General features: G+C 39.9%; 1 protein-coding gene across 2 annotated transcripts; it reads left to right on the top strand.

Annotated features, from left to right (window-relative positions):
- Positions 12,375-90,610, top strand: PRRX1 (paired related homeobox 1). 2 transcript variants are annotated; one of them, XM_018060295.1, is made up of 5 exons: positions 12,385-13,768; positions 72,731-72,906; positions 77,624-77,805; positions 81,557-81,628; positions 87,291-90,610. In XM_018060295.1, exons 1-4 carry the CDS (start codon positions 13,528-13,530, stop codon positions 81,609-81,611), a joined length of 654 nt encoding a protein of 217 aa, XP_017915784.1. In that variant the 5' UTR covers positions 12,385-13,527; the 3' UTR covers positions 81,612-81,628; positions 87,291-90,610. The 2 variants fall into 2 exon arrangements, with proteins under 2 accessions (XP_017915783.1, XP_017915784.1); XM_018060294.1 differs by lacking the exon at positions 81,557-81,628 and having other exon boundaries at positions 12,375-13,768.

The following is a 144,179-nucleotide window of genomic DNA, read 5'->3' on the forward strand; positions in this document are numbered from 1 at the left end:
CAATTTATTGTCTGATTTCCTTTCATTTTACCTTTCCTTTGCACATTTAACAGGGAAGTTCCAATGGTAATGACATCTCTCAATTTTTATTTATCTAGAAATGTTTTAATTTTTCCCTTACTCTGAAGGACAGTTTTGCTGTACATAGGATCCTCAGTCGACAGTTCATTTTTCCCTTTGAGCACTTTGAATATATTGGCTCCTGGCTCCCAAAGTTTCTTATGAGAAAAATCTGATGATCTTATTGAGTATCCCTTGTACATGATGAATTGCTTCTTGCTGCTTTCAAGATCCTCTGTTAATCTTTGATTTTCAAAAATTTTATTATAATGTGTCTTGGTGTGGCTCTCTTTGAGTTCATCTTACTTGGAGTTTGTTGAACTTCTTAGATATTTATATTCATGTCTTTCATCAAATTTGGAAAGTTTTCTGACATTATTTCTTCAAATATCCTCTCTGCCCACTTTCTTTCTCTTCTCTTTCTGGGACTGTCACACTGATTAAGTGGTCTGTTTGATAGTGTCACTTAGGCTATCCTCAATTTTTCTTTCATCTTTTTTCTTTCTATTCCTCACTTTTAGTAATTTCCATTGTTCTATATTCAAGTTTGATGATGTTTCTGCCTGCTCAAGTATGCCTTTGAATCCTCTAGTGAATTTTTCATTTCAGTTATTGTACTTTTCAGCTCTGGGATTTCTTTTTGGTTTCTTTTTATATTTTCTATCTCTTTACTGATATTTTCAATTTGTTTACATATCATTTTCTTGAACATCTTTAAAACAGTAGTTTTTAATTTCTTCACCCTGTATTTCTTCCAACAGGTATTTTAAAGGAATATTTATTTATCCTTAATAGACAATACTTTTTTGCTGCTTTGTTTGTCTTACAACAATTTTTGTTGAAAACTTGATGTTTGAATCTAATAATGTGAAAACTTTGAAAATCAGATTCTCTCATTTCCCCGGGGTTTGCTGTTTTTCTTTGTTTCTTTCTTGTTTTATGTTTATGTTTTCTTTCTCTCTGTTCCAAGGATCAGCCTGAGGTGGAAACTTAAAATCTTCTCAGTTTTTTCCTAAGCCTTTACCTTTCCCATGCATGGTCATTTTCTCATTTTCCTCTGTATGTGCAGTTGCTTTTGAATGCCTTCAGCTTTAGTGTCTGTCTCCCAAAAGGGGGAAAAAAAAAGAGAAAAACAAAGTAAGGAGAGAGGGCTCTGGCCATTTAGGTCCCTTAGAAATCACTTCAGCCTGAGAGGAACAGCTTGAAATTGGGGGAAATACAACAATTGCCAACCTCCTTTTTGCACCTCTATGATCACAATCAGTGATCAACAATTACAGCACTATTTCCTGATATTTGGAGAGTAGGGTTTTTTGCCTACCCTTGCTTCCACAAGCTGTGTCTAGCTGCTGCAACAATGTGTGTACAGTTGCCTGCTGTGAGGCTGAGGCTAACGGATGGGTAGTTACTACTGGTTAACCTCAATTTACTGTCCATGCCTTCCCCTGAAAGTTTTGCAACTTTAATTTCCTTCAATATACTCCAGAGTTTTAAATTAATTACACAGGACAGATTCTGCCAGCAAAATTGTTGTCACAGTAGAAAGACAGTTTTCTGGTGCTTTCTACTCCTCCAACTCCCCAGAATTCTCTCTACTTCTCATTATTTCTTTCCTCCACACTTCAGACTGGTTATTTTCTTCTGATCTATTTTTCAGGTAATTCTCTTAAACCATGTTAAATATCCAATTAACCTCATCTAGTGATTGTTTAAATTCACTTGTTGTATTTTTTAGTTCTATAAATTCCATTTGATTCTCACAGTTTCAGGGGCAGAATTCCTAGCCTATTAAAGTATAATTACTTTGATTATATTAATTATTGCTATTTTAAATCTGTGTCTCCAATATTTAAGGACAACTTGTTTCTGCTGTGTATTTTTTCTCATGATCTTATTTCCTAATATAGCTTCTTTTTTTTTTTTACTCAAATGCTGGCCATTTTATATGAAAACAATAGTGACTCTGGATGTTATATTCTTCCAGAGAGTATTCAACCTATTTTAGAAGGCAAGAAAGAGGAAAAGCAGCTCAATTTAATCCAGGACTGAACTCAATCTTGGTAAGCTTCAGTCTTCACCTAAGTTTCTTGCATTCTTAGGTTGTAGGTTTCTCTATTTCCTAACAGAGAGCCTGAAGAGTTTCCTGAGGATTCTCCTCCTTCATATGTCATGAACTTCAATTTTGGTCTTCCTAACCCTTTTGGGTTGACAAAATCGCTAATCTGCTTTTTATTCTCAGTATGTTATATTGAGCATTTTGTCTTATGCAGCTAGTTAGCAACATCCTGATGGGGAAATGGTATTAATGTTGGTCTTATTTGTCTCAGCCTTACTTCTCTATGAAATCTCAACAACTCCAAACTCTAATTTGTCTCTCTTCATGCTCATACAATTGCATAAAACCCTGCTGGATTACCTGCTTCTTAGCAGGTCCTTTTTCTTTTCTTAAAAAATCTGTTGTTCTATTCCAAAATGTGGCAGAAAGTGGCAGTCAACCCAACAGTTAAGGAAGCTTGGAGAAAGTTTGGTTTACTTCGAAAAGTATTCTTCTCTGGAACATGATTTTCAAGTGTTGGTTGCCTTGGAAGCTCTTAGATATTCGGAGTAAGGAAGATATAAGTATTTCAGATTTTCTAGTTGCTCTTGAAAAGAACATTATTGGTCTGCTATTAGCTACTACATAATAGAAAAGGGGGTAAATTTTGAACTTTTGTTGAGTATTTACTATTGCCAGGCACATAGTAAGGATCTGCCAGGAGTAGACACTTACCACGCTACATTTTTTTCAGCAGTATCTTGAGATGCTGAGACTCAGATATTAGACTCAAAGGAGTTAAATAACTTGCTCAAAGTTTTTAAGAGGCAGAATCAAGAAATACAGTTCCAATGTTTTTAAATCTTTTTTCATGATACCAAACTCAACATGGAACATAATAGACTATCTGGTAATGATTACAGGTTAATAGTAAAGTCCTACCTTATGCCATTTGGTTATATATAATTGGATATCTGAAGTCCCATATAATAATTTTAATAAGGAAACTGAGATAGCGAACAGTAATGAAAATTAAAGAGATCACTAAATCTTACTCTTCAGATTCAGGCAAATAATTCAGACTTCTGGCTTGAAGAAGAATATGCTCAAAAGAAAAATTGCAGCAAGAGGAAAAAAATAAAAAGATGAGTAGAAAAGGGGAGCTATTTAAAATCATGCATGTTGGAGAGAAGTGGTTCCTGTGTATTAAATGCAGAAATGGACATCATGTTTAAGAAAAGCAGAGGTATGATTTGCATAGAAGAGGTGACTAGTAACTTAAAGTGTTGAAGTAATAGGTTCACGATCAGTGAAGTGTTGAAATAATACATTGTTTTAGACTTAAAAAAAAAACAAAACATGTTTCTAAATTCCATTATGTAAATTCTTCCTTCTTATCTGTAGTGATGAAAAGCATGAAAAGAATGGCAGGAAAATGTGACTGGCGGTAATAATCACTGCAACTGGTATACATACACATTAACTCACAGCATCCTTTTGAGGCAGACAAGAACAAAAATGTGAAATTTGTTACCAGTATTTACTGTTGAGCAAAATCTAAAGTAAGGCAGATATAGATGTAGTCAACATAATAGATACAAACTTTTAAAGGAGGTAAAATGTATACATACCTAACCAAACAAATAAAGGACAGAAACAGTATGGACTTAACAGAAGCAGAAGATATTAAGAAGAGGTGGCAAGAATATACAGAAGAATATAAAAAAAGATCTTAATGACCCAGGTAACCACGATGGTGTGATCATTCACCTAGAGCCAGACATCCTGGAGTGCAAAGTCAAGTGGGCCTTAGGAAGCATCACCACAAACAAAGTTAGTGGAGGTGATAGAATTCCAGCTGAGCTATTCCAAATCCTAAAAGATGATGCTGTGAAGGTGCTGCATTCAATATGCCAGCAAATTTGGAAAACTCAGCAGTGGCCACAGGTCTGGAAAAGGTCAGTTTTCATTCCAATCCCAAAGAAAAGCAATGCCAAAGAATGTTCAGACTACTGCACAATTGCACTCATCTCACACACTAGCAAAGTAATGCTCAAAATTCTCCAAGCCAGGCTTCAAAAGTACGTGAACTGAGAACTTCTAAATTTTCAAGCTGGATTTAGAAAAGGCTGAGATCAAGTTGCCAACATCCATTGGATCATAGAAAAAGCAAGAGAATTCCAGAAAAACATCTATTTCTGCTTCATTGACTACACTAAAGCCTTTGACTGTGTGGATCACAACAAACTGTAGAAAATTCTTCAAGAGATGGGAATACCAGACCACCTGACTTGCCTCCTGAGAAATCTTCATGCAGGTCAAGAAGCAACAGTTAGAACTGGACATGGAACAACAGACTGGTTCCAAATTGGGAAAGGAATATATCAAGGCTGTATATTGTCACCCTGCTCATTTAACTTATACACAGAGTACATCATGAGAAACACTGGGCTAGATAAAGCGCAAGCTAGAATCAAAATTGCCGGGACAAATATTAATAACTTCAGATATGCAGATGACACCACCCTTATGGCAGAAAGTGAAGAGGAACTAAAGATCCTTTTGATGAAAGTGAAAGAGGAGAGTGAAAAAGCTGGCTTAAAACTCAACTTTCAAAAAACTAAGATCATGGCATCTGGTCCCATCACTTCATGGCAAATAGATGGGGAAACAGTGGTAACAGTGACAGACTTTATTTTGGGGAGCTCCAAAATCACTGTAGATGGTGACTGCAGCCATGAAATTCAAAGACGCTTGCTCCTTGGAAGAAAAGTTATGACAAATCTAGACAGCATATTGAAATGCAGAGACATTACCAATAAACGTCTAGTCAAAACTGGTTTTTCCAGTAGTCATGTATGGATGTGAGAGTTGAATCATAAAGAAAGCTGAGCACCAAATAATTGATGCTTGTGTACTGTGGTGTTGGAGAAGACTCTTGAGAGTCCTTTTTACTGCAAGGAGATCAAACCAGTCAATCCTAAAGGAAATCAATCCTAAATATTCATTGGAGGGACTTATGCTGAAGCTGAGGCTCCAATATTTTGGCTACCTGATGAGAAGAACTGACTCACTGGAAAAGACCCTGATGCTGGGGAAGACTGAAGGCAGGAGGAGAAGGGATGGCAGAGGATGAGATAATTGAATGGCATCACCAACTTGACGGCCATGAGTTTGAGCAAGCTCCTGGAGTTGGTGATGGGAAGCCTGGCGTGTTGCAGTCCATGGGGTTGCAAAGAGTCAGACATGACTGAGCGACTGAACTGATCTGCTGCTGCTGCTGCTGCTAATTTGCTTCAGTTGTGTCTGACTCTTCATGATCCCATAGATTGCAGCCTACCAGGCTCCTCTGTCCATGGGATTTTCCAGGCAAGAGTACTGGAGTGGGTTGCCATTGCCTTCTCCACTTAACTGAACTGGAATGAACCAAATGAATGGAACAGACAACAGAAGGTGTAATCAGGTTGGTTGTTGATCAATGAGCTAATACTATGGGAATAGTGGAGAAACTGAGGCTGAGAAGTGAAGACCTGTTTAGAAAATTAGAGAGTTATAGGATTCAGGAGAGGAAAACAGGTGGAAAATGGGTTGTGCTTGGTTCCAGATTTATGAGAACAGCAAGCCCAAGAAGGTTATCCAAAGTGGCACACCCACTGGATATGCTATAAATAAGCACTAAAGTCAGCTGAAGAGCCTTATGTTTTAAACTGGCCAATTTTACCCAGGCTTGAGGCATTTTGTACCCGTCCTATAAGATTCTACTCCACTTTTCCTTGGCTTAGAAACAGAGCTCTAACGGACCAATGTTTGGGAGTCTGCAGAGGCAGCAAGCCAGCCTGGGCCCTCAGCACAGCTCAGATGTGTTATTTAGGGCCAAGAGTCCAGTGAGCATGCAGGTTCTCTATCAGATTGTGATTATATATTGAAAAAATCCACCAGGCCTGAGCCCTTCTAGACAGGATTGAAGGGTCAGCAGTGGTTTCCCTGGCAGTGCAGTGTGCTGCTGCTTGCCTAGAACCATTCCTAGTTTTAAGCTTCCTAGTCATAGGCATTTCCCCAGGGTTTTTCTAAAATAAGAAGATAGCAAGAATTTAGTGTCCTATTTTTCCTTAGAGTCCAAAGGAACCTTAACCTGGCCATCTGAGAAAGGAAATTAACAAAGCAGAGGAAGGGAATTAACATTATTTACACGATGACTGTGGATAAGGCTATTCTGCTTTTTTTTTCTTCTTGTCTAATCCTCCCTATGGCCATTTGTGGCTCATCTGAATCTGCATGCAGAGTAAGACTTGGCTTCCTTAGGACAGAGAAGGTATCGTACATTCATGTTTCCTCTGAGGGCGTTTGGCACATCTTCCTGACTACTGGTTGTTATTATGCTTATAAATATAATGTGAATACACTAAATATTATAGCTACATACTCACATGTAATGTTGCCTATTCATTTGCTCCAGTGTTACTTAAACTTCATTTGCAATTTGACAAGCACTTCTTTGACTACTTAGCGGCTCAGATGGTAAAGCATCTGCAAGCAATGCGGGAGACCCGGCTTCCATCACTGGGTCAGGAAGATCCCCTGGAGAAGGAAAGATCCCCTGGAGAAGGAAATGGCAATCCCATGGACGGAGGAGCCTGATAGGCTACAGTCCATGGGGTCACAAAGAGTCTGACATGACTGAGTGACTTCACTCACTCACTTATTTGACTACTTAGTGACAGGATTGACACTAGTTAGATAAAATAGGCAGAACTGAGTGGTTACCTGGATAAGCTGGAGGCGGTGTCAAAGCGAAAGGAGTTTGAGGTAACTGCTAGGTTTCCTACTGGGGAAAGAGGAGGAGCATGGGAAGATAAGGCTGAGTTCAGCTTTGGACATGCTGAGTTTCAGTCAATTCAGTTCAGTCGCTCAGTCGTGTGCGACTCTTTGCGACCCCATGAATCGCAGCGCGCCGGGCCTCCGTCCATCACCAACTGCCGGAGTTCACTCAGACCCGCGTCCATGGAGTCGGCGATGCCCTCCAGCCATCAGTGCGTGGGCTTCCCTGGTAAAGAATCCACCTGTCACTTCAGGAGATGCAGGTTCCATCCCCTGATTGGGAAGATCCTCTGGAGAAGGAAATGGCAACCCACTCCAGTATTCTTGCCTGGAGAATCCCATGGACAGAGGAGTCTGGTGGGTTATAGTTCATGGCGGTAGCAAAGAGTCAGACAGGACTTAGTGACTAAACAACAACAAAATGCAGTGCAAGTTCATCAAGAAAATAGCTATTCTTTTTTTCAGGGTTTGCTATACAGTAAGCACCATGTCAAATAACTCCATGCATTCTCATGAACATTTGTGGTTTGTCTTATTTGGAAAGATGAGTAAACTGAGGTGTAGAGAGACAAGTAGCTTGCCCAGTTTGCCCAAGGTGACAGTGAATACGTGGCAAAGCCTAAGATTTAGATGTTAGGCCCCCTGACAAACCAGTGGTAACTGACCCATGAAAGTATGAGATCTTCTACCCTTTTTTTGGAAATGACAGAGAGGATGAGGCACAGAACTCTGGATAATATGAATATTTAAGGGGTAAGCCGAGGAGGAAAAAGAACCCTCCACGAAAGCCAAGAAGAAGTGGTCAGAGAAACAGAGAACCAGGAGAAATCTCGAAAAGAGAGTGCTCAATACTGTCAGTTACCGCAAAGGCATTTAGCAAGTGAAAGTGTGAGAGTGCATTTGCCAACGTGCAGGTCCCCAGTGTCTTTAGTGGCACATGCAAAGTCAGTGTCCAGTGATCTGAAGAATATACAGCTCCAGTGAAACTGCATTAGGTCGCGCGTGGATATGTTGGGCCTCCCAAACTGTAACAAAATGAACCTATTACCAGCTCACTACTTGGAAATGTGTTTTTAGTCCTACTTTCTTTGATTATTGCAAAATTCCCAAATAATCCAATAGGGCTATTGGATGGGGGTGGGATGGGTAAAAAGCGTTCACCCATGCATAGGAAAAATATTTCTAAAATGCCACTTATGATAAGAACCAGAAGTGGGAGGGCAAAGGAGAGTTTTTTCCAAGTCTGGCATAAAAAGTCAACTCAGAAACACTAAAGTATGGGAATGCTGCAGAATCTATCTTGCATTTTACTCTTTCTCCCTGTTTTTTTTTTTTTGTTGTTGTTGTTAATGAATACATATACTAGAATGTCAACCACGAGGAGGAAAGCATTTCCACCCCTACAGCATGTTATTTGCATGAGGGTGGTATTGTCTTGTTTACATGTCATGGAACCTGTGACCTGTCACACGTGATTATCATGTCAGCTTATGAATATGTCAGAGACTGCAACTCCTGGCTTCCACCTCAGAGGGGAAACTGCCTAGGGTAGGGGGTGGGGGAGCATTCTGCTAGCCAGATGAGGCAGAGTTCTGTCAGCCCCCAGTGCCAGGGAACCCCTGGGCAATAATCAATACCAAACCTAATAATGAATAGGACCACCCAAGGGCACATGGCTGGGAACCAAACCTCCTTCCTACCTTAGTCTGATCTCTTGGCAAGTTTCCTTACTAGTCCCAGATTTCCTCCCACTTACTTGGGGAGGAATCTAGAAACAGGAGTTATTTTTAAAAGGTTAGGGCAGGAGGAAGGGTTGGAAAGCCACTCTCAGATACTGGAGCAGTCATGAGGAAGAGGGTTCCGGTTAATTACACAATCCAGAGCTTCACATTTTAATAATCACTGATGGATGGATGGAAGTCAAGACAAAAGCCAAGGAGAGATCTACACATGTTTGGAGACTTTGAATTAGAAATGCTCTCTTCTAACTCTTCCCCAAAGGAAGTCACATGGGGAAAACAAAGTAGTGATTAGGGAACTACACAGGCCACAGCCTTCTCTGAGGCCTTCTAAGTTCCCAGGCAAAGCCTGCCGCCTACTTGGGAGATGAGCATGTGCTCAGAGCCACAGCTTCTCCTCTTCTGACATCTTTCTGCCAGATGGTTGTTCTCGCATTCTAGAGGTGCTTGGCCCTCCTGGTTCCTGCAACCTGAGCCCAGAGAACTTTGATCCACCAGTTTTCCCCTCCCTCTACCCCTCTGATGAGCAGGACCTGGCGCCTAGAGGAAAGGAGAGGCCAGGTACAGAGACCCTTGGTGCTCAAAAGGAGCTCCCTTGCCTGCCTCTTTGTGCTCGAGGTACCATGTCCCCACTAACTCCAAGGCTGACTCTGAGGGTTCCGGGTCAGCCATCTCCCACCTGGTCAGCTGGCAGCAGGAATGGACACCTTTCACCATTTACCTGGTGAATGAGCTCCTTGCTCACGAATTTCCCTGTAGAGTTATCCCGATCGCTTTTCATTACAATCCAGAATCTCAATACATTACAAATGTTTTGTGTAAACATAATAAGGGTGTGGATCCAACCCACTAGTAATTGTTAATAGAAAAAAAAAGCAAAAAAACCCACAAGGACCTAAACAAACAAACAAAGATCAGTTCTGCAGGATCTGTGCCAGGAGGATTTGCTTTCTTGGGGACCTTCCTGGAGGGTCCTCCCAACTCACCCTTGCTGCCCTAGATCCCTGCGGTGAGAACTCTTGGACTTGGTCTCTGCTGTTGAGGCCTGTGGATACCCTGGAAGGAGTTGCCTTCTGGAGCAGTGAGGAGTCCTGGGGACCTTTCCCACAGGATTTCAAAAAAGCATGCCTGACTGCAAGAGGTGGCGGTGGGAGAGGAGTGCCGCCTGCCTTCAAACCTGGTCCCAACCTGGCATCTCCCTTCCCTTGGACATCCAGGGAGTCTGCCTCTTAGTTCCAACTTCTTCTGGGCTTCAAGGACACTCTGTCTACCTTCTGCCCCTCAAGTAGCCCTCAAATGCCAACCCAGTTCCTGGAGCGGGCCTCCCAGGCTTCGGGACTTAAGCGCAGAACAGACAGCCCCGCTGCGGCAGCCGGACAATCCCGGCACAGTCTGCTGGTATTTGGGCTCTCGGTCCAGAAGACATTTTGGGGAAATATTGCGCATAGAAATGTACATATACATACGCATAAATTACATATTTGGTGGACAAATGTTAAGCAAATGTGTCTGGTGTTTCGCTGAAATTGTTAGCATCTTGGTATTGGCAAGATCGGTTGATAGTATCCCAAGTGGATGATATTAGAGAGCACCTGGTTTCCCTGAAAACACGGCGGAACAGTACTGGAGACGTTCAGTTACGTTTCCAACTGTTCATCTCTTCCCAGTCGCTCGCTACCTCTCGGTTAACAAGCAGGCAGACGGCACACTCTGGACAAGGCAACTTTCTCCGAAGCTCAATCTCCTCTCAAATGACGGAGATCAGTGGGTCTTTGGGGGAAGTGGCAAGTCCTGTGGAGTGTCAGAAGCCTCTGGTTCCTTATCCAGACCTTTGTCACAAAGCGAAGTTCGGTCGGTATCAAGGACGAGAAGAAATAGTAAAACAGAACCATGTAATGAGGGTGGGGGAGGAGGGAAAGGCTAGGGCCTGCTCCATTTCTGGGAAGATTCAGGCTGACTCGGCTGCGGGGACAAACCCAGCGGCTCCTCGCAGTGCGTGGAAAGGAGAAACAGCCCCTCGGCCCTTTCACCCAAGCGCGTGCAGCCGGACGCCGGGTGAAAAGCTCTCTATGAGATAAAGTCGCGTCCGTTCCAGCCGGTGGCACCGACACACGCGGCGCTCGGCTTCAGCGCGCGCAAGCAGTGGTTTTGGAAATCTTCGCGCAAGGCACCCGCCTCCAACGCTCCCACTCCTGCGGGCCCACCCGGGAGCTCGTCCGTCTCCCACCAGCCTCCCGCTAGCCCTGCCGCGCAGCTCGCCCCGGCCCAGACGCGGACAGATGTTTAGACTTGGAGCGGCGACCACTGGGGAGACGGAGCGACGGGCTCGGCGCAATGCGCGACGCTGGCGGGGCTCTGGGGCTCCCGGTCGGGGGTGCGAGCTGGCGGGTGCGGAGGAGGGGGCGGAGGGGGTAACAGGGCGAAGGGATGGAAAGAGGAGGGGGGAGTGGGTGGACTAATGATGAAAAAGTCTTCTCCATCCCGGCTCCTTAATTAAATGCATGGAAAGAACCGAGGCGAGCACATCTGGTTTCAATCTGCAGCCCTTTGATGGCATCAAATGTTCTTTTCCTAGATCAGGGCTGGAAGTTCTGGGCTAACTATGGCCGTTTGGAGCCCAGAAACCATTTACACACACCCGGACCCTTCTTTCTCTCCAGCCCAGCCTCTGGGTTACAGCAGGAAAAGTTTAGTTATCAAGCGAGTGGGGGAATATGTGTGTGTGTGTGTTTAAAGAACATAAAACGCCACAAATAAGCACTTAATATTTTACTTACTCGTCATATAGTAACTCATTTCTAATGAGACTATTAAAGCTGTTACTAAATTCCAACAGGTCATGAAAAAATCCCTCAGCACCTCTCTGTCCTCTGTCAAGTTAGGGCTCAGCAGTCGGACGACAAAGCCTTATCCGTAGATTTAGACGCGGGTTGGTCCACCCCTCTCAGTCCTTCCTCCCCTCCCCCACCCCGCGCCAGCCGGACTGGACCCTGAGCCTCCGTCCGCAGCTGCTCTAGGAGTGCCCTGCTTCCTCCGCATCTGGGCAGCGCGACCCTCTCGGCTTAGCGTCGTAGCCTGGGGAAGCAACCTTGGCCGCACCAAAGAGGTTACGAAATTGGCCAGGGTTGGGGGAAGGGGAGCAATTATGACAAACTCCTAGAGTCCTTTCTTGCAGCTAAATAAATATGTAAATTTCCTACTGCCTGGCCCTGGGATTCCTAGCCGCGCGGAGAGACTCGAATCGATTCAGAGCCTTCTAGATCCCCAACCTGCCTTTAGTCCACGCAAGAAGCGTGGAAGAGCCTTCCATTATGATCGCTCTGGTCATTTTATCACATTATTTAATAGACTCTCTGCAGAACCGAATGTAGCCTTAATCTCCTTGCTCTCTCCCTTGCTCTTAGGAGCTCCTTCCACCCCCACCACCCCTAAATTGTTAGAACAGCAGGAAATGTTATTTTTTTTAAAAAAAAGCAGAGAGAGAAGAAAATTTGATTGAGACAGTTGTGGATTTTTTCCAACAAATTTCCCCGCAGCTGTTATCAAAACATGCAAATGAGATTTTCCAACAGGATCTTAGATCTGGAGGAGTTAATGCCGAAGCAAAATAATCAGCCCGTTTGAAGTGAATGTGGGTTTCAGTTTGTCTTTTCTCCCCGTGATACTATTGCATGGGCATGATAATTAGACCTTTACTTAAAAAATCCAAAGGGGCTCTCTTCCTTTCTTTTCCCCCCCTCTTCTCCCCCCACCTCCCTCTCTCCCTCTCTTGCTCCCTCCCTCTCTCTTTCTCTCTTGCTCAGAAGTTGGCAAAGGGGGTTTTCTTAATCAGACTGTTTTCTGGTCCGAGGGAAAGGAGGAAGAAGGAGATTGTGATGGAGAAAGGGGGTCTGTAAACCGTCAGGCACCGCACAAAGGCTTTGCCACGTAATTACAGGCTCCTATTAAGCCGAGATCTGCCCTCCCAGGGGTCTCCAATTTTCTTGTATTCCCTGCAAAGCCTCCTCTGCATGCCAGTTTGTGCCTTTTGAAGTGCCAGAGAGCTTCTTGATCCAACTGAGAAGGAAAAGGGAGCGCAGTGAGAAGAGGGGGAGAGAGCGAAGGGAACGGGGGAAACCCACTACCACCCTCCTTCGGACTCTTGGAGCCCCCCGCTTTTTTCCCCCCTCCTTACGAAAAGTAAAGTGAGACTCCTGCTCTCCAATACATCTGCAAGACATCACCCTCTCCTCCTGAAACTTTAGTCACTCCTGAGAATCCACAGGAGTGCAGAGAGGGGGAACACGTTTTCTTGAAGATGTTTTAAAGCTGGAACAAGCCTTCTTCTGTTGGTGCTTGAACTCTTGCCTGGGAATAACTTTTTTAACCTTAAAAAAAAAAAAACCCACTTTGATTCTTCTCTCCCACCCCTTCTTCTCTCTTCTTCTGTTTGCCTAACTCCCCCGCCCTGCTGGCCTCTCCTTTCCTCTCTCCCCCTTATTATTATTTTTAGTGCGTGCGTGTGGACGCTTTTGGAGAGCTGGAAGGGATTTTTTTTTTTTCTCTCTCTCCTGACTTGAACATAGGGTGACTTTTCATTTTATTTTTTTGGTGTGGATTATCTCTTTGGATCGCGCCGGACTTGGCCTCAGGAAAGCAACCGAGGCTGTCGAAAGCTGCTGGTGCAGAATTCTCTGCTCTTACAGAAGGGGGTCCCCCGCCCTCTTTCCACTTTTTTTTGTTCTTCCCCTCCTTCTCTCTCTCTCTCTCTCTCTCTCTCTCTCTCCACTCCCCCCCTCTCTCTGCCCCACTCGGCTCCTCTCCCCCCTCGCGCCCACAGCGTTTGGTGTTGATTCGAGCGGGAAAGGGGGGTGGGTGGGATCGGAGGGGAAGACCATGACCTCCAGCTACGGGCACGTTCTGGAGCGGCAACCGGCGCTGGGCGGCCGCTTGGACAGCCCGAGCAACCTCGACACCCTGCAAGCGAAAAAGAACTTCTCCGTCAGTCACCTGCTAGACCTGGAGGAAGCGGGGGACATGGTGGCGGCGCAGGCGGATGAGAGTGTGGGCGAGGCGGGCCGGAGCCTACTGGAGTCGCCGGGACTCACCAGCGGCAGCGACACCCCGCAACAGGACAGTGAGTGAGGGGGCGCATGCCCGCGGATGTGTGTGTGTGTGTGTGTGTACCCCGGATCGGGGGCGGGGGCGTCCGGACTGGGCGGCTGGAGCTCGCCGGGGGCCGGAGGGAGAAAGTTAGGAAAGAGGAGAGGTTGGTGGCAGTGGCCAGAGGAAGAGCCGATCACAGACGGAGGGAAGAGGAGGGCTCCGCCGAAGAACGAGCCCGGGCGGACGCCTGAGGGAGGCTCTGAGGCCCCGGCTGGGGTCAGGGACACTGCCCGCCGCGGACTCTCGCAGAAGCCGGCTGCGCTGCCTCTCTGTCCCGGACGAGCGCGGCTGGCGGATCTTCTCGCCAGCCGGCAGAAAGGGCTGGGCAGGAAAAGGGTCCTAGATCGGTGCAAACTCGGGGAACCCGCCCTGTTTGAGAAGGCATAGGGTTAAGGATGCTGAGTCGGGTCCAGAGGGCTTCTCCTGGGTGGCGTAAGCGGGTTGGAGGGCGGAAGGGACCGAAAAGGCGGAGGGCACCGCGTAAAGCGAGGTAGACCCGCGCTGCTTTCGCGGCGCAGCGCGCGCGGGCTCCGAAGGCCAGAGGTGCCAGAGGGGCGGCCCTGGAGCGCCCGGCTCGAACGCCGTATCCGCTCTCTGTCTAGGAATGTAGCCGACACCTGCCTAAGGGTTTAAGACTCTCGGTAGAATGAAAGGCCTGAATGACACGGGGAAACTCAGACGAAGCAAAGGGAGGGTCCTTTAGGGGTGAAACCCGAGCCGCTGCCCCGCATGGTCCCACACAAGAGAGATGCGCTACGGAGGCCCGGGCTCCAATGCCAAGCCCAGTGTTACATTAGGAGAACTCTCCCTAATAGCTCCAAGATTTCCAGAAAAGTCCATGTAGAGTCTCCTTTTGGCACTCTCCTTGATTGCTATCGCGTCCTCAAGGAACTCTCGCCTTGTTACTAGCTGTGCCTTATAAAACGTGACCTCAGGTATATCCATACGTCCTGGAGGAGTCTATAACAGGCCTGTCACCTGCTTATCCCAGGTGAAATGGGGTTGGATATTTCCTCCTCAAGGTTGCAAGCGTCAGAACTTGGCTGGAAGTTTTTAAATGAGGCTGATCCCTTTCCATGCTATTATTTGCTGACTGCTCTTTCGTCTTGGAACTCAGAGGCTGTGGAACCAGGGAACCCACTGGCAATCTATGATTTTCAAATAACAGTGCCAAGGTCAGACTCTTGGAAAACACGTAGCAAACCAAACAGGATTTAGAAACAGCTGGAAGCAAGTCCTGTGCAAAGTGGTGGGAGAGCAGCGCTGAAACAGGCCACAGGGAGAGCCCATCCCTACCGCAGGCCGCCTGCCCGACGCCCTGCATCCCTGGTCCAGGCCTGGGCTTCCCTCAAAGTATTTTAGCCAGAAGCAAACTAGGGCCCATCCACCCTTCTATGGGCATGGGCAGAGGGTGATGGGGGATCTGACCTAGCCAGGCGCTAGGGAAAAACTGAGGAATGAAGACCCGGTGTCCCCAAGTCCTGGCTAGGTGCAGAGGTGTCCTTGTTGAGGTTACTGGCACCTTCTGGGGAGCTGCTCGCTGGTGGCACAGGCAGGGAGCAAGTTAATAGATGGTGTAGGCACTTGTAGCTCAAGAAAATGCACTGTGAAATAATATTTAAACACTTTACTAGGGAATATTTTACCAACTGAGCTATCAGGGAAGCAAAGAGTAGGGAGAATAGTATTCTGAATTTTCACATGCCTATCACTCAGCTTCATGGCTAATTATTAATCACAGCATTTACCATTATTCAAAGAAGGCTGGAGCCACAACAGAAATCAAGGTCGTGAAGAAACTGCAACACAGAAGGTCAGGGTGCATTGAGGGAGACCAGCCAGGGTTGCTTTGCCCCAGGAGCAAGCAGAGGGCTGTGTAAAGCAGGCCCAGGGTAGGTGGCCAGAGCAAGCGCAGGGTCCACACAGGCCAGAGCTGGAGGGATGATGATGGTTCCTGTCTTTTGACTTTATGTGGATGCAAAGAGAGGAGAGTTTGGGTTCACGGTGGCCTCCTAGTGGGTACCCAGCAAGGCTGGGTTGAAGGAACCAGCTAGGAAGCACCCCTAATCTGAGGTGAGGCTGCAGGCTGGTGTGGGGAGACGACTCAGGGATGGCTTCTTCTAGACCCAGGCCTGAGGCTGCGCTGAGCACGTGGCAACTGTGGGGCGCTAGTTTGCTAGGGGACAGGCAAAGGGCAGCAGGAGTTGGGGACGGTCTGTCCTGAGGAAAAGGGATGAAACCTGTGGGAACCTGCCCAGTTGATACTTGAGTACATCACAGAGTTTCTAGGAGTAAGGAACGACCCTGTAAAAGGAAACTGAGATTCTGGGGGAAAGCATGCTTGAAGAAGAATAGTAGATGAACAGTTCCAGCAGGAGGCCACAGAATGCAGTGTGAGGTGATGGGGATGAACTTTTGGACACCTGGGGCTGAGGAAGTAGCCAAAATCACACACACACCCAAACACCGCCATAGGCCTTGCTTTCTGGGGATGACCAGGGCCCATCTTTCTAACAAATGGGTAGTTGCTTTTAGAAGCCGCGTTTCCTCAATCTCCTTCCCCATCTCTGGGGTGAGAATGAGAGGGTCTGGTAAGTTGAGTGGTAGCAAGTGTTCAGGAGGACCTTTGTCCTTAGTCTTGGGCCCCAACCAGGAGATGCCAAGGAAGCTGTCACAGTTACCCAGAAGTCAGGACTGGTGGAGCGCTGCTGGACTTTCAGTTTGCCGTGGACAGTGAGGCTCAGACTGAGAATCAGAGAAGAGAAGAGTCTCCACGCAGAGGGCAAGAGCTAGGCTTGCCAGCTGCAAGGGACAGAGGATGGCACCAAGAGTCAGGCGCTTTTTGCAGCGTGCTGGGTGTCTACTCCGGAGAAGACAATGGCACCCCACTCCAGTACTCTTGCTTGGAAAATCCCGCGGATGGAGGAGCCTGGTAGGCTGCATTCCATGGGGTCGCCAAGAGTCAGACACGACTGAGCGGCTTCACTTTCACGTTTCACTTTTATGCATTGGAGAAGGAAATGGCAACCCACTCCAGTGTTCTTGCCTAGAGAATCCCAAGGATGGGGGAGCATGGTGGGCTGCCGTCTATGAGTTCACACAGAGTCGGACACGACTGAAGTGACTTAGCAGCAGGGTGTCTACTCAAGTGAGAAACCATAATCTCCTTTGGAGAGATGGAGAACATTTCAATGACCCCTTTTCTTCTCAGAGCTATATAGAAACACGTCCTCCCTAAAGTTTCTATTCAACTCAAATAAGTAAAACAGACTATATTTACACTTGCAATGTTAGATTATTAATTTTGCAGATTTTCCAATTACAAACTGGACCCATCTTAGCAAAGAGGAGCCAAGCACTGTCCAAAGTGAAGGCTTGCCACTAATCTCCTGCAGGCCACACCAAAAGTCTCTTTCCCCCCTTTTTATTCACTACACTTTCCTCTCTGTTGAAGGATTTCTTTCTCCTTTTACTGATATTCCCAACCTAGTAAATTTCTCAAACTTCTGGGTTCAAACACTTTCCGTGATTAAAGAAACGGTTCTTTAACACCGTTAGAAATCCAGTGGCTAATGGGGGAGTGTGGCGTGTGAAGGGTGGGTTGGCGGTATAACAGAGGTAGTCAGGGAGAGGAAAGAGGAACAGGGCATAAAAATAGGCAGACCTACCCCTAGGAGGACGGTGCATCCCGCTGTCATTTCTTAATCTGAACTTCTGCAAACTCTTAAAAAAGCGCCTGCCTTCCACGTTCCCAACCTCTAAATTAGTGAAACCAGATTGTCCTAATAAGACCTTTTGTTGGAAACACATGTAGTCATAAAAAGGTAGACGGAAAGTCAATTAGACACGCGCGCGCACACGCACGCATTCACAAGGCGGTGCTAAGTGTGCACAGGGAGCAGCTGGGCCCCGGGCCGCTGTGCGAGGCAAATACAGAACAGCGGCGCGGGGAAATCGATTTGTCACAAAGGGAGAGGTGTAAACGCGGCGCGAAGGAATCACCCGCCCATCCCGCCTAACGCACTCCCGGGGGCCTACTTCGGCACGCTCTTCAAGGCCAGGGAAACGCTCTGGAGAGCACCGGGAGCTCCCCTGTTGGAATTCACAGCGGAACATCGGTCCCCTCCGGACTCTGTATTTGCAACACCTATGGCGCCAGAAATCTTCTGCGGCAACACCCCGGGAACCTGGAGCCGGTGCCGCCCCTCGGAATTTGGGCCTCAGTGATCTCGATTCAAGGGGAAGTCAACGAAATACACCGTTTTAAGCGTAGCCTGGAAATATTTTTTTCTCTTTAGAGGAGGCAGTGAAATCCAGGATCAAGAGAGGTCACTGAGTCCCCAGCGTCGAATGTCAAGTCCAGAAAAGATGTTGTGAGTCTTGTTTATCTCACATGCAGGAGCGAGGGGCTGAATGGCCTCAATATTTCGAAGAAACTGACAGGCTAGTAACTTCCTCCCGCTTTGGAGCAAGGGCGCTTGGAGTTTGAAGCGTCGGGGAGGTGAGCCTCTAAAATCCGAGGCCCCGGCTGCCAATACTCCCCGAGGGTCCAGATCCCCCAATTTCAGAAGTCTGAGAGTCACTGGCTCTATCGTACATTTTACCGAGGAGGTCCTGGCGAGACTCCGGAGAGCCTTTCTCTCACCTTGGGCGTCACGCAACCCTGCGTTTTTGCTAGGCAACCTTAACTTTCCCCTGGCGAGCTCAGTTCAGAACGGGGGGCGTCGGGTGGGCAGCAACAGGTCACACGGGTCCCTGCAGTTCCTTCGTCTTCCCAGGGGCGTCATTTTAGATTTTACGACACGGGTAAATAAATCATCTCCAAATCAACAAGTCACCCCCCTCCCGCCCCTTGCGAAAAAAAATCCTCAGCAATTTCAGAGCCAAAATTATGTTCCTACTTCACCGGCTCAGATCCCCTCAGATACGAATTTTGAACGTTGCTCTGGCCAGTAGCCACCTCCAGGAACATTACATTTGTTCACTTTTAAATAACATCTATAGATTATCAACGATGAGGATCTCTAGACCACTTTGATTTCTCCTTTAAAAAATGTGTTTCTTTTACGGTTCCTCTCCCCTATCTTGTTTGCCTGCTCCCTCTCTTTAGCAGGGCAAACCGTCTAAGCAGACCTGTAGCTCCGGGAGAACCCCAGTCCTTTGCCCGAGCAAGCGTCAGGGCCTCGGGTACAAGGAAGTTGCAAATATGTGCGCGCCTGTGCGTGCGAACTTCGCGTGCCTCCGGTTTCTGGCGGTGCGCACTTTCAATGACTCTCAGAATATGTATTTATTTTTTACCCTTTAGTAGAGATGGGTCAGTAAAAGCCATAAGAAGTACAAGTTTTAGGAATGGGGGAGTGGATTTGTAGAAAAGGAGATAAGGCTTGCATTGTGCTCATATTTTTCTTTGCAGAGGGTGGAAGAGCTTTGGAGGGAGGGCTGACAATCCTTCCGGGGAACAAAAACGGAGGTTCAGCATCCTCCATACAAGTGATTTGTAAGTTCAACCAACAGGATCCTCAGAGAATTCCTCCGAGCTAGGAATCCCGACATTTACTGGAAAAATTTCGGTAAAGGTCCAATTCCCAGTTGCCACTTGGTGTGGCAACATTTACAGAACTACCTGTGATTGCGCTCGATTGTAATCTGATTGGACGGTTTTTTCTTTCTTTCTTTCTTTCTAATTGAGGTTTTAATTTAAGGTGGGGCAAGCGCCAGTCCCATAGGTTTGGTGCCCCCCAACTTTTAAAAAATTCAAAGAAGATGCACATGTCAACAGCATTATTATTTATACACAAGATTTTGGATTCTTATAAAATCAAATAGTTTGATGAGCAGGTTAAAAACACTCAATTAAAAACCAACCATCTCAAACAGTAAATAATAGTATCAACAAACCACCACGACTTCCTTTTCTTTGAATGCTGTTTGTTATAAAATCAATAAATGCGGAGATACAAGGTCGAGATGTTTGAGGGACAGTCATCGGTGTTTAGCGGTCAGAGGGTTTGATTTTCACGTATGAAAATTTTTGAGCAAGGAGTCTCCACCGTGGTCTGAATATTAGCAGATTCTTGGCATCCTCATTTGTCTAATTTAGTGAGGCAGCCTGAAGGAAGCAGTCATACAGAGAATTATGGGCTATCAATTTTAGGTTTAAGACTAAAAGAAAGAAAAAAAACCCCACTACATTTCACTTGTCCTGGAACCACTTTTCTTGATGAAAAAATATTTGGGAAGCCGATTATAGGGGCAATAGCCACTTTAGGGGAGGGGAAGGGGAACAAAGGCACACGTGGTGGTGGGTTAGGGAAATTTTATGAAAGAAAATAAAGAAAACATGTCAGAACAAATCAATCACAAACACAAGTGACTTCTCAGAGGAGTCTGAGGACAAGCAGAGTCAAGGATTCCGCTGTTCCCCCTGAAGCTCTCAAATGCAGGAATTTATGTAGGTCTGAGTTAGGACCAGAATGCTGTCTTTGGGTCCTTGGGGCACCGGATGGCCCAGTTGCTTTGCTGCACTACCATAATGAGGGAACTCTAACTCTTAAGAACTTTGGGCCTCCTTTTTGCCATAATTGGTTTCCCCCAGACTCAGCTCCAAAGGAGAAATATGTTTGAAAAAATGTGAATCCCCAGGACCCGAGTTATGAGAAAAGACAGGGACAGCTTCTCTGGTTCCTATTTTGTCTACTTTCATGGGGTTATTTGCAAGCGATTAGAAAGGTTCTTAACAAGCGGATGAGAGACTGTAATGAAACTTTCATGCAGAAATGGCGATCGATCGCACTGGCCAGAACTGCAGACTCTGACTCTTTTTCGCCGAGTGGGTTGCAGGAGATGTGGCGGAAGAAGTAGAGTGAAGGAAAATTAATTCAGTAAATCAGCAAAGATAAATAGAGCCATAGTATTTTAGATTTTAAAGTTCTCCATCTCTGCTGGCCTGGACAAAGATGCAATCCCCCGCCCCACCCCACCTCAGCCCTGGTCCTTCCAATTCCAAGGGTGCTGGGGCGCAGCTCTCAGCTAGATCGAACTCTTGAGCTTTCCTAGAAGCTCTTTTCCTTGCTTTCTCTCGCCGAAAGGGGGTGCATTCCTCCCAGGTCAGGGCTGGAACTTAACCCCCGCCTTCAAAACCTCTTGGGTGCCAGCAGGAGGGAGAGACATTACTGGAAGACCCCTCTACACAAGTAGCAAGAGATGGGAGATATCACTAGACTGCTAAACTGTATGCTCCACATGCGTTTTAATGGAAACAACTTCTTTGCAATGAAAATGGTGAGGATTCCAGGCTTAGCAGAAAGAGGCAGGAGGAGAGTGGGACTAGATGACCCTGGATAAGTGGGTGATTGGGTGGGTTCCATGGGGAAGGAGAAGGTTTGTCCCTGTGGAGGTGGGTGAGACTTTACTGTAGATGAACTCCAAGTATTTAAAGAAAGAGGGGCAGATTTGAGAGATAGGGAGCTAGCCGTATCAATGAGACACTGCAAAATGGCCACAGAAACCCTCATAGTACCTGGAGTCCTTAGATGGGGCAGAGCTTTGGCCACCTTAGAGTTCCTTTTCCCCTCAAGGGAGAACAGTAGCTGCCCCCACTGTCTTGCGTGTGCATGCAACTTGGGCATTTCCAACCCCTGTATCTGACTCCTGGTCTCCACTGATCCTTCCTTTTGGGGCAAGAGTTTCAAGAGACTTAAGGGAAAGATGAGGATAGAACTTTAGCAAGTCTTGGGATTTTTCTGCTTCTCTCTTGGATTATTTCTCACTCTTTGACCTTGCAGGGTCAATAGGACAAGTCAATGCTGGGAAAAACAAAGTGGCAGAATGAATATTTTGTCTTCTTAGCATCCATGGTGGTTAATACATACTTTCCAAGATAATCTTGAGCTTGGTTATTCACTAGAAACAGAAGCATGAGGCCAGAACTGGAAGGGAAATTGCTTTCCCACAAACCTTTGTCTGAGAGTAAGAATGTTTACCTCATTCACTTAATTTCTCACCATCAGCCATGTCATTATGTTTTAAAGGACCTCACAGGGCTGGAAGGTGGTGTAGTTACAAATAAGCATAAAAACAGATGGGTGCTCTTCCAGTGCTCTGAATACATACGGGAAGGCCAAATCTTTTCAAAGACAATTGAGATATACAACTTAAAGGCCAAGGGGCCCAACTCAATAAAAATTTGAGCCAGAATATGCTAAGTTCAATCAGCTTGACTATGCGCAAAGTGAAGGGCCTAGCTAGCACTTTGTATATATACAGAGAACCACGTTTTCTCAAGATTCCATTGTATTTATTCACACAAAGTCATGCTAGTCTGCAAAGGGTTTAGTAGAATTGGCTTGGGCCTGGTGAGTGGTAGGGAGACGGTGTCCTGCCCTTCTGAGCTTATCCATCATCCTTTCCTTTGAATTCATTCCCTGTACCCCACCTGGCTATCCACAACCTGCGTGCTGCAGAAAACACTGGTGCCTAGAGGCCACACGCTAAGTCACTTCAGTTGTGTCCGACTTTTTGTGACTCCATGGACTGTAGCCCACCAGGCCTCTCTGTCGATGGAATTCTCCAGGCAAGAATACTGGAGAGTTTTGCCATGCCCTTCTCCAGGGGATCTTTCCAACCCAGGGGTCCAGAAGCCTCTTAAATCTAGAATCCTTAGAAAAGATGAGGACTTTTGATCAATAATGTACCAGGCATTTTCTCGTATTTGTCCTCTCTAACAATTCATTTTGTAGTGGCCTAGTTAGAGACTTCATGGGGATTGAGGTTTGGGGAACTGGTTACTAGTCTGTTTCTTTTACAAGTAACTCATAAATATGTGAAGTTGAGTATTCCAATGGAAACAGGCATTGAATCTAAATCTTCATAACTGGGCACTGACACATATCACCATTAATCCAGACTGGAAGGTGACACTAAATAATTACGTACATTGTGCCTTTTCTTTCAATTTTCTATCTGTGCTGCTTCCATAAATACTGGATTATAGCAGTCATATAGCGCTGGGACAGGTGGCAAACTCTCGTCTGTGCTCAGTAAATGTTTATTAAGTGATAGAATGAGCTCCCCAAGTTTAGTGGATCCCCTTGCCAACCTAATGTAAGAACTAGGTCCCCTCCCCTCCTCTTCCCACTCTAAACCCTTTAAAGGCTTTAGAGATCTCCTCTGTGTTGTGTGCTTAGTTGCTCAGTTGTGTCTGACTCTCTGCAACCCCACGGACTGTAGCTTGCCAGGCTCCTCTGTTCATGGCTTTTTCCAGACAAGAATATTGGAGTGGGTTGCCATTTCCTTTTCCAGAGATCTCCTCTAGGCTCACCATTTTAGTAACCATCTATATACAAATGATTCCCAGTATATATCTTTAAGCACCCCCCCTCCTTGGAGCTGCAAATCTGTGTATGCAGCTACCTATACATTTCCATTTGAACAGCACAAAATGCTTCAACCTCAAAACAACCAAAACATGGCATCAATGAGCTCCTTTTCCCAATCTTATCCTCTCATAGCTTTTCCTATTTTCCTGTATCAAAACATGTGGTTGCAATACTCAGAAACTTTGGACTCATCCTTGACTCCTTCCTTCAAGCCTCTGTTCAATCCTACTCTAAATGCCAACAAATTTCTCGAGTCACTTGAATTCATCTCCTTTTAAAATCTTTAAAATATCTCACTTGCTCGCTAAGCCATCTTCCTAACTTATTGGGTCTCCCTGCATCCATTCTTGTCCTCCTCTATGTAGATGATGACAGAGTGTGGATATAATAGATCTTCAAAGAATATTGGCTGAATGAATGAGTGAATGTTAGTGCATTTTTTACAACATGTATATATTTGAAAAAATCATGGCTCTCCCCCTTCTTTAGAATTCACAATTGCTTTTCATTCTTTCCTAACTTAAGACCAAATTTTTGTCCTGTTCTTTTAAAAAAAAATCGCTCTTTACAATCTATATTTTTATCTCTGCCCCAGCAATCTCCTCATTCACACATACGCATGCAGATTTGAACCATTCCTCTACTTTTCCCTGGTGTGCTAGTTAGGCTAGTCCATGTACTCTAGTCTCTTTTCTGATTCTTTGACTTCTGGTCTGAAATGTCCCTGCTCTGTGGCTCTTTTGTCCAAACCCACCCATGCTAGCTTTCAAGGTTCTGCTCCCATGATGTACTTGCAACACCTTTGACTGCCTCTTTCAGACCAAGCAAATCCCTTTTTCGGTGCTTACTGTAGAAATAATCAGTTCCTGTGCAAATAAACCTTAATTCTTTTCTAAATATTTTGTGATTGTTAATTTACTTTGAGAAGTTTCTTAAGATTACAGACTTTTTTTTTAGGAGGGGAAAAGATTTATTCCACAGTTTCAGTACACAAATAAATCAAATACATAATTGCGGGGAGAAATAGATAGTTGCTTCCACTCAATTGGAAGCATTGAGTGGTTCTTCTGTTTATGAAATCTTTAGTGCAAGTAATTTTTAAAATATGAATAATACCTAACTGCGATTCAGGCTTATTTTAGAAAATGTATTATTTTATATTAAAAAGTTTTAGCGAGAAAGTCAAGTCACTTATATTTCACCACCCTGAGGTAGACGCAGGTAACAGTTTAATATTAAAGTATTTCTTTTTATCTTTTGCACAAAGCTTGTATTAACATTCTTGATGGCCAATTGAAAAAAATATTCCAAAGATTGTGTTTCGCCCAAATTAAGAAAACACACACACTGAACCCACTTGCTCTCACCGAAAAGTTAAACAAACACACAAACAACAAACAAAAGCTCTCCAAAGATGATGAGAGCTGTGACATCACAGTTATTTCCCAGCGTTCTCAAGTTCCATTGGGTACATTTCCAGCAGTAAAGACCTTCTGAGTAAACAGTTTCTTTTTCTTTTCTGCTTGTTCTAGCTGGGAACCTTCCCTAGACATGAGCACATGTCTCCTTTAGAAATTGGAAAAGCCTGCATAATACCTAAAGGACATTCCGAGACCACAGTTGGAGAGCTACTGCTCAAAAAAATTCGTTTTTACATGATTTAGTGAGGAAAAGTACCACAAAGCAATTGCAGAGAAAATATCTTAAGGGACTGAAAATTTTCTATTATTGTAGATCCCTGGATCTTAACTTTCTTTTATTAAATGTTTTGAGACTCATACATGTTTTTGTAGAAAAAGGAGGAGGAAAACGATATTTTTCTGTACCCTGCAGAATGATGATCAAGTTGGATAATGACCTATTCCAGCACACAGTAGTGTGTTTTGACAGAGAAAGAAGCACTTAGCAAAATCAAAGATAATGCATTTATCCAGATATGAAAGTCGGCAGTCCCCCAGCCCTTACTTAAAGTGATAATTGCAGAGAAAATATAAATTGTTATTATGAAGTCTGTGTAAAAATCATTCCCAGGCAAGTTTATGTTGAAACATTTGCCTGATGAGTGCAAATATTTTCTTTAGGGTAAGAATTAGCAAGTGATATAACGGCATATGGAGCAAAATTTTAAAATTATTAGATAGAGCTAAATAATTCACCTTCTTCCTTCTCATGAGAAAGGGGGAACAGGGAGAGTAATCATCATTTTTGAGGACTAAAAACCACACTTGCCCAATAAAAGTTTCTGCAGTTTCCCACATTGCCTAGTTCTAAAGGAGGGGAAAAAGAGAACCACCCAGAGCGCTTTGCCTACAACCAGATGTGCTGTTCAGCTGCTCTAATCCTCAAGTTCGAGGGAAGACCACAGGATGAATCCTCCACACATTTAAGAAATAAAATGTAATTTGGTTCATTAATCATGAAACTGAAATCTGCAGTCTTGCTACACATATTTCAAAGGCTGAATCTCCTCTGACAAGAGAAAGAGAAAATAATATCACTGCATGTTTGACTGTTAGGAGTCTGTTCTCAGCTTCCCTCAGGGAAGAAGAGATTTTTCTGTATATGATCATTTTTTACTCAAAATACATGAAGTGTTATTTACATTTATAACTTTTTCCCCTTTACCCTAACATTCTCCTTTCTCAGGGTGGTGTTGTCTGCACTGTTTTGGATTTTTTTTTTTTTGGTTAGAAGATTCAAGGCTACCTTGAACAGCCAGGAAATTCCAGCTGTGTTCGGGTAGGCCTTAAAAGTACAATAATTTAAACTGCAGTAATATACGCAGACTGCTGGTTTATTTAATTCTTTCCCTTTATTCCTTGTATAAATTGATGACCTACTTTGTCTTAAAGGATTAATAACATTAATAAGAAGAAGGATAAAGTGAGATAAAATATGAAACTACTTCACAGACTCTAGCAACATATGCCAGCGCTATTATGTTTTATAAAGGCAATTCTAAGAAGTGAGTTGGGATCACATAATTCTTTTTATTTTACAGATAAAGAAACTGTGGCTTGGAGAATTTTAGTGAACTACTGTTGAATGCCTTGAATCTCTCTCTCCTGATTCCATTTTATCTTTTTTTTTTCATTGTGTCCCACCACCTTTGACGTCAACCAGATTCTTTTAGATACATTACTGTCTAGGGAAACAACACTGAGTTAGGAGGGTGACGCCAGCATGCCTCTTCATGGTACACAGCTGTGCTGCACAAATCTCTTTTAATTCTTCTGACTCTTATTCTTTGTTATAAACTGGGCATATAACTTCCACCATAAACTGTGCCTATCTTCCTCATGGGAATGTAGCAGGCCAAAAAGATATTGCGTTTGTAAAAATATTTGAGAAATAAAGGGCTAAATTTATGTACGAGTTTGACACGACTGAAGCAACTTAGTAGTAGTAGTAGTAGTAGTAGTATATGATAAGGAATACTAAAGGAGGCTTTTCTAAGTTAACAAATAAAGATCAAAAATAAGAATGCATTTCAATACATTTAAACTCTGTTCTCAGAAACAAGAATATTTAATTTAGATTTAGGGACACTAGGAGATTCAGAGCATCTTACTTTGTTTCTAGATAAATCCATGTTAAATGATGGTTCCATTATTTAATTACTGGTTGACTTTAGACAACTCTCTGGGTCTTGGTTTTCTTATCAAAAGAACTGGCACATTAATATCTATCACTCGGGTTTATTGTTTGGAATGATGAGATAATGTAAACAAAGACCCCAGTGCTTTACTTCCCTTCTCCCTAAATGCTTGCCCTTTCCCTGTTCTGCACTTCAACAGCATCTCTGAGAAGTTCAAGCTCAGTTATGTGTTCAGTGTGGTTTCCCAATCCGTGCTGGAGGCCATTTTATGTCATTGAAATTAGGACTATTCCCATCCTCCAAAAGTCACAGTCTTACGTCATACCCCTTACCGAATGACTAGGGAACATCCGTTTTTGATCTACAGTTAGGAGCTTATGCCTTACAATTTTTAGTGACACTCCTAAGACCACACCATAAGTTGCTGCAGCTCCAGGAGTCTGGCTCAGACATTCCTGACTAAGGTTATTCCTTTCAGGTCAATCTCCCCTTCTTTGGCATGAAACAGTATTGCACATCTTTTTAAAGTTCGAGATGGCATCAACCTCTCATATCTCCATGTACTTCATCCATCACTGCAGACTTTTATTGTGACCGAAGAAAACAAATACCCACCCTCAATGTAGACATTGAATTTAATTATGACATATGCTTAGGATACCAGGTGTCAAGACTTCTTATCCAGACCTGACACAGCCAGTAAGTTTCTAGGAGGCCAATCATGTTACAGTTTCTCTGTGGTATAATATCTGTAACGTAGCTAACTCTCTTACCACTCCTCTGAGGTTTCTGTGGGGTTTACTTAATATTTTTGCACATGAATAATATCATGTTAACTGTGATTATACATAAAGTTGCTATTCTTTTTGCCAACTTAGACTTCCTAACCAGTTGAGTAAGATAAACATTCTGTTCTCAGTTTTATATGTGACCTGCTTTCATATGTATGGCTTTGAAATCTGATAAACTTGGAAGACATACAGACTGCATTTCTATATCATGAAGCATCCAAGACTTTTTTTTCTTTTCCAAGCAGTTAACGATTAACTCCCCCTGGCATTCTTCCATAGCAGAACAGCATGGCTAATGCTTGTGGTGCATGAAGAGAAAATGGGTCACTGTGGGTGAGGCACTTTGATGACGGTTTACTGCAAGGCTTGTGTGCTAGATGTCTAGAGAAGCAGGGTGCCATATATCTTCTGCACACGATAGATGAGAGATTATCTCCTAAACATACTCAGTAGTTATTAGTCAGAGATTAGGAGCATAGCTCTGTCAGGATTATTGGTTCTGACATATGGAAAAATGTTTGTGTGTTTGCTAAAAGTACTTTGTGCACTTTACAGTATTTGGGGGTGTAGATAACTGGCTTACTGCTTTCCTTTAGGAAACATGTAGTCCTCATCTAGGAAAATTGTCCTTTGGTCTTTGTAGTATTCCGTTCTTTCTCCTGTATATGTCTCTCCCACGAGCAGTTCATTTTTAATGATTTGGAGAAAAAGGATGAAGAGAAATAAACAGATAATTTGATTCTTTCCCTAATGTGTTTGCAATCTAATCCGGTATGTCTTTTTAAAAATTTTATTTCATTGATTAATTTATTTTTGGTTGTGCTGGATCTTCATTGCTATACTTGTGAGTGGGGGCTACTCTCTTAGTTGTGGTGTGTGGGATTCTCATTGTGGTGGCTTCTCTTGTTGTGGACCAGAGGCTCTAGAATGCGTGGGCTTCAATAGTTGTGACACACGGGCTCAGCAATTGTGGCTTCCGGGCTCTAGGGCACAGGCACAGTAGTTGTGATGCACGGGCTTAGTCGCTCCCTGGCCTGTGGGATCTTCCCAGATCAGGAATCAAACCCATGTCTCCTACACTGGGAGGTGGATTCTCCACCACTGAGCCACCAAGGAAGCCCTAATCCTGTATATCTTAAAGTGTGTTGCCTAACTCACCCATGTGCATCGAAAGAAAAAGTCTTAAAATGCAGATTCCAAGACCCCATCCACACCCAGTGAGTCAGAATCTCACAAACATCTGCATTTTAAATATCCTGGATGGTTTTTATACATCGCAAAGTTTGAAAACACTGACGTACACAACTTTCTCTCATAGTAATTGGTATCAAATGATGTGTTTCTTTGTGGCATCTACTGTGTAATGTGTTTTCCATTGTTATTTAACTCTCCCTAAGTGTCAATCTTATCTTTTTAACCAGGTGTAATGTAGTTTTGAAAAAAGGGCAGAGAGGCAGATATTTTATAACTTCAGAGTGCTTAGCACAGTGTTTTTCATGTTGTAGATGGCTTAATAAAAAGCAGTTATTTAAAAAAATAAATGATGAACAAAGTGGGAGATAAAAAAAAAATACATAGAGCACTCACTAGGTGCCTGGCACTGTTTTAAATACTTCACATAAAACAAAGAAAAACAGTTTGAGGCAATTATATGGAGTTGTAAAAATCCCAACTGTGATGAATTTTCAGTGATTGTTATCTCAGCTCTTCTGGGAGAAAAGCATGTGTCATAGAAGGGGCAGTCTATCACACAGATACTAATATTTTCAATTACACTTTAGTTTTAGGTAAGCTTTCAGATGTAACTATTGCACATTTAGAAAGTTATAATTCTGTATTTAATATCTTATTGTCTTACAAAGTTCTTCCTTCCTTTCTGATGGTGGATAAAGCACAGGTTTTCTAATATTATGCAATTTTGTGTACTTCTACATGGTCTGAGGAAGCTAAAGTTTAATTTACCCTTTTTTCAGACATTGTGGGAAGGTTGTATTTTGAAATTTCAACACTACTTTTCCAAGTTTGCCATGCTTAGAGACAAATTTATTCCATTAGTGGGCACATACATTAGCTTGGCGCATACTAAAGTTACATCTCAAATGTCTCCTTTTAAGGTGTGCGCCAGGGTTTTTGCCCTAAATGGACTTTTCTGTTAAATGTCAGGCTTTGCTTTTTTTCTAATGAAGTATATGTAAGTCATAGATTGCTGTCCAAAGAGTGTGTGGGGAGATGTGGATAGCCTTTTAAATGACAGATCATTCAGTTAAAAAGGAGTTGCATTTGGAAAAGCAGGGTTAGTGTGATTTTTAGAAAGCTCAGAGGAAGAGAACAAGAAAGGAGGGCCTTTGCAGCCATGAGAGGGACAAAAAGCAAGGGGAAAGCTTTCCTGGAGTCATAGCTGCAGCAGAGACTACTGCTGAGTTAGAGGCCTCGAAGCCCATCTGGGATCCTTTGGTGACATAAACTTTGCTCTAGCGGTTTATGACATCACTGGAACCCCCTGAGTGGAATTACAACTCCATAATTCACAGTTAGCTGTTGTTTATTTTATATTTAATCATTTGTGGAGCATACTGGCAGTATACTCAGGGGAACTATGTGGTTATGCTCCTGCAAATCTTGTTGTTGCATAATTAAGTACGTCAGAAGTAATTCTCCAGTGTCATAACATCCCATATTTCAGGTCTTGCAGATGCTGGCCTTGCTTGTGATTGTCCTGAAAACTCTTTTTGTTGACTCACCTTATCAATGAGTTTTCCTCTGAGCCGAACAGTTACAAAAGGCAGCTGGGCTTCCTGGTTTAAATGATTTTCTGAGTAGCAAGCATAATGCTTCTATAGAAAACAATACTCCCTTATGTGATATCAATTTTTATAGTGTATCTGTAAAATGTGCTTCCATTCCTATTAACCCCAAAGAATGTAAAATGTATCAATGAGATAACGAAGAAGGTTCTTGGATTAGTAAAGTGAATTTAGATTAGTCTCTCTATTTCCTTGTGTTTGGCCCTGCGGCTCAGAGATGATCCCACTTTAATGTCTTTGGATTTTTTCAATGGAGGAAGGGAGATAAAGGAAAGATATTGAGATTCGTTGAGCACTCACCATGAGCAGGTACTGTGCTGGGTGATTTATACTACTTATACTGTTTTATTTTTCACATAATGTTAAGTTGTAGATATTATCATGCCCAATTTACAGCTAGGGTTTTGAGACTCAGAGGGCACTAAAGAACTTGCCTGAAGCCTGACAAAACCAGAACCTGCCTTGACCCCTCTGGTACCCTGTATTCCATCACCGTATCATTTATCCTCCAGTGGCTGAAAAAGTGGAAGAAGATGGTTGAGTTGAACGTGACACAGAATGTGGCTCTTCTGTGACATTTAGTGGCATGTGGTACCCCTGTAACTGTGGTCCTGGACTGTGTATTAGGATTACAGTTAAAAAAAGAAAATAGTCCTTTAGAAAATTGCATTCTCACAAAGAAAACCTCTCATAACACTGGATACTTCAATGACAATTAAGCAGCAATGTCCTTAGTCACTCAGGCATGTCCAATTCTTGTGACCCCATGAGCTATGGGGCTCCTCTGTCCATGGGATTGTCCAGGAAAGATTACTGGAGTGGGTTGCCATTTCCTCCTCCAGGGGACCTTCTCAGCCCAGAGACTGAACCCATGTCTCCTGCATCTCCTGCATTGGTAGGCAGATTCTTTACCACTAGCTTCCCTGGTGGCTCAGATGGGAAAGATTTCACCTGAGATCCCCTGGAGAAGGGAATGGCTACCCACTCTAGTATTCTTGTCTGGATAATCCCATGGACAGAGGAGTCTGATGGGCTACAGTCTACAGGGTCACAAAGAGTTGGACACGACTGAGTGACTACTCACTCATAACTTCCTACTATGGAAATGATTTTTATTTTTTGTAGTGAAAAATAAGGTTTTATTTAAAAGAATCAGTCTGATTTGGTTATTTGGAATTGGAAATTCATTTTTCCAGATGCAGTATTATAAGTAGTGATTAGGGTCCCTGGACTAAGACCCCAATAGCGGCTTAGTATTGACTCGGTCAGTGAAGAATCTGCCTGCAATGCAGGAGACCTGGGTTCAATCTCTGAGTCAGGAAGATCCCCTGGAGAAGAAAATAGCAACCCACTCTAGTATTTTTGCCCTGAAAATCCCATGGACAGAGGAGCCTGGCAAGCGCCAGTGCTTAGGGTTGCCAGAGTCAAACATGACTTAGCAACTAACCCCCACCAGGTCCCAGGAAGCCTCCCTCCGACTAGTAAACATGTGATGTAGATGAAGAGCGGTGACAATGGAGGCATCCAGAGAGTCGTGTCCTGGACGAAGTGTCCCAGTGGCTCAATCGCGAGGAGGACAGGGGCGTCTTTCTCTTTTTACTAGTGTAAGTGCTGGGAAACTTTAGAACTGGATGGATTTAAGCTCTGGGCAGCCATCTCCAACTCCTGCCTCCTGAACAGCCGTGTCTGAATCCACCCCTCCTCTCTAAGTGCTCCCATATCATGTGTGGCGTGGTCGCATTGCCCAGTTTCCTTAAGAATGCCACTGAGATGGCAGTGCCTCAATCGTTCTGCTTACCCCTCTTCTCTCTTTGTTCCAGTAAGAATGAAGAACACACAGAACCAGTAGTTTAATGGGAAATAATATACTGAATTGCCATTATCTAGGCAAGTACTCAATAAACCCAGGGCTGCCCAAGGCTCCATCTTCTGAGATTTGCTAATGAAACAAATTTGGAGACCTAGGTTGACGTCTGTCTTGATTGTGGAAGACTCCTATTCCATCGTCTTTCTCTTTCTGACTCTCATTTCCTCGTGTTTGACAACTGTGTATTGAGTACTTGCTTGTGTGCTGGTCACTCTTCTGGGTGTTGGAGATACAGCAGTCAAACTGTCACAGAGATGAATTGTTTCTTCTCAGAAACCTTACATTCTCTTGGGAAATAAAGTCAATAGACATGTAAATAATGAACAATTAGATGAACGATTCAACTACACATGATGCTAAGTCCTAGAAAGGAAATGAACAGGATTATATGAGCAAGAATATAAATGAAATAACCACGATGAGCATAAAGAGCCTCTCAGCAGTGGACATGAACGACAAGTGCAAAGGCCCTGTGGCAGGGACAAACTTGATAGGTCTAAGGGACAGAAAGGTCAATGCGACCGGAAGATAGCAAGTGATAGGATGTTTGGCAGATGAGATCATAGACATAGGGAAGAGACTGGTGATAGTGACCTCGTAGGTCAGGATGAGAAGCTGATAGCAGTGGGAAGCCAGTGGAGGGATTTAAGCTATGGAGTTTTAAAATCTGATTGATGTTATTTAAAAGAACAATATGATTGTTATATGGAAAATAGATATTAGAGGAGAAAGGAGAAGCAATTAAGAGGTTATTGCAATGAGCCACATTGGGAGGTGGGGGATGGCATTATGAACCAGTGTTATGAACCGACCATATGAACACGAAGCTGAACATAGGTATAGGTGGCAGGCACCAGATTGTGGTTACTCTAGGGGCTCCAGAGGCAGCTAGGAACCTGCTGGCTTAGTAGATAAGAGAGGCCTTGACTACTGGAGGACTGACCCCAGGTGCTTACTTTTCTTAGCCTCATCTTTTCTGTATTTCCTTATCCAGTTTTTCTCTCAAACTTGCAAGCCTTTTCTCAGCAGGCTCTCTGGAGTCAGCTGACAAGCGGGAGTGGTTGGGTGCAGCGGGGTGTGAAATGAGAGCAATTTTTTTCTTAAGTTTGTGATTTGAAAAGTTTGAGTCTGTAATTCAGGTACTGCCTTTAATTTTCCCAGAAAGGAAGGGTTCTGTTTTGAGTTATACAAAAGTGTCCTCTTTATAATTTACAAAACATCAGAAAACAGTTTTGCTAAGGACCGCAGTGCAGATGCGTGATAACTGAAATGTCTTGAGACATTAACTGTATTTCCTACAGTACCCCCCTCCCCTCCGTATTTAGTGCATGTGCATGAATACACCAAAGGTCAGAAGTTAGTGAGGTCTTTTCTCCAAATGTACGCAGAGTTCAGATGAGCTGCAATCAGAACGTTTTACCTACCACCGATCATTCAGCTAACAAGTATTTGTTGTGTTTAGCAACATGTCAAGCACTTTGGAGGATACTAAAGATACATATGACACGGGCTTTGGTCAAAAAAGTCACTCATCTAATTGGTGAGATGAATCTAATACTGGCCTTCACATAGCTCACTTTTGGTGTAATTTTAATACATCTGATCTTGAGATCACCAATCCTCTATACCTGTTCCTCCTCTTCTCCCCTCACACAAGGATACCGCAGGCTACCAGGTGGAACCAGCTCCAGCTTTCAACAGAAACTGCACCCCTATTTGTCTTCTATTCTACATGCCTGTTTCTCAGCTCAGATATTTCATCTCACAGGGGTTTGATCAGATCTTTCCTTTATAGTTCTTTACAGATGGAATTTTCCATGACCTGAAAGTGGTTCTAAACTGGAGGAAGAATTTTAAACATGTGAGAAACTACTAGTTGGAAAGAAGAAACTTTGAATAGATACATCTTGCTTCTTAAAAAATATTTTAAAAACTTTTTTTATCAGCATATAATTGATCTAGAATGTGGTATTAGTTTCAGGTGTACAGCAAAGTGAATCAGTTATACATGTACATATGTCCATTCTTTTAGAGTCTTTTCCCATATGGGCCTTTACAGAGTATTGCATAGAGTTCCTGTCCTTATTAATTACCTGTTTATATGTAGTGGGCTTTCCTTGTGGCTCAGCTGGTAAAGAATCCACCTGCAATGTGGGAGACCTGGGTTCGATCCCTGGGTTGGGAAGATCTTCTGGAGAAGGGAAAGGCTACCCACTCCAGCATTCTGACCTGGAGAATTCCATGGACTATATCCATGGGGTCGCAAAGAGTCAGACGCGACTGACTTTCACTTTCGCTTTTCACTTTTTAATATATGGTAGTGTGTATATGACAATCCCAGTCTTCCAATTTACTCCCCCCCCTCCCCACTTGTTCCCTGGTAACCATAAATTTGTTTTCTATATCTCATCTTGCTTTTGAAGAAGATTTCAAATTACCAGTACTTTAAGCATTGTGCAGCTTGTAGTACCATGAGAGTTAAGAAATGCCTCATTATCTCATCTTCCCCATCATTCTAAACCTTCTAACACTTCTCATGATATTTCAAGTTATTTGGCAAATGATAAGTTATAGTCAGCATAAACATACAAGTATGCAATCGATTAAGCAGACCATGCAGAAAAGTTCAGTATTTGGAAAGAAAAGCTCGACCTCGTATAAACTGAATCCTGGAACAACATTTCAGACCCCTGACTTCAAGAGTAGAATTCAGAGACAGTTTATTAATTTCTTACCGCAGGGAATTTAACAATATGTTTCCTGAGACTGAAATATTGACTTTGCAACAGGGCTTATTTGAAGTTTTATTAGGCTTCTCGCTTCTTCTGAGCTTCCACTAATGTCTTTATTAATGATCTGAAAAAAGGAGCAGAGGAAATTTGGTCGGAATAAATCGTTTTACACCAATGGTAGCTAGAACAACCAGCCGTGCACATCTCCTGATGCAGGGGTACTTAAAGGATAGTGTGAGGTGGGGAAGGCCTGTAGCTTGGGAAGGCTGGTCACAGGGTGATTCAAGTCCTGACTAGTAGCTGGCTAGGGACCAGCTCAGCAGTTTTCAGAAGGCTGACTCCAAGCCAGGGGATTTACAGAGACAATCTGCAAGACACATTTAGAGGAAAGATAATTTGGGAATTACAGTGCTTTCATCCAGACTCAGAAGTTTAAAAAAATTTTTATTTTAGTAGATGAAAAATAGAAGAATTTGGATTTTGGAATCAGATAATCTAGATATTAATCCTGCCTCTATTTTTGCTTATGTGTGCTATTTTTGGCCTCTATTATACCCGTCTATAAAATGGAATGGTAATGCCTACTTGATTTGTCTTTTTTTTAAATCATGGAGGCTTGAAGGGGGCATAACTTAGAAGAAAAGATGTATATGGTTTGAGGTCTGATCAACACTAATATAAAAGCCTAGTATCATAGGAGGGTAACAGACTGTTAGGGAATCAGAGGGTAGATTTTTCAAATGAGCAGGAACATACAAGGAAAGGCTTCCTGGAAGAGGCAGCATGTGAGCAGGACTTGGGTATTGTAGAATTTTTTTTTTAAGTCAGAATATGGTGAGTTAAGAACACTATAAACACTAGGCAGGCAATTTTCAATGGACATGTACCTGTTCAATCCCACAAAGACACTTCCAAGCCTAAGGGGGAGACCTGTGAATTTTCTTGGCAATAGCTGACATTGCTTCTCTCTGTTAAAGATACAGACCCTCTGTCTCCAGGCTGCCAATCTGGGCACTTTTCAGCAGCATTAAGCTCACTTAAAAATGATTTGACACAGCATTACATTTTTTAAAGAAAGCCTGGTCAATTTTTCATTAAAAGTACAAAAAACAAGTTGCTGTTTGTGTTCCAGATATTTTTTTAAAACTATGGTCTGGTGAGTGGAGAGTGGCAGCTTGGAAAAAATGCTGGTTTAGAGGACTGAAAACCTAAGAGAGCAGAAGCGAGCAGCTCTGCGCTTTATAACCCAGCTCTGCACTTTATAACCCAGCTTTTCATTAAAGGAGCTATTGGCAACCCTGGAAAGGGTGGGGGAAGCAGAGGGGAAGGAGAGAAGTGGGGAAGAGAATTTCTCGTTCAAATAATCCCATGGTTTTCAGCAAGGTCAAAAGTCTGAGAGTTCTGTGGTGCCTTGGGGAGTGGGACTAAGGAAAATGCGACTTGGCAAGGTCAGCAATTTCTGACACTCATTCAAATTCTAGCCTTAGGGGGGGAGCTATTTGATGAGAACAGAGGAAGAGGTGGCATGAATAGATGACATTTAACATCGGTAGGAGACAGGCGGCTGCAGCAGCTTGCACACTCAATTCCAGGGGAGACATTTCCAGAACAAACAGAGTCACCTCTTAATTGCCTGCATATGGATTTCCCACTTGGTGGATTCTTTGAAGGTCTATGGGTTGCCGGTTGTCGACTCTAACTTGCACACTCCAGAGGTACTTCATTTCATTAACCCACAGACTACATGTGGAGAACCCCAAATCAGCTGGAATCTAAACCTAGGCTAAACTTGTTGGAAATGTATGCCTCCTAGGTAAACGAAAACAAAGAAACTGTATAATATTTTTCAAGTGTGAATATAAAAGGCCTCTCGGACTACCTTTTGTTTTGGGGAGTAGAACTAACATTCATTGAATACTTTGTAAATGGTCATATTTTTCTGCTCTCCCCTAGTGAGAACAATCAAGAATTGATTCACCTCTTCAAGAGGGAGGAGATATATGTATACGTATAGCTGATTCATATGTATACATATGTATATGTATTGCACATTCACTTCATTGTACAGCAGAAACTAACACAACATTGTAAAGTAACTATAGTCTAGTAAAAAAATGAAAACTAGACATACATGTGAGATGAATACCACACAAAAAAAGAATTGATTGAACGCTTCCTCATCCCCATCTCAGATGTCATTTAAGCTTTTTTTTTAATACTAGGCTCTTTCTAGAGTAACACAAAGTTAAACAAAAAGCATAGTTTTCTATGATATTAAGAGCTTTTAAAAAAAGGTCACCTTGACCATCTAGGATTCTTTTTTTTTTCTTACAGGTCAGAGTATATTATGAATGGAGAACAATATAAATACAAAACAGGCAAATTTCAAACCCCATATGTGAAAGCTGGTTTTTAAATAATGAGAAAATGTTGATATCGTACATTTACAGTCTTTTGACATTTTGTTTGGTGAACAAGTTCATGGGAGGTATTCAGGGAGGTTAAACAAAAACTCTTGGTCTATAAACCTTCCTCTCTGGCCTCTAGGCTTTGGATGTTCAGGGATGCTCCACACTTGTGAATTCTTTCCTCTATCCTGTGCTAAGCCCATGGGAGAAGAGCTTTGTTCTGAGACAGCACCAGGACCCACTGGCTAGGAATGTAGACATAGCACAGCAGCCTGTTTCGTTGCCTCACTTCACATTCTGCGATTACTCTCTGAGCCTCACCTTCCTTTTCCCCCAAATGAGGAGTACAGACCCTCCCGTTTAGAGCTGCTGTGAGCTTCCAGTGACATAACGTATTGAGAATGGTTAGCAATGTGCCTGGCGTGTAGCAAATTCTTACAGAATGGGAGTTATTTTATAATAAGCACTTGCTTGTTATTTTACAGTGGAACAGACACTGTGGAGTCCTTTATCACTCAGCCATAAAAACTGTGTGAATATTTCCTTGAAATATTTGTAAACATCTGGAAACAATTTAGTCTGAGGACAGTTTAGGTAACTAAAGGGACTCATTCTTAAAATGAATATATAGTCTCTGGAGACTCTGGGGTCAGAGAGCAAGTGACCAAATACTTCTACTCAATCCACAAAGCTTTGTGGGGAGAGAGAGGGAAACTGAAGGAGGAAGAAAGAGAATGGGTGGAAGAGAAATAGATTTTGCTTAAAGCTAAGCCTCAAGCATATTTTGTTTGAGAAACGACATGTTGCTTACCCTGTGATTTCCAAGTCAAAGCATCTAGGTTATATATCTATTTATTTGCTGAGTGACTTCTAAATCCAGTGCAGTACCTCTTGAAACATTATTTTTGTTATTATTATTATTAAATCTATTAACCTAGAGATCTTGGGAGAGAAAGCCTAGAACTACCTACTGAATTTGGACCCAGTAAGCAATATAAAATCACTGAAGGGGAACATTAGCACTTAGAGTACAATGTGGATCAAAAAATGTAATGTTTCATAGTGTTAAGAGATGGCTGTGAAATTAGGATACACGTGCAATAACGAAAGCATTGGATTCTTTCTATTTTTCTTAGACATTGCCTTTATTTAAACAATTCATTTGCAAAAGCAATTGGATTTTTAAATTTTGCTCTTGAAGATAATATAAAGTCAGGTATGTTTTAAGGGGTTCCAACTTTTAGCCCTTTAAAATCAACTTCAGATTCATGCTTGGGATAATGTAGACTTTAGAAATTTATTTACTTGTAAAATTTTATTAAAAAAAATTCTGAGTGCCCTTACTTAGTTAGCCAAATAAGGACATTTATATAAAACTCATATTCTTTTCTGACTATATTGTTTCATAAAGTAAAGGATACTATAGCACTAAAATAATAAAATGAATAAAACACAGGGGCTTCCCTGATGGTTTAGCAGTAAAAAATTTGCCTGCAATGCAAGAGAGGCAGGAGATGCAGGTTCGATCCCTGGGTCAGGAAAATCCCCTGGAGGAGGAAAGGGCAACTTACTCCAGTATTCTTGCCTGAGAAATCCCATGGACAGAGGAGCCTGGTGGGCTACAGTCCAAACGGTCGCAAAGAGTCAGATACGACTGAACAACGGAGCACACACACACAGAATAAAACATATGGGTGTATTTACCTTATTAAGAAACTCGCTGTTTTGTACTTATTTCGTTTCCAATTTATATTGGAATCTTGAAAGCTTTGCCTTCGTTCTGAGGACTCTTTTTTGGAAGTCTCTGACCGAGGTATTTTTTGCTTCCTATATATTCACTGTATAATTACTGATTTCATTATTGAAACTCAATGATTTCATGGTGACCCAAGTTCAAGTAAAATTCATATTATTCTTTAGCTATGCATTTTCAGCTCTTAGTTCTGTGTCCAAAAGAAACGTTATCATCAATATGCATTAACAACCAATTACATATTTAAAACCAGATGGGAGATAATCCGAGTTAAAAGTAGACATTTGCACCTCTTTTTCAGGAATTATTGATTTGTTGTTATTGTTCATTCACTAAGTTGTGTCTGATTCTTTGCAACCCCATGAACTACAGCATGCCAGGCTTCCCTGTCCTTCACTATCTCCTGGTTGTATTAAATCCATCAGGATATACTTTTATCTTATCCACTGGTACCCAATCTTAGATTCCCCAACTTCTTACGATCAATGATAGAAAAACTTCTAATTTCAGTTATTTCACAACACTTAATGAAAATACATGTTTACTCTCTAAAGACAAAGAAAAATCTTGATTTATTGATTGGATTGATATTAATCTACTGTAATTCCATGGAGCCTTCTCTAGCTCTTAAAATACAGTATGTGCCTGTGTTCAGTTGCTTTAGTTGTATCCAGCTCTTTGTAACTCTATGGACTGTTGCCCACCAGGCTCCTCTGTCCATGAAATTTTCCAAACAAGAATACTTGAGTGGGTTGCCATGCCCTCCTCCAGGGGATCTTCCTGACCTAGGGATCAAACCTGCATCTCTTATGTCTCCTGCATTGGCAGGTGGGTTCTTGACCACTAGTGCCAAAATATAGCAGGGGGCTCATTAAAAAGCTGATTGAATGCATAATGAATGATGATATTCCTGGCTGTCACAGGCTAAATGACACCATGGACTGACAATTTTGAGTTTACTTAATGCACCATAACTATAGCTTATTTTCTGGTAAAGTTCTTGCAGCATGGAATCTGTGAGGGTGGGGAGATGGTCCATGGAGATGAAAAGATGGACAGCATTCTTTTTTGTGTGTGATAATGTGAGTGGAAACAAGGCTGTGCTCTGAGGAAGTTTTGTGTATTTAATTTTAATGTTTGTGACCGGAAGTCATGCTAAGAAGCATGTGATTTTTTTTTCACTTTCTGTGTGATTCTAAGGTCCTGATATTCATCAGCTTAAAAAAATCTTTTTTTCATTTCTTAGATATTTTTCTAGCATTTGGACACCAGGTGGCGATATGAGGTGAGATGTGGGAAGCTTGGGGCTCTGAGGTTGGATCATGTCATAGAGTGAAAGGAAGCAGGTAATGATCTGGAGAACAAACTGATCAGATATAGTAGTGTGTGTGTTTAGAAGATAGATAAGTTAAAAAGGAAGACGTTGTAATGATTTGGCTGTATTTTGGCTAAGAAAGACTAGGTTGGCATTCATCATCTGTATGAAAAACACTGTTCTCACCAGATTCCAGACAGTAATTCCCATGGAAAATTCAGGAGTTACCAGAAGATGTGTATCTCCTGCTAGCCATTTTGATTAGTATTTCATAATATACAAGACCCACCTTCCTCCCTTCTCTCTCTACATGGAATATACAAACCTTGGGCTGAATAATGAAACATGAATAGGTACTAATCACTTAGAACAGACTGGGGGAGGGAAGTTATTATACATAATAGCACATTTTGCCACCACAAACAGTTCAAGTCTGTGTGGCTGTGTACAAGAAAAATTGGTTGAGTCTTAGCATTTAGCCATGCTGCTGCTGCTGCTGCTAAGTCGCTTCAGTTGTGTCTGACTCTGTGTGACCCCATGGACTACACCCCACCAGGCTCCCCCGTCCCTGGGATTCTCCAGGCAAGAACACTGGAGTGGGTTGCCATTTCTTTCTCCAATGCATGAAAGTGAAAAGTGAAAGTGAAGTCGCTCAGTCATATCTGACTCTTAGCGACCCCAAGGACTGCAGCCTACCAGGCTCCTCCGTCCATGGGATTTTCCAGGCAAGAGTACTGGAGTAGAATAGTCATACCCAAAAGCAAAATCAGTAATTACCATTACTAGATTGGTTTTGAATTTGAAAATATGAGAGAATTCATGTTTGGCAGAACCTCCCCACCTCCACAAATATATGAGGATTTGTGTGATAAAAGTAATTATAATATTAATTGGACTTTAAACATTCAAATGTTTCTATAGGTCAGGATGGATTAAATATGGGCCACCTAGATTTTCTGTCAGAAAGATCACGAAGTGTGATTCTGGGAAGAGTTTGAAGAAAATATAGTTTAGAAGCTAATCAGAGAGATGGGAATTTCAGAAGAGTGAGAGCCAGGAGAGAGAACAGTAAGTTGGCTTGAAGCATGCACTGCCTTTGGGGTCAGACCAGAGACTACAAGGACTGATCAGAGATAGTCCATTAGAAAAGGCTTGATGGCAGGGAGAAGGGACTAATGGTTTTGTCCCAATAGACAAAAAGGACTTAAAGAAGATAATGTGATTTTTTTAAAAAGGTGCTTCTTGGACAAAATTTGGGTTTTAGATTGCTGTGGAGAGGGTAGAGTAATTCTTCCAAGTGAGAGACATGTTTTGTTTACCAGTACAGTGGCTCAGTGGTAAAGAATCTGCCTACTAACGCAGGACATGTGAGTTAGATCCCTGGGTCGGGAAGATCCCCCGGAGAAGGAAATGGCAATCCACCAGTTTTCACTCCTGGGAAATCCCATAGACAGAAGACCCTGGTGGTACATGAGTTGGACTAGAGTTGGACATAAGTTAGCGACTAGATAACAACAACAAACAACGATTTTTCCAGTGCCCATCACAGACCTGGAAAATTACTCCTCAAAAAGTATTTGTTGACTAAAGGAAATAAAGCATATGGGTTGGGTGCCAGCAAGCAAACTCCAATTGGGTTAAAAAATGTCTTTTAGCCAACCTAGGTGTGAAATATAAAGTGATGTGTTAGACACTGCTGATGGATTTAATAGGCCAGTCTTAATCCAAGTAGTGAGAACCAACGTGTTTTTTTAGAGTGCCACTCAAATGAATGCTGACTTCAAGAAGATATTGCATTCATTTCTTCCTTCTTCCTCCCTCCCTCCCTCTTTCTTGCTCTCTTTCCTCCCTTCCTTTTTTTTTTCTCATGTTTTTGTTATTATTTCAAGTACACTGAATTACGTTGCTCCCATTTTTCCCTCCTCACTCTCCTTCTTTACCCCCCATTTCTTTTTCTCCCCCTATTTTTTTGCATTCCCTTCCCCACCCTTCTTTTCCTCCTCACCTCTTCTTTCTTCCTCCTCCTGCTTCCTCTCCCTCTTCTTGTATGAGTGACAAATGTGGAATTGAAAATAAATAAGCTAAAGGAGCACAGCCCCAAGGGTTTAATGTAACCTTGTACTCTGGTGGCTGACAGAGATCTAACAGCAGGTTTCAGGAGACCCTGTGACCTTCTATTGGGGTGGGGGGAGCAATGCCTTATTACAACACTTAAACCTGCCTTTTTGCAACATTAAGAAATATTTAATGAACAATCATGTGTATGTGATACTGTGTTAACCATTCTGAGAACGCAAAGTTCCTTGTCTCTCAAGAAACTTGAGTTGATAGATAGATCTAGAATCTAGATTCTAGATTAGATAAACACAAAATAATTATACTATTAAACAGAAAGTGGCATTATAAGAGAAGAACAAATTATTTGCTATGGAAGTTATTTTTATCTTGGAAGCCCAAAACTGGAGTAGGATTTTATACTTCTGGGAAAGAATATGCATTTATTTTAACAATTTTCCAGAATCAGGAAGTTCTTCCTAAAACTGATATCCTTATGGGGTAAAAATCTAATTATTTTTCAATAGTTTCAAATTTTTTGATTAAATTTTTAATTTGAAGGGTTTAACTCAAGAGAAGAACCTTGAAAATCCCAGTAAATGGGTTCAGTAAGACAGTTGAAATATTCTTCCTTGTTTCACTATTGAATTATATATTAGAATGTAGATCATTTTTTAGATTTAGTTAAAGGATAATCTTACATTGTTATAACCCTATATTACAGTGAGCATTATAACCTTATTACTAAGTTCTGCATTACATTTATTTGATGAAAAATCAAAGCAATTTTTATTTCAGGTTACTAGTATTCTCTTATTATTTTAGAATTAGATTTTTCCTAGTGTGGAATTTTTTTTTAAGATAAAAAATGATTGTCTATGACAAGTATTGGGAATTTAAATGGGTCCAATTGAGAATCTTCATGGAAGTAAGTTAAGGAAATCTTTTACTAATTAATGTCCCATCTCTCTCTCTCTCTCTCACACACACACACGCAGACACACATATATACACATACCCCTGCCTCTCTTACACTTCTGTGCATGTGGGGCTTTTGGAATTTTTATATCATCAAAAAGGCTTACATTCTGCAGAAAGCCCTTGACCTTAAGGTACCTTGGGAAACTTTAGGAGCTGGCCTAATCCTATATATATTCCAGGCAAAATTTGACAGCCTTATTGCTTTTCATCATTAAGTGATCCTGGAACTTTTCCTAAATAGTTGGGCATATTAACACCGGCATCTTGATTCATTTCCAACCCAACCTTCAATTTATTCCACTTAGGCTAGTCATAGCATTCTTCCCTGCTCCTTCCGTGACCTAAGCCATTCTGGGAGAATGCTGTGTGTGCTGTTAGTATTTGTAGAGGTCTCAGGTGACAGAAGCCACAGAAAAGCCAAATAGCATGGTTTTGTTATTATTACTAATCACAGGGCTCTACCTCAAAGGAATGAGGGTGAGAAAAGATCACTTAGCTTTGATAAATGACTTGCAAAATAGAATATGCTGTAGAAAGATTCTAAATATTACTATACATAAAGAGTGGAGACAGCATGCAAATGTGATTAAGGAGGTGGGGTCAGAGGGCAAAACTGGAATATGGGTGTACTTAGGGTCAATGTGACTGAATTGTGCAATGATGTAATTTCCTGCACATACCAATCTCAGAGTTAGGTTTTCAGGAAACAGGATATTTGATATGGCAGCACTGCCTTACTTATGAAGGGGACCAGGAAAGAACAACAGTTGACTTTCTTGCTGGGCTGTGATCCCCTACTTCCCCTACCCCAAAGCCCAATAAACTCAACAATCACTACTATAAATAATTTGAAAATTGGTATTACTAGATAAAACTTGCTCAGCCAGACTCTAAAAAGGAGAACTTTTAGGGATGAAATATTTGATAGTATGGTTGGTATGATGAATGCATAATGAGCTATTCATTACTTGAAATTTTTTAGAGATTGAATTAAAAGTATGAGAAGATCAGACCTTGAATTGGACTAAAGTTTGAGATGTGACAATGGATCAGGAAAGATCTATTCTCTCAAAAATCTGATCTGATTGGAGGAAAGTGAGACATCATAGGAAAGCAATCAATCTACGTAGTATAAATTGTACACGAGTTTTTGCTTACAAAACAAAATGGTTGAGGGGCAGTAATTCCATTTTATTTCAGACACTTGGTTCCTAATTTCCATGTTCTCTGTCTGCAAGAAGTGGAAATGGTATTGTTCAGCATACATAGATACTACGGAGTTTTAGTTTTCGATAGTACTTCACAGTTTTTTTGGAGGAAGGTTGCTGCCACAAAGGATTTTATTACCACATTCTTTGGTTTCTAGGGGTAAGTGTGTCCAAAATCTTAGGTGCAAATGGATCCAAATTTCAGCAACACAAGGTTTTAGTTTCTCATTTGTGTTTGTTATAGTCCCTGCCAACACCTGGAACACAGTAGAAAGGTTGGATCAATTTTTAAAATGAATTTAGGAGGAAACAGTAACTTACAGAATCTCTGAACTCAAGGTTGAAAGAGAACTTATAAATGATTGAATCAAATATATTCTGGGATCTGGAATTCCTTCTCTGGCATTCCTGGCAGACAGAATCCAAGGCTTGCTTAAAGATTTTCACAGCTAGGGAGTGCACTAATAGAAAGATGTTTTCTTGGTAGAATGGAAAGTATCTTTACAAAATGTATGTGAAAACTTTGTGCATGTATCTGCTTGTGTGCATGTATAATACATATGCCCATTTAGAAAAGGCATATTCCCTATATAACTTCATTTTCTTATTGGAAAGCTAGTCATATGGGCTAAGAAATGTGAGCATGCTTATGGGAAAAATAAGAGAATTGGAATAGTGTTTAAAATTTGGGAAATGTGCCCACGGTATTTACCAGTCTTTTAAGAAAACATATTTAGGCTTTTAGTACCGAGCACATCTTTTTATTGACTCAGGACCTTCTACTATTTCACAATGAAAGCAGACTGTAAATAAAACGTTACTGATTTTCTTTTTTTCCTTTTTCCTGTAGTAACCAAATGCTTTCAGCCACTGGAGTCTAATGAGAAACAGCTGTGCTTGAAGTGTTGTTTCTATAGATAAAAAAAATTTAAGTACGATAACATCTAAGGCTTTTTTGTTGTTAGAATAACAATAGATGCAGGAACTAAGAGGTGGCTAAAGGCATCAGTTCTTCTAATTTGTCATTTAGCTTCTTCATGAAATAAATTTGGAAGTGGCAGTCTAACAATCTGGTGCACTGGGAGAGAGGCCGAGGTTCTCTGACATAGCATGCAGTTGCAAGAACTTGCAATGGGAGAGATTAGTACACCCACTGAGATGCCTTTGGAGGCCTGATTTATAAGATATCTGATATTAGAATGGCTAAATGCAATAACTCTACCCCCATAGACTATTAGACCTAGAAGGGGTTGGAGAAGGTGTCCTTCCAGACCTCTTATTTTCAAATTCCTATTATATGAGGAATTTGAAGTGATTTGTATAAGATCAGTTCACTAATTGCAGCCGAACCACCTATTAAATGCTTATTATTTTCCACCAATGGCTTTTCCAAAGCTGCCTTCTGGTTGTAACCACTCAAAATAGGATGCTAAACAAATACTACATACCTAAACATTTAATCATTCCCCCATCCCCCCTTAGCAAAACCTTTCTGGAATGTATTTGATGCTGGTGTCGTCTCTGTGTTCACAACACTTGGTGAAGGAGTGTGTCTGTTTGGGTGGAAAGGTCATTCTTTCATGCTGCGAATACATACACGCATGAAATTCTCAGTCACAGTTAGATAGAGAAGAATATTTTCTTCTTCAGAGTCAGGATCCGAAGCCTTTATACTGCCAGCTGTGCTTGAGCTCTTTTCACATTGGACACATCAAACCCCAATCAATTATATTTCCTATTAGTTCTTTCCACTTGGACATATCAACTCTCAGTCAGTTGTATTTCCTACTACTTCAAATCACTTCCTAGAATAATATTGTAAATCAACTATAATTCAATTAAAAGATAAATAAAGATTAAAAACTCAAAAAGGAAAATAGAGACTATCACCACCAGCATTTTTGGATTTGAATGTTGGCAAGAGAGTCAAACATCAAAGAAATTTTGCTGCAAAGCTTTTAAATTCAGTGGGCACTGGACTGTGCTAAAATAAGTGAGGAATTTAAGTGGTGCTGTTCATTATTTTGAAATATTAAATCTGCAACATGTAAGCAATGATTTGACTAATAATTGATCGTGACTAACTATGGATGTGCTTTTTTTTAACTCATTTCAGGGAGGAATCATTTTTAAAGTCTTTATTCATGAACCTGTAGTCTCATATTGGCATTAGATAGTTTAAGATATTCTAAAAAGCAGTCATTCTAAGTTACTGATTAATAATAAAAACAAAGTATAAAACTATATGTATTTGAAATCCTGAAACAATTTTATTTATTTGATCTTTATTTTTTAAAATAAAATGTGTACATATTTAAAGGTAAAAAAATCACTACCTGTTAGTTTCTATTATAAAGTCATGTCTCTAGTTAATAATTAATTTATAAGAGGTATGAAATCACATCTCCCCCCTACCCCCTACCCACCCCCTGCCCCCAACAGCTATCCTAATCACATCTTCTCTTTTCACTTCTTTTCCTGGGTATACTCTTTCGCTGTATTTTCTGGGACCTTTGCTGGAACCCCAGCTGAGGTAGTATAGCACAGGATTAGGACAACTTGGGATGATTTTTCTGGGACTTTCTAGATGTTTAGTGCAGAGAGATAAAATATAGACATGCTTCCCTCTAGACTTCAGCGTAGAAGGCTTGGGCTTTTAGTTTTCTCTCCCTGTAATGGTGTGCTTTCAAACTCCAGTACAAGAGAGAGACAGAGAGATCCACTCTTCACACCTGTGCTGGTTACTCATGCAAGTTGCCAAGTAGTCAGGAGCAAAGGAAAGAGTGATACGTGAAAAGTCCCAGGGTCACATGACAGTAAGACAGAGCTAGGCGTGCTTGTCTAGAGCTATTTAGAAACTCGGTGGGTGTTACTCCCTAGGGTACTAAATTGTGTCATTAGTCACAACCAACAGTGACATGTCTGTATTAGAGAAAAAGAGGCAGTCTTGAATCTCAATATCATATTTTTTTTTTTGTCTTATGTTGTTTGTTCCCTAGTGTACAGTTCTCAGAGAGGAATGCGTCTCAGTATTCCAATAGTTATGAAAAGATAACAGAAATACAGCTGCTGGTCCAGAAGGGATGTGGTTAAGATTTGTTAAGCCTCTTGAAGTCCCTTACAAGTAAAAATACCTCACTGATTGATTCTGATGTTTCAGTTTTCCAGTTAAAAAATAAATGGGCAAAGAACACATTTAGCCATTTGTGTTTGAGATTTGTATCTCTTTATTTACATGCAAATTACTTTAAAAGCTAGGAAAACCTATAAAATCGTAAATATTCCACACTGGGGACTCAAACTAAGAGTATTTGTCAAATAAAATGAATTCTTCAAGATCTGCTTTGAGCTACTTTCTTTGCATCTAAGCACAGCCTCTCTTAGAGGAAGGAAATAGTAAAGTTCTCACAGAGAGAGAAAACGTTTACCACTCAGTAAAAATCCAGGGCCTTGCCGTATGAAAGCTTTAATTTAGTTCGGCTCACTCTTCCATGGGTTAATTTAGAGCACGAATAAAAGGAGATTATTTTTGGGCGGAGAATCTGCCTGGCACATTCTCTGAACCTAATAGAGCTAAATAAAGCTACCCAAATGCCTGTGATTTTTGGAGGAGGTCACCCACAAGTGATAGCCCTCTGATAGTTTTTAAGAACACAGTGGACCAAGTGAGAAGGAACTTGCCCTAATCTGGAGAGGTCAGGAGCCTCAATATATGAATGCTACTGCTGCTAAGTCGCTTCAGTTGTGTCCGACTCTGTACGAACCCATAGACGACCGCCCACCAGGCTCCTCTGTCCAAGGGATTCTTCAGGCAAGAATATTGGAGTGGATTGCCATTTCCTTCTCCACAATATATGAATAGACCCACTTAAACACACATTAACAGGCAAAGAAATGGAACGAGAACAAGCAAGTGTGCCTGAGTGTACACAAACACACACATACACAGACACACATCAGTGCGGGAGGCAGCAAGAAGAAAGAGAAAGTACATAGGCTTAGAAATAGAGTAACATGTGTCTCAGTTTTAGCTGGGTACCTACCTGGTTTCCATTGGGAAAGAGATAAACTTAATCTCTTTAAGTCTCAGTTACCTTATAGGAAAAATGGGAACAATTGGAGGGTTGTCATATTGGATGTGAAAAGTATAAACATTCACAATCACCTTACAAGCCTAATGTTTTAGTTTTGATTTTTTTCCTTGCCTTTACTTTTTCTGTTTTTTTCCCCCTATAATAAATGTAAGACAAACTCATCACTGAAACTTAGAGAAGAGTATAGAAAAGACAATATTTTTCTATTGTCTATTATTACAGAAATATATCTATTATTGCATCACTTAGAAGTGAATACTCAACATTTTGATTTATTTCCTTCTAGTCTTATTTTGTTGAATATTGTTTCATATAGTTAAGAATAAACCATATGGCTAACTTGCATGTATACTTTCCTTGCATGTATACATATGGACATAAATGTTCACAAGTGTTCTTTCATAACACTAAAAAGCCTTTATAAAAACGTATTTTAATACTGCATATTCCTTCTCCTCATCTTTATCAACATTACTGCCAACATCATCATTATCATCATTTATGGATCACTATGTATAGTGATATGTATATAAACCACTATAAACAAAAATAAGTGGTTTATATATATTCTTTTATTTTATTTCATTCTCATAAAATACTGATGTCTGTATGCTGAGATAAATATAGTCAATAAAACAAAATATTGAAAGGAATAGTTATATTAATATGTAAGTCTCTGAGAGAAATGCCAGAACCATTTAAGTTAAGTGGCAACAAGGCAATAGTAATATTGACAATGACCTCATACTTCTTTGGAGAGTTAAATCTAGTGAAGATATACACATATGTTTCTTGAGAAAGATGCTATATCATTTATATATACACTTGAGAATAATCTTTCAAAAAATCTAAAATCTAGAAAACAAAGCATCTTTTTCTTTTTCTGTTCCTAGGAAAGAAATCATTTAAAGATGGCTTAATGCCTCAATGAAATGCAAAAAGACTTCTTCCAAGAATACATAGGCATCATTGAGGATTTGGGAAAGTGTTTTAAAATCACAGTAGAGGCCTTTTGCATATTAAAATTCACTATTTTTCTGACCAGTTAGCCTCTAAATGAAGCAGCTGAGAGGAATAAAACCATATTATTTCTTTAGTTTTCAGAAACCAATCTTGTCATTTCCATTTTTATCAACAGAGCTCATTCAGAGCAGAATTGGAGCAAAGTTGCTGCTGACTTGATTTGGCTAGAGATTCTTAAACAACGCCTTAAACAACCATCACGTCTTTCTGCTGGCTTGCTGGTCTACCAGCCTCTGTTAGATGAGGTGAAGGGAGAGAGAGTGCAAGAGATGGGGGAGTCAGTCTTCAAACAGGAAAAGAATGGGCGAGGAAGGGTCCAGGGGGCTCTCTGGGGAAGGGGCTCTTGGTGTTTAATGTACTAGTCCTCCCTTCAGAGTGGCCCACTGGCCGCCAAGGCTGGTGTTATCCTGTGTGCAATGTTGATGGTCTGTAATCCTTTGTCAGGGTAATTGACGGTGAAGTCTGCACTTTGCAGCTAATGATAAATAGGGCTTTTAAAGGCTGTAATTTCTTGTTTAACTGATGCCAGTTGCAAATACTTTGTGCTGAGGAATAATTCCTCTCTGCCAAATAAAATACAGTGGAAGTCTGGGGTGTGTTTTTCAGCTTATTGTTAATCACAGCTTGCCTGACAGAGCACTTTCTATGTAGGAGATAAATGCTTGGGCCGTGTGGCTGCCAGTTTCAGTACAGAAAGGACTTTTCTTGTGGAAAAAGCTTTTCTGTTTCTCCAGCAAACATTAATAAGCCTTGTTTATTTATTTTTTAAAAATTTTTATTCTTGTATAAAACTCTTTCAGAGAGGCAAATGTTTGGTTCCTTGAAAAGAGGGATTCTTTGAGTTTCTGAATGTGTCTCACTTCTTCCTCTGTTCCATCCTGGGGCTGTGGTTTGGACATAGCTCCTCCAGATAAAGGGCAAGAAGGCAACTTTCTCAATTCACAGAAAATTGAATTATGAGCAGTGGGGTTGAGGATGAGTATCCTGAGGGTTCTGGCCATTTCAAGACTAAAGGGAAAGTTATAGTGAAAAGGGCTGGAAAATGGCAAAGAGGAGAGAAATAAGGGTTCCTGGTGAGCTCAGAAAGAGACAGGCTTGCTTGGATTTGAATTGGACAAGGCAACACAAAAACATGATGAGAAATACCAGTTTGCCTCAGAGTACAAATGGATGCATTTCTGGCAGTTTCGTATATATATCTAATTACATTTTAAATGTACAGTAGAGTTAGCAATTTAAAAATATCCTGTGGTCAGTATTTTGTCATATCTGATACTATGTTTATGCAAATTTTCATTTTTTAGAATAAATAAGTTGCTTAAAGTGAGATTCCTCAGGAGCTCAGGAAGCTCACTAGTTCTCAGGTAGAGAGTCGGAGGGTGGAGGCAATTTCTGGTAGTATAGAGCCTTTGATAGTGTTACTGCAGGTTCCTTATGGAGGGGTGCATGGTCTTTTGGGATATATATTTGGACCATTTGGACAGTCCTTCAAAGCTCTCCCATATATTAAAAAATGGTGCTTCTTCATGTCCTGAATTTGTACTTTGCATCTTCAGTAATTCAGACACACATATACTTAATAGATTGAAAGAAAGATGAGCAGGAGAGCTAAACGTAGGTTCACACAGGAGAGTCAGTGAGAGAGGATGGACAGGGATATTACGAATCAGAGATGCCTAAAACATCCTAAGTATTCAGAGTAGCAGGATGGACCACATTACTAGCACCAAACTTTGGACTCTATGTAACATCGATATTTGCCACATGCCCATCCAAAACTGTCCTCTATGCAGTTACCAGAATGTTATCTGACAGGCAAAACTGCTCCTGTCACCCACTCCCCTGCTGATTCCTGTGCACTAAAGGATGGAGTCCAAATGCATGTTGGTAAGAGGCCCTCCACTATCTGGTCTTACTTTTCCTACAGCTTCATCTTTTTCGTCTTAGATCTCCCAGTGCTCAGCTTCAGCAACTTTTAAGAAAGTCAAGATCATGTCACTTAGCAGCTCTGCATTCTTGAGATACCTACTTTCCAGAACTTCTAAAGTTAAGCCAATGCATGCTCCTTCATGGGGCTGGGATGAGAAATAAGTGAAGTGAAAATCCTCTATTAGGAATGAATAATATTGCTTCCTATCACTGCCTTCCATTACCAGTAGTCTTTCCCCCTAGGTCAAAATGTATATTTTTCCCTTCAAAATCTAGTGCAATTAGTCTGTGACTCTTTTTTCATCAATTTAGACACACTTGATCCTTGATTTGTTCCACAATTTTATAGTGTATGCCTCCATTACTTAGCTCATTTTTTTGAAGTTACTTGTTTATATATCTGTTTTTCTCACTAAACTGTGAGCTCCTTGTAGGAGTGGGGGCCACTGAGCTTTCATATCCACCAGGCAGTGGGTGTTCAATAAACATATGTTACACTGAATAGAAAGAAAACACAAATAGACAACCTGAATTGACTCATCATTGCAATTAATTTTTAATTCCATGGTTTAAGGGCTCATATAAACTTTGGGAATGAACTCAGTTTAATCTGTTGGCTACTGATCATTCCATCTCTACTCAAGCCAAATGCTTTGCTTGCTTTGTTCAAGGACTGCACATTTGCTAGATTCCCCCCTGTGGAGTTGGCATGTGTGTGGGGTGCACGTGAGGGGAAAGCAGGCACACATTTCTGCTCACAAATGTAATTTCCATCACAAAAAACTAAAAAGAGAACTACCCAACTTAGTTTTTTAGTGGGGCTAACCAGATCCTTTGATTGAGGTTCTGATGTCTATGTTCATATGTCAAATTTTGATTTTTTTTCTCATGTTTTCCATTGTTCTATCACACCCTTTCAAGGATAAACATGTAATTTTAAAATTTTATTTTGATAGCACTTAAGACAAAGACAGTATAATATGGTTCTTCCATAAATGGCAATAGCAGAGTATTTCAAACAACTGGGGATTCCAGAAAGCTGAGGTTGTGGCAGTTCAGTGATTGATGATGCTGAGTGTAATGGATGGGTACTAGATCTATGCAATTATCTTATTCCCATTGGCCTTGTACATAATTGGATTTATCCTCCTAGAATTCTGGGAAGAATTTGTAACTAGTTGATCAGGAGAAGAATAGAAATATCTTGTAGGCTATAACTTCAGTGTTTAATATTTTGCCAAATCAAATGCTCAGAAGTATTTCTCTGAATGAAACATCTCTTATACAAATCATACGATTGCAACCCAATCATATGTATGAAGAAGTCGGTATATTTATCTATTTCAAACTCTCAGTTAAAATTATACCCAACACATGCTCACAAATTTCTGTGCACTTCTTGAAAAGGTCTTCTGTCTTTTGATAGCTTTAGGAAGGAAGTTTCATAATCTCTGCATTCTTTGAGGAAAGAATGCTAGTTCTTTGAAAGACAAGCAGAGTAAAGCATTTTAAAACTTAGGCTCTATAGCCAAACTGACAAGGGTCAAGTGTCAGCTCTGTGCCCCTGGTCAGGCTGATCAATCCCTTTCAGCCTAGGTTTCTTCGTCTGCAACATGAGGATAATAATAATATGACCTCTTAATGAAATATAAAATAGTCCCTATAAAGTTCTGAAGAATGATTCTTGGAAATTAGTAAGTACTCAGTAACTTTGTAATTCAGAAATATTAGTTAAGTACTTGGGAAATCATATTAATGCAACATGACACCAGATCCTGGAAAATAGATCAAGTGAAAGTGAAGTCGCTCAGTCATGTCCAACTCTTTGTGACCCGTGGACTGTAGCCCACCAAGCTCCTCCGTCCATGGGATTCTCCAGGCAAGAATACTGGAGTGGGTTGCCATTTCCTTCTCCAGGAAAATAGTAAGTACTCAGTAACTTTGTAATTAAGAAATATTAGTTAAGTACTTGGGAAATATTAATGCAACATCACACCAAATCCTGGAAAATAGATAAGAAAGGTACAAAACATTCTCTCTGCCTTCACAGAGTTTACAATAATAGTGTCTTATTTATATGCATAGTATTTTTAAGATGAAAACCATCTTCTTTGAATCTCACAACAATCCATTAAGATTTTTTCATTTGTTAGTAAAGAAACTGGAGCATAGGAAGGATGTGAATTTGTTGAATGATAGTGAGAGGCAGACAGGATGGGCACTCAAGCTCTGTCTTCTAGTTAGTGTCATTTCCAATACACGCCACTCTTTCCCTTTGAGTAGCTATTGAGATAATGGTACACTGTATAACAATGTGTTAAATTGTGTGAACCAAGCACTTAAAGCAATTAGAGTTAAGAAAAGAGAACAATAAATGTGATCAAGAAGAGTTGGGACAAGTAAAATAACATTTTGCATTAAAGATAAAAAAATGAATTTATCCACTGTCCATCTAAAATTCTGAATGCCAACAAATATTGGTTTCCCTTGTATATTAAATTACTGTTACTTAGTTTTGCTGAACTGTATTAAATTATTAATATATATATTTTCCTTAAAATTGTATTAAGTACTCTTCTTTCTTATACCATAAAGACATTTGGAATATAAATGAAATAACATATGTGAGGTGCTTTATGATCTTTGGAGGAAAGACACCATATAAATGCAGCCTCTCAACCCTCAGAAGTTATGAATACAATTACATTGTCTCTCTCTAATGGAATTTTGTGCTCTCCAACTGCATTGAGAATAAAATGGGAGACACAGATTTCTAGTTCTTTTCCTGAGGTTTAAAAATCTCTAGGCTGTGGTTAACTTCTGGCTTGAGACCACAAAAAACACACTCCAAATATTCATCATATCCAAAGGTTAAGTAGGGTACAAAGAAGTAATTGATTTATTGGCCAATGGTCACTGCAGTCATTGTATAGGACTCTTTGCAAACTTGCCTTCTCAGCTGTTCTGTACGCTTAGAGGAACCTTGCAAAGCAAACTAGACTTGGGAGAACCAATGACATACATCTTCCTGTCTCCTGTCCTGCGCCCCCACAAGGGATGATCCTGGAGAAACTCGCCATCGTGATAGTCTTTATTGAAACAAATAAAATGGTAGACAGATTTGCCCCAACAGATCTGCACCTTGTGTGTGACAGACTACACACCAAACTCTTCTTAATCCTAAATGTCAGAGTTATTCTCTTAGCTTGGGGAATAAATTGTTTTTTCGGATTCTCTCCTTTTGGAAGAGGCATCAACTTGCAATGCAACTAACCAAATTGTGTTGTTACTGGATCCATTGTAACATTATTTTTCTAGCCCTGACAAGAAACTGCTTTTCTAGAGGGACCCATAAAACCTACCTAGTTGCTTTGGTCTGGACTTTGAAACATACACTGCAAATGGTTCTAAAGGCTTGCATGTTACTTGGGTCCTGGTAGGATGGTGTCAATATATAAACTCTCCAAGTTTAATTAAAAGCCTCCTTAGTGATTCATCTTTAAGGCACTCCTACTCCTTTTATGTCACTTTCCCTCCTCTGTGTCTATGTTATGCAACAATTTAAGACTGTCAGATGGTAAAGAATCTGCCTGCAATGCAGGAGACCTTGGTTCAATCCCTGGGTCAGAAAGATCCCCTGGAGAAGGGAATGGCAACCCACTCCAGTATTCTTGCCTGGAGAATTCCATGGCAGAGGTGCTTGGTGGGCTACAGTCCATGGGGTTGCAAAGAGTCGGACCCAACTGAGTGACTAAGCACACTGATACAGCACTTAGTTGTACCAACCAGCACAACTTGGCAATTGACTTACTTGGAACTTTATACACTCTGTCTTGGTCTATTTAAATTTTAAACATCTGAAATATCTATTTAAGATTTTTTTGTTGTTGTTTACAGCTGAGTCCAGCTGGCACTGATATTACATGAGCCATTGTCTGGGAGCTCCTACCTAGAAACTAATATGTCGAAGCGAGTTACCAGATATAGCTGGCATAAGACTAAGTAATAATGATAGGTCTTTGTAGTTTCAGTGGGCTATGTGGAAAGCCCAAACAAGTAACATCTTTCATGATGCCAAGAATTGGTCCTTTCCACTGTGGGCAATTGGATCTGCTTCTGGTTCTCATGTATATAGCACTGTTGCAGTTAAACCCAGGATTCGCTGAGCTGAATCATACACAGACTTATACAGACACACACAGGCACACACACATGCATATACACACAGACGTTTTATAAAATATGTCCCCCACCTCTAAATGTCAGATTATTTTAAAATTTCGGAACTTTATGAAATGTTTTTTCATCTTTACTTTCTTTTCAATTGTGTGTATGTGTGTGTGTTAGTCATTCAGTCATGTCTGAGTCTGAATACCTGCTAAATCTGAACATTTTCTTTAAAGTTTATCTAAAAGAAAATGAGCATCTATGCAATGATGAAATAAAAACATCCACAAAGATCATCAGTAATGTTATTTAAAGCATTGAGAATACTACAGATTTGACCACAAAAATGGGTATCCGTGGAATTATATAATTATAGATTCCAAAATTTGAGATAATTAGGAAACAAATATATTATTCTTTACTATATACCTCTCTGAGGGCACAGATTTATTCACTGGTCAACTATTTGAAGAAGTATTTATAATTTAAAATCAGGAAAAGATTAAAAGTTTAATAACATGCCCTATTTGATAACAGTAGAGATGGAAACCAAGCTTGGCAAAGGTACATCCTTAAGATCACATGACTAGGAAAAAAAATATCACATGAATTTTTAGAACCAGACAGGTCAGGAACCCAGGATATCTGACTTTCACCCACTGGAGTACCTCCCCACCCCACCCCTGCCAATTATATAAAATTGCCTGTATAATAAAATTCTATGAAAAGACATGAGCATCGGATTGCTAGGAAAGGGTATAAAATCACTATTGTGAAAATCTGATCTGGTGCTATGACTAATTAGAGATAAACTTTGATATAAAAATAGACTTTCTCTAGTCAAAAGGTTAACTCTACTGATGTCACTTGGTGACCCCCTAAGCTTAGTGGCCAACAAAGTTAGTGCCCGTTCAGCTTTTGGGAAGTCCTAAGGCTGGTGCTAAAATGGACGTGTCCAGGAGAGAAAATCATGATAATCCTCCAGCCAAGCAGCTTTACTTCCAAATTGACAGATCATTAGTAAAGGAAGAAATTTAATGAAGTTTTCAAGGGAAGTATGACCACTAATTCTGGAAAATCTTAGTATGAAAACAACCAAATAGAATAAAGTGAAGAAGACTACCAGCGGGTCTGCAAAGCACAACTGAATAGCCAGAAAGGGACCTGATTTCCTTATAGGTAACTCCGTCTTTGGCTAGATTTCGAAAATGTAAAGCTGCAATTTAGGTCGGTCTCACCTGCCGTCCATATGTACACTTTCTTTAATCAATTTATGCAAACATAACTTTTTTTCCTCAGAATCTCTTTTCCCTACATACCTAATCCATATTATGGTTTGGTGTGTGTGTGTGTGTGTGTGTGTGTGTGTGTTTGTGTGTGTCAGTCACCTGAGTTCATAAAATCTTCCATTTTATTTCAGAGATACTTTGTTTTGAAGGTTCTGCCTTTTGGTAAGCTAGCCACATTGTCAAATCCTACCCCATTTTAATTAGAATTGCAGAAGAATAGAGGGGAAAGAAGAAGAAAGCCAGCAAATGAAAGTTCTATCAGTGACTAAAGAATGGTTCTGTAGTGGAATTCAACTCTAGTTTGTCCTGGTTTGTCTTTGTTCTTGGTTCAGCATATTGCTATAAAGTCCTTTCTTGATAGTAACTTAAAATCTGGGGAAAAAAAAAAAAGCCCTCAAGGTAGAGAAATCTTTAAAAAAGACTCAAGGATGTGGAAGGAAGAATGGCTGTATTGTATTGAAGGCATACTGGAAACAGCTGTCAAGGAAGAGAGTGATTTAGGTGGTGACTAAAAAGCCACTGTTCTTACCCTTGGTCATCCTCCATTTCTAGTTATCTTCTTTTTAATCAATAAAACTTGTTATAAGGCCTTTCCTCTCTCCTGGCTTCTTCCTGTTATGAGCTGAGCAGTATAAAGTCTTCTCGCCAACCCTCAGATGATGGGGAGTTGGAAGGGTTGGCTATGACATGACTCACAGTGACATGGAGATTACTCACAGATTTCCACTCCAGGCAGACAGAATCACCTATTAACAAGGAGCTCTTTAGGGCCGTTCAACAGCAGGGGACATGATTCAGTGGAATAAGATTATCCCTCATGGATTTTTGAGTGCTTTGACCAAAATCTTTTTTCTCTCAGATGACCTTAGTGCATCAGCTTCCTTACTAGTTAAAAGTCACATATCCCTAGAGAGGAAATCGCCATATAATTAAGGTTTAGGTGTGGTTGACAGACAGTAATGTTCTTGTATGTTGGAGAATGAATTAGTCATGCTCTTTCCCAAGCTCCTTTACCAGTGAAAGGGAACAGAAACACAGTTACTAGAAATGACTAACTAGAAGAGAATACAACCTAAAGCCAAACATGTATTTTTAGAACAGATATAACCATATCATGTCAGGACTAAAATGTTCAATAATTCTATATGTGTCATCATTACCAAGGTCAAACATTTAATGAGTGCTATTGAGATGTATAAAGCTCTGTTCTATGTACTTATCTGCCTCAAGGCTTTCTTCTAACTAGGGAAATAATTACTGATAGCGAGTCATATACAAAGAAAGTGCATGAGAGCTCCAGATAACACATGCTTCTGGAATTTACATGCTTTGTAGAGAATGCAGTAACCCTTCATAACAGGACAGTTTGTGTGCCAAGACTTTATAGAAGCTCATCCCTGAAAGGGCTGTCAGGTTTGATGGCTGAGTGTGAATCAACAAGGTGTATAGAGTAGCATTTTCACCAAGCACAGTTAACATATATGCATTCAGTCATTCAAAGAAAAGAGCCTAAAGTATATCAGGCACTGATGCTAGAGGGTGGGATACTACAGTTAAAAGTCAGAAAAGGTTCCTGCCCCCTTGAAGCTCATATTCCAGTGTGTGAGCCAACAATAATTACAAATTGTCACAAGTTACAAAGCAGATGGTTCATTCAGATGTTGAAGCTCATATTCTAGTGTGTGAGACAACAATAATTACAAATTGTCACAAGGTACAAAGCAGATGGTTCATTCAGATGTTGCAAGGGCAGTAGTTACATCAATGTTACTTCTGCTTGGTGACCAGAGAAGGTCTCTATGAAGAGCTGATAGGTTAATGGAGACGTGGAGGAGGAGAAGGAGACATCAATATAAAGAGTCAGTGGATATAGGGAAAGGCCTAGGATGTGTGGTTAGGCAAAGACATACGAGATCAAAGAAGAACATGAATGAAAAATGAGGAGGGTGTGGTCTGTCACACCCTCAGTTGCACAGCTGGAATGGGGTGGATGGAGGGACAAGTCATAATGCAGCTGAGGAAGTGTTGCTGAACTCACACATGACAGAGGGAGGCTCATGCTAACTGTGTCTCCTCACCACCCACTTCTGTGTCTCCACTCTCCTTCACTCATTAATGGCTCTGATGGCCACCGCATCTACTGGAATATCTTTTCTCTGTTATTACTTTATATTTCAAGTGCCTATGGCCTCATTTCCCAAATAAATTATAAAGGTCCTTGAAGTGGACTATGTATAATCTCTCTCTATTTCTCAGAGCATCCACTTGCCTGGTGTGTAGTAGATACTTAATATTTGTTTGAATGAATGAAGATGTTGATAGTGAGAGGGTATGTAGGTCAAGAATAGGTGTGAATGTTGTTAGCGGCACCAATCTGGGGACTAGTCTAAAGTGGTTGACATAGACAGTGTTTCAGTAAGTCTGCTGTCACCCAACCCATGGTTAGGTGGTCAAAACTAGTAGAAGTAACAATAGAAATAGCGTTATTCTCATTTCTGTTTTTCCCCCCCTTTGAACACTTGCTTCAGTTGTATCGGACTCTTTGCAAACCTATACAGGTGGACTGTAGCCCACCTGGCTCCTCTGTCAATGAGATTCTCCAAGCAAGAGTACTAGAGTGAGTTGCCATGGCCAGGGGATCTTCCCAACCCAGAGACTGAACCTGCATCTCTCATATCTGCTGCACTGGCAAGTGGATTCTTTACCACTGGCACCACCTGGTGTTAAAATAACTGCTTCTTAGTGAAAGTCACTCAGTTGTGTCTGACTCTTTGCGACCCCAAGGAATTTTCCAGGCCAGAATATTGGAGTGGGTAGCCTTTCCCTTCTCCAGTGAATCTTTCCAACCCAGGGATCAAACCCAGGTCTCCCACATTGCAGGCAGATTCTTTACCAGCTGAGCCACAAGGGAAGCCTGAGAATATTGGAGTGGTAGCCTATCCCTTCTCCAGGGGATCTTCCTGACTCAGGAATCAAACCGGGGTCTCCTGCATTCCAGGCAGATTCAACCCACTCCAGTATTCTTGCCTGGAGAATCCCATGGACAGAGGAGCCTGGGAGGAGTCCATGGGGTCGCAAGAGTCAGACATGACTGAGTGACTTTCACTTCTTTACCAACTGAGCTATTAATAACCTCTTAAATTTTCTCTTTCCCTAGACTATACTTAATGGGTGAACTAATTTATTTTAAAATAAAGATTCATGTTAATTTCAACTTGAAGACCTATCTCTGTAGAGTACTCTGAGCATGGAGGAACAGGTCAATCACCTCAGCTTCCTCCAGGAATGAGTAATTACAGAACAGTCTTCATCCACTGCATTGTCTAGTGAAAGATTTTCCAAAACAAAGATAAGAACAAAACAAAGCACAACAAAAAGCATAACAAAAACAAAAGAACACGATTCAGTCATTGCCTGAAACAGGCAATTATTAAAAGTTTTCTATTGGGCTAGATGCTGATAATTTGAAAGCAATTCTAAAAACCCACAATGCTGGATTTGAAAGAGATCTTGGTTACCGAGTCCAACCTATAATTTTTCCAATAAGGACACTGAAACCTAACATCAGAGATTTGGTCAGTAATCCTATTGAGTTAGGATCTGAGCCTCCTGATTGCTAACCTAAAGCCCCAACTGTCAATTTCCACAATTGCTTCATAACAGAATTTAAAGCAAAATAGGAGGAAATGTGTACACCTAGTTGTTATAATTTTTAAAAATATATTGGTTATATCTTAAAACAACTCATTTTACAGACAAAAATGTTGAAACCTAGAGATTTTATAGTGTGATACAGTTCTCAAAATATGTCTGACTTTAAATCACTGGTTACACTTTGGCTTTTTTAATTCTTTAAAGAGAATTTTAAACTCCCTTCTCTTAAACATTGTTTAAAAATACCAATCTTCTCATGTTAACCATTTTGGCAAACTTTAGTCTTTATATTAGTTCAATAGAGGATAGAAATGGTAGGGACCTAACAGAAGCAGAAGATATTAATAAGAGGTGGCAAGAATACACAGAAGACCTGTACAAAAATGACCTTCACAACCCAAATAATTACGATGGTGTGATCACTCACCTAGAGCCAGACATCTTGGAATGTGAAGTCAAGTGGGCCTTAGGAAGCATCACTATGAACAAAGCTAAGCGGAGGTGATGGAATTCCAGTTGAGCTATTTCAAATCCTGAAAGACGGTCTTGTGAAAGTGCTGCACTCAATATGCCAGCAAATTTGGAAAACTCAGAAGTGGCCACAGGACTGGAAAAGGTCAGTTCCCAAAGAAAGGCAATGCCAAAGAATGCTCAAACTACTGCACAATTGCACTCATCTCACACGCTGGCAAAGTAATGCTCAAGATTCTCCAAGCCAGGCTTTAGCAATCTTTGAACTGTGAACTTCCAGATGTTCAAGCTGGTTTTAGAAAAAGCAGAGGAACCAGAGATCAAATTGCCAACATCCAGTGGATCATCAAAAAAGCAAGAGAGTTGCAGAAGACCATCTATTTCTGGTTTATTGACTATGCCAAAGTCTTTGACTGTGTGGGTCACAATAAACTGTGGAAAATTCTGAAAGAGATGGGGATACCAGACCACCTCACCTGCCTCTTGAGAAACCTGTATGCAGGTCAGGAAGCAACAGTTAGAACTGGACATGGAACAACAGACTGGTTCCAAATAGGAAAAGGAGTACATCAAGGCTGTATATTGTCACCCTGCTTATTTAACTTATAGGCAGAGTACATCATGAGAAACGCTGGGCTGGAAGAAGCACAAACTAGAATCAAGATGGCTGGGAGAAATATCAACAACCTCAGATATGCAGATGACACCACCCTTATGGCAGAAAGTGAAGAAGGACTAAAGAGCCTCTTGATGAAAGTGAAAGAGGAGAATGAAAAAGTTGGCTTAAAGTCCAACTTGCAGAAAACAAAGATCATGGCATCTGGTCCCGTCACTTCATGGGAAAGAGATGGGGAAACAGTGGAAACAGTGGCTGACTTTATTTTTCTGGGCTCCAAAATCACTGCAGATGGTGATTGCAGCCATGAAATTAAAAGACGCTTACTCCTTGGAAGAAAAGTTATGATCAACCTAGACAGCATATTAAAAAGCAGAGGCATTACTTTGCCAAAAAAGGTCCATCTAGTCAAGGCTATGGTTTTTCCAGTGGTCATGTATAGATGTGAGAGTTGGACTATAAAGAAAGCTGAGCGCCGAAGAATTGATGGTTTTGACCTGCGGTGCTGGAGAAGAATCTTGAGAGTCCCTTGGACCACAAGGAGATCCAACCAGTCCATCCTAAAGGAGATCAGTCCTGGGTGTTCATTGGAAGGACTAATGTTGAAACTGAAACTCCAACACTTTGGCCACCTGATGTGAAGAGCTGACTCAACTGAAAAGACCTTGATGCTGGGAAAGATTGAGGGCAGGAGGAGAAGGGGACAACAGAGGATGAGATGACTGGATGGCATCACCAATGCGATGGACATGGGTTGGGTGGACTCTGGGAGTTGGTGATGGACAGAGATGCCTGGCATGCTGCGGTTCATGGGGTTGCAGAGTCAGACATGCCTGAGCGACTGAACTGAACTGAATTAGTCTGATGTCAGAGACCAGAGTAATACCTAAGAAGCGCTTTAATTTCCTCTTTAACCTTCTTCACTTACTGTAGACATTGTTATGGAATTATCCTTGGCTCCATCTTTATTGTAAGGAAAAACTAATTCTCTGTTCTCAGTGGCTTTCTCTGCTATAGGCATCTGTCCTTTTAACTTGAGATGAAAAACATAAAGAAATATAAGTCATGCTTCTATTCTTCAGTGTTCAAATGCCTCATAATTGTCTTTTATTTTATCCAAAAAAGTCTTGTTCTACCAGTACTGTCCTTTCAAGAGCTGAGTGGACTTTCTAATTAGGTATATCTCCTTCATTGCTACCTGCCTCCAGCTTTATATATTTTTAAAGAAACCTATTTTTTTTTTACCATATTTTTCTTCAGTACATTAAAAATTTTTACCCCCCAAAATGAATCATTAAAGAAAATGACTCATGGCAGTTGCCTCCCATGAAGACACCAGTTTCTACAGCTAATGTCAAGATTGATGTTGCGTCTTTTACAAAATGACAACAAGCCTTACTACAAAGGGAAAATGCTGCCCAAAGAAGGCAGTGGCTTACGCTCCTGTGCAGCTTCGTTTGTAATCCTACTCAAATGCCCCACGCTTCCAAGGGGACCACACACCTGGAATATTGCAATTGTAGAAAGCTTTGAAAGTCTCAGTCAGAACTCACTCCTTTCCCAGAACTTTGCTTTCCTTGGTTTCTTTGTATCCCTTTGGAATTCATCAAGGCCCTCAGACATTTAGAAAAAAAAAAAAGTCACTGACTAAATATTGAGTAATATGACCCAACTTTTGTGTTTTTAGACATGTGGCAACCAAATTAGTCAACCCAAGGCAAACAGCCTGAGGAATCATTGAATTTTCATAGCTTGGGTTTAGCTCTTGGCTGTCTTCCTTTTTCCTGTCTCTTTTTTTTTTTTTAACTCATTTTCAGTGAGATGACTTTTTAAAGGAGTAGGTTGCTTGCCTGTCTTTGGGTGTTGGAATCTGCCTGTTTTCTGAAGGTTTCTTTTCAAAATTTGTATTGAGAAAGGAAAATTGCCTTGTTAGAGAGCCAGGAAATTGATTAGCAGTAAGAAAAGAGATCCAAATGGGGCTATCGGGACTAACTTCAACGCATGATTTCCATGTGCCATTCTGAGTCTATGGTCATACTTCAGTTCTTTTTAATTTATGAAGTTTTTACTCATTTTTCATGCTCCCTAGATCTCAACGATGCTCCCCCATCAAACCTAACTAAGCCATAGCAACATATTTGTAAGTTTTTCTCACTATCTCCCCAGTTAGGCTGTGATAGAGCTCTTAGTGAGCACTTAGATACCAGCAAGCCTTGAATAGAAGAAAAAAACAGAAGAAAAAAGGAAGAACAGCAGTGACTTTGACTAGTCCCTCTCCAGGGAAAAATCACAGCAGCCATGGTAGCTGTGAAATCCACCACGTACACATTGACTGCTATGCGTCAGTCTGTCTGCCTGCTCCGTGTTTGTTGAATTTTCAAATGACCCTAGGAAGTACATAGTCTTTCTTCCATTTTATTGTTTTGAAAATTGAGGCTCAGAGAAGTAAAGTGTCTTACCCAAGTCCACACAGCTGATAAAGCAGCAGGGCCTATTGGAGAACACAGGTCATTCTGATTGCCAAGCCACTGACCTCGCTTCTCTACTCTGCTGCACTCTCCCGATTATAGTTTAGTTGGCTCTCATTAAAACACTCTCATTTCCCACTTTTCTTGACATCCAGAAATGAATTGAAAAATGGGTAAATAAGTGATTAATCCATAGAGAAATTGGGAGTAGTTTACATATCTGAAGCCGGAATTTTATGTCTTTATCAAAGAGAAGGTACTGAGTTAGCCAAAATGTTCGTGCTTTCTGTAACATCAGCTGGGAAAATCGGAATGAACTTTTTGGCCAAGCCAATATTATTGTGTACTCCTAAGATAATAGTTCTACTATATGAATATTTTATATCTGATTATTACTTTGTATTCACTGAGCATTGGAAAGAGCTCCAATTAAATACATAAACTTTGTATTCTGAAATTACAGCCTAAAATAGACCCAGAGTAATCTGGAAAGTGACGGCATGGGGGAAATTATCAACATAGTCCCAACAGAGCCACATGGGAAGGCTTGCTGTTTACCAGATATCCTCAAGATTCTGCTCAGGAGTCCTTTCAGAGAAATGTCTTAAGACAGTTAAAGTAGATAAGATGATGTGGATTGTGTTGGTATTTCTGACTCTGTGGGACTGGATTTCCTACAGAGGTAAAAGGAAATATATAAGATGAAGTGAAGAGCAGTACACACTATTATGATGCCTCACATTCGCCAGTGTTTTCTATTTCAAATGAGACTTGGCTATACTCAGAGAGCTTTCAACTTGTACCTGAATCTGCATGAAACCACTATAGCTTTACACAGAGTCACTGATCCATCTTTTGGGTGAAACCCATTCAAAATAATGCTATTTCACACATTTCTAAAGCATTTTCTTCTGCAAAGAACATATACCCTCCAAATATTTAACGTGTTTTAATGCTACAATCTAAGGTTTACGACTCATACTTGACTAAAAGTAAACCACGTGTATACCAAGTTGATGATAAAGGAAAAAATATACTCATCAACGACCATCATGCAAAGGTCAGGTTCTGGCAGCCAAGATGTGATAATTCACCATAAGATGAATCACAGCTGTACAGTTGGACATTTGTATTGGCTGAAACCAGGCCACTCTCTTTTTTAAAAATACTTTTTATCTTGTATTGGGGTTTGGTTGTTGTTCAGTAGCCAAGTCGTGCCTGACTCTCCATGATCGCATGGACCGCAGCATGCCAGGCCTCCCTGTCCCCCACCATCTCCCAGAGTTTGCCCAAGTTAATTCCATTGCATTGGTGATGCCATCCAACCATCTCCTCCTCTGCCTCTCTCTTCTCTTTCTGTCTTCAGTGGGGCTTCCCTGGTAGCTCAGATGGCATTGAGGTAGAGCTGTCGTGATAGTTTCAGGTGAACAGCAAAGGGACTTGGCCATACATATACATGTATCCATTCTTCCCCAGACTCGCTTCCCATCCAGGCTGCCACATAACATTGGCAGTATTGTTTCATTCCACTCCATTGGGGTGGAGTTCCCTGTGCTAAAACACCTGGTCCCTATTGACAGTTGCTGGCATTCAGTGGTGGAGGATCCTGGGTATGCTGCCGAGAGCTGGATGTGCTACTGAACTTGGCTTTGGTCACTGGGATGTGCTAAACTCAGTCTACAGTCATCCCAGTGAAGGACCTATGTGCCATTTATCGGAGCACTCATTAAAAGGATGCTGTCCTAATTAGAATTGGAGCTTAGTATAACCAAAGAAACGCAAATGAATGCCACAGCTGTATCTCACTGCTTTTCATAAGCCTTGCAATAAAAGCTAAACAGTTTTTAGTGGCTTTTACAATTATACTTCCCTTCAATTTTCCAAAGGTTACAGGGCCTGAACCACACAAATCCCATTAAAGTAAGTAGCTGTTGTGCAATATAAGTTCCTTTGAAAACATTCTTCAATGCCCATAAAATGATCAGCGGGCTCCTCTGTAGATCCGCTTGCCTGCCATGTTTTCAACCAAAAGACAGATGACAGGCTTTGATGTGGTGGTTGGTTTCTGCTACTGAAGCTGGCGTTTTATCTTCTTGCATCAGATTTCTTCTCAAATGGATGTGACTCAGGCATACGAAACACATTTTTTTTTCTTCAGATTTTATCCCTAAAATATGTTTTTGCTGTACCTTTAAATTACATTTGGCTGACCGATTTAGAATCTCAAGTCTCCCACAAGATACAGAGCGGGAGAGGGTCAGGGTCTTTGGGAGTTAACTGGAGCCCAAGTGGAGAGTACAAAGCCTTAGTGAGGAGGGATCACTGTCTGCTGTCTGGTCCTCAAGCTTGAGGCTGGCACTCCTCCCTGTCTTTTCCCCCCTCCCTTTAGTGTAACTCCAGCAGTCCCAAGTAAAGTTCAGAGTGAATTTCAAGCTAGAGTCAAGAACAGAGCTATTGTTTCTCTTTAACTTCTCTGTGAAAGCCTGAAGGGTCTCCTCCCTAGAATTTAGAGCTTTCTTTTCTGAAGAGGAGCTTGATAAGTATTCTAACATCCTATTCCATTGGAAACTCCATTCTCTTTAAGACTCTTCCTCCTGTTTGTTTCAATTATTCATTATCTTAGATCTGCTTATCTTGTAGGAAATAAAAATGAAGGACTAGCTGCTTCATTTAGGGAAGAGTCAGAAGCACATAGCTCTCTCCCATCTCTAAATCTGATGATGAAGCTATTTGAAAAAGAACCATGGTAAAAGAATGTTTTTTTCCTCCACAGGTAAAATTATCCAGGGACAAAAAGATAATGTTAACCTAAGTATTTGCTATGTGCTGTTAAAAAGACTAATTGGAATTCAGACATGATTCATCCTCTTAAACTTTAGGTAGATCACCAGGGTGGGTCCTGGTGCTCAGACAGTAAAGAATCTGCCTGCAATACAGGAGACCCAGCTTTGATCCCTGGATTGGGAAGATCCCCTGAAGAAGGGAATGGCAACCCACTCCAGTATTCTTGTCTGGAGAATTCCATGGACAGAAGAACCTGGCAGACTTCAGTCCATGGGGGTCACAAAGAGTCAGTCATGACTGAGTGACAAACACACACACAAATCACCAAGGTTCTAATTTTCTGAAATTATTTCTGTACCACAATACTCTTTCAAATTTTATTGTCTCTTAATTTATCAAAAGACCTTATGTCTTTTTTATAGAAATACCTGAGTGCATTGAGGTGATAAAACATTTGCATAGAAAGAAATGAATCATAGTTTTTAAAAAATATTTGATTATATACTAAAATATGTATAGGAATTTAGATATGAAGGAATCAATATGGATTGGAGGTATCAGCAAATTTTATAAAGTAGAATTAAAGTGTGTCATAGGAAACATATTTTGCACTGTGTCCTAAAAGGAAAGAAAGAGAAATGCTAATCTGAATGTGGGGAGAAGATAGAAGACAAGGGTTTACTACTGTGTGCAAGTAACCCTGCACATACTTAACTGGTGAAGCAAGGACTTACAGAGGCCTTTGAAATGGAAATCCAAGAACATCTCGATCAAAGTAGCTGTCCTAGATGAGAACTGTTGCATTTTTTTTAATGGCTTTCCTGGCAGAAATAACATGTAGAACACACGGACCCCCTTCCTGAGACCCTCTTTATATGGCTAGTATGGATAAACCTTTTTTCCCCATACAGAGTTTTCCCAAGGTAGTGGTTTTTTACTTATATCTCTGACTTAATTGTCTCACTCCTGTGTGGGGCGTCTATTGTCATTTGCACTTAAAAGTAAGGTGGAAATAGAAGTCCTGGGTTCCACACTACTATATATAGAATGGATAACCTACAAGGACCCACTGCATAGCACAGGAAATGGTACTCATATTTTGTAATGACCTATAAGGGAAAAGAATCTGAAAAATTATGTGTATATTTTTATACATATTGTATATATACTATACATTGCATATATAAGATACTATGTAATATATAAAATGTTATGTCACACATATATAATATTATATGTATAATATATAAAATACTACTATATATAAAATAATATATATAGAGAAAATTCAGATATATATATCTGAATCGCTTTGTGGTATGCCTGAAAATAACACAACATTGTAAATCAACTATACATAAAAAAAAAAAAGAAGTCCTGGTTTCTAGCTCTGGCTCAGTTTCAGCTTGTATTGTGATTTGAGGCAAATCACATCATTCTTCTAGACCTCATTGACCTCGTCTATAAAATGAGAGGGTTGAATCACATAATTTCTCTGGTTTTATGTGGTGCCAATATTTTATGACTCATGAATCAAGTGAAAATTCACCTGTTATTAAGATAAACAGGTGATCTTTTTTTTTTTGCTTGTTTTTGTTAGAAAGCATGACAATAACTACGTTCTTGAAATTTACACAATCATAACATAATCTTCCATAAAATCTGTAAACACCTTGGATTTGAAACATAATTTTGATAAATATGTATCCATGTACCCTGGTGGCCCAGTGGTAAAGAATCTGTCTGTCAATGCAGGAGACACAAGTTTGATCCCAGGGTTGGGAAGATCCCCTGGGAAAGGAAATGGTAACCCATTCCAGCATCCTTGCCTGTGAAAACCCATGGACAGAGGAGCCTCGTGGGCTGTAGTCCATGGGGTCATGACAGAGTCGGACGCGACTGAGCGACTCAACAACAACCACCACCCTGCGGTTATTCTGCACTTTGGTGAATCCTACCCGTTCCAGAATTCCAAGTGCGTGAAGTCGCTCAGTCATGTCTGACTCATGGACTATAGCCTGCCAGGTTCCTCTGTCCATGGGATTTTCCAGGCAAGAATACTGGAGTGGGTTACCATTTCCTTCTCCAGGGGATCTTCCCAATCCAGGGATTGAACCCTAGTTTCCCACACTGCAGGCAGGCTCTTTACCATATGAGCCACCAGGGAAGCCCTTTCCAGAATTCCAAAGAATTAGCCATTTCCTGATGTCCAGTTGGCTGTCAGTATCCTTGAACAGCATCCTTCTGAACTGATCTTCTATCGTAGCTGTTTTTACGAGAAAGATAATATTCCAGCAATAATAAAAATACACTAGTTTCTCTCCGCTGTGTTCAACCAGAGTTTATATTCTAAGTCTTTGTCACAGGTGTTTCAGATGTCTCCCATTTGTAAATGTGCTCTATTTTGCCCACATTTCCTTTCATGCCGCTGATGAGACTGTACTGGATCCTGTTCTGTGCTCCTGGGGGAAAACAGGGAGCTCGTAGTTTGTGATTAGTGAGCAAAGACAGACAAGCCCAGGGCTGCCGCTTAAGCTGTCTGCTGCTCCCTCACTGTCTCTTCCTATTATATTATACTTGTGCTCTGAAGGATGTTTACCAGAGCCACACTCCTTGGACCCCTGTCATTCGTGTGTCTTTTCTCACCTTCAACATGATCTGGACTGGTGTTTTCATTTGTTAAAAACAACAAGGACATTCACTGGGAAACTTCTGCTGGAATCCTTTCAGGTTATCACAGCTATTTATTCTCTGTCATAAACTATAATTCTCCATTTCCCTTACCCCCACATCAGGGGAGTTGGTGGTTTATGGTGGACAGTCAGTGGAATTTGAGTGAACAGTGGAAGATTTCAAAGAATGACTGAGAGATTCTGTAGCAGGTTGTAGCACTAAGAACAAAACATAAAACCTTCTTGTTCTCCATCACAGTTTGGCAGTACAAGAAGAAATGGGCTTCCCAAACAGAATAAAGGATTTAGAATTTGTGGTTATACCTGTGAAAACAGTTCCTCCGAGGAAAGAAAGCAAATCATGGGATTGGGTTAATAAGGAATTTCCTTTATATGATTAAAATGGCCCAGGGTCTGTCTAATTGCTCTCAGTCTGGGATTGGTATGGAAGTTAGAGATTTTTTCAGACTTCTGTTTAACAGGAACATGAAACGCAGGTGTGGTGCTGTCATAAAGGCATGAATGACTGAGAGAGAGAGAAACCTGAAGTTCAAGACATGTAGAACTGTAAACAAAAAGATCTGGAAAGAGAATGGGAGCAACAGGAATGCCTCCATATATTCAGACATGAAGGAGAATACAAATGCAAGGCAACAACCGAAAGATGTATGATCCTAGGTGTTTGAATTGTAGTGTTGACATTGTTGTAAAGTAATTTTTCTAATAGCTAAATGGTGGTAAAATCAAGGGTGGTGTTGAAATCTTCCAGGCTTTGATTGTTGTTGCTGTTGTTCAGTCACTCCCAGAAATCCTGATAATCAAATTGGCTTCATTCTTAAGATGCCACTGATCTGACCTTCTTTCTTATTGAGAGTGTCACAGAAGTGCCTTCGAAGCAGGGCTCCTGGTTGAGGCACCACAATGGAAAGAACCAGAGAGGTGGTCGATTCTGAAGACAACCATAAAGTTGAAAGAATGAATGTCAGCAGCTTCTTAGACACTGAATGGGGGAATGGGGCTGAGATCATACGGTTTCTTCCCTACAGAAACAGTTTCCTCAAGACAGGGAAAGTTTCACATTTTCCCTGGACACAAATTCAGCAAGCATGTACTGTATACGAGTGCTTTACCTCTCAGGAGGGAACGAGCAGTCTCTGTTCTGAGCTCCAAGGGCATCACTGGTGAAGCAGCACTCGTGAAGAAGGTGGTCTCTCATCAGATGTCTTGGAGGCCTCAGGTAGGCACAGAGAGATCTGGGCTGGGAGTTCCTAGATTTAAGCTGCACTTCGAATCCCCACCCAACTCTGGAACATGCCCCCAGTCTACAGTAATAACACTATAGCTCAGGTGTGGATCATTCCTCCTGGGACATCAGGATTCACCCTAGCAGTTTTCTTGAGTGTTTTGTGTGTTCATAGTTACAGAGGGTCAGGAGACTTCTGTTGTTCAGTGGCTCGGTCATGTCTGAGTCTTTGTGACCCTGTGGACTCTAGCCCTCCAGGCTCCTCTGTCCATGGAATTTCCCAGGCAGGAATACTGGCGTGGATTGCCATTTCCTTCTCCAGGAGGTCTTCCCAACCCAGGGATCGAGCCCATGTCTCCTATATTGGCAGGTGGGTTCTTTATCACTGTGCCACCTGGGAAGCCCTCAGGAGAATTTACATGTTGAAGGAAAGCGACCTGAGAGCTACTTCCATTGAATGTGGAACAAGTGGCCACACACTCTTTCCCTCCATCCTCACTTTCACTCCTTGTATTTTCCTTCGAGATGAGTGGGAAAAGCGATTGGAAGTGTGAGTCTTGTTCATCAGACAGAGCATGTGACTTGGGCCTGAGCAACTCGAGCTGTAAATCTCTGAGTACTGCAGGGGCTCAGCGATGCCTTGGGTATGAGGGTAAGGGCTAAGACAATGTTAGCACAGCTGGTACCCTGCTCAGCCCCACAAATCCATCGCTCCTGCTGGACCGAGGGAGGGCAGCAGGACAGGATCACACTACTCTCTCACAGCCCTGGGCAGGCTGGACCAACCGGCCATGGTGCCTCTGGGGGAACTCTGAGAAAATCAAGGAGGAATCTTGATGGCTAAAAACTTGAGGACGTGATTCTCCAAAGGTTCCTAAGACTTCAAAGCCCTAGAACTCAAATTTGGGGTGAAACTGGTTCAGGGGTCTTTCAGGACTATTCTTGAGTACTTAGTGAGTTCGAGGTCAGCATCAGCTGGGGTGGGTAGGTGTCGTAGCACTAGCCCTGATCTAAGCTAATGCCCTTGACGCCTAACTCAGCAACAGCATGGAGCCTTGAACAAACACAGTGAGGGATTATTTGCTTTTTCCAGGAAGATGCATGGGAAAAACTGAAATCCTTCTTATCTGTTTGAATATGGCTTTTCCTTTATAACTGCATTTGTGTTGATGTGGGTTTGTGGAGGTGACATAACCAGGGAATTGTTCAGCTCCTTGGTTATGAAATTGTGAATGAACACAGCATTACCTAAGACAAATGAAGTCCAAAGCAATCTCTTCTCCTTTCCACATCTCTGGAGATATGCAGAGAATATAGAGAGGAGTGAAATATTTCTTTTGCCCTCTTTCACAAAACAGGCTTCAGGGAGCATATGAAAAGATCTCTCTGACAGTTCAGGTCTGGTTGAAGATTTAGAAGCAACAAACAAATATCAAAACTGTGGTGGGTTCTTGGCATATGAACTCGATGGCACCAAAACCTGTATTTGCCCCTGGAAAGTGGCATTTGGCCCTAGCACTTTGATGAGCATGGGAGCCAAGGAGACAGTTTCACTGTAGATGTACAGTGAAGAGGCATAAACCAGACCTCTGACATGACTTTAGCTCCTTTATCATCAATTTCTTGTATTCCAGATGATCAACTGAACTCAGAGGAAAAGAAGAAGAGAAAGCAGCGGCGGAACAGGACGACCTTCAACAGCAGTCAACTGCAGGCTTTGGAGCGTGTCTTTGAGCGGACACACTACCCAGATGCGTTTGTGCGAGAAGACCTCGCCCGTCGGGTGAACCTCACTGAGGCCAGAGTGCAGGTAACCAGAGTGCTCCCCCTTCAAAGGCACATCTCTGAAGACTGTGGAAGAACACCACTTGTAGATTTCAGACCAGGGCTGATAGTAAGAAGGATTATACATGGGCAGCATGAGGATAGAATCAGTTTCTGATTGTGTTTCTTTTGGCAGAAGCATATTTAAAAAAATCAAAGTGAAGGCCTTTCAGTAAGGCAGAATATGCCTTGCTAGCGGTCTCACTCCTCTCGCTGTTTCCCACCCTTTCAGATTCATGTTATAAACACTGTCCATCAGAGCATTTGACTCTGCACCTTCCCCACCACCTTGCCCCAGCTTTCAGCTTGAGCACTCAGGTGGTCAAAGAGATGAACTCTCTGACCCCCACCTCAGTTTTCCTCCCCAGACTTTGGGAATGTCCAGATCTTCAAGAAATATATTTATAGTGATGGACATGGATGGCAGTGGGGAATGAACATATTAAAGACCTTGAACTTAGAAACTGCATTAAGAGCACATTTAAGTATGTGATTCTGTGTTTCTGTGAAGTGAAGAAGGGTAAGTGTATATAAAACAAGCTGAAGAGAGAATAGTAATTCTTTCAAATATTAATGCCATGACTCATCAACTACAAGCCAGGCATCTAGAAATAATACAATCTGTGATTAGGAATGATAATGATGATAATAATAACTAATACGAGTTGAGCCCTTATATGCCAACCAGTGTCCTTAGTTACATAACTGATCTGTCTAATCCTCACCCCAATTCGGTGAGGTGGATAATATTATTCATCCGACAGATATGGAAACTGAGACTCAGAGGTTAAAGGATTGTGTATAACGTGACACAGCTAGGAAGGGGCTGAACTAGAATCCGAAGACACATATACAGATAGAGAGTTCATGTTTTTAAGCATTACAGTAGATTTTAGATAAATACATAAATACAAGTCCTCTGGCTACATGCTTTTTCAAGCAGTGCTTTGCTATCTCTGCTCAGAGTCCAGATTTGATTATCTTCCATATTGCTAGAGGTAGGCTTGTCTTCCCTAATCAATTATTGTTTGTAAATCTGTGTTCAGTCTGAGATTGAAGAATTTCTTTTTGAAAAATACCTTTAAAAAAATTTATTTACTTTTGGTTCTGCTGGGTCTTCATTGCTGTGCAGGCTTTTCTCTAGTTGCAGAGAGCGGGGCCTGCTCTCCATAGCAGTGCATGGGTTTTCATTGCGGTGGCTTTTCTTGTTGGGGAGCATGGGCTCTAGAGTACAGATTCAATAGTTGCGGTGCATGGGCTTAGTTGCTCTGCAGCATGTAGGATCTTCCTGGACCACAGATCAAACCCGTGTCTCCTACTTTGGCAGGTGGAATCTTCATCCCTGAGTCACCAGGGTAGGCCCTGGGCTTGAAGGATTTCTTTCTGCAAATGATAACTCTCTTGATGGGGGACTTGGGCTAGGGTGTGGGAGGGTGTGGAGGCTAGGAACTGTATGCAGAACCCTATCTTGTGAGAGATATTTGTTGAGTTGAGGGAGAGGGTCTGAGAGGGTGCCTCAGCCTGAAGACAGTGTGCAAGCATTGTCCCTGGGAAATGAGGATTTCACCTAGAAGTCCTCTCCAGGAGAAAAAAAAAAATGTCTTTGACAAAAAGGGTAAGTTGCCTGGGCACTGTGGTACCCCCAAGGATAGGTTAGGAAAAGGCAGGTGTGAGGATGCTGTTGTTACTATGTGGGCGTCTCAGGGCTCAGGTAGAGTGGTCCACAGGCACAAGCTCAGTTCTACTCTCCATCCTGTGGTCCACAGCACAACTCTGAGGTCTGCCTTCCCACATCCTCTTCCCCCATGCCGCACACCACGGATCTCCAAACACATTCCCTGTTTCTACTCTTAAATCCTTTCTTCTCTCCTTCAAAACCCATATTTTTTTTATGCCCCAGGCTTGGCCTACAGTGGCATAATAAATAATTTTAGGTCAATAACTCACAATGCCTGAAAGTACCACTTTTGCTATGGCGATTTGAATTTTAAACAAGGGAACCTGAACAGGGCAATGCTGGGAATTAACAAAAAAAGGTGAAAGAGCAATTTTGGATTAGGGAGCTAGATTGGTCCCATCACAATAAGCAAATGACTTTCTTATATTTGAAACTATTTTATCTTCTTCCTTTTCCATTCTACTATGTTCTAAAGTCTTTTAGAATTGTGAACATTTCCCATGTAAGCAGGACAGAATTCTCCCTTTGTGAAGACTTACCCTTTGCCAGTCTGAACCACTGCCTCTGAATCTGGCCTTCTTTATATTTATGACCTTTATCACAATGTGACATGTATTATATTGAGTTGTACGCAGGCCAACTTCCCCAGCTAGACTGTGAATTCTCTTGGATAGAAGCCATATCTTATCATCATGGCAATCTCATTTTTTCCCTGTCTTTTTTTCCTTTCAAATATTTATCAAGCATCTGTTATTCTCTTGGAACTGGTTTGGGTTTGCTGGGGATAAATAATACATTGGCTCTTTCCTCAAAGATATTCCAGACTGGGAGCCGAGAAGACAAATGTGCAGATCATACTATTATCAGAGCATAAGATGATTCCTACACTAAAGGAATGTTCAAGAACTAGTGATAGATCAGAGGAAGGAATGATTAAATCTGCCTGGGGAAAAAGAGAATATGTGAACATTGAGTAGTCATTCTATGCCAAATCTCACAATAACCTGTGAGTTGGTGTTATCATCTTTATTTGATTGTGAGACAAAGGATCAGAGACATATATAACTATTCAAAGACAAATCTTTAAGTCATGGAGCCAGTATTTTTCATTAACTCTGTTAGATTTTAAAATCACATTCCTTCCACACTAACATTTCACAAAGAAGGTGATGTTCAAGTTAAATCTTAAAAAAAAAAAAAAAAAAAACGTGTCTTTGACACCTGGATAAAAGGGGAGAATACTGCTGACAGAGAGAACATTCAGTGTGAATACATATAGGTGGGAAAATAGCCAAGTACATTTGGGAGTCTTAACTCCAGAGTAAGATCTGAAATGATGAAGCACCAGTGCATGAGGGCCAAGTGATACAGAACGTGGCTGAATCAACGGACAATGAGCTAATTCTTGAACAGTCTTTGTTCTAGAATAAAGATAAGATATTATCTTTGATATGTTTGATAAAACATTTTGATTTTATTCTATGGGTGACAGAGAGTCAGTGGATGATAGAAAGCTAAAGAGAAGCACTAATATAATTCTATTTGCATTTAAAATGATAACTCTAATAGGATTGTGAAGGACATCTTAGAAAGAAAAGAGCTGAAGCCAGAAAAGATTCTTCCTCTGCTGATTTGCGCCCTGGCCTTCCATGGGGCACCAATCATATGGTATTCTATGTGAATGTTGCCAGCTAGCGCTGTGAAATTTCCTACTCTACACTCTAGGATTTCTTTCTCCCACACCTTGTCATGCCTTTCCAGAACTGTACCTAAAATTCTTGTACTGCTGTCTTTCAAACTTACATGTCTATCTTCTTTTAGTAGATTGTGAGCTGCTTATGAGCAGAGAGTAAGTCTCATCTCTCCATCCCAGTATTTAGGCCAGGAACTAGAATGCAGCCTCCACAAAGACTGTGAATGAGTAAATGAAGGAATAAGATTCCCCAGCAGCACAGAAGAGTTGTAAGATCATAAGTCAGATGTTCTTGAGCTCAAAAACTCAGCCATTTATTCCTTCTGTGAACTTCAACAGAGTCCATCTCATTGAGATGGTTTTCTCAATTCTGAAATAGAAATAATAACACCTAATTGTGGAATTGTCATAACTATGAAAAATGCAGGTAACATGTTTGTATAAATTCCTAGTCCTAGTAGCACTTAATAAATGGTAGAGTTTTTATTAGCTGTCGTCAATGGTATCAGTGCTGCCCATTTCCTTGGAAGCCTGAAATTAAATATACTCCTGAACCAGATTCCAACTTTCAGTATCTGAATTTCTGTTTCACAAGTTTCTTTCTAGAACTTCAGGAGACATGCCAGAAGTGTTGGAACATTAATAATCAGTGACGGACAGGAGTCAATGCGTGAATCCACAACTCTTTCATCCCTCCAGGGGGAGGTGTGTGCCCTGTGTTATCCTTAGGGTCCCTCAAGGATTAAGCTCCCACAGACAGAGCTGGTTCAGTAGCACACCAGTTAGCGGCTGCTTTTCTTCTGTTACTTCCTCCCTCTTCTGTGGTTGTTCCTTTCACCTCCCAGATAAACTATTTGCTTCTGAAATCCTTAAGGCAGGGTCTACTTCTGGGAAGATGGGAGATTTTCTTTAAATATCCAGTAAGTCTCATAAAAGTAGATGATGTTTCTGCCCTTTGAAGAACTTTGAAGAAACTTTAAAAATGTCATTATACCTGTGGCAGAAGTCTGGGTGAGATTTTTCTTTTATAATTCCGAGAGGAATTATAATCCGCAATCTGCTGTCAAATGGGTTCGTTATGGATCCCACATCTGGTGGCTTGATCACCGGAAGCACCTCTTAGTCTTTGTTCTTAATAGCCCTGGAACATGGCCCACTGGGGAAGGATTATGGCATGCTTTCTGTTGTTCTAGGAAGAATTCCATGCTTAGCCTATATCTTCCTTGGGAGGGTATTGTACGGTAAAAATCAAGCAGGAGTTTATTCATGGAACCTCTCCTTTGTTTTTCCTCTCCCTCCTCATGCCCTTCTCTCCTTCTGACAATCTTCCAGGTGTGGTTTCAGAACCGAAGAGCCAAATTCCGCAGGAATGAGAGAGCCATGCTGGCCAATAAAAATGCTTCCCTCCTCAAATCCTACTCAGGAGACGTGACTGCTGTGGAGCAGCCCATCGTACCTCGTCCTGCTCCAAGACCCACTGATTATCTCTCCTGGGGGACGGCCTCTCCGTACAGGTGAATGACTGGCCCACTCTCCCTTGCTCCACCTCCACACATTTCTCAGCGGTTGGTCACATTCAAAGCTGCTTGTGCAGCTGGCTGACATTTCTTACTGGGTTAACCTCTTCAGAGACATTCAACTTGCTGACATCCCCAGATTTTCACAGGAGATCACTAGTTGCCCCAGGAGCAGGGTCTGGGGCAGAAGAGAGAGGGGCAGGCCAACAGCAGTCTCCTCTTGGACTCAGGAACTCTTGCAAAGGTTTCAAAGATGGGGAAGAATCTAAAAGAAAAAATCGTTAAGCTATGCCCAGAGTCCCTCTTGCAATCATTCTGGAACAAAACTTTATTCCATTTCCAAATTGGACAGACCGGTTCGATTATGCTCAAGTAGGAATTTAACACGTAAGGCTCTAAGTGTAGGACCAAAGGCAAACTTGACAATAAAACTGATGTGGAATGAAAAGAAGTAAGGAAGAGGGGAAAAGGAGAGGGACAGAGAGAGAAGGGAGAAAACCCAAGGTCATTCAGATCACTCTAATGGCCATAGTTCTTTATTAAGAGGTGGGAATGTCTTGTGATCCACGATGCTTTCCTGTTCCATTGCTAGTTCTTGTCAACTTATTTGAAGTTCTTTGGGGGTTAGTTTGTGTGGGTTTAAAAAATATATATATGAAAGCAGTGTATAATTTTCACTAAAATTTTTATATTTAAAAGGTGAAAACTACGAAGGAAGCAAATAACATAATATTATTTCAATTGCTTGGAAAAGCTTTTAACTTTCATCGATTATGCTGTTCAGAAAAAAAACAGGCGAATGCCAGAGGGAAGCTGAAACACTTGTGCGTAATGCATCGTCATCAGTCTGAAGTGTCCATTTGAACCTAAGCCTGTGTACTCTTAGAAACCAGGTCAAGGCTCTATTTTCTCCTGGTTAATTGCAGCAGAGGAAGAAGTATTTACAAACCACTTACTATGCTTCTGTTTATCTTTCTATTGTTAAGGTTAATTAAGAGTTTAAAGAGAGGTTTTAAACTAAGCGTAAGAGATTATCTCCCAGTTGATGCTGAGTTCCTGATGTGAAATGCAACATTAGTGAAATGCAGATAGTTTCAAATTTGATCTCTCTAGTTAAAGCAAAAACCTTACCTAAATATTCTTTCTGTTTGAAATCAGTTCCTTGAAAGAAATGCCATAAATGCATTTGGAAATTTCTTTTAAATTCCCCATTATGAAATTAGCCTGAATTGCTTTGGTCTATGCTTAGGAAATTGGAAATTACTATTGCTCTTAGACATAGTATGCTTTGCTGATTTCAAAAGATTAGTCCTATTTGTGTGTCCTTTTTAAAATTTGGACTCCTCTCCCAAAGGATTTACTGAAAAATATATTTTGCAGACCATTATAAAATCACATATTCTTTAATTTTTTAAGTAAGTGAAAGATTGCTTTGGTGGGTTTCTTTGTTTTTTTGTTTTTTTTTGATAAATATTGGTAGCTCATAGACTCATTAAATGGTTTGGGAAATGGATGTGGATCAGAGCTTGAAGTCTCTGGTTTGAATTTGGTCACAACCAGGAAGTTTAGCTCCTTTTTATTTATTCCTGGATCCTAGTAAGGAACTTTTTTTACCAGCTGTAATAACCCAGATGGCTGTCATGTGGTCCTTACCAGCGAGAGACAGAGCGCAGTATCCTGCATAGTGGGGATGAAAACCTTAATATTGGACTAGATTACTTGGACCTCAGCAGAAGTTCAAATCCCATGCCTGCATTATACATACTTTGTATATGGGCATCTAACTGAAATTATTAGCATGCAATTTATGTATGCTTTTTGGGGAAGTGTTATATTTTAATTTGAAAGATTGTGTAGAAATACTAGATACACTTTAAAAAAACACTCATAATTCCACCATCTTGAGATAAGTATTGTTTATTTTTGCAATTAGAGTTCAGTATTTTATATAGTATAGACATAGTGTAAATACTATTTTGTATTCTCCTCCTTTCACTTAAAATCATATAACCTAGTTACTTCTTATTCAATTCATGGTATACTTTTATATCTTTTCTCTCTTAGACACAGAGTTTGTTAAAAATAATTAAAAATCTCACAGAATCTGACTGTTCATATTCTGTATGAAGAATAAATTAATCTCCAGATTTAAGTAGAAAAATGATGGTTTAAACAGTAATTTAATCAACAATTATGTTTTTGACCCAGTGTTGACTGAAGTGTTTATATTTTGATTAATTTCAAAAAGTGGCAAAAAATTATCTTGTTCCTTAAAGATATTTCTGCTGTGTTTAGAGCCAAAATACTCATTATGATCTCACATTTGAAGCTTGGTAGGAAATATAAGTGTTTTTAAGGAAATATAAAAGAAAACCAAGTGATGAAAAGCAAAGGAAATGATAGATCTTTTGTGTTATGGAAAATTAACTCGCTATTTCTGTTGGTACTATTATGTCAAATTAGTTATCTCACATGTGACATTCATTAAAAAGCATTTCTCTTGGTTAATCCTTGGATGCTTCTGTGTGGCAGCTTTGTCCTTGATCTGGTTCCAAAGAAGAGACTGAACACTTGCCTGAATTTAAGCCTTTGGCACGCAGAGTTAGAGCCAGGGCTCATGAATCCTGTTTCTGTCTAATGTATGAGGCCATATAACCCTACTTTCATTCACATTAAATCTTACTCTACTGAAAATAGTAAAAAGAGTAAGACTGGAAAGCTACATAATCATGCCTGTTTGATTCAGGATTTGTCTCAGATGTGGGAAGCATGCCTGCCACTGAGGTCCATGTTCTGGAGTGTGTGGGCATTCCCTGGCATGAATGAGACATGCAACCCAGGGGCTGTGAGGAGACAATTTTGCCAGAGAGGACAGTTTGCTGACTTCCACAGCTTTCCCCTGGAAGAAGCGAGGAGGAAACCAAGTCTCAAAGCAGATAGCTTGTGTATGGTCAGAATTATAACATGGGAAACAGCCAACACTTTTTTTTTTTTTCTGGGTGTCTTTTACATCCAGAGTGGTGGTTATATAATTAATCATCCAAACTGGGACACTTGTGAGAGTAAAAGGGGGGTGCTATTAATAATGACACGAGGACAACAGGCCTAAACTGGGATTGTCCCTGGCAAACTGAGACATATGGTTCACTCTATTTATAGCATGTCCTGACCTCCTTCATTACCTCGAGGATATTAGAGGTGATGATGTCAGGCAGGCAACTGAGTCGCCCAGAGTAGCAAAGTAGTCCCTAACTGGACACTACTGTCTTGGCAGGTGTCTTCTTTCTCTACTCAAAGCCAGTTGAAAGAAGCTTGTCTTCAGCGCGCATACCCACTGCTTTGCTCAGAACTGTTTCCTTAGGCAAATGAAAGCACACACAAGCACCAGAGTTATTAGGACTCCTTGACTTGGACAGTTTTGCCTCTTGGGCAGCAGTGATTTACCAAGTCCTGGACTTTTGACTGTTGTTTTGAATGAAGTAGTCAAGAAACCTTTCCTCAGGGACATCCTTTCCTGTGAAAGATAAAGAATGGTCTGGCTCTGCAGTACTGGTCTGGAGTGCCATTTCCAGAGGGAGGGCTGGGCTTCAAAGGGAACTAATGACAAGTGAAAGAGAGGCCAGTGATCCTTATCCACGATTTCCCTCCCCCAACCTTCTCCTCCCCTCATTTGATCGTGGTCACAGTGCTGCCTGACATCTGCTGAACGCATTTGGCTCATTTCTCCCTTTCACACTTTCAAAAATAGATCCTCCTCCCTCCCAAGATGTTGTTTACACGAGGGGCTTCATAACGGATTCTAACGGAAGACACTGAAAAGGTAACTTGTCAGAGGGGGAAGAGGGTGGCTGCTGGGGGTAGGGTGTAAGTGGGAATTAAGTATGTTCAAGAAAGCGGGGCTTACAGTCCTAGAAATGAAAGCAGTGAGGTCTTCCAGTGGGAAATACTATTGGAAACCAGAGCTGCAAGAAAAATACGTCCATAGAGTTCAGGGTAGGCTGATAGGCTAGAGAAGGACTCTTCAAGGATTACTAGGCATATGAATCACCTGGGATCATGTTACAGTGCAGACTCAGATTCAGTAAGTCTAGGGCAAGACCTGGGAATTGTACGCCTAACATGCTCCCATGTGATGCCCAGGCTGTGGACACTTGGTACATGCTTTGAATAGTGAGGCTTTAGGGGATATAGGACAGAGGTCAGAAGAACTATGTTCTTGTCCTGGCTCTTGTTGCTCTTCAGGCCAGTTGAGTCATGAATCTCTTATGTGCCTTGTATCTCTAAGATTGAGCTAGTAAGAATTTCCCTATTACGTATCACACAGGGGCGTTTGGAACCTATGGTTAAGCAACGTGCATTTCAAAAAGAAAAACAAAAATCACTGAGATAGCAGAAAGATGCAAGACTTCATATATAACATTTTTAGAGGAAAAATGTTTACAATGGCAGATGGATCACTGAACATGCAGTGCAAACTGAAGTCTTAGTAATGAAATATGGTCCAAATGTGTCTACTTTAAGAGCTAAATGCACATTTAAAGCGGTCAACTTCTGAGTTTTAAAAAGAGAAGTTGGAAATGATTACTTAAATTACAAAAGATCACTTCCCAAAGGATTTATCGGGTCTCTCTTTAAAAGTTTAAATTCCCCTAGGAAAACTCATATTGAATTTTATTAGATGGAAGCACGTAAACCTCTGTTGTTCTTGTACTGACAACAGAACAAACCCAAGAGATGATCTCCAACGTGTACACATCACAAACAGACTCACAAAAACCTCAAGCTCTACAGCCTTTGGAAAAATCTGAGAATCCCTAGGATCTCAGAAAGACACACAGACTTCTTGGGCTGACAGATCTGTCTTTGGGGTGAATTTTTCCATAGTTTGTTATCATTTGTCCGGAAGGATAAAATAGAAAACAGAGTTGAAAACTGAGTCAGGTATTATCCACCCCCACGCTCAGCGCTCCTTAATTGTTTTGTGATTGGTGGGATTGCATTCTGGGTGACTAGAAAGCAGAAGGGGAGATGTTCATAAGGTTCCTGGCTTCCATACCATGCATAGCATTTTCCATACTTCCTTTGGTGTTTGACAGCCGTTTTAACATATTATTCCTTAGGACAACCTCTCAAGGTAAGTCGAAATTATCAAAAATGATTTGTCCCCCTGTGAAAACAGAACTCTAACCCTGCTTGTGGTTAGCATTCTGCTGTCTATGGCTGAGCTCCATCTGTTAGGAATCTCCAAATAAGGAGATGGAAAAATTTCAAGCTTACTCAAATGTGTCAGCTCTGTGCAAGTTCCAGAGCAGATTTGCTGAATCAACAGATGGGATGCAAGTATTTCTTTTTCATCTCTGATTCCTCAATGCCTTTTATTCATCAGTGTGATTTCTTGGTCACGGACACAAAGAACTTTACATTCTTAAAAACCAAATAGAAATGTTGCTTTGGCCAAATGTTATAAAGCCCAGTCTTAGTACTTATCTCATGTCTCCATCTTGTTAGAGGAATAGGCAGAAGGTAAGATCAACGGGCAAGATCTCTAGGTGTCAGTAAGCAAGCTCTTTGTGTTATCATGTGCTTAATAAATTAATTAGTTTTAACCTCATCTTTTTAGCCCAGGAAGCTTAATCCTGTTTAGGAAGGCCATGATCTTAATGGCTCCCAAAATTTGGTTGAAAACAGCTTATTAACCTTACCGGTTTCTGTCTTGTGAGAAAACATTTCAAAGTTCTCTTTATTTTCCTAACACAGAGCTTCAAAAGTTTTGATGACATGGAAAACAGGTGGTCATGAACAATCTTTTAGATTGGCAGCCACTCAAGGCTTTCTTGCATCTGTTGTTACTTTTGGAAGTGGGTCCTTTCCATCGTATTTCTAAGGCCTTTTAAAAGAATGACTTAGCTGTTTTTAGATTAATTTTATCTTTTCTGACAGTAACATGTCTTGACTGGCACTGCTTTGTCAAAGGACTGGTCCCTACTTGCCTAAATGGCACTTTTAATTTAGATTGAGAGACTAGACTCATGTCAAACTACTGGAGGGAAAACAGACTCATTTTCTTTAATATATGCACAAAATATCGCTGAGGTCTCTGCCTATACAGTTGTGTATTCTAAGCATTTATTTAGAGGCCGTGAATTCAGACAGTCTTACTTCTTATGGCTATGCAATGCTGAAATGTTAGACCAATTTTTGAAAGTTTATAACTGTTCTAAACATTTATCAAGTGAAAATCTTATCACTTATCAAGCATCTAGGATATTGCAAAACTCATTCATTAATAGCAACTGCTTTTTTTATTCAGATAACCTTCTAACTTGAGAGCTACCTATAAGGCATTAACATGGTCTCAAAACACAGTGGTGTCTTTATAAAAGAACCACAGTACGATTAGACAAGAGTGATATTCTCAACTCTGCAAACAAAGCCTATTGTTTAAGGAAAGGTGTCTCAGTGAAAATCTAGTTTCCCAGGTAAAATACAACTCCGATTTCACTAATTTTGGTTTGAGATGGGAAGTGGATCAACATTGATCTCATCTGGAATATTAACATTTGGCTTGCATTAGAGAGAGAATCTCAATATTTCCAAGAAATGTGTTACCATACTAAGTCTTCAGACTAGAAAACCAGATGACACTAGTAAATTATGAAGTTTACAGCAAAATTGTTGTATAATAGACAAAATTGAAATCACAAGTACAACAGACATTTCTAGAAAACAGTAACAGCATCTTCAGCAAACTAATCGCCCACAGTTCTAATTCCCTTTGTCAACTAAGGAAAATAGACCACACTCTTGATTATCAAAAGAAAGAGAGAATCTCTATTAAATGAGACTTTCCTTGTTTAGAATCTCAAAGGATGTCTCAGGAAACTGAGTCAAATTCTTAAAAGCACAGTATTCCATCTTAGCCATATTTCTAATTTGCCATCAGAGAACCTTTTCTCTTTTTGCTGTTTCATGAAATTTTAGCTTCCTGTTTTCAGAAGCCATTCAATTTTATTCTCAGTATGTAACAAAAAAACAGATAACTCAAAATCCCAGCATATCGCCTATACATTTAAACTGGTACCATGTATATCTTTAGGACTTAATTCTCTCACAGAAATCTGGCTAAGAAAGGCTGATTTGGTTGATTTCATAATATACAACTTAGGTTCATTTTTTCTTTGAAATCTTAGATTTCTGTATATCCTAGAAATTTCTCAAGTATGTGATTTATGGATTTGTATTTCTTTCTGATAGGGTCTTGAATGGAAGCATGTAATTCATATAGAACTTAAATGATAATACGTAAATGGATTTTGAAAATAAGTGAAACTTGGTATATTGTAACAGAAAAAAAAAATGTGTCCCATTTTAACAGGTTGTTCTGATTATTTTTTTTTCACTCCTAATTAAAACCTACTGAATTGAGACTGTTTTTCAGCTGTTGTCTTTTGGTAGATAGTGGTTGAAGTAATAGTCTCTTCAGTAAATCTAACCTGCACCAATATTTATTCATTTTTTGGTTACTGTTAAAAGCTATTTGTGGTGGATTAAGAATATGCCAAGAATATGCAGTCATCAGCCCCTGCTTGTGATATGTCCCTTCTGATTTTTCGCATCCTAGTAAGATACCAAAATTAATGGGAAGGACTGGTTCCTTAAAATCAAAGTCTGTTGGTAAAATACTTTTAGAAATCTTTACTCACAGCAGGGTGACGGAGATCACTGATACTGAGCAATAATCAGTTTAATCATACAGTACCTAGATATTTCTCAGTTACTTATCTATTCACTAAATACTTTCTTGAATGCCAAATATGTGCTAGATATGGTGTTAGCTCTACCTGGAGGCACAGTGGTGAACAAGGCAGATGTGGTGTCTCATCTATGGAGCTTATAGTTGAGGAATTAAAACAAGTGCTAAAAGGAAAAGTACAGGGTGCTATAGATGAACCTAACTTTGTCTAGACAGTTAAGATCAGGTACCCAGAAAGGAGTAAGGATTTTCATTTTCAAAAAAATGAAAGAGTGTAGTATTATTTTGGAACCCTTCCGAGTCTTCCTCTTGCGCTAGGACACCCATATAAACACTCACACACATACCAGGGTTATAAGGGTCTTAAATTAAGGATGTATATTTCTAGTAGGACATAATTATAATTTTTAACCCAGTTTTCCTGGGTTAATTGCTAGTAACTGAGCTGAAACAGGCTATTGTGAGTCTTGACTATAATTCTTGACTCGAAGTCTTGACTACATGGTGTCCCAAATAAGTATTAATGATATAATCTTCCTATTTGTAGAGTAGCTTTAGTTTTTTTTTCTCTTTCTGGTCCAACACTTGATCCCCAGAACCACAAACTCCTGTGTGGCTGACAAAATTGCACAGGAACGCAGGCACCAGAAGGGCACATGTCATTCCATTTATAAGTCTATCTCATCCCAACCCTCAGTTGAAAGGTATTTTGCTAATCTTAGAAACAACTAGAAATATGCTCATTTAATTAAAATGAGTTGTTCCTTTATGGCTATTTAGTATCAAGTAATAGATACCTTGCATCCTAGTCTAAGAAATCTTTACTTTTCCTTTTAAAGAAATTCTTGGATGCAATTAACAGAAAGCCACCAATTACAAATTTCTGCCCAGTGGTATTCCTAGGTCTTAATTATAGTCTCTGACTTTGGGTTTTTCTCTGCAATAAGAACAGTCAGAAACAATTACCTCTGAGGTCAGGAATACTGAGACTGGATCATTTGCTAGTTTATACAGGGTATTTAAACATTTCCGAAATAGTGGACATGGCATGCGGCGTAAGCTGCTCAAGTACTTTTGAGTATATAAAATCAAGGCCAATAGGGATGGAAACTTCCTGATTCTGCAGTACTTGGTACCATCAACCAGTGGATCAAGAAAGCCAGAGAAGTCATCTTAGGTTGTTTAACTGGTTCTTCAAGGAAACTACTTAATATGGTATTCAGTGATTATCTAAAATGTGTTAAAATGTTTTAGAATTCAAGTCAGCTACCTAGAGTGAGGAAGGCAAAATGCCCTTTAGTTTCTTTTCCCAAATGCCTCCTTCTCTTCCTCCTCGCTCCCAGAAACTAGTGATGTAGGCAGGACAAGATTAAATACTGTTTTAATCGGTCAGCTGATGAAACACCTGTTATCCACCATAAGCAGCTTTCTTCTCTCACCCCAGAAATAAATCATTACTCACTGTATCCAACACAGAAAATACTTCCCCCCTCACCTTGTTCCACTCTCCACTGCTTTCCCCTGCCCTTCAAAACACTTGCCACTAAGGACCTTCAACACACTAAGGGCCTTAGACTAATGAAAACCTGGGGCTGTAAGGGACCTCAGAGGTCATGTAGTCCAATCCACCTGCCCCCATCCTGAGAGTTGCACCCATCTGGGGCACAGACTTGCGACTTCATGAAACTAATGCCTGTTATTCTCCCTGCTCTCTCCTTTGTCCCTACAGCGCCATGGCTACTTATTCTGCCACATGTGCCAACAATAACCCTGCACAGGGCATCAACATGGCCAACAGCATTGCCAACCTGAGACTGAAGGCCAAGGAATATAGTTTACAGAGGAACCAGGTGCCAACAGTCAACTGAGGAAAAAAAATAATTAAACAGGCCTAAGAAGAAATCAAAAACCATAAGACACCTATCCTGCTCTGTCATTTCTACATCTGCTGGAAAAATAAATAAATAAAAACAAACAAACCAAAAAACCAGAACTAAACTATTGGGACCATGGCAGAGAAAAGCAGGAGAGGAGCAAAATGAAAATTAGTTAACAAATGTTCCTCCTCCCTCTGGGATACCACCACCACTTGTTTCTGTGTGTGTTAATTTTGTTTTTCCTTCCTTCATATGCTTTGCTTAATATACTCTGAGCTTCTTCAGTTAAGTTCAGCCCACCCCCCCCCCATGATTGTATAGGTTTTAAAAGAATCGACAGCAGCCAAAGAAACCATATATGTATATATATATTCAGAGTACTTGCCTATAGTCTCCTCAGTGAACCTCAGTGCCTTACCCCATCCTTCTTCTCAGTTCTCTGATCAGAAGCTCTAGGAACTTCTGAAAAGCCAAAGTCTTTCTGAAGAATTGGTGCCAGACACAGTTCCCTTGCTCATTGTCTCCATCTGTGTTGGTCATGGTAAGGTTATTCCATCAGCTGCTATGGGGGGAAAACAAAGCAATTGTATGCAACATCTGGTCACTGCCCTGTCTAATCCAATGTGATTGGCTATGTCTGGCTAATTCTACGCTCTAAGCTCTAGATTTAAGCTCTAAGCAATAGAGGATAATATCACCTCACTACTACCCCTCACCCCTATCCAAGCAAACAGCCATCTTAAGTTAAAGACATTTGTTGTCTCTTGAGTAATTTGCTAACATAGGCTTATTTGATAGAAGACTTATTTTTCACTTGAGAGAGGAAGAGACATTTCTCTAGGAAAACAAACACTAAGTTGTGAAAGGCATGGCCTACATCTCTTTGGTGCCTTAAGGGTAGTCAGATGCACACTTATATATATACTGTATATATTTATATATTATATATATATATATATATATAAAATATTCTTACAAGCTTGAGTTTGCAGTTTCTCAAACACTACCAAGAGCAAATTTCACACCATTGCCAATGTCCTTATTTCTACCGTGGTTAAGACTTTTTATTAGGGATCTTGTTTCCTTTCTTTCTCTACACAAAATTATTACTATGGCCACAGAGCAGTTGATAAAGCAGCTGTTTGAGAACAGCTGTAACTTTCACATTAGTGTTTTAAATACATTAGAAACAATCAAGGCTATGAAAATGTCCTTGAGTTTGGCACCTGAACTCTGGTGAAATGCTGATACATACTAAACAAGCATGAGAATTAGACTTAGCAGAGGAAAAGCCAGTTAGTTATCTGTCCTTTTCCTACTCAAGAGGAATAGGAAAGATACATGATTCAGTGAAATACTTAAAGGTTTATCTAAATTCTAAGAATTTGAAAGGCAGTTGTTGGCTATTTGTATCTTCTAATCTATTGAAATAAAGTTTAGTATCTAGGGCTGGGAGCCAGGACTGACTGATCTTTTGTTTCTTTCTCTTTGTTTCCACCCATGCTTTCGTAACTTGTCAGGTAGACATGACCAAACCACACTATCATGCCATGCCTTGGTTTACCTTTTTTTGGTAAAATGGGTTTAACAATACTTACCTACCTCACAGGGGTGTTGTGAGGCTCTAATCATTTTCTCCTTCATTCTTTCCTGTACTCTCTGTATGCCCAGCACTTTGTAGCCATGGGAGGGACGGGACTATGAAAGTAAACTATGTTAATAGAAGGCTATGGTACCCAGAAGCCTTGTTTTCTAGCAAGGAGATGCTACCTTGCTGTAAATACTTATAACCTTGCATTTGGAAATGAGAAATAGGCTTATATTTGCAGACCTCTCAAAAACCATATCATTTGACCAAAAAATAACTTGAGACACACAGAACAGACATCTCTTTGACTTATATTTTCATCTTGACCAATTTGGATTTATAATAATTTTTAAAATTAGTCAAAAAGTTTTAGATTGATTTTGGCCAAATATGCCAACTGTGAGTAACAGGCAAGGATTTGGGATTTAGGGTGCACTTTCAGTACACATTTGTGATTTTCCCTGGCATATCAGATTGAACTAATGGTGGTATTTTCAGTCAAATAGTCATCAACCTGAAAATGTATGTCCAATGTTGATTCTAAACTTCCTTTAAAGAAGGAAGCCCATCTTATATGCATTTGCTTTCATCAACTGATTTCCTCTTCTTTTCACATACTATTAAGTCATTTCTTACTGAATGGTTTATGTAGGCTGGCTGAACGACACATGTTACTGCTTCCTAAAGTATTCTTCAACTGATTCTCTTGTCCCACTAGCTGCTGAGGATTATCAAGGTTTTATCCTAATAGATTAAAACATTTTTTGTGAAAAGAGTGCAGTCCAAGAAACTAGTGAACCTTTGCAGTTTGGGGAGAACAAACTAATAGAAGATTTGGGGTGTATAGTGCAGGGAATCGACATCATAGGTGAAAAGATTTTGCTAAAAATGGGGGGAATCTTAGAAGAGGGAGTAAAGAGATAGAGGATCATATAAAACAAGGTCATTTGAAACTTTCATCCTGACATTCATTTTGAGTGGTAAAGAGAAAAGCCTGAACCCCCATAACCCTAGTGCTGGATGAAATTAGGCAGTGCCTGGGCAAGTGCTTGCTGTCCAGGAATATAGAGTAATCAATGCTGTCAGCCATAGGAGATTTTATTGCTAGTGAATCAATACCACAAACATTAACTATGTAAGGATCTGATGGAGAAATGTACACAGGGTACCAGCACTCAATTTTTTTCATTCATTATTGATTTAAAAAAAATAGAAGTTTCATATGTGATTTGAAAGAACAGCATTCTGGCTCCTAAACCAGGTGTGAGAGGGCCTCAGGGCCACGAAGTTCAAAGGCATAGCCCTGTTCTTCATCATCTATACCCAGATAACAGATGAATACATGCCAACCGTCTGTGTTCCAGTCCCTCCCCAAACAAGACACTGATTTGTAGAGTACTTGGCAGGTTAAATCAAGCTGGAAGAGGTGACTGGATAAAAAAGGGAATGACATTTAGGGTATAAAGATCTCATAAGAAATGTAATATGTAAATTATATCTTGCTTTATGATGTAAAATATACATTGTTTGCGCTAGAATAGAAGTGATTCCTTTTCAATAAAAAGTAAGAAGGATACAACTATGTCTGCTGAGTCTGATGGTTCTTTTCCCTTTGAAATTTAAAAACAGATCTGCTAAGATCTAAGACTGCATTCAGAAAAAAAGTGAAGGTAAGAGGAATTTCTGAACAAGATAACTTCTTAGAGTATAATAATATTTTCTACATATTTTGTTTGTTTCTCACAGACAAAGACAACAGTAGGAGAAGGTGGGGGCACTTTTCAGTAGAATGGGTAAGTGTAGAATGAACCTTTAAGGAGAGTTTGGCTATTTTTCACCCACCTCTTTAGTATCCACAATAATGTATATCATTAGACAAAAGAGATTAATAACAGCCTTTTCTTTTAGAAAGAAGAAGTAACAAAGTAAAATTTCTTAAGCACCTATTGTTACAGTATTGAGTGTGTAGTAAGTGGGGGAGGGGTGGTAGAAAAATGAAATAGGGAAATGAGGTTTTTTTCATACAAATTAAAGTAAATCTGATTTAAATGGCAAATATATCATGAACAAATTTATGCAATAGAAAGTGAAGTTGCATCCGACTCTTTGCGACCCCATGGACTGTAGCCTACCCAGGCTACTCCGTCCATAGCATTTTCCAGGCAAGAGTGCCAGAGTAGGTTGCCATTTCCTTCTCTAAGGGATCTTCCCAACCCAGAGATCGAATCCAGGTCTCCAGCATTGCAGGCAGACGGTTTACCCTCTGAGCCACAGGGAAGCCTATAGTTCAAGACAATAAATGTGTCCAAGAAATAAAGCAGATGGGAGTTCAGAAAAGGAAGCAAGAAAACACTGAGCTGGAATGGGAGAGAGTTTCATTGAAGAACTGGGACTTGAGTTTCTTCAGCAAGGATCTGGGCAGGAGAAGGGGAGGCGATGGATATCAGGTGGGAGGAGTGGTACAGAAGAAAGGATGAAGGGAGGGATACAAGAATGAGGAATTTGTGTTTCAGGACCATGGCAAGATGGGCCTAGAAGGGATGGAGAGCTTATTTTGAAGCAGAGTAGAAGAAAACACTGAAGACTGAAGTTGATTCTTCATCTTGCAATGCATTATGTGTCAAAGGAGTATGGATTTTTCCTCAGGCCATCGAGATTCACTGAAAGTCTGCAGGATTGTTGTGGTAAAAGGATGGAGATGAACTAGAGCAGAACAGAAACTGGAAGCAGAACAGATAGAAGAGGAACAGAAAACAAAAGATGCATAGGAAACATCTTGCAAGGAAAAAATCAACCGAACTTCATGATTGGAGAAAGAGACTGGAGTGAAGTAACCCTGATTTGAAACCTGGGCACGAGGGGGATGAATCACTGACAAAAATCAGCAAAAACAGGAGAGGGCCAATAACAGGAGAAAGGTATACTGCACTCTAAGGACTTCCCTGCCAGTCCAGTGGTTAAGGCGTGACACTTTCACTGTGGGGGACATGAGTTTGTTCCTTAGTCAGGGATCTAAGATGCCACATGCAGCATGGCATGGCCAAAAAAAAGAAAAACCTGAAATGTAAGTGTTCAGTACGTGAAGAAGTAGGGCTTAGAACTGAGGTCAAGGGTGGAGACAGAAATTTGGGATTCATCTTTAAGGAAGTGACACCTTGAGGTCTGTATGAATAATTCTTTGAGAAGAAAGAGTATCATTGTGACTCAGATAATTATTTCAGTAAGTGCCTTTTGGAAGTAGTTAGCCCAGGGAGAAAGACAGGACTTTGAAAAACACTTCCAATTAGGAAGAGAGCTACTGAAAGCAATTTACAAGGAGCTTTTTAAAAAATATGGGAGAGCTCAGCTTTTTTGTTATCTCAGATTTAAGAAAAGAGAAGTTTTTAAAAAGAAAGGAATCACATTTCTCTAATAATTAACAATGTTGAGCATCTTTTCATGTGCCTCTTGGCCATCTGTATGTCTTCTTCGGAGAAATGCCTTCTGCCTATTTTTTGACTGGGTTGTTTGTTTTGGTGCTGTTAAGCACCATGAGCTGTTTGTAAATTTTGAAGATACCACCTCACACCAGTCAGAACAGCCATCATCATTAAAAAAAAAAAAATCCACAAACAATAAATGCTGGAGAGAGAGTAGAGAGAAGGGAACTCTCCTACACTATTGGTGGGAATGTAAATTGGAGAACAGGATTGCGGTTCCTTAAAAAATTAAAAATAGAGCTACCTTATCACTCTGTAATCCCACACCTGGGCATATATCCAGAGACAAAAATTATCTGAAGGGATACATGCACCCAAATGTTCACTGCAGCACTGATTACAATGGCTAAGACTTGGAAGCGACCTGAGTGTCCATTGACAGAGGAATGGATAAAGAAGCTGTGGTACATACATACAGCGTAATATTAGCCATTCAAAAGAATGAAATAACTCCATCTGCAGCAACATGGATGGACCTAGAGACTGTAATACTAAGTGAAGTAAGTCAGAGAGAGAAGGAGAAATATTGTATGACATCCCTTATATGAGGAACCTAAAAAAAAAAAAAAAGATACAAATGAACTTACAAAGCAGAAAGAAACTCACAGACTTAGAGAACAAATTTATGGTCACCAGGGGGGAAAATAGGGGGAAGGAATAGTTAGAGAGTTTGGGATGGAGGTGTACACACTGCTATATTTAAAATGGGTAACCAGCAAGGATCTACTACATAGCATATGAAACTCTGCTCAATATTATGTAGCAGCCTGGATAGGAGGGGAGTTTGGGGGAGAATGGATACATGCATATATATGGCTGAGTCCCTTCGCTGTTCACCTGAAACTATCACAACATTATTAATTGGCTATACCCCAACACAAAATAAAAAGTTTTAAAAAATAAATGAAAAGAAGGGAATGCTCAATATACTCAAATGCTGTAGAGCAGACCAGCTAATTGGAGATAGAGAAAAGGCCGTTGGATTAGTGATTTTCTAGAGTACAGAGTACTTGAGTGCTGGAAGAAGGTACATTGTGGCAAGTTATGGTAAGAATAAGTGCTTGATAAAAATGGAAGCAGTGGTTATATACCAGAGGCCCCCAAACCCCAGGCCTTGGACTGGTATAAGTCCATGACCTGTTAGGAAGAAGATGTCACGGCAGGAGGTGAGCGGCAGGCGAGCAAGTGAAGCTTCTTCTGTATTTACAGCTGCTCCCCGTCGCTTGCATTACTGCCTGAGCTCTGCCTCCTGTCAGATCAGTGATGGCATTAGATTCTCATGGGAGCGGAACTCTACTGTGAACTGTGTACATGAGGGATCCAGGTTGCATGCTCCTTATGAGAATCTAATGCCTGATAATCTGATTTTGCACTGTGGTGAGCAGTGTAAGTATTCCATGTAATAATAATAAAATACACAATTAATATGATGCACTTGAACCATCCCCACCCTGCCCTGGTCGGTGAAAAAAATTGTCTTCCACAAAACTGGTCCCTGATGCCAAAAAGGTTGGAGAGCACTGCTATAGATCACTTGCTTGAGATTTTTGGCATTGAAAGTGTATTAATAAGAATCCTTTCAGTGGCAGGTGGCAGAAGCCTATCAAACTAGTTCAAATTACTCAGAGCTTTTCTTAAAGGACACTAGGGTTGCCTACTGAACCCAGAGAAATACTGCTGGAGCCAGAGTAGCTCTTGGGATCCCAGACACTGGAATGAGGCCCATACCCTTAGGCCTAACAAGATCCATACACCTTGCTCTGGGTCTCACCAGCACTCCTCTGACTGTGCAAAGAATCTATGGGGCCAGATGACTGTGCCCACCTGGATTCTGTATCTCTCATTGCAAACCATCCCTCAGGCACTTGGGGTTTAGAAGTTCCTTTCCAAATGATCTGGAATCCACGTTCAGGGTTTCCATTAGCCCCTTTCCCTGGGACGACTATTTGTGGGGGTTGGGTAGATAGCTGGTCCTCGGATATGCATGCTGCAGTTATTCGCAGGTGGCTCAGTGGTGAAGAATCCACCTGCCAATGCAGGAGACACAAGAGATGCGGGTTCGATCCCTGGTTTGGGAAGATCCCTTGGAATAGGAAATAACAAGCTGCTCCAGTATTCTTGCCCGGAAAATTTCTTGGACAGAAGAGCCTGGCAGGCTACAATCCATGGGGTCGCAAAAGAGTCGGACACAACTTAGCGACTAAACAACAACAATGCATGTCTACTTTTGGTGCAGGATGGGGCTGGGTGAGAAGAGAAGTGGGGAGGCTACAGGCTGCAGTCTAAGGCCTGGCCAGAGGCTCTCTACACTGCCGTGTTCTGGAAAGGAACTATAAAGCAAACAGTCTGAGAATTTAGAATGAGAACCTGGCTTTTCCTGTCATTATAGATGGGTTTATTAATGGAGGAGGGTGGAATATAATTTGTTTAACAGTTTGTTAGCTTAGTTTATAACATTGGTGTCTGTATGTGAATGTGCAGGCCTTTGTTTGTTCTCTAGCCTGAATATGGCTCTAGCATCCCCATGGATGAGCCACCAGGCTTGGCTGCCTTTTGATTTAATTTCTGGAGATTACATTAACTAGAAATCAGTGCCAGAAAGCTTTCTGAGTCATAAATCTCCAATATGAACCCATTCTGGCCCCACATTTTTTTTCTCTCTTAGAAATTGGACTCAGACCTCTGTGCATCTGTAGGACCTCAGCTTGAAGGCTTCTTTCAAGTCTTCCTTGGGACAGGGTGACAGGAGAGTTTTGAACAGAGTTTATCTGTCCCCTGGTGGCTCAGATGGTAAAGAGTCTGCCTGCAATGCGGAAGAACCGAGTTCAGTCTTTGGGTTGGGAAGATCCCCTGGAGAAGGAAATGACAATTCATTCCAGTAAATTTGCCAGGAAAATCCCATGGACGGAGGAGCCTGGCAGGCTACAGCCCATAGGGTCGCAAAGAGTCAGACACAACTGAGTGATTTCATTTTCACTTTATCTGTCCCTTATCAGCCAGCATACCAGTTTATTGTGGTTTACCTGGGTTATGGTTTACATTATGCTTGTGGGGAAACAGAACAGCAGAGAGGTTTGCGAAGGGGCCGAGAAGGAAGATTTCAGTTATTGCTTTAGTTCCTCTTAGCCCCAGTACTTTCCATTGTGTCTCCTTGTGTTTCCAACGTCTTTATTTGACAAGGGGGGATTTCTGTTGCAATTCAGAGTTTTCTACAGTCTGACCCTCGGAGTCTTGCAGACCTGGCATTGGGTTGAAATCCTCCCTGTTGCACAGAATACCTCAGGTCATTTAATTTCAGAGTTGAAGGCCTGTAATACTCATTTCTATATTGTCTGGTGCACTTTAGTTGCAAGTGGCAGAAACCCAACTGAAATTAGGTTGAGGTGGTCTTAATAGGGTGTTTATTAGCTGGATTTGGAGGTAGAGCAGAGGAAGAAAGAAGGAGTCAAGGGACTCGAGGTAGTTCTGAGAAGCTCAGTCACTGGAACTGAGACTTGACATCACCAGAACCCCCTGTCTGTGTCTTATCTCTGCAGGCAAATTTTCTCCATGGAGTAAGGAAAGTGGCTGCTGGCAGAGGAGACTTGTATCCTTTTAGCTTAGAAGAAAGATCTGAGAAACCATCTCCTGTTATAAATATCCTAGGAGATAACTTTAATGTCCTGGCTTGGTTTATGCACACTCATGATCCAATCACTGAACCCTAGGGGTGGAGATGTACTAAGTGTCTAGACCAACGGTGTGTGCCTTTTTCAGGCACCACTTGAGCACCAGTGCAATGCCTCTTGTCCTCACTTCTACATCTAGTCAGTACTGAAACATTCAATCCTCAGTATATTTCCAGAGTCTTGTAGATAGAACATCAACTAAACCAATGTATAAATGCTCCCCACTTTCATTTTCAGGCATACCAATTTTGGACATCAGTCCTGAGTGATGGTGGTCACCTTGATAATGGACCCTTGCCTTGGTTTTCCATTTTCATCCTTTTATTCCCTCAGCTCCTCAATCCTGCTCCCTGTGACCCTTTTCCAAATAAACCATCTGCATGTCAGCCACTACCTCCATCTGTGCTTTTCTAGGGAGAGGGTGAGGGGAGGTCTCTGACTAACACGGAGCTTTATCTCTTTTGCCAGGGGGCATCCTCTCCAAAACTTGGATTGAATACTGGGAACCTGGTGTTACCAGAAGAAAGAGAGAATGAAATGAAATGTAGGCAGATAAAAGTAACATAGGTTCTCCAGATCGAGGAAGGAGAAAAGAACACTTTGACTGTCAACTGTTTTCCATCTCAATTGGTATTAACTTGCTTCTTGCTGACGTTGACAAATGCTTGCTGCAAATATGTCAATTAAAACTGTATCAATTCCTTTCTTCATTCTTGTTGAAGAGACAACTAGCATTTCAACAGAGTCTGTTTATTCTTCTTTCTGGGCACATGGATAGGTTTCATTCCCCAGCATCCTTTGCAGGTAGGTGTGGTCTTGTGACACCTTCCAGATAATGGTATGTGAGCAGCAGTGGTATTTGACAGTTTTGATTCTGGCTCATAATTCCAACCTGCATTTTCCCTTGCTCTTTCTTCCCTGTGGCTGAGTGCTAAGACAGCATCCAATCAACTTTGGGAGCCACATTTTAAGGATGGTAAAGCAACAGTCAACCTGGGACTGGAGATGTGACTTCAGGATGAAAAGTTGCAACTCTTGCTGACCTGGAAACATTCTGGAGTATTATATGGTGGAGAAAATAACGTTCTATTCTGTCAATCCATGACATGACAAAGTCTATTTGTTAACTGCAACTCAGCGCAACCTAAAACCTCCTTTTCCTTTCCTCTCCCTTCTTCCTTCAATATCATGTGCATTTCAAGATCCTTGTAACGCATAGACTTATGAGTTACACATAAGCACACATTCTTCCATGTTGGACATTTGAATATTATAGTATATGGTTTTGTAGCATCTTGTGCCCTTTGTATAACACATAATATTAACTGAATGTTGAAGTAAATAAATAGACTAACGCTTTCAATAAATTAGTGCCCGACACCGTAGAGTTCCTGGAAAATATGTCAAAATGTTATTCTAGTTTTAAAAAAGGCAGCATTCCTGAAAGTATGAATGCCAGGTCATCTACAAACTGAAGACATCTGAAAACTATTTCTTAAAGTCACATATTTATCTGCTTAGTGACACTTAGTTACTCAGAGGTAAAATAAGGCTAGAAATCCTGGACAGCTAGAGAAACTCACATATGTGCACAGGAAGACATGAATAGAAATGTTCATCATAGCACAGCTTGCAATAATAAAATATTGGAAACAAACGAGATGTCCATCAAAGAGAGAATAAACAAACTGTGATATATTCATACAATGGAATACTATTCAGAAGTAAAAAATGAATAAATGAGAAATGGCTGCACACCTCTAGTTGGAGACATCTCAGAAACATCACTTTGAGAAGAAAAAAATAAACTGTAGGGATATATGACACTATTTATATAAAGTTTTAAAATAGATAATAAAATTATATATTTTTTATAAACACAGGTGTATGTGGTAAAACACACATACATATAAATAAAAAATGAAATGAAAAATAACTTCAAAATACTAATTTATGAAAAAAGCAATTTCTGAGTAAGGAGGTAGGGGACAGAATCTGAAGAAGCACACTAGGTGCTTCAAATAAATCTGAACTATTTCATTTCCTTAAAAAATATGAGATGAAAATAAATACTAAAGTTTGACAAAAGCTGGGTGGCAAGCACAGCATGTTCAAAATACTGATCTCTGTACTTTGGTGTGCTTATGATATTTCACAGTGTGTTAAATGTGGGAAAAAAGAATGGGCATGTGTATCCCACAATCTCAGCAGAGGGTCATGCAAGACTGTCGGTGGCTGTGTTTGTGTGATCTTAGACTTTGCTCTAGTGCATCCCTGGCAGCTCACTGGTAAAGAATCCACCTGCCAATGCAGGAGACTTGGGTTTGATCCCTGGGTCGGGAAGATCCCCTGGAGAAGGAAATGGCAAGCTTCTTCAGTATTCTTGCCCAGAAAATTCCATGAACAGAAAAGTCTGGTGGGCTGCTGTCCATGATGGGCTAAAGTCCAGTCAGACACGAATTAGTGACTAAACAACAACAAGAAGACTTTGCTATAGCCAAGCGGGGAGCAAAGATGTTATAATACATCTTTAAGAGGACTTAAAAAAAGTTCTACATATAACTTAACTCACCCAATCAAGCTTCTAGACACGGAAGAAGCAATGCCCCTTAAAGATTTATACCAAGAATATTTCCCTTGGATTACTACCATAAACCTAAATTTCTGCCTTCACAGGAAGGGTTTCCAGGAGTCTCCCATTATCTGGGCTGTATAGATATCCTGTATATAGGCTGGAAATATATATATATATCCAATTTATATTATATGTATATAAATATATTCCATATATATGGAATATACATATGGAAGCTATATTCAAGATATAACTTCTATATCTTGAAGTTATTATTAGCCATTATCACTCCTGCATAATCTTAAAGGCATAGGACATAGTTTTGATGCATGTGATGGAAGCAGAGGAGAAGTATGTGTGTGGGGTATGGGAATCCTGTGGCAGAATACCAAACATTGATGGAAAAATCTACAGAGGAGACTATAGGGAATAATATGATTAAATGGAAAAAGCATGGACCTTGTTTCTAGTCTCTGCTTTCTTATTTGTGGTGTAATCTTGGCAGGTTATTTATTTCCCATGGGCCTTTTTTCTTCTTTTGTAAAGTAATACCTACACTGTGGGCTTCCCTGGTGGCTCAGTGGTAAAAAATCCACCTGCCAAACAGGAGACATGGGTTGGATCCTGGGTCAGGAAGATCCCCTGGAGGAGGAAATGGCAACCCACTCCAGTATTCTTGCCTGGAAAATCCCATGGACAAAGGAACCTGGAAGACTATAGTCCAGGGGGGTCACAAAGAGTTGGACATGACTGAGCACCTGAGCATGAGCACAGTTACCTACACCACAGAATGATGGAGGGATTAAACAAGGCATCCTATGGGAAGGATTAACATCCTACTTAAGTCACATCATAGATTTCCTTTTCTATTCATACTTACAAGCAACATCTCAGAAACATCTCTACTATATTTCAGATACAGTAGACAGAGTCTTGGTTTGCAGGTTAGAAGGCCCAGATTCTGTGCGGTGACATAGCTGAAGGAATTCAAAGATGAGAGATATGTAGCAACCAATGAGAGGAGGAGGAAAAACATGGAAAGGAAAAGAGGGAGTGTATAGAATGTGTGTGACTGCCCTCTTCTTCCAGGAATTATATACTAGATGTTTCTCCTGTTGCCTGTGCTGTGCTTAGTTGCTCAGTCATATCCGACTCTTTGTGTCCTCATGGACTGCGAGGCTCCTCTGTTCTCCGGGCTCCTCCTCCAGGCAAGAATACTGGAGTGAGTTGCCATGCCCTCCTCCAGGGGATTGTCCCAACCCAGGGATTGAACCCAGGTCTCCCACATTGCGGGTGGATATTTTATAATCTGAGCCACCAGGGAAGCCCAAGAATACTGGAGTGCGTAGCTTGTCCCTTCTCCAGGGGAACTTCCTGACCTAGGAACTGAATCAGAGTCTCCTGTATTGCAGACAGATTCTTTGCCATTTAAGCTACCAGGGAAGCCCCTCCTTTTGCCTCAGTTCACTTCAGTTCAGTCACTCAGTCATGTCCGACTCTTTGTGAACCCATGAATCGCAGCACGCCAGGCCTCCCTGTCATCACCAACTCCCGGAGTCCACCCAAACTCGTGCATCGAGTCCGTGATGCCATCCAGCCATCTCATCCTCTGTCATCCCCTTCTCCTCCTGCCCCTAATCCCTCCCAGCATCAGAGTCTTTTCCAATGAGTCAACTCTTCGCATGAGGTGGCCAAAGTATTGGAGCTTCAGCTTTAGCATCAGTCCTTCCAAAGAAATCCCAGGGTTGATCTCCTTCAGAATGGACTGGTTGGATCTCCTTGCAGTCCAAGGGACTCTCAAGAGTCTTCTCCAACACCACAGTTCAAAAGCATCAATTCTTCAGCGCTCAGCCTTCTTCACAGTCCAACTCTCACATCCATACATGACCACAGGAAAAACCATAGCCTTGACTAGACGGACCTCAGTCAGCTATCTACTCTTAAAATTGAAGCTGTTTTCCCTCCCTGTCCTTTGGGTACAAAAACGAAACAAAGTTTACAAGCCTCTTTTCCCCACCCCCTTGCAAATTCTACAGAATAGTGAGCGAGAAGAGTTTTGATGAATTTTTTTCTCTTTTGTAACACAAAGCAGTCCAGCCCTGCAGAGCTGATTCTTGAGGGAAGACAAAGCCCCCAGGTTATTTCATTTCAACCCCCTTTCCCTACTGTTTCTTGCTGTGTAACACCCTTGATACTCAAGGATGGAGTGTTTGGTGTCGGTTAGCCGAGGAGAATTTCCCTCAGCCTGGACAGCACTCCCTATTCCTCCTGACCCCTTACCTTCCCCTTTTGGTCTGCAGGTGAGTTTTCAGTTTTCTTAAAGTTAACTATTTTTGTGTAGTGAGAAGAAAAGCAGCCACCATAGATACCTAAGAGAGATTACAAAATGTCCCTTCCTCAAGCTTTAAAAAAACTGAAGTAGGGGTCTGTGTCCCCTCTGCCCCTGCTGCCTCTTTCACCAGGTACCTAACTCAGCCCCTGTCCTCCCAGGTAGAGAATGAACCTCCTTCTCCATCTTACCCCAACACCAAATGAATTGCTGATGGTGGGATTAAAAGTATCCTGCAAATATGCTGTAGACAAGAGATGCACAAAACACAGGGGTAGAATTTTGAAGAAAATGTTAATCAGTTGAATACTAGGCCAGAGGAACTGGTCTCTAGACAGATACTATAGACTGCTCCCCAGGTGGCTCAGTGGTATAAAAAATCCACCTGCCATTGCAAGTGATACGGGATTGATCCCTGTATTGGGAAGACCTCTTGGAGAGGAAATGGCAACTCACCCCAGTAGTCTTGCTTGGGAACTTCCATGAATAAAGGAGCCTGGAGGACTACATTCCATGTGGTCACAAAAGAGTCAGACATTGACTTAGCAACTAAACAACAATATTATAGACTTTAAAGTCAAGAGTATTCTTAGGATAGGATAGATCATTCCATAATGGTGGAAAAAAAATTCAACATGAAACCATAACAATTTTAAATAATACTTAACAATATTTAACGACAGTCTTAAAATTTATAATCCATACACTGACAGAATTACAAAATAAAATTTAGAAATTCACAATAGAAATTGGAAATTTTAACATACTTCTCTCAGTAAATGATAAACACTAAAAATTAGAAAGCTTATAGAAGAGTTGAATAAGACAATTCATAAGCTTTGTCTTTACACATATTGATCATATAAAATAAATTTTAAATATCAGAGAACTCATATGAGTGAAAGAAAGTGAAAATGTTCACTGCTCAGTTGTATCTGACTCTTTGCAGATCCCATGGGCTATAGCCCACCAGGTTCCTCTGTCCATGAAATTCTCCAGGCAAGAATACTGGAGTGGGTTGCCATTTCCTCCTCCAGGGGATCTTTCCAATTCAGGGATCGAAGCCGGGTCTCTTGCATTGCAAGCAGATTCTTTACCATCTGAGCCATCAGGGAAGCCCCATGTAGGCAGCATACTATATAAACTATCTTTTTATCATAAATTAATTAAATGCAATCAAAAGAACTATGATGGGGAAAACACTATGGGCCATGTTTGAAGTTCATGGACAGCATTCAGTATTCCAGAAGAGTAGATTCAGGAAGGTACTTCAGTGTTTTAAGGAAAGGAGATAATAGGCATTATACCTATATGGGCATAGGGGATGAGCCCTACAGCCAGTCAAAGGTCCTGATAGTTTGGCTCCTGGAAACTTCCGAGCAATTAACCCGTGTCCCTATTCTGCTGTACTGGGTTCAGGTACATACCCAGGACTAAACTCATGTTGGCCTAAAGGAGTTGAGGGAGGTGGTTGAATGTACTATATTGAATTGGTCCCAGCGATAATATATTATACAACAGTAAGTTTGATGATCTCAGGCTTATACTCTGACAAGCCTATGCTCAGGCCTCCTCTGGCCTGTATAAGACTGAGAATGCTGGGTTTCCTGAAAAGTGATATTACTCTCATTCTTTTAGACATTATAAGCCATAACTGCAGAATCTTAGGGTGTAGAAATTTGCCCTTCCATCTGTCCTAGAAAATGTGCTGTATATCCTGACATCACTAACTTTATTAAGGATCCTTTAGAAAAATGATCCCAGATTGATTTTCTAAAGCAATAGCTGTTTGAACATTCATAAGTTTAAGCCCCCTAATGAAATGTATAAAGTATTGTTTGACTTTGCTTCCCAGAAAACTATAGAGTATATGCTTTTTGAGAAAAAAAAAAAAAAAAAAAGAAACAAGAGAGTATGGCCACAAACAAGAGGATAGGATTTAGTCAGGTACTTTATGCTAAATTGGCAGGATTTGTAGACAGGTAGATTGGGATTTTCATTCCTGGGAGACTTTCAAAAATTAGGAAACTTATTATAGCAGTCCTTACATACCTTTTACCTGATGACTTTATCCTCAGACTGGTAGCTAGAAAGTTGAAAATGTCCAAGAGAATTTTTTAATAAGTTTCTCATTTTTCAACAGAAAAAATAAGGAATTTTGAGATAGATAATGATATAGTACAGTTCAATATAATTTTTGACTGAATAGGATTTTTTCATTAGTATGTATTTTGAATCTATTACATGACATTCTAGAAAAGATAAATCTAACCTATAGGAATAGGAGTTCAGTGGGTTTCCTAGGGCTGGGGTTGGGAGGACTGACTACAAAGGCTACAAGAGATCTTCCTGAAGGATGGAACAATTCTCTACCCTGACCTGGGTGATGGCTCCATGATGGCACACATTTGGTAAAGTTCATCAAGCCATACTCATAAACTATGTATTTGTATGTAAATTATACGTCAATAAAGATTAAAAATAGTATGATTGTAGAAATCTAAGAAAATGTTAGCAATATCAATAAATCATCTGTAATAGTAGTAGAAACAGAAGTACCTTGATGACCCTGTGAAGAAAGGTTTAAATTGTAGGAAGGGGGAATCTAAGAACAGTTATTAATTAATGACTTGAGCTGCAAAGCAATGAACAAACTTTTGATACATGCTGGTTAATTCAATTAACTGGGCATTCATACCAAAAAAAATTCCCATTGTAATTTCAGAGAATATTATTTATTCAGAATTGTTTTGAAGGCCTTAAGGATTAGGGTCTGCAAACAAGCAATTACAACTATTATCATGATCCTAATTATTTTTAATTACATTTTCACTTCCCTTGGTGAATAATATATCTTATGTTCACATGGAAGTTTCCTGAAATTTAAACACAATCTACCATTAGAAGATAATAACGTTGGTACCAAACACAAACAGAACCTGATTTTCCAATATGAGATGATGTGCTTCCATTTCACATGAATGGAAATCACAGAAGGATAATGGAGAAAACCTAGGGTGTTACTTTTTAAAACTAAAATTCAAAGACGGATGTCAATCTATGAATATGAGAGCCTGACGATAATTTAGGTAAAACCACAGACTGATCCTAGATGCTAAAATTTTCTCTGCTGAGACAGAGTCAGGTTGGTTCTAGAAGCAAGCCTAAATCAAGAAGAGTTATACATTGTACTCTCTCCAGATGGAGGCTCACCAATTTTAGTGAAGGAAAAGTGACTTGTACATTTTATTCTAATTTTGAATTAGGTATCTATGAGGACAATTTTAAAATACCCTTTTTAGAGTATCCTGATATATTTTCAATGCTTGAATGGCTAGGCACCAATATGAGTAAAATGCCAGCGAGATGCCAGCTTCTGGTTAGCTAGCCGTTCTTTGGATTCACTGTGGAATATACTAACTCTCAAGTTCGTTGAGTTTCAAACCTCTTGTGGCAAACTTAAACTCAAAAAAGAGAAGAAACAACCCTTTGACATATTTGCTTACTGGGCAGTCCTATCGCATAGACTTCAGAATTAAATCATTAGTGTTGATGAATTTTCCTAATTATGCTTGGGAACCTGGCACACAGTTTTGAGACTTGCTTCATGTTGTCCTGCCCAGCTTGAACTCTAAAAATTGTTCAATTGCTAAACCAAACATGCCTTAGGTTTGCCAAGGAAAATAGATTATTTTCCTATTTCCTGTGCTCCATCGGGTACAAAACACAGAATAAGCCAAAATTCCTCCACAGTGGGCTTGCAGTCTTGAGGAGACCATTATTTTTGATGCAGAAAGTCAAATATTTTTTCCAGACCCAATTTTCTTGCTAACCACACCGAGCATTGAGAAATCAGCAAGCGCCTTCTTGGGAAAAATTGAATTGAAGAAGGAATTTGGCTTTAGAAAACAGGAAGTGGTTTTCTAATACTGTATAAGGCCAAGAGAGAAAGACATCTAAACCACATTGTCAAAGGTGTGTGAATAATCTCTAGAGGCAGTAACTATTCCTTCTGAAGCTTATCTAAACCAAAGCCATCTTTATCCGTTATTCCTCATATAATGACAAAGTTAGGATAACACCAATGGACTTTTCTCTCTGTTCAAGGAAGAGGAGATCGAGTTGGGAAAGACCAGTTCAACACTTTAAAGAAGTCTTTAGTACAAACATATTTCATCCATTAGGGTAATGTTTTCCTCAGGCTTGTCCAGGAATAAATCCCAATCTTCTCCCCTTAACATCCCAAAGACACAGTTGATTTGTTTTTAGTTGGGGCAATGAAATGTTTAAATGGGAAACACATGTCCATTTGGTCTGGAGAGGACATGCTAGGAGCTTCTTGTTTACGAGGCCCCCACTCAGCAATAATCTGACAGCCACAGAAAGACTAAACAAGCAACTAGCAATTAACTCCTAAATAATAGTTCTTCCTGGGAAGATAGTGGATTTTAAATCCATGCAGAACACTCAGTACCTAATATAAGATTTAAAAGGCTCTTTATTTCAAAAAGGAGGAAGCGCTGTTAAAAACCTTACTTAGTTGTTGCCCTTCTCTTTCTTGGAACACAAACAATTTGATCTAACTGTTCCACTCAAATGCTCATGATGCTGCCTGTCCTAGGTGATATTTCCACCTAGATATTTCTTCCCAGCATTTCTTTGACCGTTATATTCTTTTATAAATTCTAAAACCCAAAGCACAAACTGGGAAATTGGGAAGAAAAATATTATCTCCTAAGACCGGAGAAGGCAATGGCACCCCACTCCAGTATTCTTGCCTGGAAAATCCCATGGATGGAGGAGCCTGGTAGGCTGCAGTCCATGGGGTCACTAAGAGTTGGACATGACTGAAGTGACTTAGCAGCAGCAGCAGCAAGACAATTACCCTGAATAAACAACGCAGAGAAGTTCCTGAATCAAAAGAATTTCGGGAGATGGTGACATGTGGAGTGGAAGTTCAAGGTCAGCATTTTTGGTACCAGGACAAGAGCACATGGGGGGGGGGTGGTCACAGTTTAATCAGTCTTGCTTATAGGGGTTACCATGGCATTAGTGTTTGCTCATGGCCCTGTGGGCTGTTAAGAGTGAGTCTGTCTTGTAAGTAAAATAAATATAGTAAGTAAAACACAAGGAATATTTTATACAGCGGCTATGAGTGGTGTTTCTGGAAATAACAGGTTTTCAAGACAAAATAAGTTCTTAAACTGATAATGTTGACACATGATTTCATGTATACTACTCTCAACCTTGTTGGAAGATCTAAATGTTACATTATTTAAATTCCACCCAATAGTGTTTTCTGGTGTTTCCAGTGTTTGTGTATTTGCTATCAGACTATAGTTCTTTTTTAGTACTATTAAACTTAATATATATCATTTGTTAATAATGTATATTAATACAGTAATAATTAATAATAAATGTATTTATAAAGAAGGGTTTCCCAGGTTTCTCAGTGGTAAGAATCCGCTTGCTAATGCAGGAGACATGAGTTCAATCTCTGGGTCCAGAAGATCCTCTGGAGAAGGAAATGGCAATCGCTGTAGTATTTTTGCTTGGGAAATTCATGGACAGAGGAGCCTGGGAGGCTAAAGGGTTTGACACAGCTTAGTGACTGAGCACCCATGCTTGCACATATTTATAACCAAACATGTTTTGTATATTCATAATAAAAAGTAAAGAGCATACAGAATGTTGAAAATATTTGAAGAATAATTTATGACTTTGGGAATTCTAATTTTTTGTTTCTAAATCCTAAGATTAATACTTGGGAATTTGAGGCACTAGTCCTTGGTGAACTTGGGAGGAAACATCATTCATGAACAGAACATCAAGTTTCAGTATTTAGTGCCTTAGCAAAGAACGGTCAAAATATTTTGAACTTAGAAATTGGAAGAGCTAGATTAAAAACCTTCTTACAGAGACATACCCTCTAGACAGCCTTCGGCAACCAACTGGCAATGTGGAAATACTAACAATTTGCTGAATTGTTGATGAGCTCGAAGAAGATTAAGAATTTTGCTTTGTATCCTTTTATGTACTTTAGGTAAATTCAGGCAATTATCTCAAATAGTCTTGCCAAATTTTGCATGCCCACTATAAAGTTGGAAGGAGCCAAAACTGAGGCGGAAGGCTGACTGGGACATTGGTAGAAGGAGCCCTGTGGCTAGTTCCAAGTATTCTGCCCATAATAAAGAGACTTCTCCATCTGCAAAATGGGATCAGGAAGGGGCATGGTGAACGGCTCATGGATTTTGAGATTCTGGAGGTGTCTGCTGACTGCCTCCTACAAGTTTCCAGCCTAATGAGAAAACAACCAGCAAAGAATCAACTAGAACAAAAATCAAAAATCAAATGTGACCCAAGAGACTGACATGTACACACTGTTATATTTAAAATAGATAAGCAGCAAGGACCTATAGTACAGCCAGGGAACTCTGCTCAATATTCTGCAATATCAGCTTAAAATAAAGAAAAAATGTGACCCAAGCATACTATCCAAATATTTAAGGTCATTAGGATACCTTAACCATTCAGCTTTTCTACTGTTTCCAATTTCAACCACTGAAGTACTATATTAAACTTCCTACAACATCTGTATAACATCCGTACTCCTTTCTTTAATATTGCTCTTTAATTTCGTCCATTTCTAGTCTTGTCCAAAACAATAATAAACATGCAATTATTGATTCATGTGCAAATTTTATTTCCCTAAAACATATTTGTACAACTATTACACATATCATAACACATTGGTACATAACTATTACAGTAAACAAATGCCCACATGTCTACCATTTCAGATTATCTTGTCTACCACTGGACCACACTTTGATAAAGAGTTCTAAAGACTATTTTCACTGAGTTTACTAACAAAGCATAAGGAAAGGCATTTTGTCTTAAGTGAGTAAATGAAAGCAGACCTGTGAAGTCACACAGGACCCCGTGCCAAGAAAGGTCCCATGTTTGGTCTAATACTCTGCTGTCACCTTCCTAAAATTCTTAATAATTTTTGAACAGGAAGCCCCACATTTTCATTTTGCATTAGTCAGTTCAGTCACTCAGTCGTGTCCGACTCTTTGTGACCCCGTGAATCGCAGCACGCCAGGCCTCCCTGTCCATCACCAACTCCCGGAGTTCACTCAAACTCACGTCCATCGAGTCAGTGATGCCATCCAGCCATCTCATCCTTTGTCGTCCCCTTCTCCTCCTGCCCCTAATCCCTCCCAGCATCAGAGTCTTTTCCAATGAGTCAACTCTTCACATGAAGTGGCCAAAGTACTGGAAATTCAGCTTTAGCATCATTCCTTCCAAAGAACACCCAGGGCTGATCTCCTTTAGAATGGACTGGTTGGATCTCCTTGCAGTCCAAGGGACTCTCAAGAGGCTTCCCCAACACCACAGTTCAAAAGCATCAATTCTTCAGCACTCAGCTTTCTTCACAGTCCAACTCTCACATCCATACATGACCACAGGAAAAACCATAGCCTTGACTAGACTGACCTTTGTTGGCAAAGTAATGTCTCTGATTTTTAATATGCTGTCTAGGTTGGTCATAACTTTCCTGCCAAGGAGTAAGCGTCTTTTAATTTCATGGCTGCAGTCACCATCTGCAGTGATTTTGGAGCCCGCAAAAGTAAAGTCTGACACTGTTTCCTCTGTTTCCCCATCTCTTTCCCATGAAGTTATGGGACCAGATGCCATGATCTTCATCTTCTGAATGTTGAGCTTTAAGCCAACTTTTTCACTCTCCTCTTTCACTTTCATCAAGAAGCTTTTTAGTTCCTCTTCACTTTCTGCCATAAGGGTGGTATCATCTGCATATTTGAGGTTATTGATATTTCTCCTGACAATCTTGATTCCAGCTTGTGCTTCTTCCAGCCCAGCATTTCTCATGATGTACTCTGCATAGAGGTTAAATAAGCAGGGTGACAGTATACAGCCTTGATGTACTCCTTTTCCTATTTGGAACCAGTCATTTTGCATAAAGTGCTGCAAATTATATAGTCAGTCGCAAAGGGATAGAGGACTATAAAAAGACTGAAAGCACAGAGCTAAATCAACACACCTATGAGCACCTTATCTTTGACAAAGGAGGCAAAAATACACAATGGAGAAAAGACAATCTCTTTAACAAGTGGTGTTGGGAAAACTGGACAACCACCTGAAAAAGAATGAAACTAGAACACTTTCTACCACCATACACAAAATAAACTCAAAATGGATTAAAGATCTAAATGTAATACCAGAAAATATAAAATTCCTAGAGGAAAACATAGGCGAACACTCTCTGACATAAATCACAGCAAGATCCTCTATGACACACCTCCCAGAGTAATGGAAATAAAACCAAAAATAAACAAATGGGACCTAATTAAACTTCAAAGATTTTGCACAATGAAGGAAACTATTTAAGCAAGGTGGAAAGACAGCCTTCAGAGTGGGAGAAAATAATAGCAAATGAAGCAACTGACAAAGAATTAATGTCAAAAATATACAAGCAGCACATACAGCTCAATACCAGAAAAATAAATGACCTAATCAAAAAATGGGCCAAAGAACTAAACAGACATTTCTCCAAAGAAGACATACAGATGGCTAACAAACACATGAAAAGAAGCTCAACATCACTCATTATCAAAGAAATGCAAATCAAAACCACAATGAGGTACCATCTCATGCTGGTAAGAATGGCTGCTATCAAAAAGTCTGCAAACAATAAATGCTGGACAGGGTGTAGAGAAAAGGGAAGCCTCTTACATTGTTGGTGGGAATGCAAACTAGTACAGACACTATGGAGAACAGCGTGGAGACTCCTTAAAAATCTGGAAATAGAACTGCCATATGACCCAGCAATCCCACTACTGGGCATACACACCAAGAAAACTAGAATTGGAAGAAATACATGCACCCCAGTTTTCATCACAGCACTGTTTACAAGAGCTAGGACATGGAAGCAACCTAGATGTCCATCGGTAGATGAATGGATAAGAAAGTTGTGGTACATATACACAATGGAATACTACTCAGCTATTAAAAAGAATGCATTTGAGTCAGTTCTAATGAGGTGAATGAAACTGGAGCCTATTATACAAAGTGAAGTAAATCAGAAAGAAAAACACCAATACAGTATGTTAACACATACATACGGAATTTAGAAAGATGGTAACACTGACCCTATATATGAGACAGCAAAAGAGACACAGATATAAAGAGCAGACTTTTGGACTCTGTGGGAGAAGGCAAGGGTGGGATAATTTGAGAGAATAGCATTGAAACATGTATATTACCATATGTGAAATAGATGATCAGTCCAAGTTTGATACATGAAACAGGGCACTCAAAGCCAGTGGGGCAACCCAGAGGGATGGGATGGGGAGGGAGGTGGGAGGGGGGTTCAGGACTGGGGGACACACATATACCCATAGCTGATTCATGTCAGTGCATGGGAAAAACCACTACAATATTATAAAGAAATTAGCCTCCAATTAAAATAAATTAATTTTTAAAAATGATTGGCATTAGAACATAGTTCAAATGTGACAGTGAAATTTGTTTTTTATCAATAATTCTTTCCAATGAATCATTAAGTAGTTATGAGAAAAAACTATCACTCTAAAATTATGCAAGACATACATGGAAGATTTTTTTTTTAAAGTAAGATATTTGCTACTTTATACTAGAGCTTGTAGTCGGGTTGGGTGATATTCATTAATCAATTAGCTACTCTATAATTAAGAGCTAAATATAAAGTAGATAATAACAATAACAGTAGTTTAGAAAAGAAAGGCATCTCAGAGCAGGAACAGTTGGAAAAGATGTGAAAGGGAAAGATTTGAGCTACTTACCATCTCAGATATTTATTTTTATAAATGTCTATGTAAACTGTCATGTAAAGTCCTCCACAGTCTAGTCCCAACCTCTCGTTCCATCTTCTCTAACCAGTTTCCCCAAGGGACAGATCTGTCCCTAAAACTTGAAAAACCAAGGTCAAAAGTATCAATGGAGGCTCATATACCATGTATTTAGATGTTTAAAGTTATAAAGCAAGGTGAAAGTAGAAAGAGAAACGGTTGGTCACTCAGTTGTATCCAACTCTTTGTGACTCATAGACTGCAGCCCAACAGGCTCCTCTGTCCATGGGATTCTCCAGACAAGAATACTGGAGTGGATTGCCATGCCCTTCTCCAGGGGATCTTCCTGACCCAGGGACTGAACTCAGGTCTCATCAAAGGTAGATTTTTTACTGGCTGAGCTACCAGGGAAGCCCATAAAGCAAGGTAGTAAACTTAGATAACACCTGTCAGAGTATCCTGCCTGCACTGATTATCCTATCTTTAAAGCAATCTGGAAGGCTAAGTTCAAATTTAGATTTCCTGGACTCTTAAGAATGGTGGGGTGGGAATAGCTGGCTCCCAGCCTCAGGCTTGCAGCCTGCTCCCCTTCTGTTACCATATCCTGCTCTAGCCCACAATGTGAGGAGCTCATACATACCATATGGACTCCCAGCTCACACACCCACGTTCATCCATACCCACTTGCCCCAAATATCTGCCCATTGTCCTCACTTGAGAACAGATGAGTTCACATCAGCAGCATGATGTGCCTTGGGAAGATGAATTTGGGGAAAAGGTCTGTGCAGGTCATCAAGAAGGATTAGGAACATTTGGGTAAGGAAAGAATGGATCCCAGGAAACTAGATTGGGGTCCACAAAGGGCAGAGGTGGGAAGGAGGGTTATAAGGGGTGGACATGTGCTATCGGTAGGTATATCTTTTTGCTCATGGACTTGTTCCATGGAAGGTATTTTATTGAGGATGACTGAAGCCTGCTCCTGCATTACACAGAGCCTCAGGAAGGTACAGCCAACATACCCTATGTGCTCTGCCGTGCTTAGTCTCTCAGTTGTGTCCGACTCTTTGTGACCCCACGGACTGTAGCCCGCCAGGCTCCTCTGTCCATGTAATTCTCCAGGCAAGTGGGTTGCCATGTCCTCCTCCAGGAGATCTTCCCAACCCAGGGATCAAACCCAGGTCTCCCACATTGCAGGTGGATTCTTTACCATCTGAGCCACCAGGGAAGCCCAAAAATACTGGAATGGGTAGCCTATCCCTTTTCCAGGGGATCTTCTCAACTCAGGAATTCAGCCAGGGTCTCTTGCATTGCTGCCCGGTTCTTTACCAGCTGAGCTACCAGGGAAGCCCACCTTTTGTGCTACCCACTTCCTAAACTGAAAGTGTTAGTTGGTCAGTTGTATTCGACTCTTTGCAACCCCATGTACTATAGCCTCGGAGAATGCAATGGCACCCCACTCCAGTACTCTTGCCTGGAAAATCCCATGGACGGAGGGGCCTGGTAGGCTGCAGTCCATGGGGCCGCTATGAGTCAGACACGACTGAGCGACTTCAATTTCACTTTTCACTGTCATGCATTGGAGAAGGAAATGGCAACTCACTCCAGTGTTCTTATCTGGAGAATCCCAGGGACAGGGGAGCCTGGTGGGCTGCCATCTATGGGGTTGCACAGAGTCGGACACGACTGAAACGATTTAGCAGCAGCAGCAGCAGTACTGTAGCCTATCAGCTCCTTTGTCCATGGAACTCTCCAGGCAAGAATACTGGAGTGGGTTGCCATGCCCTCCTCCAGGGGGATCTTCCCGACCCTGGGATCAAACCCAGGTCTCCTGCATTGGAGGCAGATTCTTTGAGCCACCAGGGAAGCCCACTTCCTAATTTCTCCTTTTCACTAAAAAAGTTTTTTTAAGTATCTCCTTGTCTTTATACACAGCACTCTGTCTCTTGTTCACCTAGAATAACCATGCATACTCGTTGAGTATAACTTGTTCGTATGTCAGTTGATCTTTAAAGATCTGCAAACTCTGTTAGACACAGATAGTTCATTTCTGCTTTGCGGTCCCTTAACATTTCATTTGTGCCTCGATGACGGCCTTTATTACCATGTATTGTAACCACTATCTTCTCTACTGGATTATAGATGCTTTGTGCATGCCTGGTTTCTTGCATCAAAAGAGGGATTGGTGATATACAGTACTTTGTCTTAGAAATAGATTTACTAAGAGAATAAATGAAAGAAATGTACTCTCGTGGCCCCAAATGCACCATGCTATGTAGAAGTTTATTTATCTTGGAGCATTACGAGTCTCTAGGAGTAGACTTAAGCATCTACATGGCACCATCCTGATGGAAACTGGAAACATTTAGTCATCTAGATGTTAGGTGTCATGGAGATAAATCCCCAGATGACTGACTGAATTTTTCAGTTTTCATCAGAATGATTGGCATTGTGTATATAGGGCTTTATGTTAAGAACCCTTGTACACACACTGCAGTAGGTTAAAAAAGTTACTATTAGAGACACAAATGCTCAGCAAGCTATTAATGGGATGCAGCATTCTTCATCATGTGCTACTCACGTGAAAGCTGACAAGTTTGGTGCCAAAGGTGATTTCAGTTCATCAGTTCTCATTGTCATTAGCAACTAGCATTTATTAGGCAGTCACATGTGCAAAGCACATTTTCAAATGAAAGACATCATGGCAAACACTAGCTGATGAAAAGTTTTTGTTTTTGTTTTTTAAAGCCATGGAATCAACTTTCCTTCTGCCTACCAGGCTATTTTATAAGAATTCTGCCTAAAGAATTCAGAGCATGTACTATACTTTGATTATTAAAATTGCACCCATTTTATGGAAGTCCTCTATTTCACCAGTTCCCTCCTCTTTGTTATATCCTTGTTCTGTATTTTATCCCTAACTTTAATAATTGAGTATGCATTTGTTTGTTATGGGCTTTCCTGGTGGCTCAGATGGTAAAGAATTGGTCTGCAATACAGGAGACCTGGGTCAGGAAGATCCTCTGGGTCAGGAAGATCCTCTGGAAAATGGAATGGTTAACCACTCCAGTATTATTGTCTGGAGAATTTCAAGGACAGAAGAGCCTGGTGGGCTACAGTCCATGGGATCGCAAATAGTCAGAATGACTGAGGAACTAACACTTTCACTTACATTTGTTTGTTATATTCTGCCACTTAGCTTGGGTAGCTGAGGTACAGTGGAAATGCAAATAGAAATACTAAGAATCAGAAGCCTGAGTTCCACTTTACTTCTGTCATTTGGGGATTTGAGGAAAATCCCTGAACCTCTCAGAAGTGAAGTTTCCTGATTTGTAGTTAGCAATACCTGCTTTACGGAGTTGCTGTGAGGATGAATGAGATACTGTATGAGAAAGCACTTTGAAAATTTCGAAGTAGTGTTGTCCGTAAGTATTCAGGGTTATCCTTAATTGCATTTAAGTATACCTTTCTGGGGCTTCCCTGGTGGTTCAGTGGTAAAGAATCTGCCTACAACGCAGGAGCCACAGGTTTGATCCCTGAGTCGGAAAGATCCAACCTCTTCCAGTATTCTTGCCTGGAGAATCCCACGGTCAGAGGAGCCTGATGGGCTGTAATCCTTGGGGTTGCAAAGAGTCAGATATGACTGATGGTGACTTAGCATGCACACCTTTCTATTTGAGTTGAGATTTTGTCCCTTTTCAAAAACGAACTGGTGATGTCTGAGTAATGGTTCTTTTGGGTGTCCAGATATAACAGCAAAAGAAGTCAAATAAAGCATAATATTAATAAATAGTAATGATGATGATTGAGATGGGTAGGAAGGATAATCTTTAAAGCACAGATGGGAAATTCCACACCTGGAATTTTCCAGAGATTTCCAAAGAGATCCCATGACTTCTGATGCAAATTCCAAAGCTCAGTGTGCTCCTTCTATTGCACTGTTCTCCCCTTCGCAATAGTTTCCCTTAGGGAGTTATAAGATGAGACCTAATTTTTCATGTGCTTTTATAAGGCTTTCATGACAGAAGAGCTGGAGAGCATCAGAAATCAGCTCTGGCCAGTGTGTCCAAGTGGTGCACAGAGCACAGGCCCTGGGGTATCTCATGCCAGGAGCCTGCCACCCAAGCACTGCTATTCCATGTGGTGCGGTGAGAAAAGATGGCAGCCAACAAATATAGAATTGTCCCCCCTTCCTTGGAGCAGTGACACGGGTAAATGTGTCTGGCAGCTTTTTCTGAACAAACACGCTTGGCTGGACATTCCCCTCAGCTTCTAGAGGAATTGGAGAACACAGAAATTTTAAAAGTCCAACATTAGGGGGAGAATATAAGTGCATATTACAGAATTGACAGATAGGATTCAAGAAAGATCTGCTTAAGATTAGAACTAACTAGTCCAGGGAAAGGCCCAATGGCTAAAAGCAGTAGTTGTTTTAATTGCACAATGATACCACATGGCGGCTCTGGAAAGAACTGCACTGAGAAGACAAAATGTCTAAAAGCTGTTTTCCTTGCAGCAACCTCTTTCTGCCAGGCATGGTGAGAATTTCACAGAACAGGTGCAATTAAAAATAGGAAATCCACTGAATATTAGAAATTGCTTCCTAAATATTTCAAAGAAGTATTTTATTTTTATTTTTAAAATATGATTTATTTATTTATTTGGCTGTTAGCTGTGGCACATGGGGTCTTCAAACTTCTTTTGGCATGAGGAATTTTTAGTTGCGGCATGAGAATTCTTAGTTGTAGCATATAAACTCTCAGCTGTGGCATGTGGGATCCGATTCCCTGACCAGGGATCAAATCCAGGCTCTCTGCATTGAGAATGCCGAGTCCCAGCCACTGGACCATCAAAGAAGTACTTTTAACTATTTTCTCTTATGAAACCTTTTCTAATAGTCCCTGGATGGCTAGGAACCTCACAGGACTGGATGTGGTAATCACCCACTTCACCCTTGTCTTTCTCACCCAGGAGGGGTAAATCCTTTAAGGACAAGGCAGTGTCTTTCATCTCTGAATGGCAGACTAGTGTAGTGGAGACAAAATCTATGAGACATCAGCCTGTTTCCAGGATTAACTGTGTGACCTTCAGAATATTATACACTTGCTAGACTTAGTTTCCTACTTGAAAAAGTGAAGGTCAAAATAACAACTTCAAAGAGTCATTGCCAGAAAGATAAGTTCATGGGTGAACACTGCCCAGTGTATAGCAGATACTTGATCAACATTTGTTGAATGAATATAAGATGCATCTGTAAAACATCTGCTATTGTATTTTCTATTTTAAAATTGGTATCTTCAGTATTTTATTTAGAAACGCAATTTAAAAAGAAGTATTAAAATAAAATTTTCTCTTTGTGTATGCTTCCTGTTCTTTCTTTTGATCTTCTCTCATATCACTTCTGGAAAATACTCCTTGAATTGTGCTTGTCTAATTTTTTTCAGCCTGTCTCTTTAATCTCTCTTCTTACTACACATATCACTATGTTAATGGATTTGTGACTTGAAAATACTCGCTTGACTTGCCACTCCATCAACCTAATTTTTTATCTTTCTCCATTTTACTATCAAAATTGTTAAGTGAGCTTTCTCCTTCTAATGCTTTTCTGTGAAGACATACTACAAACTCTCAAAACTGGTTTATTACCCACTATGCTACAGAAAGCAAATATATTCTTTAATATCTTCAATGACTTTGTAATCACTAAATTTATGGACTTTAAATATTATATCTTAATTTTTAATAAATTCCTTTAAGAATAAAAATTCAAATATGGCAAAACCAATACAGTATTGTAAAGCAAAATAAAGTAAAAATAAAAAATTTAAAAAAAAGAATAAAGATTCTATGTTCTAGGTGTAAAGCCACGATTTCTTTGTTTTATACTATTAAATGAGTCTCCTTAAAGCCCTTTGGGCTTAAATATATATACTTTACCAAGATATAAAAATAAAGTGAGGTAGGGTATATGAAAGTTCTTCAAACACTACGAAGTGTTCTATTCATATTAAGAATTATTACTCTTATTACTGTTATTAGGGACACAAGATGAGTTAGAAACAAATCTTATTCTGGAGGACCCCACTGTCTACTTGTGAAGAAAGACCTATGCAAGATAATTTAGAAATAGGCAGATGATTGCCAAAAGAACCAGTATAAAAGTTTTCTGGAAAACATAAAATGACTAGGCTGGAGTGGATAAGGAGTAGGCATTTGATTACCCTTGGAGTTGATCAAAGAGTGATACTGATACAGAGAATAAATCTTTGAGTAGAATCTTAAAGATGGATAAGGAAAATGGTGGGAAAGTGATTTCAGGTAAACAGCCCTGTAGGATATATATGGTGTAGCAGTGGGTGAAAATCTTGGAAAACTAAGTAAGAGCCATAGGGGTGATACAGCTATATCACTATATAATTCCAAGTTAGCCTGAAGACATTCATATGGTACATAAGTGGCCAGATGTCCAATTCCAAGGAAGCAAATATTCTGATCGATTTACTTTTGGGGTCATAAAACATTCCTTATAGCTCTGGCATAAGTGTAACTTTTTATGGTATATTAGCATTTACATTTGAGCAAAGAAAGCACTTTTTGATTTATTATATAGAAAATTATTTGAAGAAAGACTATTTCTTTGCTATAGTTTAACCCAGCAGACTTGACGCCAGCGGAAGGCCCTGTGGAATCCAGTTCTTAACTCCCTTACTTCTGTTTGAAGCTGTCAAGGCTGTCATTCAGTCAGAACGGAATCCCTAAGGCTAGAGAATCTGGTGCTCTAGGAAAGCTGTTCCATGCTGAGGCTTGGGAACCTGCCCGTCCTCTCCACAGGTCTGATAGCTATAATTATATGTGGGGAGGACAACGCCATAATCTGGGAAATGAGTAGATTCCTGTAATGCTCAGAAACAAGGGATGATAGTAGCAGTGTTAGTCGCTCTGTGTGTGTATGTGGTGTGTATGTGGTGTGTGTGTATGTGTGTGTGCTCTGTCATGTCCGACTCTTTGCAAACTCAAGGGCTGTAGCCTGCCAGGCTTCTCTGTCCTCGGGATTTCCCAGGTAAGAATACTAGAGCAGGTTGCCATTTCCTTCTCCAGGGGATCTTCCTAACCCAGGGATCGAGCGCACGTCTCTCGCTTAGTCATGTCCAACTCTTTGCAGCCTCACAGACTGTAGACCGCCAGGCTACTCTGTCCGTGGGATTCTCCAGGCAAGAACACTGGAGTGGTTTGTCGTCCCCTCCTCCAGAGGATCTTCCTGACCCAGGGATTGAACCTGGGTCTCCTGCATTGCAGGCAGATTCTTTAATGTCTGAGCTACATACATATATATAATACATGTACATACTTAAATAAATGCGTATCTGCTAGATTAGAGAGGTGGATCATAGCCTGTGCACATGTATTGAAATTCAAGAGAGAAAACAGTTTTTAGTTACTTTAGAAAGAATGATTATATATTAAAAGTTTGTTATATATGTAATTGTATATTAGCAAGGCACATTAACAATAGAATGCTAATTAAAATATATCACCAAAGTATCAGTATTTTATAACACTTTTTAGACTTAATTTTTGTTATCATCTGAACTATAAAACAATCTATTAGAACAGTTTATTATTTTGAGTAGTCACTTCCTTCACCCTTGAGTTAAATCAAATTGTTCAAATTTTTACTATGTCTTATCACAGTGCATAATTTTATTTTTTGAAGAGCAGCTCTATTTTCTATAGAAAGATGAGAGATAATTTTTTTAAAAAACACACTAGATTAGAATAGGATGTTCAAGTATCCCTTCTGACACTGTCATAGCATAACTGTTTTTGAACTCTACTGAATTGTCCTGCCCCTTAGACTTCAGCATCCTCATCTATTAGGTAAAGGCTGTACAACCTCTAAGTTCCTGACAGCTCTGTGGTTCTTTGAAATTACTATCCTTTTCTTGTTCTTCTTTCTTCTGCTCTCATTACTTCTATTCTTTCAGATAAAATTTTTTTTTTGCCAACCTTGTTTATTTATCTGTTATTTTTTTATCATCTTTGTTTAGCTCAGCTTATTGACTAATATAGTCATAAAAGATTCCTCTCCTCCAGCCTATGTTAATGTCATATTGATTACTGAAGTTCAGTTTAACACTATTAAAGAACAGAGGTTTGGAGGCAGGCAGACCTGGTTTGAATCCTGGCTCTCCTACTTATTGTTTCAGTCTGGGTGAGTCACGTTAATTTCTTGGCATCTGGAAATAGGGTCAAGAATGTCTTCTTTTTAAATTTGTTGTAAGAATGACTTGATCTGTATACTTATGCCAACACATCCAGCTTTTCAGTCTTGAGTTTCTACCTTCAAGCAACCTTCTTCTTTTCATCAAAACATGTTTATTCAGTCCTTACCATATGAAAGCATGCTTCTAGATGCTTGGGTACTTTGATGGAGCGTATGTCTCAGAGACAGACAGTAATCAATGTATATAATAAAATAAATTTTATAGTGTATTAAAAGGTAATAATTGTTATGGAAAGTAGGGAACAAAACAGAGTAAGGAGAGTCAGTAATGCCAGGGGAGGAAGCAAATTGTAATTCTAATGTAGTGCTTGCCTCTGGAGCAGAATAAGCATTATAGAGGCTGATTGATAGGAGACTGACATCAGAGAGCTAATGGGTAGTTGGATAATACAAGGCCCATAGGTCATTGTAGAAGGTTTGGTTTTAGCATAAGTGACATGGAGGAATTTGGCAGCATGTTGAATAGAGGAGTGCCCAGATTCAATTTCGTTTTTAAAAAAGGATCACTCTAGCAGCTGTGATGAAGATAAACAAGGATATCCCAACTTCAGCACTATTGACATTTCAAGTCAGATGATTATTTGTTGTGGTGCTGTTCTGTGCATTTATAGTATTGAAAGCATCTTTGACCTCTACCCACTAGAGGCCAGTAGCACCACCTCCCCAGTAGTGACCATCAGAAATGTCCTTTGGCAGAGGGCACAAAATTGCCCTCAGTTGAAAGCCACCTGGATGGACTATTGAGGGACAAGAATAGAAGTAGGAAGATATTTCAGGGGGTGACTGTAATAATCCCGACTAGAGATCATGGTAGTTCAGAGTGGGATGGTAGCAGAAGATGTGATAAGCAGTGGTTAGATTCCAGATAGATTTTGAAGGCAAAGACAAATAGAATTACTGATGGAATAGATGAATGATGTGAGAAGAAGAGTTAAACAGAGAAAAGATATTTTTGAGAATGGTGATGGACAGGGAGGCCTGGCATGCTGCAACTCATGGGGTCACAAAGAGTCGGACACGACTGAGTGACTGAACTGAACTGTAAAAGCTTTGGCCTGCACAAATGAAGTGTGGAATTGATGTTAACAGAGATATGTATTGCTATGGGAGAAACAGGTTTAGGGAGAGCAGCAAAGAAAATGAGGAGTTTAGTTTGGAACAGGAAACTCTGTAACCTGCAATACTTAGAGGTAAGGAGACCAGGAGAAACCAACAAAAGGAAGTTGAGAAGGAGCAATAGCAAGAGAAAATGAAAGAAAGTTGATGTTGCGAAAGCCTAAAGAAGGTATGTTAAGGAGAAGTTATCAATAGTCTCAAATATTGCTAATGGTTCAAGTAAGATAAAGCCTGAGAATTGACCATTTGGGTTTAGCAGTGGAGAAGTTATTAGTGACTATGTCAAGGGTGGTTTTGAGCAGGGTGGAGGTACTAGCTTGAGTAAAATGACTTTAAGAAATTAGAGGAATCAAAAATACCAACTACAGACAACACTTAGCTGCAGAGGGAAGCAAAGGAATGGGGCTAGTGATTATAGATGAAGCAATATTTTTGTTTTTGGTCTTAAGATGAAAGAACTAATAAGATATTTGCAAGCTGATTGGAATTTTCTAGTAGAAAGGGGAAAACTGATGTTATAGGAGTGAGGGGAAGAACTGGAGTAATGTCCCTGAACAGATGAGAAGGGGTGAAATCTGTGCCTTACATAGGAGCATAGACAGGGTTATATGTCTGACAATAGATAGTAAGGCAGAGTATATCATCACATCATATAAGTTGATGTGACAATGGGAATCTGAAAATTCTCCTATGTTTTCTTCAGTTTTCTCAGGAAAACAGGGAACAAGGTCATCAGCTGAAAGTGGGGATGAGGGAGGAGATGTTGAACATTTGAGAAGGAAAAGAAAAGGTGTTAAATATTCATCCGGGACACTAGGAGAGTAAATGAACTAGGTGTGGAAACCTTGACTTGCTGACAGCATTAAGACCAATGTGAGGTTCTTGGTTATAAAGTTAAGATTTTTTTTTCCAGCCATGCTCAACTACCTAAGTGCAGGCATGGAATAGAGGGCATGGAACAGATGGGATAGTTGGGCTTATGGGCTGCAGCTTTGACAAAGTGGGAAAGGGCAAGGTTACTGAGAGTATAAACAATGGAATGATTCTAATGATTAGCTATAAATTTAATTATATAAGGAAAAGGAAAAAAAACATCAAAGGAGTGAGATCCAGTGAGAAAGTGGTAGGGTTATCAATTATGATGAGTTTGAAGGACTGATGGTTGGGATTAGATTGATGAAGGGAGTGAGTAGGAAAAATAGAATAAGAATTAAAAACAATGTAATAAGAATGTAAAACAATTAATTAAAAATAATTGCAGTTATTGGTAGTGACAAAGTCCAGGGAATGATCATGGGAGGGTGTGACTGGGGTCATGGAGGATAAGACTATTGATAGAAGACAAGTCAAGGAGCTGAGCGGCCACTGTCATTCTAGATGTGTGAGCATAGAGAAGGTGAGAAGTAGAATAAAATGCTTAGTGTGTGACTCTCTGCAACCCCATGGACTAACTAACTCGCCAAGATCCTCTGTCCATGAAATTCTTTAGGCAAGAATACTGAAGTGGGTAGCCATTTCATTCTTGAGGGGATCTTCACAACCTAACCCAGGTCTCCTGCATTGCAGGCAGATTCTTTACTGTCTGAGCCACAAGGGAAGCCCATGCTTAAGAGGCCCTCAATAAATTGACCTTAATTTTCCTGAGCCTTTATTTTATCATCTATAAAATGAAGATTTTAGCCTCCTCCTACATACTTTAGAGGGCAATTGTAAGGATCAAATGGTGCAATATATCAGGAAATGCATTGTAAATAATGCACCAATGTACAAGCATGAAAATTTGTTACATTTGTTTTTGTTCATGGCTTCATGGTATGGGGCAGAAATTCAGTGAAGTACTGAAGATTTTAGATTTTAAAGGATTAATAATAGGGAGCTATTTTAGAATCCTAAGCAAGAAAGTGACATACTCAAACACAATCGGTAGGATTTTCTCATTTACATTGGCTAGAAATTAATTTGTAATTATTTACTAGTTCTCTCTCTTCTCTCTTTTCTTGTACAAATTTTATACTATCCCTAAACAAACAGATTAGATCATCACTGTTTCTTAATATCACCTTAATATTCTCATTGTTTACATGATAACATCTATATTCCTTTTCTTGGTGTTCAGTAGCCTCTAAGATCTGATATAAGTTTGCCTTTCTGCTCACCTTCTGTGCACCCTAATCTCCTCCAAGATTTCAGAATACCACATAACACTTCATGCTATTCCATACATCTGATTCTATTTGATACCATATGCCACCTACTCAATAAAGCCTTTGACCAAAGCTCATCTTTCTTTATTTTTTGTGTCTTTATTATTGAATACATGTATATTCATATAATTATTAATCAATTATTAATTGCTTTTGTATCTGTCCCCCTGGCTTGTAAGCCCTTTTAGGGCAGGGTCATACCATATTTATCTTAGTAGAAATGAGCAATGAATTTCATACTCATAAGAACCTGCTGCTGCTAAGTCGCTTCAGTCATGTCCGACTCTGTGCGACCCCATAGACAGTAGCCCACGAGGCTGCCCCGTCCCTGGGATTCTCCAGGCAAGAACACTGGAGTGGGTTGCCATTTCCTTCTCCAATGCATGAAAGTGAGAAGTGAAAGTGAAGTCGCTCAGTCGTGTCCGACTCTTAGCGACCCCATGGACTGCAGCCCACAAGGTTCCTCCATCCATGGGATTTTCCAGGCAAGAGTACTGGAGTGGGGTGCCATTTCCTTCTCTGCATAAGAAACTATTATGTTTTTTATGCTCAATAAGTATTTGTTGGCTGAACAAATGAATGGAAGATTGACCGAAGTCCCCCTACTTACAAAGGGCCATGCTGAATGTTGTGTTGACTATTTTACACTTGATCTTAACCAAAAGGCCAAGAAGCAAAGTGTTGAATATTTTAAAAAGGAAAAATAGGTATATATGCTCAGTAAAACTTGATTCATTTAAGTGTTTCAATTTCAAAGAGCTTCCCTGCTAAATTGGAAACTGCTGGCACAGTTAGAGAAAATGGAGTTTGACATGTCAGTAAAGTAAGACAAGGCAGCTGCGGCATAATGGAAAGAGAACTAAACTAGAATCAGAAGCTCTAGTTTCCAGTGCCATTCATCTGCTAGCTCTATGACTTCAGCCACCTTGTCTCTGAACATCAGTGTCCTCATGTGAAAATAAAGAAGACTGAGCACCCTAGAATTGATGTTTTCAAATTGTGGTGCTGGAGAAGACTCTTGAGAGTCCCTTGGACAGCAAGGAGATCAAAACAATCAATCTTAAAGGAAATCAACCTTGAATATTCACTGGAAGGACTGATGCTGAAGCTCCAACACTTTGACCACTTGATGTGAAGAGCTGACTCATTAGAAAACAACCTGATGCTGGGAAAGAGGGAAGAGGTGAAGGGGGCGACAGAGGATGAGATGGTTAGATGGGCATCACTGATTCAATGGGCATAAATATGAGCAAACTCCAGGAGATAGTGAAGGGCAAGGGAAGCTTGGCATGCTGCAGTCCATGTGGTCACAAACAGTCCGATATGACATAGTGACTGAACAACAACATCAAAAAATGAGATATTTAGATTATGTGACCTTTGAGGTCTTTTCCAGTGTTAATACTTCATGATTCTAAAATGCAATGAAATCATCAAATTGCTGTCAAACTCAAAAGCAAGTTTTGCCAAGGAGAGCCATTTACAAATTTCTGGGCATCCAGTAAACTTTACTAAACAACATAACTGTTCACAAGACAGAATAACAAATTATAATTCTTTTATTTTTTCCACTAAGGCAAGATGACTGGTTCTACAAGTTATGCACTGTTCTCAGTTCAAAGTCCCAAGTTTTATGCCCCACTTCTGGTCTAGAAGGCATGAATACATGTATATCTTCTTCAGGCTAGTTGGAAAATGCGTACCCCACCTCTGTTTCAATGGGCAGGCATGAGCAAACACACATCTTCTTCAATCTAGATGGAAAATATGATGTATTTCAGGTTAAGCTCCAACCAATGTGCAGAGAATCACTTCTGGAACCTTGAGAAATATATATATATATAAAAAACGCTGCACAATTTCAACCAAATTGGATTTGATGTTTGCTGCAGAGCCTGGAGACTTGCCTCTTGGCAGAAGTAGATTTTTCCCAGTTGGTTTCAAAAGTCTAATGATATGAAACAACAGCTTGCCTTGTAATTTCTAATAGACTACATCTGCCTCTGATGTTTGAGAGTGACCACGACAGCACTCCCAGTAGGGATCTCACCATGCCCAAGAAGATAGTCTTGTTCTTTTAAAGAGTAACATATCGTTTCGTGCACACATGCTCGTGATTGAAGAATCTAGGATTAACAGTGGAGAGACACACAGGGAAAAAAAGAGTAAGGTTTTATTTGCTTAGGGCAAAAACGAATACCTCAAAATTCAACTTCTTAGACCATGATTGATTGTGCTTTTATTTCATTGCCACAAAATAAGTAGCATGGTAAAACGAAAAGAAAAAAAAAACACAACTGTGAACTTTGGAGGCAAGTGACTCTGGGCTTAACTAGTAGCTTCTCAAATTTACTAGTTAGGTGTCCTTAAAGAAGTGATAGGATTTCTATTGGTCTTTTTATTCATCTGTAAAATAGGAACACATTTCTAACACACAGAGTTCTGAATTAGGTGCGTTGGTGGGTAAAACAAACAGATACTTTAGGTAGAGCTAGTGGTAAAGAACTTGCCTGCCAATGCAGGAGATAAAAGAGACACGGATTCAGTCCCTGGGTCCAGAAGATCCTTTGGAGGAGGGCATGGCAACCCACTCCAGTATTCTTGCCTGGGGAATCCCCATAGACAGAGGAGCCTGGTGGGCTATAGTCCATAGGGTCACAAAGAGTCAGGCATAACTGAAGTGACTTAGCACACACACATGCACTTTACATATGTTAAATCCCCAAATTCTGTGTTGTGATAATAGTAGTGAGGATTGCTATTTTAAACAAATTAAATGTGTTGTTTTAAAGTTAAGAATTGAATTTTTAGTCTAACAAACAGAAAAGTGAAGCAGCCTTTCTATCAAGTGATTATTAACTGTAGACAAGGGGCTGACTGCCTGTTGCCTCTTAGGAAAGAGAATTAGCAAGGCTGGCTTCATGGGCGTTCTTCCTGTGCAGTTGCAAAGGGCCCTGTGCTTAGAAGGGCCTCATGCTTGGTTTAATGCTCTTCTGTCAACACCTTGAAATTCTTAATAATTTTTAAACAGGGGTGATGCATTCTCATTTTGCACTGGTTCCTGAAAATTACATAGTAAGTCCTGAGACTTAGAAAGGAAACGCAATGCTGTATGTATGCTTGCTCACATTTATGAAAAAGAATGCACACATGTGGAGGAATTATTCTACCTCAAAATAAGAAGAGACATTAGCATTTATGTATTTGGTTTCTGAAGGTAAAGTTAATTCTGAGTTGGTTTTGTAGAGTCTAAGTAGAGTAGATTCAATATTTACATACGTAATATGCAAAGATGGGAAGATAAATCAAAGGGTGGCAAGAACATTCATATACAAAAGCTCTCAAATCAAAAGCATTTTTTAGCTAGATTGCCTGGTTTCAAATCCCAGCTCTGCTTACCAGCTATGTAACTCTGAGGAACTTGCTAAATCAGATTATTGTCTATAAAATGGGACAGTTGCAATCTCATTGAATTATTGTAAGGTACTAAGAACACTGAGTGTTCAAAACTATTACCTATCACTATTACCTACACAGTAAACTTAGCCAGGTTTCACTAATAATACCTTTGAATTTTATTGCCATCATAAGTCATACCCACTTGAGAATAATGTTCATGCTTTTTACTGTGCAAAGGGAAATATCAATAAGTAGCTTAATAACTGGGAATAAATGTTTAAGTGTGAGTCATTCATATACATATGTATGCATATACATATTTAACAGTTAATCACTCAGTGTTTGTTATATGCTAGGTTCTGGGTCAGATGTTACTGGTAAGCTGATGATGATGTTTATTCTCTCAAATAACTCGTCATCTAATAGAATATACAAACCTGCAATCAAAAAATTACAACTAGAGTATGAAAAGCCCTACAGAGGGATAAGTACCTGGTATAATGAAATCAAAGAGACGTGCCCCTAATTCATTCTTGAGGGGGTCAGGGGGTCAGGAAAGGCTTCAAATAGGAAAGAAAATCTAAGATGAAACCTAAGAGATCATTGGAAGTTAACTATGTGAAAAAAGAGGAGACACATAAGCCAAGTCCTAGAATTGTTTATAAAAATTACTCAAGGTTCAATATGACTAGAATGTAGAGTGTAAGGTGGAAGAGTAGAGAGAGAAAAGACTGAATTATAGGGGGGCTAAACTATTGACTTGGTAAGTCTTATTCAGTTTAGACCCTATCCTGAGGGCAGGTTGAGTCATTGAAATTTTTAAGCAATTGAGGGACATGATTAAGTTACAGTTTAGAAAATTGACTATAGTATGAGTAATACATTGGAAGGGGGAAATTATTGTTATTAGGTAGGTAGAAGGCTGTGATATAATCCAGGTGAGAGATGATAAAGACTTGAACTAAGGTAGTATAGAGTCACCAGATAAAATATATAGAATCATTAGGACATTGAGGAATAGAGAGAGGAAAAGGAAGGGGTGTTCACAAAGTTCTGGGCTTAGGGAATTGTTTGGTTGGTGATAAATCACTGATAGCCGTGCTTAAGAGGATGAGTAAGATTGGAAAAAGTGAAGGCTTAGTAATTCATTTAATTTGGGACATGATGTGTTTGAAGTGTCCTTGGAGCATAAAATAGAAATGTTCAACAGGTGGTTAGGCACATAGTCTGAGATTTGGGTAAGACAATTTAGCTTAGGCAACTATTTGAAAATCATTAGCATAGAGATGAAAAGTGAAGCTATGAAAGGAAGGGAACATGTTTAGAATGAGAAGAGATCAGGATTTAGGAAAGAACCCTGAGTCAAATAGAGGCAGATAGAAGAAAAAGAAATTACAAATCAAGAAGCAGGCAAGAAAATAGAAGAAAAACCAGAAAAGTGTTATCAAAGACTATAAGAAAGTATTTTAAGAAGTGGAGAGTAGCCAAAAATGTACAAACGTATCAAGTAAGGTTAAAGACTGAGATATATCCATTAATGTCTACAACAAGGGCACAGCTGATCTTGGAAAGAAAGCTACAGTGATGTTGAAAGCCACCTTATACATCATTGAAGAAAGAATAGAAAGTGAGGAAGAACACAGGAAGATAGATAATATGGGCTGCCTGTAGGTAATGTGGGTTGCCTACAGTGGAATCTATTCATACATTCTGAGAACAATGGAAATTTTAAAAGATACAAAGTAAACCACCCATGGCCTATGCCAACCACATAATAAGGAAACAGAGAAAATGCAAAGTCCAATTAACATGTAAGTGGAGAAACGAATAATTGAGATTAACAGAATTGGTTCCAGAACTCACAATATAGCTGAGAGTCAGTTAGGGACTGAACAGAAGAGAATGTTATAACAGGGTAGGATCCTTGCAGTGACAGAGCACAATTAACATCAACTAAACCACCCAAGAAGAGGAATCCTCTTTGATTGGAAAATACTGAAAACAGAATAGAAGATCCCATGAGTCCAAAGCATTGAGTTCTTGGGAGTCAAAAAGGAACAAACTTGGAAAATGTGCAGAAAGAGGATTTGGAAGGGAGGAGACATTTTGGGAGCTGGAGATGCCTTTGGAGGCTGGGTGGTAGAGGTAAAACAAAATTTCAAGCTAAGTAGTGTTTTAATGAACTATCTTGCTATTTATTTTCTATTTGTCTATTCTATTTTTTGCTTTTTTTCCCCTCCTTTTCTATCCTCTTTTGGGCATTTATTGTGCTCATCTTTGCATGAGATATTCTCTTGGCATCTCTAATTTTCTTGACAAGATCTCTATTCTTTCCCATTTATTGTTTCCCTCTATTTCTTTGCATTGATCATTGAGGGAGCCTTTCTTATTGCTCCTTGCTATTCTTTGAAACTCTGCATTCAAATGGGTATATCTTTCCTTTTCTATTTTGCCTTTAGCTTCTCTTCCTTTCATAGCTGTTTATAAGGCCTCTTCAGATAACCATTTTGCCTTTGCGCATTTCTTCTTCTTGGGGTGGTCTTGATCATTGCCTCCTGTATGATGTCACAAACCTCCATCCATAGTTCTTCAGGCACTCTATCAGATCTATTTCTCACTTCCACTGTATAAGTTTAAGGGATTTGATTTAGGTCATACCTGAATGGCCCACTGGTTTTCCCTACTTTCTTCAATTTAAGTCTGAATTTGGCAATAAGGAGTTCATGATCTGAGACATAGTCAGCTCCCGGTCTTATTTTTGCTGATGGTATAGCACTTCTCCATCTCTGGCTGCAAAGAATATAATCAATTTGATTTTGGTATTGACCATCTGGTGATGTCCATGTGTAGAGTCTTCTCTTGTGTTGTTGGAAGAGGCAAAAGATATTAAGAAAAGGTGGCAAGAATACACAAAAGAACTATACAAAAAAGACCTTCATGACCCAGGTAGCCACAATGATGTGATCACTCACCCAGAGCCAGACATCCTAGAATGGGAAGTCAAGTGGGCTTTATGAAGCATCACAAAGCTTGCAGAGGTGATGGAATTCCAGTTGAGCTATTTCAAATCCTAAAAGATGATGCTGTGAAAGTGCTGCACTCAATATGCTAGCAAATTTGGGAAACTCAGCCGTGGCCACAGGACTGGAAAAGGTCAGTTTTCATTCCAATCCCAAAGAAAGGCAATGCCAAAGAATGCTCAAACTACTGCACAATTTCACCCATCTCACACGCTAGCAAAGTACAAGCAATACGTGAACCATGAACTTCCAGATGTTCAAGCTGGTTTTAGAAAAGTCAGAGGAACCAGAGATCAAATTGCCAACATCTCCTGGATCATCGAAAAACTAACAGAGTTCCAGAAAAACATCTACTTTTGCTTTATTGACTATGCCAAAGCATTTGACTGTGTAGATCACAACAAACTGTGGAAAATTCTTAGAGATGGGAATACCAGACCACCTGACCTACCTCCTGAGAAATCTGTATGCAGGTCAAGAAGAAACAGTTAGAACTGGACATGGAACAACAGACTGGTTCCAAATCGGGAAAGGAGTAGGTCAAGGTTACCCTGCTTATTTAACTTATATGCACAGTACATCATGCGAAATGCTGGGCTGGATGAAGCACAAGCTGGAATCAAGATTGCCAGGAGAAATATCAATAACCTCAGATACACAGATGACACCAATCTTATGGCAGAAACCAAAAAAGAACTAGAGAGCCTCTTGATGAAAATGAAAGAGGAGAATGAAAAAGTTGGCTTGAAAGTCAACATTCAGAAAACTAAGATCATGGCATCTGGTCCCATCACTTCATGGCAAATAGATGGGGAAACAATGGTAACAGTGAAAGACTTTATTTTTGGAGGCTCCAAAATCATTGCACATGATTTTGAAGTGACTGCAGGTGACTGCAACCAGGAAATTAAAAGACGCTTGCTCCTTGGAAGAAAAGCTGTGACTAACCTCGACAGCATATTAAAAAGCAGAGACATCATTACTTTACCAACAAAGGTCCATCTAGTCAAAGCTATTGGAGAAGGCAATGGCACCCCACTCCATTACTCTTGCCTGGCAAATCCCATGGACGGAGGAGTCTGGTAGGCTGCAGTCCATAGGGTCACTTAGAGTTGGACACGACTGAGTGACTTCACTTTCACTTTCATGCATTGAAGAAGGAAATGGCAACCCACTCCAGTGTTCTTGCCTGGAGAATCCCAGAGACAGGGGAGCCTGGTGGGCTGCCATCTCTGGGGTCACACAGAGTTGGACAAGACTGAAGTGACTTAGCAGCAGCAGTCAAAGCTCTGGTTTTTCCAGTAGTCATATACGGATGTGAGAGCTGGACCATAAAGAAAGCTGACCGCCGAAGAATTGGTGCTTTTGAACTGTGGTGCTGGAGAAGACCCTTGAGAGTCCCTTGGACTGTAAGGAGATCCAACCAGTCAATCCTAAAGGAAATCAGTCCTGAATATTCATTGGAAGGACTTATGCTGAAGCTGAAACTTATTGGAAGGACTTATGCTGAAGCTGAAACTCCAATATTTTGGCCACCTGATGTGAATAACTGACTCAGTAGAAAAGACCCTGATGCTGGGAAGGCGGGAGGAGAAGGGAACAACAGAGGATGAGATGGCTGGGTGGTGTCACCGACTTAATGGACATGAGTTTGAGTAAGCTCCAGGAGTTGGTGATGGACAGGGAAGCCTGGTGTGCTGCATGGGGTCGCAAGGTGTCAGACATGACTGAGTGAATGAACTGAATTGAACTTGTGCTTTTAAAAGACTCTATTTCATCTTCATTGTTGGATTATTAGCTATAACTCTTTGTCTTCTTATTTTAGGACTTGTTTTAAGGTTTCTAATATACATCTTTAACTTTTCACTGTCAACCTTCAAATGATATTACTCCAGGTATTTTACAACAACTTTACAAAAGTATACTTCTTTTTGTCCTCTACTGATTTTATGCTATTGTTGTAATACATTTTACTTTTTCAGATTTATAAATCTTATACTATATCATTTTTATTTTTATTTTTAATTTTGTTTAAAACTAAAATCATCTTAATAAATTCAAATAATAAGAGAAACTTTCTTATAGGTTTATACAAGAATGAAGGTGCTTTTCTCTCCTTTTGTAGATGCATACTTCCATCCAGGTGTTATTTTCTTTCTGATTGATAGAATCCCTTTAATATTTCTTGTACAGTGAATCTGTCTGATGCCTTTTCTTAGGTTTTATATGTCTGAGAATACCTTTCTTTTCACATTTTTAAATCAATGTATAGTTGATTTATCTTATGTTAATTACTGCTATGTAGCAAAGTGATTCAGTCATACATATATGTATTCTGCTTCATATTCTTTTCCAATATGGTTTATCACAGGATATTGAATATAGTTCCCTGTGCTATATAGTAGGACCTTGTTGTTTCTTCATTCTATATATAACATTTTGCATCTGCTTATCCAAAACTCCAAATCCATCCCTCTCCCACACCTTCCCTCTGGGCAACCACCAGTCTATTCTCCAGGTCCCTGATTTTGTTTCTGTTTCATAGGTAAGCTCGCTTGTGTCACATTTTAGATTTCACATATAAGTGATATCATATGGCATTTTTTTTTTCTCTTTCTGACTTAGTTCACTGAGCATGATAATCTCTAGTTTTACCCAGGCTGCTACCAATGACATGATTTCATTCTTCTTATGGCTAAGTAGTATTCCATCTCTTTCTAGTTTAAAGAAATGCCCTTTATTTTTGAAAGATGATTTAACTAGGTATAGAATTCTATGTTGACATTTTCCCCCCTCTCAGTACTTTAAAGATGTTGCTATACAGACTTCACACTTGCGCTGTTTCTGACAATAAATCCGTAGCCATCCTTACCTTTATTTCTATATTTGTAATGTGTCTTTGTTTTGCAAATGCTTTTTGGTTTTTCTCCTAATCACTGATTATATGCAATTGGATTATGATATATATTGGTATAATTTTAATCAATACTCTTGTGCTAGAGGGGTTTTTTTTGGGGATTTTAAGATTTGTGTATTTATAGTATTTATCAAATTTGGGACCATTTTGGCCATTATATCTTTAACTACTTTTTCTGTGACCATTTCACCTTTTAGGGCTCCAGTTATACATATAAAAAAGATCACTTAAAGTTGTCCCACATACACTAATGATCCTTTTATTTTTACATTTTTTTTCTGTCCGTGTTTTACTTTGGAGAGTTTATACTGTTATGTTCTCAAACTTACTAATGTTTTTTTCTGTGATGTCTTGTTGTTCAGTTGCGACCCCATGGACTGGTGTCACGAAGAGTTGGACATAACTGAGCGACTGAACTGAAATGATAGAGAAGAGAGAGTGAAAGTGACAGAGAACTTATTTAAAGAAAAATAGCTGAAAACTTTTCTTTCCTGGGGAAGGAAACACTCATCTAGGTCCAGGAATCACATAGAGTCCCTTACAAGATCAACAGAAAGAGGACCACACCAAGATACGCTATTAAAAGGCAAAATTTCAAGATAAGGAGAAAAATCTCAAAAGCAACCAGAGAAAAGCAGCTAGTTACATTCAAGGAACTCCTGTAAGACTTATAAGGAGCTTTTCAACAGAAACTTTTTAGGCAGAACTGAGTGGCACAATACATTCAAAATGATAAAAGAGAAAAACCCTAAAATCAAGAATACTCTACCCGGAAATATTACTATTTAGATTAGAAGGTAGACTAACTGCTCCAATAAAAATAATTAGAGTAGGTAAATGGGTACACAAAAAAGACCCATATATATTCTGCCTTCAAGAGACTCAGTTCAGACCTAAAGACCCATACCTACTCTGAAAATAAAAGAATGAAAGAAGTATTTTATATAAATGAAAGTGAAGAGCAAGCTAAGGTAGTAATATTTATATAAGAAAAACTAGAATTTAAAACAAAGACTATAACCAAGTGACAAAGGAGGGCATACATAATGATAAAGAGGTAAACAAGAAGATATAACAATTGTAAATATATATGTACCCACATGGGAGCATATACATATATAAATCATGTCTTTAAAGAAAAGAAGAAACTGACAATAATAGTAAGAGACTTTAATGCCTTACTTACATTAATGAGCATATCATCCACACAGAAAATCAATAAGAAACACTGGTCCAAAATGATCTATTAGATCAAGTGAAATTAATATATATAGATATAAATATACAGAACTTCCCATTCAAAATCAGAAGAACACACATTTTTCTTGAGTACACATGGAATATTCTCCAGGATAAATCACATGACAGGCCACAAAACAAGTTTGAATAAATATAAGAAGATTGAAATCATATCAGACATTCTTTCCAACCACAACAGTATGAGATCAGGAATGAACTTCAAGAAATAAATGCAAAAAATCCCACAAACATGTGAAGATAACATCATGCTACTAAATAACTACTGGGTCACTGAAGAAGTCAAACAGAAAATTTTTTAAATACCTGAAAGTGAAGTGAAAGTGAAAGTCGCTCAGTTGTGTCTGACTCTTTGAGATCCCATGTTCTGTCCATGGAATTATCTAGGCCAGAACACCGGAGTGGGTAGCCTTTCCATTCTCCAGGGGATCTTTCCAACCCAGGGATCGAACTCAAGTCTACCACATTGCAGGCAGATTCTTTACCAGCTGAGCTACAAGGAAAGCCCAAGAATACTGGAGTGAATACTCCAGTGAATCTTCCTGACCCAGGAATCAAACTGGGGTCTCCTGTATTGCAGGTGGATTCTTTACCAACTGAGTTATTAGGAAATACTCAGGGACAAATTCAATAAGAATACAATGATACAAAGATCTAAACGCACATCCAAAGCTGTAAACTGTTCTAAGAGGACAGTTTACAGTCAGGAAACAAGAAAAATCTTAATCTAACCCTGCTCTAAAGGAACTAGAAAAGAAAAATAAACAAAACCCAAGTTAATAGAAGGAAAGAAATCATAAAGATCAGAGCATAAATAAATGAAATAGAGTCTAAGAAAACAATAGAAAAGATCAATGAAATTAAGAGCTGATTCTTTGAAAATATTGAAAAAAATTGATAGACCTTTAACCAAACTAATAAAAATTTTAAAAAGAAAAGAAAAAGAAACATGGAAAGAGAGTCAAAAAAATAAGAAATAAAAGAGAAGTTACAACTGACACTAAAGATTTATAAAGAATCACAACAAATTGCTATCAAAAATTACATACTAATAAAATAGACAATTTAGGATATATGTATAAATTCCTAGACTTAAACAATCTCCCAAGACTGAATCAGGAAGAACCATAAAATATAAACAGACCATTCACCAGTAATAAAATTTAATTAGTAATTTTAAAACTCTCAACAACAACAAAAATCCAGGACAAGACTACTTCACAAGTGAATTTACCAAATATTTAAAGAAGAGACAACATTTATTTAACCAACAATTCCAAAAAGAAATTGCAGAGGCAGAATTAATTAGTAATTTTAAAACTCTCAACAACAACAAAAATTCAGGACAAGACTGCTTCACAAGTGAATTTACCAAATATTTAAAGAAGAGACAACATTTATTTAACCAACTATTCCAGAAAGAAATTGCAGAGGCAGAATAGACTCTGAACTCATTCTCTAATGTCAGCATTACCCTGATACCAAAATTAGACAAAGACATCACACACAAAAAAGAAATTGTAAGCCATTATCATTAAAGAGTATAGATGCAAATATCCTCAATAGATTATTAGCAAATGAAAGTCAACAAAACATTAAAAGATTCACACACCACAATCAAGTGCACTTTATTCCAGGGATGCAAAGATGATTTGGTATCTTCAAATCAGTCAATGTGATACACAACACTAAAAAATTAAAGAATAAAAATCACATGATTATTTCAATAGATGCAGAAAAATCTTTAAACAAAATTCAACATTCATTTATGACAAAAAAATTCTCAACAAAGTGATATAAAGAATATATCACAATATAATAAAGGCCATATATGACAAGGCTATAGCTAACATCACACTCAATGGTGAGAGACTGAAAGCATTTCCTCTAAAATCAGGAACAAGACAAAGATACCCATGTATGCCACTTTTACTCAACATAGTACTGAAAGTCCTAGCTACAGAAATCAAATAAGAAAGGAAATAAAAGAAATCCAAATTGGAAAGAAAGAAATAAAATTGTAACTGTTTGCAGACAACAGTGTGGAGTACTTTATATAGACAACTATAATACACCACTAAAAAACCATTATGGCTAATGATTAAATCCAGCAAATTTTCAGGAAATAAAATTAATATATAGAAATATGCTGTTTTTTCATAAGCTAATAACAAACCATCACAAAGAGAAATTAAGAAAACAATCCAATTTACAATTAGATTAAAAAAAGAAATATCTAAGAATAAATCTAATCGAAGAGATAGAAGACATGTACTCTGAAAACATAAGAAACTGATCAAAGAAATTGAAAATGATATATATGGAAACATATTCATGTACACAAATTGGAAGAATTAGTATTGTTAAAATAACCATACTACCCAAGGTAATCTACAGATTCAGTGCAATCCCTAACAAAATACCAATGGCATTTTTCACAGAATTAGATTTAATAATTTTAAAATTTTTATGGAAACACAAAAGATCCCCAAATAGCCAAAACAACTGTGAAACAAGAACAAAGCTGGAAGTATCATTCTCCCTGATTTCAAATTGTACTACAAAGTCACAGTGATCAAAAACAGTGTGGTATTTGCACAAAAGCACACATGTAGATCAATGGAACAGAATAGAGAGACAAGAAATAAACTCATGCTTGTGGTCAATTAACCTATGATGATAGTGACAAAAATATACAGTAGGGAAAAGACTACCATTCAATAAATGGTGTTGGAAAAGCTGACAGCTACATGCAAAAATCAAACTGAGCTATTTTCTCACACTGTATAAAAAAGAAAGCCAAAATGGATGAAAATCTTAAATGTAAGACCTGAAAGCGCAAAAGCTCCTAGAAGAAAACATAGGCAATTCAGTGTTGGATATCCATCTTTGCAATATATTTTTGTATAAGTCACCACAGGCAAGGGAAACAAAACAAAAATAAATAAATGAGACTATATCAAATTAAAATCTTTTACACAGAAAATTATCAACAAAATGAAAAGGTAGCCTACTAAATGAGAGAAGATATTTGCAACTGATATATCCAATAAAGGGTTAAAATACAAAATATGTAAAGAACTTGTGTGACTCATCATCAAAAAGTCAAACAATCCAGTTAAAGAATGGACAGAAGCCCTGAATAGACATTTTTTCCAAAGAGGCTGTGGAGATGGCCAATAGACACATGAAATGGTGCTCAAGATCACTAATCATCAGGGAAATGAAAATCACAAAGAGATATCACCTCACACCTGTTGGAATGGGTACTACCAAAAAAGGCAAAAAAATAACAGTATTTATGAGTGTATGGAGGAAAAGGATTTTTCTTGACTGTTGAGGGGTCTGTAAAGTGGTGCAGTTGCTATGGAAAATAGTATATAGGTAACTCAAAAACATTAAAGCTAGAACTGCCATATGATCTGCAAATTCACTTCTAGGCATTTACCTGAAGTAAACAAAATGCTAATTTGAAAAGATATATGTACACCAATGTTCACTGTAGTATTATTTACAATAGCCAATTTATGGAAGTAATCCAAGTGTCCATTGATAGATGAATGCATAAGAACATATGGTGTATGTATACAATGGAATATTGCTCAGCAATTAAAAAATAATAAATCTTGTCATTTGTGACAACATGGATAGATAGAGAAGTTATTATGCTAAATGGAATGTCAAGCAGAGAAAGAAAATACTGTATGATATTACTTATATGTGGAACCTAAAAAATAAATAAGCAAATAAGCAAAACAAAAGCAGACTCAGATACAGAGACTTAACCAGAGATTGCCTGAGAAGAAAAGTGGGAGTGGGGGCAAAATAGGTGAAGGAGTTAAGAGGTATAAACCTATAGCTATAAAATAAATAAGCCATGGGGATGTAATATAGAGCATAAGGAATATGGTCAATAATATTTTACTAAATTTATATGGGGACAGATATCTGGTCACTAGTCTTATTGTGGTGATTATTTCACAATGTATGCAAATGTTAAATCACTATGTAATATCCCTGAAACTAACAAAATACTGTATATCAACTGCTTTTCAATTTTTAAAGACAGGAAAGAAAGACACAGAATGGCTACATGGATTAAAAAACTAGACAACTACAAACTGCCTACAACAGACTCTTTTCAGCTTTAAGGACAATGTAAATTCAAAGCAAAGGGATGAAAAAAGATATTCTGCGTAAATGAAAACCAATAAATAAATAAATATATAAATAGTTATATTTATGTCAGACAAAATAGACTTTAAGCCAAATAGTGGAATGAAAGACAATGAAAATCAGAAGTTAGTAGAGTGAAGGAAATGACAAATATCTGAATGAAAAGATACAATGGTGACTAAAAAGATGATAGAAAGATCAATTTTAAAAGACCTGATTTAATGGGGAGGGAGGTGGGAGGGGGGTTCATGTTTGGGAACGCATGTAAGAATTAAAGATTTTAAAATTTAAAAAAAAAAATAAATAAATAAAAAATAAATAAATAAATAAATAAATTTAAATAAATAAATAAATAAATAAAAAATAAAAATTATAAACAGAATTTATAAACTGTTAGCTAGAGTAGGAAAAGAGGGAGACCACAACAATAAAATTTGAAATGAAAGAGGAGAAAAGTGATTCAACAGAACAAGGATCATGAGAGACTGTTAGGAACAATCACACAGCAACAAAATTATACACCAACAAGTTTGAAAACTTGGATGAGCTGGATAATTCCTAAAAACATACAGCCTACCAACACTAAATCATGAAGAAATAGAAAATCTGAAGACCAATGACTATTAAGGGGATTAAATCAGCAATCAAAAATCTCCCAGAAAAAAATATTCCAGATGGCTTCAATGGTAAATTTTACCAAATATTTAAAGAAACAGTGATACCAACTCTTCTCAAACTCTTCTCAGAAATACAATAGAGGGAACACTTCCAAACTCATTTTAGGAGGTCATCATTAGTCAATACCAAATCAGACATTATACTTTAAGAAAATCATAAGCTAATATTTCTGATGAACATAGCTATAAAAATTTCAACAAAACATTAGGAAAATGAATTCAATAGTACTAAAAGAATCATACACCACAATCAAGTGGGATTTATTCCAGGAATGCAAGGACAGTTCAAAATCTATAAATCAATAAAGGTAATATATGACATTGATAGAATGAAAGATAAAACAGTATGTTATTTGCATAAAAACAGACATATAGATCAATGGAATAGAAATAAAACCCATGTATATATCATAAACTAATTTTTCACAAAGGGACCAAGAATATACAAGGAAAAGTTTCTTCAATAAGTGGTGTTGGGAAAACTATACGGCCACATGCAAAAAAACAAAACTGGACCCCTATCTTACACCATACTCAAAAATCAACTCAAAATGCATTAAAGACTTGAACATAAGACTTAGAACCATAAAACTCCTAGAATAAAACATAGGGAATATTTTCTTTAACATTCATATTGGCAATATGTTTTTGGATTTGACATTAAAAACAAAGGCAATAAAAGCAAAATCAAGGACATACGAAGATGGTGGAGGAGTAGGTGAATGTGGTGTACATCTATCTCCATGGATACATCAATTATACACCTTCAGACACAGAAGTGCCTGCAGAACAACAGCTGAGAGCAGACAGGAGTACCTGACCAGGGGAAAAGAATATATTGAACCACGCAAAACTCAGTAGGATGAAGGAACTAGGGGGAAAAACAGGAGTGTTAGTAGGACTGGACCTACTCTCTGTGGGTGGGGCAACTGAAGCAGGGGTCCAATCCCCACAGTGGGGCAATTGTCTGAATGAGAGGAGAAGCATTTAAGGCTGAGAGTAAAACAGCTGATCTGTGGCAGCCTAAATGGAATGAGAATCAGGCAGTCCTTGCCATAGCCATACATACACTGGACAGGAACGCTTGGTCCCCTGGAAGGCGCAGCGACTAGGAGCTGGAGTTTAGGGATTGTGGAGCAATCCCAGGGCGAGGGATGCTGTTGACTGTGGAGAGATGGATTGACGAGATGTGAGGGAGATCATGGTGGGAAATGCTGGTGCAAGGAAGCCAGGCAGACATGGAAGCAAGGCAATACTGCTGAGTCACACGTAAGGGGTGGAGCCATCACCATAGCCTCTCTCCCCACACACCAGCATTGGCAGGTGGACAATTGGACAGGCTGGCCCATCAAACACCTGACGCACTGAACTACAGAGTAGGACCCCACCCAGGGTGCTCCTTTAAGTGACTGATGCACCAACTACAGAGTAGGACCCCAGCCAGCAGGGCCCATCTATGTGCCTGATGCTCCAAACAACAGAGAAGGACCCCAGGCAAGGGAGCCCTCTAAGTACCCAAATGGGCGGAGCTACAGAAAAAGACTGGCTAAACAGATCTTCTGATTTCCAGCTACAAGAGGCTCCGGAAAAGACTCTGATAAGGCCATAATTCCTGCTGTGGAGGCAGTCTGTGTCCCTGCACACTTGGCACCACAAGCGTCCCCACAAGCCAAGCAAGCTGTGCCACCTTCATGCTCAACTCTCACTGGGACAGAGCTTCCCCACGCAAAAAAAAAAAAGTTGTTTCACTCGTGTCCAACTCTTTGTGACCCTATAGACTGTGGCCTGTCAGGCTTCTCTGTCAGGGAGGGGGGATCTCCAGGCAAGAATACTGGAGTGTGTTGGCCAATACTGGTTGCCATATCCTTCTAGAGCATTATATTTCCTGCTGCCCTAGCTGCCAACCCCCCCTGAGTACCTGGTGCTGCCAGAACCCCTGCAACCCAAGCAGCTGTACCACCTCCACACCTGGCCCTGACGGGCAAACCCAAGTCCCCCAGGGCAACCTCAGGAGCAAACCCCAATGGATGACCCACATACAAAGATGGAAATAAAACCACAGTTGAAACCCAGGGGCAATGTGGCTAAGGAAGAAGACCCAGAACCTTCCCGCAAGCTGTACAAGCTGCAGATTAAATCCACATGATCATCTAGGCAGACTCTGTGTCTACTGAATATATAAAAGGCCATTGAGAGATCCCACAAAAGAAAACACACTAGTTCTGATAGCTGTGTACAGTGGAGGCAAGAGCACACAGGAGTAGGACCAGATTAGATTCTGAGCTGCCTCCACAGCAGATCCAGAGATCAGCATAATGTTAGAGGGCATTCTAGGAAGGTAAGATGAACTGTGACTCCCAGCAAGGGAAAGGCCTTTGATGGCAGGGACTCAAGAAAAATATTTTTTATTCTTAGTTTTTGACTTATTCTGTAGATTCTTTTTTGCTTTTCTTTTTCCTTTTCGCCCCCTCTGTTGTAGTTGTTGATTTTATTGGCACTAAGAAATCCAATTAAGCTTTTGAGCTTTTTTTTTCTTCAGTCACATTTTTAATTGTTGTTATAAAGCTCTGCTTCTACATTGGATTTTTGCAGTTCTGTGGAGTTTCCCCCCATTTTTTTTCTTTTCTCTTTTTTTAATTTTAATTTTTAAACCTATTACTACTTTTTCTACATTTATTCCTTTGTTTTCTTTCCCTCCTGTTCTTTTCCCCTTGCAGTTAATCTTTAATGAATATAAATCTTCTTTATCTACCTCTATTTAACTTTGCATATTTATTCTTTCTTTCCTTTCCTCTCAACATATTTGTTAGGTTTGTTTTCATTGCTTTATTCCCCACTTGGCACCTTGCTTTAGTTTTGTTTTCCAGTGTGTGCTCTAGTTAGTTTTGTTCTTAATTGGTAAATATAATTTTTGATAAATCCACTGTACTTTATTTTTGTTGGTCTGTTTTGACTTTGCTCATGGGTGTATATGTATATCTGTATATTCCATTGTATTAATAATTATTTGCCTGATTTTATAACTGCCATTTGTTTGGGATTCATCTTTGGTTTCTTGTTTTTGGATATTTGTTTTAATCTCACTTAATGCCAAAACATGACACTTGTGGAAAATTCGTTCCTGACAAGAGATCAAGCCCTAAGCCTTTGGATGGGAGCACTGACTCCAAGACCCTAGAACACGAGAGAACTAACCCCAGGGAGTATCAGATAGTGAGAACTCACACAAAGGAAACCACTTGAATGCAAGACCTGGCATCACCCAACCACCAGTAGCACCCTGCGCAGCACACCTCATTGAAACAACAAACAAAACAAAACTACAACCCAGTCATCAGCAGACAAGAGTACCTCCTCACTTAGTCTTGCTTATCAGAGGAAAAACAAGCAAACAAACAAAAACTCAGCACAAATATCACCCTATATGAAGCTTACACAAACTCCTGGACCAACTTTGCTAAGTTGCTTCAGTGGTGTCCGACTCTGTGCAACCCCATAGATGGCAGCCCACCAGGCTCCACCGTCCCTGGGATTCTCCAAGCAAGAACACTGGACCAACTTTAGGAGGGCAGAAACCAAAAGGAAGAAAGAATTCAACCTTCTTCAAGAAAAGAATTCAACTTTCCTTAAGGCCTGGGAAAAGGAGACCTCAAACACAATAAGTTAAAAAAATAATAATGAAAAGGCAGGGAAATAGTATACAGATGAAGGAACAAACTAGAAACACAGAAGTCCAAATAAATGAAGGGGCAATAGACAAACTACCTGAAAAAGAATTCAGAATAATGATAGTAAAGATGATCAGAAACCTTGAAAACAAAATGGAGAAAATGCAAGGATCAATTAAAAAAGACCTAGAAAAATCAAAGAATAAACATACAGGGACAAACAACACAATTACTGAAATTAAAAATACTCTAGAAGCACTGGGATGACCCAGAGGGATGGGATGGGGAGGGAGGTGGGAGGAGGGTTCAGGATGAGGAACACATGTACACCCGTGGTGGACTCATGTCAATGTATGGCAAAACCAATATGATATTGTAAAGTAATTAGCCTCCAATTAAAATAAATAAATTTATATTTATATATATATATTAATAAAACTGGAGCATAACTGCTAGAAGCAGTCAAAATGTTTGGACCTATACATGGATCCCCATGAATTTGACAATTAAATATGCAGACTGATACCACAAACAATTGCCATTGGTGATGTGATATTCTAAAATAATAGTGTTGGATAAACTTCTGAACAAAAGAAAAACTTAAAATATTAATGTAAAAAAATACTCTAGAAGGAATCAATAGCAGAATTTCTGAAGCAGGAGAACAAATCAGTGAGCTGGAAGATAAAATGATGAAAATAACTTCTGAAGAACAGAATAAAGTAAAAAGAATGAAAAGAACTGAGAACAGTCTCAGAGACCTCTGGGACAATATCAAATACATCAACATTTGAAATATAGAGGTCCCAGAAGAAGAAGAGAAAAAGAAAGGGTATGAGAAAACTTTTGAAGAGATTATAGTTGAAAATTTTCCCAACATGGAAAAGGAAATAGTCAATCAAGTCCAAGAGGCACAAAGAGTCCCATACAGGATAAACCCAAGGAGAAACACACCAAGACACATACTAATCAAACTAACAAAGACTAAATAAAAAGAAAGAATATTAAAAGCAGCAAGGGAGAAGGAACAAGTAACATACAAGGGAAATCCCTATGCTTAACAGCCGATCTTTCAGGAGAAACTCTGCAAGCCAGAAGGGAATGACAGGATATATTTAAAGTACTGAAAGGGAAAAAAATCTACAACCAAGATTACTATACCCAACAAGGATCTCATTCAAAACTGATTGAGAAATCAAAAGCTTTTCAGACAAGCAAAACTTAAGAGAATTCAGTACCACCAAACCAGCTTTACAACAAATGTTAAAGGGACTTATATAGTCAAGAAATACAAGAGAAGGAAAAAGATCTACAAAATCAACCCCAAATAATTAAGAAAATGGCACTAGGAACATACATATATCAATAATTACTTCAAATGTAAATGGATTAAATGCTCTAACAAAAAGACACAGACTGGCTGAATGGATAAAAAAGACCCATATATATGCTGTCTATAAGAAACCCACTTCAGACCTAAAGACACATATAGACTGAAAGTGAGAGGATGGAAAAACATATTCCATGCAAATGAGAAGCAAAAGAAAGCTGGAGTAGCAATCCTCATATCAGACAAAATACACCTTAAAATAAACAAGATTGCAAGAGATAAGGAAGGACACTACATAATGATCAAGAGACTGATCCAAGAGCAAGACAAAACAATTGTAAATATCTATGCACCCAACATAGGATCACTTCAATACATAAAACAAACACTAGCAGACATAAAAGGAGAAATTGACAGTAACACAATAATAGTAGGAGACTTTAACACCCCACTCACATCAATGGACAGATCACCAAAACAGAAAATTAATAAGGAAATATAAGTCTTAAATGATACATTAGATGAGATGGATCTCATTGATATCTTCAGCACATTTCATCCAAATGCAGAAGAATATACCTTCTTCACAAGTGCACATGGAACATTTTCCAGGATAGACTACATCTTGGGTCACAAATCAAACATCAGTAAATTTAAGAAAATTGAAATAATATCAAGCATCTTCTCTGACCACAGTGCTGTAAGATTAGATATCAATTACAAGAAAAAAAAACTGTAAGAAATACAAACACATGGAGATTAAACCACACATTTCTAAATAACCAACAGGTTACTAAAGAAATCAAAAGGGAAATCAAGAAATTTCTAGAAACAAATGACAATGAAAACATGACAACTCAAAACTATGGGGTGCAGCAAAAGCAGTTCTAAGAGGGAAGTTCATAGCAATGCAATCCTACCTCAAGAAACAAGAAAAACATCGAATAGACAACCTAACTTTACACCTAAAGCAACTGGAAGAAGAAGGACAAAAGATCCCCAAAATTAGTAGAAGGAAAGAAATCATAAAGATCCAAGCAGAAATAAATAAAAAAGAAATGAAAGAAACAATAGTAAAGATTAATGAAACTAAAAGCTAGTTCTTTGATTAGATAAACAAAACTGACAAACCTTTAGTCAGTCTCATCAAGGAAAAAATGAGAAAAATCAAATCAACAAAATTAGAAATGAAAAAGGGAGATTACA

Source organism: Capra hircus, chromosome 16 (assembly GCF_001704415.2).
Source record: "Capra hircus breed San Clemente chromosome 16, ASM170441v1, whole genome shotgun sequence".
NCBI classification, from domain to species: domain Eukaryota; kingdom Metazoa; phylum Chordata; class Mammalia; order Artiodactyla; family Bovidae; genus Capra; species Capra hircus.

Coding starts and splice junctions, on each gene's coding strand:
- PRRX1 (XM_018060294.1), top strand. CDS start 13,528: ATGACCTCCAGCTACGGGCACGTTCTGGAGCGGCAACCGGCGCTGGGC. Junction 72,907..77,623: donor TCACTGAGGCCAGAGTGCAG/GTAACCAGAGTG, acceptor ACAATCTTCCAG/GTGTGGTTTCAGAACCGAAG. Junction 77,806..87,290: donor GGGACGGCCTCTCCGTACAG/GTGAATGACTGG, acceptor TTGTCCCTACAG/CGCCATGGCTACTTATTCTG.